This window comes from Lotus japonicus, chromosome 6 (genome assembly GCF_012489685.1).
Source record: "Lotus japonicus ecotype B-129 chromosome 6, LjGifu_v1.2".
Lineage (NCBI taxonomy): Eukaryota > Viridiplantae > Streptophyta > Magnoliopsida > Fabales > Fabaceae > Lotus > Lotus japonicus.
In genome coordinates, this window is record NC_080046.1 from 50,993,420 (window position 1) to 51,137,598 (window position 144,179).

Sequence of the window (144,179 nt, forward strand, 5' to 3'; positions counted from 1 at the left end):
ACATAGAGTTCACTATTGACAAAGAATCTCTTAGAAAAGATTTCTATTCCGAGGAATGGACTCCTCAAAGAGAACGGTTCTTCAAAAACTACCGAGGCCAAAATAGAAAAAATATCCAAGAGCGATTCTATAGATTTCTTGAACTAGTCCAACAAAATATCCCTTTTTTCAACTGGTTCCATGCTTATACCATCAAACAAGGGATTAATTACCCTTATCAAGTCGATGTCATAACCTGGCAACTAAGCGATGGAAAAACAGTACAATCAGATGTACCTCCCAAGGCACCCTTTGTGGTTAAAAATGCCCAAAACCTTCGTGTCCTAGCATCTCCGTTTAAAACAAAAAGTGAGGAAGCAGTTACATGGAAGGATATCAAAGATATCAAGGAACAGGCCAACTACACAAATAAATACCTTCAACAATTAGGCGATGAGGCTTATTTCCAACTTTTGAACAGAGGAAAGGTTAAGATGGAAACTCCCTCTACCTCAGGAATTCAAAAAGAAAATCACAAAGAAAAACCCTTGTTTAGACCTTACCAATTAACGAAAGGTTCTAAACTAAATCTCCAAAATACCCAAGCCGGAAAAGATGCAGATAACAAGCTTCTTCGCAAGGTAGTTGAACAACTCAAACTTCTCAATACCGTTGCTCAAGATACACCACTAACACCAGAAGCATCTGTAAATAACATTGAGGAAGTAAATTCAACGGGATCTGTTGAAGATTCACCTAAGATCAGTCCTGTCATGCACAATCCAGGAAACAATTGGAGAAAAGGAATCAAACTCTATTACAATAGGGCTACAGCTCCTGACTTATTATTAGAAGAAAAGGATTCTTCTAATTTCAAGAGCTTCAGTGCCAACAATATCTATGAATGGAACATAGACGGTGAAAATGAATATGGGATCACCAAAATCCTCCAAAATATGACAATGGTTGCTACAGCATACTCCACTTCAAACAACTGTCCAGAAACCTTGATTGTAGAAATCCTCGTAGCAGGATTCTGTGGTCAACTTAAAGGATGATGGGATAATTATCTCACTGACGATGAAAGACTCCAAATTCTGAGAGCCATCAAACATGATGATGAGGATAACCCCATCAGGGGAGAAGGTGGAGAATATACATCTGATGCTGTCAATACTCTCATCTTCACTATAGCCCAACACTTCATAGGAGACCCCTCCTTGATCAAAGATAGGTCTGGCGACTTATTATCCAATCTTAAGTGTAAATCTCTAGGAGACTTTAGGTGGTATAAAGACACCTTCTTGACTAGGGTTTACACTAGAGAAGACAGTCGGCAAGCCTTCTGGAAAGAAAAATTCCTTGCAGGTCTTCCCAAATCCTTAGGCGACAAGGTTAGGGAAAAACTTAGGAGTCAACATCCAGGCGAAGAAATCCCTTACCAAACCTTAAGATATGGTCAGCTTATAGCCATAATCCAAAAGGTTGCTCTAAAGATTTGCCAAGATGACAAAATCCAGCAGCAACTCTCAAAAGAAAAGGCCCAAAATAGAAGGGATTTAGGAACCTTCTGTGAACAATTTGGATTTGGAGCTCGTTGTGAAAATAAAGACAAACCTAAACCTAGGCATGATCTTCCCAAACCTCAGCATAGAAGAAGACCTAGACAAACCTACAACAATAGGAAGCCTAAACCTAATTCTAAAACTACTCAACCTAGTGAAAAGCCTTATGTGAATAATAACAATTCTCGCAATAAAACCATTACCTGTTATAATTGTGGCAAGCCTGGTCATTATAGCAAGTATTGTAGGCTCAAAGGAAAGATTTCTGAACTTAAACTTGACCCTGAATTAGAAGACAAACTCAACAATCTCCTTTTTCAATCTTCCGATGAAGAAGAATCACATTCTCCTAATTCGGACAAATCTGAAGATCTTAATCACATCCAAGATGATGATTGGTCCCAATCTTCCTCTTCTATTAATGTACTAACCAATGAGCAAGATTTGCTCTTTACAGCAATTAATGCCATTCCTGACCCAGAAGAGAAGAAGAAATATCTTGAGAAACTTAAATCTACCTTAGAAAGCAAACCTCCAAAGGGTCCTCTCACCACCAATAAATTTAATCTTAGAGAAACTTTTAAGAGGCTTGAGAAATCCAGTATTAAGCATGTTACCATTCAAGATCTCCAATCGGAGGTCAACAACTTAAAAATTGAAGTTAAAAGTTTGAAGCAACAACAGGCTAATCAACAACTCATCTTAGAAAGTTGGATTGAAGAAAAATCATATGAAGATGATTCTTTAAACCACAAACCTTCAACATCTAAATTACCTAACGATGATGATAAAAATTCTCCTGAAAATGATATTGAAGATTTCCTGCAAATAATTAATACTGTTACAATCCAAAAGTTCTATATTGATGTCAAAATTATCATAGGAGATTTTAGCTTTAAAACTACAGCTCTTTTTGACACTGGGGCTGATTCCAGCTGCATTTTAGAAGGACTTGTCCCCACTAAATATTTTGAGAAAACTACTGAAAAGCTCAGTGCTGCTGAAGGTTCTAAGCTTATTATCAGATATAAAATCTCTTCAGCTATCATTCAAAATGAAAACCTTGAAATAGAGACATCTTTCTTGCTTGTCAAAAATCTGAGTAGCAGAGTTATTATTGGAACACCCTTCATAAAAAAACTCTTCCCTTATATGACAACTAAAGATGGCATTACCGTCCAACATCTAGGACAACCTATTACTTTCAAATTCTCCAAACCCCCGATTATCAAGAATTTAAATGTCATCTCATATAAAGAAAGACAGATTAATTTTCTCAAAGATGAGATTTCGTTCAAAAATGTTGAAACCCAATTACAATATTCCTCGATCCAAGCTAGGATTGAAAACCTTCTCAAAGAAATCCAATCTTCCATTTGTTCGGATCTACCAAGCGCTTTCTGGGAAAGGAAAAGCCATATGGTTGACCTCCCTTATGAAAAAGATTTCAATGATAGAAAAATTCCCACCAAGGCTAGGCCAATCCAAATGAATGAAAAACTTCTTCAGTTTTGTCAAAAGGAAATCAATGACCTATTAAGCAAAAAATTAATCCGCAAAAGTAAGAGTCCATGGTCTTGTTCAACTTTTTATGTTAACAAGCAAGCTGAAATAGAAAGAGGAACTCCCAGACTTGTCATTAATTACAAACCTCTTAATCAAGCCCTCGGATGGAATAGGTATCCTATCCCTAACAAAAAAGATCTTCTTGCAAGACTACATGATGCTAAAATCTTTTCTAAGTTTGACATGAAATCAGGATTTTGGCAAATTCAAATCAAAGAAGAAGATAGGTATAAAACCGCTTTTACTGTCCCTTTTGGACAATATGAGTGGAATGTTATGCCATTCGGATTAAAAACGCCCCTTCTAAATTTCAGAAGATCATGAATGATATATTTAATCCTTATTCAAAATTTACAATTGTCTACATTGATGATGTTCCAGTCTTCTCCCAATCCATTGATCAACATTTCAAACATATCAATATTTTCATCTCCATTATCAAGAAAAATGGTCTTGCTGTTTCCAGATCAAAGATTAGTCTCTTCCAAACCAGAATCAGATTCCTTGGACACAATATCCACCAAGGAACTATAATTCCTATCAATCGTGCTATTGAATTTACAGACAAATTCCCTGATCAAATTATTGATAAAACTCAACTACAAAGGTTTTTGGGTTGCCTCAATTACGTTGCTGATTTCTGCCCACAGATCAGCAACCTCATAAAACCCCTTCATGATAGGCTCAAAAAGGATCCTCCTCCATGGTCGGATATCCATACCAATGTTGTCAGACAAATAAAGGCTCAAGTCAAAAGCCTTCCTTGTCTTTATTTACCCAATCCCCAAGCTTTTAAAATTGTCGAAACTGATGCTTCTGATATTGGCTTTGGAGGTATCTTGAAACAAAGAATTTCAGACAAAGAACAAATTATTACTTTTACTTCAAAACACTGGAACCCTGCTCAGCAGAATTATTCTACTGTCAAAAAGGAAGTTTTAGCAATTGTTTTATCCATCTCAAAATTTCAATCGGATTTGATAAATCAAAAGTTTCTTGTCCGTGTAGATTGTAAATCTGCCAAGGATATATTACAAAAAGATGTTAAAAATTTAGCTTCAAAACAGATTTTTGCCAGATGGCAAGCTATTTTAAGTGTTTTCGATTTTGACATAGAATATATCAAAGGCTCAGCAAACTCTCTCCCTGACTATCTCACCCGTGAATATCTACAGGGAAGAGGCTAAGATGGCCTCCAGAACCTCTTTCTCCAGAGGAAGGGGAAGCAGCAAATACAGAGGTAAGAACATTTCTTTACATCAAAATGGGTCTTCCACCCTAAACCAATCTGGGTCATCCACCCAAAGCTTTGTCCAATCCAAACAAACTAAGGAAGACTATGCCTTCCCAATCCAAACCCTTCAGGCCTTCCAAGAACAAGGTCTAACCAAACTTCCAAAAAAGACTTGGGCTAGCATTGCAGATGATGATAGTTACCAAGACCTACCATCACTCCAAACATTAATCCAAACCCAGAAATCCCAAGTCATTCAAGCCAATCCCAAACCAATCCAATCAACCCTTCCCAGACAAGAATATCTCAAAAAACCAATTTCCAAATTAGTCATGTTGATCGAACCATAGTATTGGGATCAAACTAGTGGTGAGCTCGTAGCCGATAAAACCGCTTCGAGAGTTTTTCCGACATCAAGCCACCTTGAACCAATCAGCCATAACAAAACCCAAAACTTCTATGAGTTTATCCTTGTAGATACAGATAGTGTGGCAATCAAACACTTTAGGGACAAAAATGATGAATCCCTAATAACCCATTCAACTTTCCAAATCATGAGAGTTCTTAAACCTTCAGATTTTGGTAGCAATCCCAACAAAACCAAGAAATTCTCCAAGAACTTTGACCCGATAGGTTTCAATTATTGGGACTATGTCAGGGCCTGGGAAAATACCATCCTCAGCTTCCAAAATAAGAATCTCAAACATTCCTGGCTTATCTATTTCAAGAAAGCTACCAATTACTCTTTTCCAAATTGGTTCCACTCTTGGTGGGATTTCTTTGGACCTACAAAAGATATTTTCCCCCCCGAAGTACGGGAGGGATTCAAACTTTTTTCAAAAAATTGGAATAAAGATTTAAACAACTATCCAGTTAGTTTAAATTTTTATACTATATTTTCGCTGTCATGGATTTTTGCATGGCAGTACTTCATTAAAACAAAAAACATTCCTGAGCTCCACAAGCAGACCTCAATCAAATGGTGGAAAACCTTTGATGCTTCGATGGTTTCAAGAGAAAATATTGATCTTTGGTTCAGAACAAATCAGAAATATCTGAATCATGCAAGTCCTCAATCTTGCCTCCTGCTCAACCAGAAGGCTCACATCACTGCAGCACTCGCAGGTGCCTCTTCAGAGGAAGGTTTATTGAAAAGCCTCCAAGTTGCCCTTCAAATACTACAAAATAATTCAAAAGACAATCAAGCATCTTCTTCAAAGGACCCTTTGCAGAAAAAAGAAAAGCATCGGATACCCTCTCAATCAGACTCTGACGCCAGTTTTGTCCTAGACAGCCTGGAAGACAGTGAAGAAGATCTCCTTTGATTTTCACCTCAATAATTATACTTTTTACTGTAGCAAAGTTGACTTTTCACTGTAGTTAAGTACCGAACAGTTTTGATCGATAACCGGAACTATTCAAACAGTGTTTGTTTTTCTATAAATAGAGAGCCCCTCTTTTGTTAGAGGGCACACTTTAGACGCAGAGAGATAGTCAGATCCTAGAGAGATAAACTGTAAGTCTTATCTCTTCCTGCTTTCTCTTTTTCAATCTGTTTCAGTTTTTCAATCTGTTTCTGTAATTTCAATCCTTTTCAGTTTTCAATAATATCAATCTTCTGCAATCTTGTTTAATGGACGGCTAAGCATCCTGCTTTATTTTATTCTGTCAATGGAAGGCTGAGCCTCCTTTTAATTTATTTACTTACTGCGCATTTATTATTCCAGTCAATCTTTATATTCTGCAGTCTGGCTGCATCCTACTTCTCTTACCAGCTTTAATTCTAACCCCTTAAATCTGCTTCCGAACCCCTCTTGGTATATATATATATATATATATATATATATATATATATATGTTTACTGTGCTCACTAGTTAAGTGGTATTTTCATTTGTAATTCAATGGTGATGGAGAGAGTAGCTCTAACTCATGTACTGTAACTGGCACTTTGGTTGTGTTCTGTAATTTGGTCTATGACCTCTTTAATCATAATAACATTTGACTTTTCAAAAAAAAAATTTTCTCAGTCCACGTACTCACTAAGCGATAAAAAAAAAGTAAAGTAATTCTCGATAGACTTAAATAGTAAAGGGTACTAGAAACTCATCTCAGATTAGTAAATTTCAAAAAAGGTATTTGGTCAAACTGATTTATTTTTTGATAAACCATAAGAATTATATTTTAGATTTCATTGCATTGCATTACGTTAAGCTAGGGACTTCTGTTTTGGCACACTCAAATGGACACAAGGCCAAATAGCATCTCAGTCGGTCCAAAGGCTTTACAACCAAACAAATACCATAGTGGTGAATGATATTACTTAGTTAAGAAACATCTTATCCCAGAGACTGAGCTGATCATTTTCTGACACACTTAATGATGTATTGCAAGGTTACCCAAAGGTAACTATTATCGCGAAAGACATTCCACAAGGCTTCCTATAGACCTTAATTAAGTTATACGACGACCGCCCAACTTATAAATACAGATTTAGTCATTCATTAACTTAAGCATTATTCATTATGCACACACTTAGTTGTTCTTATACTTTAAAATCTTCTCTGATCTAAAAGCTGACTTGAGCGCTATAGTATTTTTTACAGGTACACCCCAGCTGTTGTGCACTATATATGCTCCGCCATTGACATTGGCACCGCATTCTGAGCATTCAACTTACCACGACCGCACAAGATGATAGGAGCCAAAAGTTCAATTTCTTGAAGACAGACTGATATCCTCATTAATTTAGATGCATTCTCCGAATAAAGTTACTATTAGATTTTAGGCTTAAATATGTGTTGGTCCTTGGAATATACCATGTTTCTGATTTTAGTGTTTTTAAAATTATTTTTACGTTTTTCATCCCTCAAATATCAGTCGCTTTGTTTTTTGTCTTTGACGTTAACTTTTCCACTCAAAACAAACGGAACTCTATCTCAGCATTATGCGTTGTATGTATTATTTTTCGAAAATAGAATGATTATATTGATATAAGAATCCTTGAGACCAACCTTCTCAAGTAGGTAACAAAGCAAAGGTAAACAACAGAATGAAAAGCTAGGGGAACTACAGTACAAAAGAAAGCAGAACAGAAGTCAAAGGAAGCTACAAAGCATTACAAAGCTAAAAGAAAGAAAATCAAGCAGAGCCCAAGCCAAAGAATTCATATAGAGGGGAAGGTCTCTCACACCCCGTTTTGGCTAAGTAGTCAATTAGAGGATTTGCCTCTCTGTAAATATGGACAATGCCAATGCAATCAACTTCAGCAGCAAATATAAAAAAAGTTCATCTCATTTCTTAGTTTTCATGGTCTGTTGGCTCTGTTATTGGCCCATCCAACCGTTGTATGCGTTTTGTCCTTGAAATATACCTTGTTTCCGATTTTAGTCCTTGCGAATTTCATTTTTTGTTATTCTAGGCAAATTTCGGGACCAATTTCAAAGTTCAAACCCTCGAGTTATTCCTTTTAGTGCGCACCAACCTATTATCATCACCTTGCATCGTAGAAGCTTCCTTGAAGTACCTTAAAGGTGAATTGTGACAACTTGGGCGGAGGAGAAGCGGCAGCGATGTCTTTGTCCGAGAGAGGATGATGTGTTTTTGTTTGGGTTAGAAAGTGAATCGTTGGTAGGATAAAGGGGCAGAGAAGTGAAAATGATGTTTTCAAAAAATTTGAAATCAAGAATGTCTAAAACAAATTGCAATGACTAAGAATTAAGTTATATTTCAATGACCAAAAACATATATACCACATCTTATGCTGATATCGTCTTCCGTTTATTTTGGACAATAAAAGTTAACATCATGGATGAAAAATAAAACCGCTGATATTCGAGGGATGAAAAACGAAAAAATAATTTTAAAATGACTAAAATTAGAAACAATGCATATTCTAGGAAAAAACATATATAAGCCTAGATTTTATCTAACTCTAATATGATAATATTAAAAAAAAAAATCTAATTTTTTTCATATAAGTTCATTTTTTTTTTTAGTTTATTGGAAAAATAAATTACATCATCCACGAATTAATCTCAGGTCCTTCCACTCCTTAACTCGTATGTATCCCAACTCTTACTGCTTAAGTTATAAGATAAGTTTATTTAATTTAAATGAGTACAATTAAGACTTCAATCCGAAGGAAAAGACAGTAAGATCAATTTCAATCCTTCAATCAATTACTGCCGAATGTGATGGAGGGGAACCCTTTGTATGAAATTGTTAAGCAATAGGCACTGCTTTCCCCTCTCCAATAGTTGTCTTTTTCTTCAAGGCAGAAGCACTGCATGTGGTTCTTTGAGGAAGTTCATCATAAATGATCATGACTTGTATAGCTAGGATTCTTGGCATGTGAAGTACAACATTGTATTTGTGTTATCACAACAACTAAATTTTCTTAAAAACACTATGTTGTGCCTTCCACATTATTTAGTAATATTTTTTTTTTTGAACTCCACATTGTTTAGTAATATGATATGAATAGAGTTTATCTCCGTGTTCACCGTAACTTTAGTTTCATTTATGATTGAATCGTTAAATTGGTTTCTAAAAGTGCGATAAATTCATCCTTAATATAGAAAACATTAGCTCCGCGGTTTTTAATTGACTAACATTTTATCTGAGTACATAGACTAATTAACTTATCAATATTTTACACAATAAAAGTTTACAGAGTTATTTTAATTTCTAAGATGAAAAATAAAATCCAACACATTCCGTCACCAAGTTAACCTTACACTCTCTCATTTATTTATGGCTCGTTTGATACACCGTATTAGGTATGATAATATAAGCTTATACTATACATTATGAGCTTATCCATTGTTTGGTGCTCACATTGTATTGTATAAGCTTATACATCAATCTCCTCTTATACATCAAAATGATGGATTATTTAATTCACCCTATAGATGATGGATAAGACATGATAAGAGTGCAATGTATAAACTACTTTAATATATTTAATAAACCGTCACCACAATCACCCTCAACCACCACTACCACCACCACCACCATCGTCACTGCCGCCACCACCGTCGCCGGCACCACCACAACAACCACCCTCCACCACCACCATTGTCGCCGCCACCACCACCAATCTCACCCTCCACCACTACCACCACCACCACCAATGTCCCTACAACAACAACCACCCTCCACAACCACCGTCGCCGCCACCACTACCACCCTCCACCACCACCGCCTCCACCACTACCAGTGACGGATCTATGTTAGGAAGCATGAGGGCAAATGCCCTCACTTGATTTTAAATAAATCATTTTAAGTAGTAAAAGTATGTGATTTTAGATGACTTCTTTGGTAAAAAAATGCACTCACTTGAGTTCTACATTGCAAAATGTTCTCACTTGTGTCTCACATTACCAAATGTCCTCACTTAAGTAGTAAAAGTATGTAGTTTTTAATAACTCCTTTACTAAAAAATGACCTCAGTACTTATGTTTCATTTGGTAAAAAATGTCATCACTTCTAATTATATATGTTAATTTTTTTTATTACAAATTTACATGTATATAATGCCCTCACAACATTAATTTTCTGGATCCGTCACTGACCACTACCACCATCGTCACAACCGCCACCACCACATTATTACTGCCACCACAACCACCGTCGTCGCCACCACCACCACCCTCCACCACCACCGCCTTCACCACTACCACCATCTTCACAACCGCCACCACCATCGTCGGCACCACCACCATTATCGCTGCCACCACAACCACCCTCCACAACCACCGTCATCGCCACCACTACCACCCTCCAGCACCACCGCCTCCACATACCGCCACCACCATCACCATCGTCGCCACCACCACAACAACCCTCCACCACCACCGCCATCGCCTCCCCCACCCTCCACCACCACCACCACCGTCACCGCCGCCACCAACACCACCATCCACCATCACTCTCACCGCCACCACCACTGCCACCATCATCACCTTTCAATACCACCACTACCACACAACTAGTGTTGCCACCAAATTATACAGTGTATGACCAAACGCTGTATTTTTTTTGATAAGCCATAATAATATTAATTATAAAGGCACAAGGGGTGCCACCCAATACAAGGGAAAAACTAAGCAAAAACAATACAAGGGATGCTCATGACTATGCCAGCAAATCACCGAGTAAAGGAGAAAAGCTACCTACAAATAGATAAGGAAAAGTAAGGCAATGTCCAGATAAACAAATAGTAATATCCTTCTAATGCACCGCTTGGAGACATAGAATGGGTTGTGAGATCCATTCATATAGAGAACAATGGAATCCTGTAATCCTCCCAGAAAGCCAATGCCATACACGGATTTGTGCCCTGTCAAAGAGTTCATCTTGTTGCAGCAGCTCTCCCCCATTAAAAATTATCCCGTTCCTATGCATCCACAATGACCAATTCATCGCAAACCAAATCATTCTGAAAGCTGCATTTTGTTTCGATGATAATCCTGGCCAGATAAATTGCAGTAGGAGATCTCTGCAATTTCCCGGAGTCGCTAATAGACCTCCAAACCATCTATAACATCTACTCCACAAACTGAGAGTAAAAGGACATCTCACAAATAGGTGGTTTGCTGTTTCAGTTTCCTGCATACAGAAAATACAATTCAAATCAGCATCTGCAGGTAGGGCTCTTCGCTGCAGCAGGTTTGACTTGGTTGGCAATCTGTCCAGTAACAATCTCCAGGCAAAAACACACACATTGGATGGGGCTCTAGACCCCCAAATCAGTTTGAAGATCGGATCCACATTCTCGGAGGGGAAACCTTTGATTAAATTGTAAGCTGAATGAACTGTGAAAGTACCAGTTGGTTCCAAGGTCCACAGCCAAGAATCAGATATCCCATTATGCAATTGCACTTGCAATCCCCCAATAGTCCTTCTAAGTTCTTCCACCATCAGGTCTTCGCGCATGCTAAGTGTCATTCTCCACTTAAAGTTCCATTTTAAATGCCCATTAACCCACTGAACCATGTCCATCAAAGTGCAGTTCTTCTGAATTGAGAGGTGGAAAAGTTTGCTAAAGCCAATTTTCAGAAGTCCATTCCCACACCATTCATCTTTCCAAAACCTCACCGTGTTCCCGCACCCAATCTTTCGTTGAAGACCTAAGTCAAACCAACAAACATTCAAGCTAGAGTGATAACAAGCTTTGAATAAGTCACGCCACCAAGGCGAATCTTTATTCGTGCTATTCAAGCCCCCGATCACCTCTCTATTTCCATAGCAAGCCCAAATAACCTTGCTACAAAGATCATTGTCACGCCTCAAGAATTTCCACCTCCATTTTCCCAAAAGTGCCAAGTTGAAAGTATCACAATCCTTGACCCCCAAACCACCCTCATCTTTTGGTTTACAGATTGTATCCCACTTCCTATCAGGCCTAATACAATCAGACCTTATACTATCAGGTCTTATACTATACAGTGTACCAAATGGGCCCTTATAGTTTTTGTTCATCATAGAAACCTTAGTCCCCATCGCTAGATTCATAGTTTATGCCAAGTTTTCACGTCCTAGTTCTGTTGAATTCCTTACACCGTAATCTATTCATTGTATAATATGAATCTAGCACTCCAGTCTAATATGATTCGCCTCGAAAATGTTGCTTTTCACCCCCTTTTTTACCTAGTACTCCAATCTAACATTTTTATCTCAAATCATGTGAACCAACTTTTTATAATTTAAGTTATAATTAATCACACAATATAAAGTATGCGAAATCTAGCTTTAAACGTAAAAATATGTGAAATAATTATACACCATGTGGTAGTTAGGAAGCAGGTAGCTGTCAATTTGCTATAATTTAGAGAGGAAAACATTGTCCCTAATTTCCTAGCTAGGTTAGTTATTTCTTAGCCAGTGCAAAATATAGTAACAGTTATTGAACTTGATGTATTGAACTTTTTTGGTTATTAAACTTTATGCTAAATTCTATGGTACACATAAAATATTTTTGGTATGGTACCCGCGTTAAGTAATTTAATAGATGATTATTATATTTTTGTAGGTAAATTTTATATTTTTGCATTTCATTTTACTATTCAATTAATTTCATCTCATGAAATTTTTTTTTAATGAAAAATGGTTTAGTTATAGAGATGAACGATGATGGTTGAGATGCGCGCAAAATGACCATGATTGACGGATGAATAAAGCCTAAAAAACACAACCTACAAATCACATGTCTCTAAGAATGAAACGTTGCATCACTACGATAAAATAACATCAAAATTATAACTTGTACATACTTATTTATTATTAAATTATCTCATTTTGGGTTCCATACCTTAATTTGAGTTAAGGTAACATAGAAAACACCAAACTTTATTGATGTATTGAACTTGATGTATTGAACTTTAGCCGAAGTTAACTCAAAAGTCAAGCTAAGTTAATGATTGCTTCTTTAAAAAAAAACATTATTAATGAATAATGATTGCTTAATATATTATTATGCAGTTGGTTTAAAAAAATAAATTATTAATTAATGATTTAAATTGAATTTTCCAACTCAATCTGTTATTTAAATTTGTTCGATTTAAATTGAATTTTCCAACTCAATCTGACACGACTAATTGGCCACTCAAACTATGTAATCTGTACAGTGGCTGTGCTGGGAATTCCTATAATACAGGAGAAATATTCGGCATACTACTAGGCACACAAAGAAAACAACTAATGATGAATATCTTTACCTCTAACTTATGTAGGTTGGTTGATTCTGTTTTAGGTTGTTGTGTTTTCTGTTTCCTTGCTTTCTGTTTTTTGTTTTGTTTTCTTATCTTGTATTTGGGTTAGCACCCCTTGTGCTAAATTTAAATGCAATTCTTTTGTTTATAAAAAAAACAAAACCTCTAACTTATGTACTCCTCCAACATAAACATGTGCGTTGACTATTGTTACCAAAGAAAGGCATGCACCAAACACTTGATTTGCAATTATAAATTTGCATCACATAAACTACAAATTATTTAAATATTACTTATTTCAATTATAAAGCACCATGTCGGCATTTCAATTCAACATCTAATGAGGATATTTGACAAGATTTTATATCTGCGCTTGCGCTTAGTTTAAGCTTCAGGAGTCATTGTGTTGGGTTGTTAACTTGAGTAATATATTGTCTTTGTTCTGTATAAAAGCTTATTTGTTGAGTAGTTAACAAAGTTCAAGGCCTGCATTTCAAGACACGTATGGTACAATTATACAACAAGTACAATCATACAGTTTTTTTAGAAAGTAAAATGATATATATATAGGAAGTGTTGAGAAATAACCCCTCTCAACATGGTTAAAATAACCTAGCAGCAACAACCGGCAAAACCCTGCACTATAGCAAAATCCTTGAAAAACCCCCGAGAGCATCTAAGCGTGCTTAAACAAGTCAAAAATCCGTAGCGTCTATCCAATGCAAAGGTCCCACTAAAAACGAAAAACGGAGACAAGTTTCAACCGACAAGGGAAACTATCAAGCAGCTCGACACCCACAAACGAAGACCCAAGCCAAATAAGCAAACCAAAAGCCCCACCAACAAAACCCCTACCGAGAGCTATAGTGCCAATGTGCTGACTTTGCACCTAAAAAAATTCATAAAAAAGATAAATAAAATAACCAACACAAACACAGCTCTCGGATGAGATGTGTTCGTCCTTTGATAAGTGTCAATTTATCCTAGATTTAATGAGCAATTTAGGAACTTATACTTGTGAATTCATGAGAAATCTTGATCAAATTTAACTTCTTGAATTCATGAATCTTGAACTCATGAGGTTAGGGTGAACCTTTATTATTTTGGTCCACCGATACACAATGATTAATCACCATTAGAATTGAGAATATTGGAACATGGTTAAGATTGAATGGATGATGAAATGGTAAAAACATAAACTGCACGAACCTCATTCCTCACTGTGCCCTTCCTATCTTGCCACAGTCTCTCTAATCGTCGTTGTTGCTGCACACTTCTTCGTCAGTCTGCTTGTGCATTTCAGTTCGTGCAAGTCCATTTCTTTGTGTGCCCAATTTTTGTTGGATCTTCAAGTTTCAGCACTACCGCACTTGCATCTTCTATCAATCATATTATCTCTCTGCTTTGTGATCTAGTTTGTTGTGCGCTCGGTTTTAATTAAAAATGGCGATATATATCACGTCAGCTCTAACCTGCCATTAAGCATGCTCGTCGGAGCTCCTGCCTCCGGTGAGGACTAATACCAAAACACGTAAAAGTTCAGGGAAATAACGCTTAATATTTTCCGTGAGAAATAAATTCAAAACTCACTATTAAGATAGAGACTAATTTGACTATTATTTATTTTAAATTTATCTTTAGATATTATTTAAGTCGAAATATGTTCTCTCAATATAAATTCTATGTATCTGAAATAATTATTTTACTCAACATTAAAAAAACATATTCTTAAGGAAGATGGGTTTAAAATCAAAGGATAGGTAGAGCTACATTCAAAAATTTCTCAATTTACTAAAATCTAAATAGTAAGTTGCTACCAACCATGTTGACTTGTATATATTTTCTCTTTTCCAACACCTTCATCTGAACACATCTATATCCTATCACCTATATAGCAAGGAATTGAAGTAAATTTTATAACAAAAATACGGTATATTATTTTATAACCTTCTCTCTTATTGATAGTTCTCATATACATCACTTTTTGTTTGCAAATGTATCTCCAAAATCATGATAGTGATGAGACTAATCGTTTAAAACGGTGATATCATGTTAAGTTGGTAGACTTCTTTTAATAAATATTTTTTCATACGCAACACTCATCACCTTTAAATTTCGTAAAAAAATATTATTTGACCGTTTTAGTAATATATTTAATGGATAAGTAATTAATATTTTATATTTTTGGAAATATTAAAAGCTTCTTATAATTCTCCAAAATAAATAAAAAATTAAAACAAAAAAATAGAAAAAAATATGCACTAACAGTGTAAATTTTTTTACACCGTCAACCAATTATTCTATCCATTCATTTTTAAGTGTTGTTTTAGCATAAAACTCTCCAAACTAAGATAGTCATAAAACTCTCCAACCAAGAGAGTGGATCGTTAGTTTTTTTTCCACTCTCATATCATTGAAGTACTGGAAATGAGAGTTATTGAGAAAGAAGAATTTTATAGAAAATGTGAAGTTGAGTTATTGAAAAAATAAGGGTATAATTGATAGATTGTAACCATAAAAACATTAAAATGACAGTTAAATATGAATAAAAAAACTCTTCTAAAACGACATTTAAAAATAAACAGAGAGAGCATATTGTAAGGATGTGTCATGTCAATTAATAAAATTAAATAATAAAAAAAACAGATTTTCTTTATCTTAAAATCTAATTGGTTCGCAGTGTAAAAAAACTTTAAGTACATAAAGTTAAACTAAAAAAATACTTTCCTTTTACGCGTACATCAATAATGGATAAGTGAAGTTACATTTTAAAATAGTAGTTTTTTGTTTTGTACTAAAATCAATAGACATATAAATATGGTTTATAGGCCGACCAAGTTGACTTGTTGACTTCTTTTACTATATTTTTGATAAATTTGTGGACCCCCCTCTAGCTTCAAGAATAAAAAATACTATACATGCATGTACGTATTAGGTGCAATGAATGGATGTATTTATAAAAATATAAGTTAAATAAAAAATATTATACAACTTAGTTTTATTAAAATCTATTTTAATGAAAAAAAAGTAAAAATTTTATTATATGAAAAAATAATTTGAGTCATAGAAAATGTTTGGATAGTGATTTACAAATATTTATTTTATTTAATGACAATTAAAGAAATTTAAATATATATATATATTAGTATAAATATAATTTAGTTTGATTTCGTATGACCTCACATGTAAGAATATAAAAAAATATTAGTGGCTTCACAAGAATAGAGAGTATGAGATAATTTTCTAATTAAGTCCAACTCTAATATATAAGGGCTGTTTTTTATAATAAAAGTGACATATAATTTTTTATTGTGAAATATTGTTGTTGCAACGTTAACTTCTTTTACACATATGTATCCACATCAGAATTTTTTATTTTAATTAAATTAAAAAGAATGTAACGAATTGTTCTTAGTGACATGATATAATTGAATGTCAGTTTTTACACTTACATTAATAATACATATTCATTAATATTTTTTTCATTTTCACCTAAGATTTACCTTAGGTAAAATTATCATAGTTTATATGAATCAATATATATTATGTTAACCTGTGTCTTACAAAATTCTAGTTTAAAATATGTCATAATATTACTGGATCACTTAAGATTATAGTGATTTAATTCAAGATACACTTTCCCTTTTAATGTTTATTTAAATCTACTTTTGGTTCAAATAAATAAAGATTATGAACAGTCGTATAGTCAGCTAAGAGAATAACATAATTTCCTAATCAAGCAAATTGATGAAAGACTTGAACAAGTTGTTAGTTAATTAAAAAATCACTTGTCCCGAGTATAAAAATGGAAGAGTGTCTCGCTAATTCCATGAAAATGTGAAACATATATGTAGAAAGAAAGTGCGCATCAAGTTGGAGATCAAGTGGTTGTATAGCTATGTATAAAGTGACAGAGCTTATCACATTCAGAGTGGCCTGGAATGCAATTATGCAATGCAAGTGGTTTGTTTATTAGGGCAATGGCCAACAATATATAGATGTTAGGCATTCAAATCTTCATTCTTGCTATCACTCTGAAGAGTACTCTTAAGGTCTCAGAACCTGTTAATTTAATTTGTCTTCATTAGTTTTATTTTATGTTGGTTAATTTGTTCAAATGCTATGAAGCCAATGATGTGACATAGTGAAGAGTTACCTCAATATAATATTGGAGCAGGGCGATCTGAAGAGTCGCCTGAGCATATGGATGCAAATGTTGAGACAATTGATGCAGAGTTAGCTCTAAATAAGTAAATAATATATCAATTATCAATTTAGTCATTAAAATGTAAATTCTATCAGCTGAATCACTATAATTTAAAGATTTAATTTGTAGTATATACCAACAATGTAAAGAGTTTTAGTGTTTTACACATGCGTCCAATCGCATGTCTCTAATTTTTATTTTAAATAAATTTAAATTTAATTATAACATGAAAAATTGATGAATTTTGAATCAAACTCAAATTTAAAATGCACACCTTTTTCATTCTTCCATCTATTTTTTTTTTTTACTTCGGAAAATTAAACAAAGACTACAAGGCTAAAAGATTCCTAGCTAAGAAGGGAAGAAGCTGAGGAGGAGGGTCCTCCAATCTAGCCAACGGACACTGAAGATCTACTCCCAAACCCGCGAGACAATCCGCGACATCATCGGTTGTCCTAGGAACATGGCGAAGCTGGACATGCCAATCCCGCTGCAACAGAAGGTGAATCTCCCTGAAATCCGAGGCAAGCTCATGGAAATCAATCCTACTATCTCTCAAAACATCCACAATCTCTAGGCAATCAACCTCACAAATTGCATCCCGAATATTCATCTCCCAAAGAAGAATCAAACCACTCTGTAAAGCTGTCAATTCAGCCTTAAAAGGATCACCCCCTGAGCAACTAGCCATGAACCCTCTGACCCAAGCTCCAGACGCATCACGAATGGCACCCCCCATGCCCATCAGCGACTTCGACGGACTATAAGCTCCATCCGTGTTGAGCTTAAAGCTCCCCAGCTCCATCCGTGTTGAGCTTAAAGCTCCCCAACGGAGGGACCTTCCACCAACCTGGACAAGAAGCATTGTCCCCGCTGTCACTCTGAATGCTCATTAAGAATCCACCTAACAACCACATCCACATTCCAGCCATTGTCTCCAAGCACAACAATATTTCTCCACCGCCACAACCCCCACAAAGCAGCACAAACCTGTGTAGAATGCACACCCTGTACCTGGCTTTTAACCTAGTCCCGAACATGGAGGGCTCGAAACCTTGGCCACGAAACAGCACCAAGCCTCATCCAAACCTCACGTGAATAAGGGCACTCACGGAGACAGTGAAGACTATCCTCTACGTCATGAGAATAGCGGGAACAAGCCAGCGACGAGGCTAGATGACACCGGTACCGCCTCTCATTGACTTGGATATTACTAAATGATATTACAACTTATTATATTACTAAATGGGTTATAGAATATTTTAAATATTAAGAATTTAATTAATAAAAATTAAACTGATCAAAGATGCACGTATATATCAAAGATTAAGTAGAGACTTTAAAAAAAGGATTAAATAGAGATTATTATTTTTTAATTTTGATATATTAAATAAGTTTATTTTATTTAATATTTTCCTTAATTATAAATTATATAGTAAGGATATTAAAGGAGAATAGTCACGAGCCAGGAGATCCAACATATAAATTATTCATTTTTAGCATATTTGGTTGGCCAGATTCACCACTTATTATTACCTTTTTCTTTGTGGTCAATATCACGATAACTTAAGACGTTTATATTTGGCTTGTTCATATATTTTACGAGAAAAAAGTGGATGGGCAGTCATTAACCAATCATATTTTAAGAATGTATGATGTTTATTGATTAAATTATATAAAAAATTAATATTTACACATTTTTTAAATTTGATTCACTGACCGTCATCGGTGTATATAAACTATTCTCAAATTTTACTTTATCAAGAATGTTAGTATAATTGATAGATAGTTGACTCTTAAACTTATAATTAGGTTCAATTCTTAGATACTAAATAATGTGTATAGAGAAAGATTTATTAAGTAACATCGAATCATTTAATGTAATATCATGATCTTGAAAGGAGTGTGGCCGTGTGGAGATAATTTTCCGCAACAAAAAATCATACAATAATATTGCATGTGTTGATATTCCATTTTTACCTCCACCTTAGGTAAAGAAGAAAAAATTGAGAAATTGGCGATATGATTTATGATATGACACAATAGGCAGAGAGAGAAAGATAAAAAGAAAAATGTGTGAAAATGAGATGAAAGAGAATACGAAATGTAAATGTATCATTATTCAAAATCATACTAGTATATTTTAATACTATAAAATTGGTTTAAGTCCTCCAGAATATTAGTGTGTCCAGAGTCCAGACTCATCATCTCAACGGTTCCCCCCATTATAAATACACTACTCATCTTGATCCTCCATTACTCCATCCACAACACTTGCTCTCAATTCTCAATCAAGCAAGGACACAACACAAAACTAACGTTGTTGAAGAATCCTAGTATAGCACTCTTGTTCTGTTCTTCCTCTGTTTCTCTGTTCTGTTTTTCAACACCATGGAAGGAGGTGTACCAGAAGCTGACATGTCTGCTTTCAGAGAATGTTTATCTCTTTCATGGAAAAACCCTTATGTTCTTCGCCTTGCTTTCTCTGCTGGAATCGGTGGCCTCCTCTTTGGCTACGATACCGGTTAGTTTAATTTCTAACTAACTAACTAACCAACAAAATCCCCTGTTACATTTATTCCCCTGTTTCAAATCCTCTGTTTCATCATACATATCACATACCAAAATTACTCATCTACTCTAAAAATCAAAATTATCATGTTAATTCTAACTTCTAAGTGTAATTTTCATCTGGGTCATGCTACAAATTTAAATTAAATAAATATATAGGATAAAGTTTCATTTTATGTTTTTTCTTAGCATGTGATGTATGCGCATATTATTGTTATGTGTGCTATGGTTGATATGTAATTGGTGGGGTATCTGTATGTATCTGCAGGAGTTATATCTGGGGCTCTTCTGTATATCAGAGATGACTTCAAAGCAGTAGATAGAAAAACTTGGCTTCAGGTAATCTCTCTCTCGCTCTCTCTTGAAAATTGAGATAATTCATTAATGAATGATCTTACTCTCCCAATCAACTCAAATCACCTCTTGTGAACCCCAACCTACTTGAATGGACATTAATGCCCCCCTCACCTCCTCTGTTCACAACCACCAACTTGCTGTAAAAAAGGACAAAACTTGGCATCGTTTTCTATGTTACATGTTCTTTGGACATATTGTCTGTACCCTTTTTTGTGAAGAAAAAATGTATTGAAATGTGTATTATTTTTCCATTTTTCATATTTTTTTGACTAGTAAACAAAGAGGTTTTAGTCTAATTTCTTGCTGAAAAATCAACACACTTCTTAAGATAAACTCAATTATTTCCTTTTTCTTTACATGATTTCTTCATAATTTGACTAGCAGCTTGAGAAATGCTGACTCTGTTTTATTTTTTTGGTAGTACATAAAATACTGACTCTATTTCTCAGGTGATAATTGTTTTTTTTTTTTAATTGCAAAGTTTCATGATATATATCATAGTAGATTTGTATTAAGGTTGTGTTTTTTAATTTGAGTTCACAGATTTTCAAATCGGTTTCGGCGGATAAAAAAACTACAGGATCCGGATTCACCGGATGAGATCCATTAAATATTTTGGTTTGGATATATTCACATATTTATTTATTTTTTAATACAAAATATTAAATACATTTTTAAAGTAATAAAAATATTAAATACGTGAACCCAGAGTTGTTTTTTCTTCCCACGGTGTCTTTAGAGATAAAAAAATGTTAATCTCCTTGACTTACACGCTGAATATCTGCCTGATAAATTCAAAGAAAAGAGTTAAGGATGCTGAAAACGATATATATCTAATTACTTTTTTTGGTACACGATATAAATCTAATTACTACTATCAAAATATAGATATAGATATAGATATTTTTTTTTGGTATCTAGGTATCAGTAGGATTTGAACCTAGGATTTGAGAAATTTTAATCGATCAAGTACCATTTAGGCTATTAATACTAGTAATATAGATATAGATATAAGCATAAGTAAATTTGTTTTGGTTACAAATAAGCATAAGTAGTTGAAATTACCTGTCTTTTGTGGATTTTCATTTTTAGTTAAAATTGAAACGTTAACAATACATTTTTCCTTCAAAAGTAATAATACTTTATCTCAATTACTACTTTTAATGTGCTATTTACAATGAAGTTAAGAAAGAAAAAAGATGAGGAACATGTGATTTGGTTTCAAAATAAATGTCTGTGGTCTAATAGAAACATGCCACATATGAACCCAAAAAAATGGAAAATAAGTGTCCTAATCATGTCATGCTTGAGCAAGTGCTTGATTTGCCCAATAGGGGGAGGTTGCCCACTTACCCAACAAGGCAAATTGAACACCAGCTAGCTACTAAACCATTCAAAACCAGGCAATTCCTATTATGTTCTTAACCATCCTCAATCGTCAAATCAAATAATTAAACAAAAAAATAGATGGGACGTTTTAATTTTAATATGATTCTACCATACAATAACAGCTCATGCTACATCCAAATCCAATTCAGATTTGGTTAGTTAAAAAAGGAAGTATGCCTTTAACATACACAAGTAAAAACTTGTGTAACATTGCACAAGCTCCTTTTGACCTCTTATAGCAGGTTTTCCGGTTTTTTATTTTAAAAAAAATTCAAAATACTTATTTTATTAATCACAATATTTATGCTAATCTTTCTCATTATCACCTTCATCCTCTAACAAAACCCTAGCTGTCACCTCCTTCATCTCTCCCATGACCTCGCCGTCACACATTCATGGCCGTGCCGCCACCACCACTCCTTCTTACTCCTGACCTCGTTTCCTTCGTTCTCAACCGCGCCACCGCCATGCTCTTCTGTGTTCAGCGCCGCCGCCACGCTCCTCCTCTGTTACTGTGACCGGCTCCGTCGCACGCTCCTCGCCGGTTCCAGCGCCGATCTCCCTCACGAGGTCCGATCCGCCGCTTTTTGGTTGTGAAGCTTCTCAGATCTGGTTTCCCTGCGGCGGTCTGCGGTTTGGATCCCGCGGTGGTTCTGGTGGACTGAGGGGAGCATGGAGGTTTACGAGATCTGGAAATGAAAAATCCAGATCTGTTTTTGCAGAGATTGAAGAACACCATGATGAAGATGAAGACAACGGTGAATCTCTTCAATTATAGTTGTGTGGTTCCTTTCTTATATGATTGTCATTGTGGGGTATTGTTGTTGGTGAGGGATCTGAGGAGGAAGAGGGCTTTTTTGTGACATGGGTGTTTATCATGCTCTGCAAGATTATTGCATGTTTCTATGCTTTTGTTCACCTGTCCTGGATTTTAACTTGATTTGCTTGAGGTGGTTGGTATTTTTCAATATATTAATGAAATCATGCCAATAATATAAGAAAGGAACCGCAAGAGGGAATGAAGAAGTTTCGTATGATGAATGAAAAAGTGGGATGACGAACATGATTTGAGGATGAAGATGAACTTAGATGTGATTAACCTAAATCCTTAATTAATTAATTCACTAATAAATATTTTTTTTGTTTTTGAATTATTTTTTAAAAAAAAATATTGAAAACCTGTTACCATGGGTCAAAAGGTGCTTGTGTAACCTTACACAAGTTTTTACTTGTGCATATTAAAGATTTCCATATGTTTGATTTTTTTAAACAATGGTTAGAGTTTGAGATGGAAAAAAACTATGAAGTGGATATTCAGTTCCCATCTCAAATAACATATCAGAAAAAATCCAATCCAGATTTCCTTTTTTCACACTTCTATTTATTTTAATTTTGTTGATGATCAAACCAATTCTTTTTGCGATTATGTGTAACTCAATTGAGTTCATGATTTGAATTTCATTCGAAAATTAGGGCGAAGCCAAAATCATGGCAGATAGAAGCAAAAGCTAAGGAAAATTTCTTTTATCTACCATGATTTTGGCCTCATCATAGTTTTCGAATGAGTTTCCAAACATGCACGAAAGCTGTTAAATGGGATTCATCAAAACCTAGAGTGCAGTCATGGAAATCATTCCTTATGCAATAGCTCTTGAGTCAATTTTCCTTTTCTAAATGAAAGAGCGAATAAAAAATGTATGATTCTTTCTTTTTGGATTGAAAGTACTTATTTTGGTGTATGTAATAGTGAATCAATCATGGAAAAATGTTTCAGGAAGCCATAGTGAGTACAGCAATTGCTGGAGCAATCATAGGAGCTGCAGTTGGAGGATGGATCAATGACAGGTTTGGAAGGAGAGTAGCAATAATTATTGCAGATACCCTCTTTTTAATAGGGTCTGTAATCATGGCTGCTGCTCCAAATCCAGCTATTCTCTTATTTGGTAGAGTTTTTGTTGGATTTGGTGTTGGCATGGCTTCAATGGCTTCCCCTTTGTACATTTCTGAGGCTTCCCCAACTAGAGTGAGAGGAGCACTTGTCAGTCTCAACAGTTTTCTTATAACTGGAGGACAGTTCCTTTCCTACCTCATCAACTTGGCCTTCACTAATGTATGTACAATTCTCAAGTTTGAAACACTTGTTTATACAATGCTTGATAACTGTTTGTAGAAATGTCACACTTTTGTTTATTTTATACTATGTTACTTTAGATGCATGATAGATTGCTTTAAAAAAATGTGTTTTGTTTTTTCAAAATCCACATGAAAAGTATGTTCCAAAGAGAATGTTATTACTTATATCATTGTTATTTTTTTTTCGTCTGAATTTCACACCTTTTGTTTGGTGATGATGAGCTAAAAGAATTTGCTGCTGGTTTTTGAATTTTCACTCAGGCACCAGGGACATGGAGATGGATGTTAGGGGTAGCAGCAGCACCTGCTATAATACAAATTGTGCTGATGTTGTCACTCCCTGAGTCTCCTCGTTGGCTGTACCGGAAGGTTAGTTCTTCGTCACTAGTTATAGTGTGTTCGGATCAGCTTCTCTTTTGTAAGAATCACTTTTGAATTCAGAAGTTTCTCCCCATAATAGATTATGACTTCAGAATCAATTGTAAAAGGGTTTCCAACTAGTCATCAAGCATCACCAAATTTTCAGTCAATGAAATTCCAAAAGTCTTCACTGTTGTTCCTATTTTGATTTTCATGTTTTTTCTTTCCCAATTTGAAACAGGGTAGGGAGGAAGAATCAAAATCAATTCTGAAGAAGATTTACGCTCCAGAGGATGTTGACGCTGAAATTGAAGCGTTAAAGGAATCAGTTGAATCTGAAATTGAGGAATCAAAAACATCAAAGATAAGCATGATGACACTTTTGAAAACCACAACTGTTAGAAGAGGTCTTTATGCAGGGATGGGACTCCAATTCTTCCAGCAGTTTGTGGGAATCAACACTGTAATGTACTACAGTCCCACCATTGTTCAACTTGCTGGTTTTGCATCTAACAGGACAGCCCTGCTTCTGTCACTAATCACCTCTGGCCTAAATGCTTTTGGTTCCATTTTGAGCATATATTTCATTGACAAGACTGGCAGAAAAAAACTTGCCCTGATCAGTTTATGTGGTGTTGTGCTTTCCCTGGCTCTTCTTACTGTCGCTTTTCGTGAGAGTGAGCTTCATGCTCCAACAGTTAGTGCCATTGAAACCTCTCATTACAATAACACATGCCCTGATTTCAGAGCAGCTGTGAACCCTGGTAGATGGACTTGCATGACTTGCCTAAAGGCTTCACCATCTTGTGGTTTTTGTGCTGCTTCTCCTAACAAGGTAAATCTATTCTACACTCACATTTTACCAAAACCATACAATATTGCAAGAGTATATCTATAACATATTCATATTTTGTCATGAACAAATTATCAGAAAAGATTGGGTAAAAGATGCGTGAATGATTTTATATTATGTTTCTAAAACAAACCCTCACGTATGAGCTAATTAGGCTTTAAGCGCGAACAATGCACGGATTTGAATTTAGTGCAGTTGACTGCGGTCACAAATACAAGTCTTATGATTAAAGATTAGATGGGTCATATTTTTAGCATATGTTTGTACTTTATTTACTAAGATCAAATCTGAAACGTTCGATCTTAATCCAATGACTAACATTCAATGGTTGCCCTAAATGCGTCAAAAAGGACTGCAGGCACTGAAGTTTAACTTTTTTGTCAGAATAATTGGAGAAAACAATGATTGAAGTCTAGACTATTTGGTCATAGAGATTCTGATAGCATATCATGAACCAATATCTCAAAATCTAAAGCTGTTGAATATATGACATGTGAATGATTTTATATTATATTTTCTAACATATTTATTGACATTACTATAAATGAAATTTGCAGCTCTTACCTGGGGCATGTTTGATTTCCGATGACACTACAAAGGATATGTGTGGAAATGATCACAGGGCATGGTACACTAGGGGATGTCCAAGTAAATTTGGTTGGGCTGCTCTAGTTGGGCTTGCTCTCTACATCATTACCTTCTCACCAGGGATGGGGACAGTTCCATGGGTTATCAACTCTGAGATCTATCCCTTGAGGTATAGAGGGGTTTGTGGAGGAATTGCATCCACCACTGTTTGGATTTCCAACTTAATTGTTTCACAGTCTTTTCTGTCCTTGACACAAACTATTGGGACAGCATGGACATTCATGATGTTTGGAATTTTGGCTGTTGTAGCCATTTTCTTTGTCATTGTTTTTGTGCCTGAGACCAAAGGGGTTCCAATGGAGGAAGTGGAGAAGATGCTGGAACAAAGATCTCTGCAGTTCAAGTTTTGGCAGAAGAGAGATTCTGGCTCTGAGAAGCACTAACTCAGGAAAAAAATTACTGAGTTGAATTTTATGATTAGTTTTATGTAGCTTTAAATAGTGAAGCATGTGTCTGGTGTATTTGGCAATGGTTTTCCTTGGTGTAAGGTTTGCTGGTAGTTTAGCATTTTAATTAGGTGAAATGTGTAGTTAATTAGTTGGATTGCTGAAAATCCTTATCAAATCCATAAAGGATTGAATTGATAATACTCTTCACTAAAGAAATAATAAAATGTATTGACTATTAAGTGAGTTTTATTGTTCTTATTTTTTCCTCTTTTGCCCTGGAACTGCAATATGTCAACATCATTAAGTGTATATTTTCCTTCTCAAATGCAATTTGTGAATTGGATCCACAACCCACTGAAGCATGGCCGAACAAACAATCACATCAGTTGGCCCATTATATAACCCCAAAGCAACCTTTTCACACTCTCCATTTTCTTTGACAAAATAAAATGTTCTCTTATTTTCCAGCCAAACAAATTATATTCATCAAATAAAGTTGGAAATTATTACACATATCATACCTCAGAAGTGGCAGATAGTCCTAAATATGACCAATTGATTTTCTATAATTATGTATTTTGTTACGAAATCATAAGTCAAACGAGTAGATCAAGTGTAAAATTTTAAAATCATTTGATACTCATCTGATAACTTCAGCTTAATGTATGTTATATGTTTTTAATTTTCCGATGCATCAAAAAATGCATGTTATACATTTTTAAATATAGGTAAATATCGACTATAAGGATAGAGACATAAGGATAGAGACGTACCGATTTCAAATTTTTTTAGTTACAGGAGGAAAATAGTACCGATTTCAATTTAATTGAAATAGTACACGAAATCATAATGATGATATTATTTAATTTAATGGTTATATTTGTTAAAATAAGTTATTAAAGGTTTTATTTGTTAAATTTTATGTTTATTCCTATTTACTTCTTCGATTTGATTTTGTACTTTCATTATTTCAAAGTGGCAACTCTTAGTTCTTATTGAATAATTACTTTAGATAAGTACGATGTAATAAAAAGGATGTCACATCGCATCAAATTACTGATGTGTAAATCAATATCAATATCATTTAAAATTATAATCTAGTTATTTTTTCCTTATTCTGTAATTAAACTTCATTGGTTTTTTTTTGAAAAATATCCCTATGCCAGTCAAATTCTTGATGCTCGAAGGGAATATCTAGAGCTTTAACTTGTCTTCACGCTCCTAAATTGCATCTAACAACTAAAATCAAACTTGGTGGAGCTTCGTTGTGGGAGGGCATGGATAAGGATTTTGGTCTTTAATTTGAGGTACTTTGTTTTGGTGTTTGATTTGTAGCACGTGGGGGGACCTAAATATTAGTGGATTCCCTTGCATATGTGGTCCCTATATGGGGTACCTAGTATGTTTGTCTACTATCTTATTGTTCTTTTTTCATATTTGTCAACGTAGGGGCCAAATGAGTAGGAAATATAACAAGCTTTGATCAATTTTCTTTGTTTTTAAGTCAAAGCATTAACTTCTCATTATTCATCCATCATAAGGGAACCTTTGTTGGCAGAGAATCATGCATTTCAAGACTTGGATATTAGTATAACCTGGACATAGTTTCAAGCTTTGTCATTGTTCGGGCGAGGTAAATGTGGTGGAAAGTGAGTGACGCAAGCTTTTAAGATAGGTTGGAACATTTAGGAAAAAAAGGAAGAAACCCAGAAATGTTAAAATGGCATAGTGTACGATCGACATTATGTGAGAATAAAGGAGGGGGGAGGGGGGGTATGTGGATGATAACGATGGTGAGAACTACATCCACCAAACATCAAGAAATTTATCAATAGTGATGAAGTGGACTTAGGTTTTAATGTATACACAAAAACAAGATGCCTAAATTTAAGAAAGCTGTGTCTAAGAATTTTTAACTTATAATGTTCAGAATAAGATTTTTCATCATTAAGTTAATTTAAAGAAGCTATTTAGAGCATTCTATCTAATATTTTTTTATGAAGAATCATATAGTAAGGGTGAGAGACTAAGGTATGGTTCTTGTGAGAAAAGCTTGTAGGACTCCAACATATAGGGTGAAGATTCTTGTGGATAAGCATACATGTGGTAGTGTTTGACAAAGAAACATGACAACTCTAAGTAGGTGGTGAAGATCATGGAGAACAAATCAATATATAACAAATGATAATGTTAGCTTGAATGAGGTTTTTCTTTTTGCACAAAACATACTCTACCCTTCCATGTGTTTTTCTTTTTGCACAAGAACAAAAACCCATGATGTTTTACTAGTGGGAAGTTTTTAATATATTACTGAACTCAGATCGTATCCTCTATAGAAAATACTGTGAGCTAATCTCTTAGTTCTTTTTGAGAAAATTGAGATACATTCAGGGTTATCTTAGGAGAAAGTTAACATAAAAATAGAAGCCATACTACTATTGTTGCCAACATAAGTGCAAATTGAGTTAGTATTGAAGGTAATATTATTGCATGTTAGAGCAATGATGTTGCCAGTTTGAGTGCACAAAGTTTCAAACTTTTACTACAAGTTCATATGGCTAAAGTAGCTTCCTTTTAAGTTAAAATTCTATAAATTAGGGTTTGTGAGCCTACTGTGCACTTTACCTCCAATCTGATTTTCCATGAACAAACTAAACAAAGAAATTGATTGTAATCCTATCCAGGAATATTTGAAGAAATCATTACATCATTTCTAAATAGCAATATTTATGTTGGAAAGGAGTCTATTGGTAAGGTTTCTGTTTACTACTATAATTGGATCCCTAAGATTAGGGTATCTAATTGCATACCATCATAAATATAAATTCAAAGCTCTAAGAGCTAATCTTTCAAGCAATTCAGTCTATAACGAAACATTCAGTCACAATGACCAAGTGAGGTCTATTCTTAAACCGATGCTTGACATTTTTCCATAAGTTGACAAAGCATCAAGACATATTTTGCCTATTCATCCTTCACAGAATATGATCCAACCTCCTGGCTGATAAGAAACCACCAAAACCTTACATTTAGAGATTTTGTATATCCATACAAATAGCTATACAAATTTAAGCTTGGAGGACAGGGTATAGTCACACGACTCCATCTTCGACATGTCTGCATAACACCCACAATCCACAACCCTGCAAGTCAGCTTAGGTTAGGAAATCAAAACAGTGTACATCACCTTACAACCCCTGCATCTCCAACACACCATGTTCAAAATCACCACTTACCAACAAGGTAAGTGAAAATGACTTGTTCTTGCCGTGAATCGTTTGAAATGTAGAGGGTAGTGGCCAAAGAGAGGGCTAGGTCTTAAGTTAAGATAAGCCTTGCTTTCAAGTTTTTGTCATGCTGAGAGGAAGCAGATGGCATAAAATATCTGCTTTCCATAGTCACTATCATTTTACCTTCTTCTGCTATAGTAGAAGCCACTTCCGGGATAATGATGCCGATGGCGTGATCCACCACTTCTGCCACCGGTTCCTTCTGAAGTGTAGCCACGACCACCACCCCTATAACCCCCACTCTGCATCCAGTTTGTTGGCTGGGTCCCTAATCCATTAAGCTCCTCCTCTTCTCTATCATTATACTCCAAGACAAGCCTCTTAATATCTTCTTTCTCTTGAAGTTCGGCTGCTTCTTTCTGTTTTGTACTCTGCACCAGTGACGAATTGCGTGGGATGTACATCTGCTTTGTCTGTTGCTTGTTCCCACGTTTCACAAGAACTTTCACTTGGACTTCTTTGTTTCCATCAGTATCCTCATCCAGGGCCTCATCACCACTTTCCCCACCAGTTCCTCTCCCGTGATGATCCTTGGCAGATCCCTCAAATACATTCATTGGAATCATCATATTCAATGTAGGACGGCCTCGTAGCTCCAGCCTTCGCTGTTCCATACTCTCCTGCACAAATTGTGGAGCAAGCACTATGAAAATGTTATAAATACAACCAGACATTGGGTACACCCGAAGAAAATCTTATCTTATAACACATCATTGGACTTATAGATTGGGTGGAAAAGAGAGAAGAAACAAGACAGTATATTTCTCAAATAAGGCTCCAAAAGTTTCTAATATTGTGAGAAAAACACCTCTCCTATTTTACTTTCACAAATAATCTGGGTCAAGTACAAGTTCAGTACAACTAATACAAGACTAGCTCAGTAAGAAAGCACGAGATCAGAGGAAAAAATAAAATTTTATCATATCAGTTGAAAGGACTATAGGTAATAAGAATATGATTTTCTGATTGATATTGTATTACAATTTACACATGACTTAAAGTATAATATATAGACAAGGGTCCTAGTCTGTCTCAATAATAGGTTGCATAGCCATTCTCAAACATTTACAAAATCAACCCTATCTAGTACATGATGTCATGATAAGATGCCTTCCATAACGTTTCTTATCATAACAAAATAAATCTCAAATCAAATCTTATCTTATCATAATAACAACATATCAGGTTAGAAGTAGGGTTCCCAGGAAACGTTTTACGATGTTCTGAAAATGAATCAAAATTCACAAGGAGACAGACACATGCATGCACAGATGTATGTATGCATGTACAAAGGTAGAAACTTAGCACAAGTGAAGGGACAAGCATAATAAATTATGTAAACCCTTGCCTGTAATACAGCCTTGAGCTCTTGATCAAAACTGGCTTCTTCCAGAGGGTCCACCTCTGTCACCTTCTGTCTTACATGGACTTCATCTTCCTCATCAGAAGCAGGTCCAGGCCCTTCATCATCATCCTCATCCTCAGTCCCAGACCCATCATCATGATTCTCCTCATCCAACCCATCATCATCATGTCCTTCCTCATCAATTACATCGCTACCTGAATCAGCCTCACCGTCATTAACATCATCTTGCACTCCGTTGTCCTCTGCACCATTATCAATGCTTTGTCCATTGCCAACGACCATGGAGGAAGTGGTCCTTCTTGGAGGCTTCTCAGACTGTTTTTCACCACTGGCCTTATCAGCAGAAACAATGCGATCATGCTCCTCAAGTTCTACTAGAGCTGCATTCACTTCCTCAATAGAAGAGTAACGAACCATATTGGGACGCAAGTCCACAAACAGATCCTACACAAAAGAAATAATGAACCCAAAATATGAAATGTAAGAACAAATGCATATTATATAATGGCTAGTATGACAGTTTTGAAGTCTGCTAACAAGTGCATTGTATAAGAGATACTAAAAGTCCATGGGCAATCGAATGAGGAGAGAGAGAAAGGGAGTGTGGGGTAAATGAAAGCAGCTACCGTTTTATCAACAAAAACTACTGCATTCTTAAGATGGTTATAACTTGCAAATTATATTTTTGTTCCAAAGTTCACCTCATATGTACACAACTACACATCCTATTACTGGATATTGCCAAATTAGATGATTCTTCAGGTAAGTCCTATAGATAGATCCTATTTTACGTTGATACTTAATCCCACCAATTAAATGTATGGCATGGCAAGAGGGTCACTCGGATAACATAGGTACTTATAAAGAACAACAATAGACAAGAAAAAAATAATGTTTCTTCCGGAGAACCAGAATATGAACAATAAGATATCTTTTTGACTGAGTGCAAGTGTACAACCAGAATAATCAAGGTCAACTAAGAAAGAATAAAGCTACCTAGTCTCTCTGCAAATCAAAATTCTAAGAAAAGATATATTATATAAGATGAAATTCCAAAGACATAATAAGGTACATAAAAGCCACTGGAAAGCAATCCCAAACCTACTGGATTAGTAGCCCAAACTGAACACTGAAGTAAACATAAAGAAGGGTTGGGAATCCAAATCATTAAATAAATAAATTAACACATCAATCATACCCTCATAATGAAATACAGTCAACATAAACGCTGCCTGACTGACCTGCAAGTCAAATTCGACATCCAGTGGCAGTGCACCTTTGCTTAAAATATACCTCTGGAAGTGTATCAAGAATCGATCAAGTTTCCTCTTAGAAGAGCCATGGTCAAAGTAATGCCCACAAGTTTCAAGCAGAGTAATGATCAACCTTATACGAAAAAAATCTTCAGGTGGATCGAGTACATCTTGCTGGCAGGATGAATAAACAAATTCCATAATGTCACAACAAAAGCTTAATGTCTTCCCTGTTTAAAAAAATACAAGTTAACACTTAACAGTAAAAAAATAATACCTCTGGTGTCCCGTGACCATAGACAAGAATGAGATATAGTGTCTCAAAAATGACAGAGGAGTCTGCATGCTTGTAGTTGTAAAGCTCCCCTAAGAATCGCATATAGGCAACACGTCTTTGCTGCATCCCATAGTCATTTAGTTCAAGCCCAATTCTAATCTCCTCCAGGACCTAATAATCATAATGTAAAATAACAATTTGTAAATGTCTATAAAATATTCACTTGCAATGACTTCCTTCTGCCTCAGGTCTAGTAGATAGTAGTACTAGAAATAGTAATTCAAAAATTCAATCATTTAAAACATAAAAGTGATTTAGTTATAATTGAATATGTTAAATCAAGTGAGTAACTTCTAATTAAAAGCCCACTCTTGTTCAATGTGAAGAAATTTACATGCAAAAAAGTTTTGGGCAACCAAAACAAGAGCTTATTAATAAATAGGTGCGCATTCCTCAAAATTCAAATCATGGTATTACATGATGAAGCGATATCAAATAAAGAAAGGAATAACATATCAAAAATAATAACCTCATCAACTATAGCTACAGCAAACTCATCATGATAGCGACTTAAACCGGCAGCAAGAGATGCAATCAGGTGAATTTGACCGTATTTGCCTTTGTAGACCTTCATGAAGCATTTTAAAAGATATGGTTCACATTCACTCCATGGTAATTTACGAAGTTGCCGGAGCACATGCTCAATGGTAGATTTATCAAGATCAGAGAAAAGTAATTTTCTGATATACTGCAATAAAGATATCAATTACAATGTTAGCTGAGATTGTGAAACTTATTAGAGATAGAGAAATTGAAATAAGAATTTCACCTGATGCAAGGGAGGACGGACTTTAGCAACTCGTGCAGATCTTTCCGGTGGCTTGCAAAGGTAGTATGCATTCTCTACCAAAGTGCTATGTCGAGGATCCAAGTTTTTTACATTTTTCAAGCGCATCAGTATCTCCAACATGTTAGCCATACGTATAGAAGTTTCTGGAGACCGATACAGAAACCGGCCACATGTTTCGAGAAGATTGCAAGCTACATCAATGTTGTGATGAGTAAAGTCATCTAAACATGCCTGGAATGACAAGAAAACGTCAATGAAGGATTCAATCTCCTAAAAGAAGAGGTAAGCTTGTACAGAAGATAAGCTTGCACAACATCTGAATCCAGATTGTAAAAAATGTACAAAGAACACATTTTAGTCCAATACAACAAAAAGGAGCTATTTGTCATATGAAGAAAGACTATGATGGGTAAGAGTACTACTACTAGATCCAAGAAAAAAAGTTACAGGCTTGAAGGTGGAAAAATGGAGCATACCAAATTGTATTTCATATAATTTGCATATTCCCTAAAAGACTTATGTGACAAAAAACAGAAAATAAGTTTTCCGAGGTATCGAAAGAAAAATACAGAAAATAATGGAAAAGGAGATTATAATTTAAACGTCTTAACGCATAAAAATACAAGACTTTAGTCAAGTGAAACTGAACACTGTTGAGTGTTGACAGCATAAGAGTGGCTCCATATTAGAGTAGTAACAAGTGTGACTCAAAGAAGTCCCACATTGTCTAGATTAGCATATAAGTTAAAGAACACACACATCCATTGCCTTAAGCCTAAGGTTTTGTGGTGGTGTGTGGTTCTAACTTATTTCTAACATCCAAAACATAAGTTGCAAGTTTAAGAAAATTGTCATCGTAGATAAAAGGAACACCTTGATTTATAATTTGATTATTAGTCTCTTATACCTTCAAACAACTGAAGACTAGGCCAGCAGGGGCAATCTTGAACTTGCAAAGTTCTCCAATGAACCTGATATTCTTGATCTTTGTCTCAATGTTCATCTGGTCCTGTTAAGACATTTCAATAACTAGATAAGTAATCACCTAAATATTTAAAGGTGACAAGAAATAAAAAATTATATGAAATAACCTTTTTATTTATTAAGAAGTTGAATTCCTCCTCCAACATCTGCAAGAGAATTGAAGAGACGTCTTTCATACAAGTGGATAGTGTGGCAACCATGCGTGAGTAATATGGTAGTAGTTCCAGAGATGTCCTTGGTACACTGAATAATGCCCTCACGAGCTTTTTCCGATTTGATTTTGAATTTAGATAACAGAACTCCACCTAACATGTGTTAAGCAAAAAGGAAATAACAATTAATGATGACAAAAATAACAATACAATCTAAGATAAGTAACAACTGCATAAGATATTCTCACAGTTAGTTGATCTATAAGGTCACGGCTCACACAACCAGGAAGCCTCTGCAACAGAGCATCCAAGTTTGTTCCTTCAAGACTTCTGAGTTTGTCCTTTTCATTTTCCCCCTTTTTGTCATTATCTTTCTCTTTTTCTTTTTCTTTGTCCTTGTCTTTTTCTTTGTCTTTGTCCTTGTCTTTTTCTTTGTCTTTTTCCTTCTCTCGGTCCAATTCTTTAGACTTCTCTTGTTCTTCTTTACCCTTCACTCCTTGTATGCTTTCTCCCTCTGGCAAAGCACTAGGGTCTGTGGAGACCTCTCCACTTTCACGGGTGGTTTGCCCTTTGTCTGATTCAGGCAATATTTCCTAGTTCACCAAACTTGCAGTCAGTGAACAGTTGCAGAAGGTTGGTAAGAAAAAACCAACATCGTGGTTTTATATGATTAAAACTTTCATATTAGTTTTTCATGAATAATTATGGAATAGTATCTAAAGTTGCTCAAATATAGAAAAAAACATTTCATTAGACAGAAAGGAGAAGTTTGAGTATGCAGACAATAAGATACTCTCCAAAACTGGGAAACTACATACAAAAAAAGTGAAACAATCAATAATGCAACAACGCTTTATCACAAGGACATAGCACCAGGTTGCTGTTTTTTATGAGAATCAGCAACTGTCATTGCTACCTATGAAGTAGTTGAAACCATCGCTAATTCCAAGCTATATATAAAGAATGGATTATGTTCTTGCCATGGGGCAACTCTCCTAAAGACTTAATCTGCTAGGTGTATGCTCAACGGAAATTAAACTGCATAACTACATGATAAGAAAACAACGAATAATATTACCATCAAGTATTTAAAGAACAACAAGAATGGTTTCAGAGAATCATGAATGATCCCAACACGAAGACCTAAAGGTATAAGAATTGGGTACATCTAGGTGTAACCTTCATCCAATTAGGAAAGAAAAATTCAAAAACTACAAAAACTAACAACTAGAAGATTGTGAAATAGGTTGAAATTTTTTCCCTTACAGTTGACTGGTCTTGACTTTTTACAGATTGCTCATTGCTTTTTGGTTCCGTTTCTCCCAAAAGCACAGCAGGAACAAAAGCTCTGGAGAAAAATATGAAACCGTTGATGTTTATGTCAAATATAAATTTTTAAACAAGAAAGAGTACAAAGACCAAGAGCTAGTGGAAGAATTAATTTATGAAGGACCAAGTAGCAATGTGATACATACAGAAGTTTCTTAGAAGTACAAACCTAAGATCGGGTAAACATTCATAGAAAGCCCGTGTATCTTCATCATCCCATATCGGTTCAACAACAGAAGAATCTTTCCCAGAAGCAGAAGAAATAGCCTCCTCGCCACTAGTAACCCTTGTTGTGTGTCCATCCTCTGGCATTACTGGAGGCTGCATATCAAGTGCTTCTGCTAATCTGTAAAAACACAATCATAATTACAGGATAGAAGAATCAAAGGGAACAAACAGCTGGGTATATACATATACATGTGCAACGATATATGTAACCCTTGAACAGGGGTCCGTAGTTTTGCAAGAATATATTAAGTCTATCAACAATAACTTAATTAAACATGTAGATATTAGTAGTCAAAACTAAACAAAGAAACTTACGATGAGACATTACGGTACAAATGGTCATAGGATTTGCGAAGCTTTTCATATGAAGCAACATTTTCCTCGCTGAGCTCACCTTTTGCATTCAAAATCTTAGAATTTTCATGCTCCATTACTCGAAGTGACTGTCAAGATATAAAGCCATCACTAATCAGAAGGACAAACAAAATTATTGGCACAAAGGATTTGATGGAAAGAAGAAACCAGAACAGAGGACATGAAGACAGACAAAAATTATTTTACAAAGGCTGGAACTCTTACAGAATGCTCAGACTGAAGTAGCTCAGCTGCAGCATCATAAAATGCATAACATGCTTTCCTAAGAACTTTCTTTTGATCAGCCGTGATGGCAAGACCTTTAAAAAACTGTATCAGAATGTCAGTGCAGGAATATAAAACACAGCTAGCGTACAGAACAATCCTTGGCACAAAATAATATAATAAAATGGCAGGAGCAAAACTTATAGCCATGATTTAAAATGACTACACAATAGAGATTGAATAAGTTAATGAAAACCAAAAAAGTAAGTCTAGCCAAAAATGAATAAGAGAAAGCACTGGTTATACTAGTGAAGAATTAATAAAAGAAATACCTCTTCATGAATTTCTGGTCCATTAACAGAAAGTCCTAGAAAAATCCTCCCTTGTCGAGCAAAGCTAGAAAGAAGTGTCAAACTTGTTTGTGTAGCATCCCGATCTTTTAGCTGCTCCACACTGGTAAGGTCTTTTATGATAGTGATAAAAATGGCGCCATCTTCAATAACTCCAACAAAAAAAAGTTCCAATAGAAGTTTCAGACTACTGCGCTTCTTCATTGCCTTCAAGTTTTTGTCAGTATCGGATTCATCACCAGGTTTTCCAGGAGAGAAGATTTTGAGAAGTCCTTGAATCAGGCTTGGTGCAAAGTCCTTGTACCTTTGGTGAAGCAAAGAGCAGATCTTTCCAAAAAGAAGCAAGTGATGGCCATGTATCAGGAGCCACATATTTAAGGTAACGTATATGTCACATAAAAAATGGAAAATTTTAAAATTCTGTGGAAAAAAATAACCTACATGCTAAACTATGCAATTAATTGTTTATCAAAGTATAGCATACTAGAAAAATGTATCAAGAACAGAAAGACAAGTACAGAACAATTAAGAAGGGAAAGAAAACAATAGTGCAATAACAGGCCAAAAATTAACAACATTGGAATTCAAAGAGATACACAACTACAGCAAGGATAAAAAGTCATACCAATGACTACTAGAGAAAATAGACATACATCTCTAGTATACATTAGTCTTCGATCCTCACTCAGAAAATAGGGTTACGAGCATTTTGTATTAGAAAGCTTGGGGTTGTACTGGTAAACGTACAGTAACACTAGTAGCATTGTAGGAATAGTAGTACATGACCTAAACCGTATGGTTTCTACTTTCAACAGCCTCTAAGATTATGGTATATATTTAAAGATATTTCTAAAAAAAACAATTTAACAATTTCATAACATAATTTGGGATCTGTTTTTCTAATCTAAAAAGAAGTGAATTTAAAATTGTGTAAAAAATGATATATATTTTTTGGACATATTATATCAGCTGAAACCTCTTTTTGTTAGGTTCGTTCTATAAAAAGCACTTTTTATTTTAAAATAGTTCCAATTATAGCTTTTTCTATAAACTACTCAAAGTAGCTTGTCAAATAATCAGGAGATTTTATTTCAAATTCTAATATTTTTTAAATCATTAAAAAACACTATGAACATTTTTTTTTCATGACAAGACTGAAAAATGTGCTCAAGATCTATACCGGATCTCTATAGGATTTTTTCATTTTTTTTCTTCTTTCTAATCAAAAGACCCGTGAATGTAGTTTGTCTAATTGAAAAACTTTTACTAATTTAAGTGGTAGGATCCTTGCTTTTTTGGAGCAATCTGAACTCAAATAACATAGTTCATTTGAATATTGATGAAATAAAAAATTGCAAGGTAAACAAACAGTATGACTTACAAGGCAGAGACTATTTGGACCATCCCTCTTTACTATCCACACCATCCCCTTAAGTGCAAAAATACATTTATACCCCCAAATATTTTAAAAAATAACTGCTCCAATTAAAAAAAAAACCCTAATCCCACCATCTCCCTCTCTCTCATTCTCGGTCGCATCTCCCCCTCCTCATCTCCTTCTCTCATTCTGACGGTGGCCCTCATCTCCTCCTCCTCATCTCCTTCTCTCACGGTTTCCCCACCAAAATCCCAGCCTCCATCACGTCCTTCACCCTTCCCCACCAAAACCCTAGCCTCCATTCTCCGTCGTCCATCACCATCACGATTTCAGAAGGAGAAGAAAGAAAGAAAGAGGAGGAAGGAAAACTCACACTCGATTTCAGAAGGAACCTTGACTCTGGTAAGTCCCTCTGAGTTGTTCCCTCTGGTTTACTTAAAAACCCACACACGGTTTCAAAACCTTCCGCAATCAAGATAGCGGTAACTACCGCAGTCATGATAGCGGTAACTTCCGCTATCTTGATAGCTGTAACTTCCGCTATCAAGATAGCGGTAACTTCCGCTATCAAGATAGCGGACACAACAAACGTGAGCATTAGACAAAAATAGCGGAAGTTACAGCTACCTTGATAGCGGACGTTACAGCTATTTTAATTGCGGTAGTTACCGCTACTAAGATAGCGGTAGTTACCGCTATTAAGATAGCGGAAGTTACCGCTACTAAAATAGCGGTAGCAATTAAACGTCCGCATTTTAAGTGGCGGAACGAATCAGAACCCACATATTCAACCCAGATTTACGCGAAAAACCCGTAAAAATCCCAAAATCTCACCTATTTTGAGCTTCTAATCTTCTCTTGATCTCACCCACTTATCTTCTACACTGATTTGGAGCTTCAAGATGTGTGATATATATTGATTTAGAAGATGAAATAGGGATGGGGGAAGGTGAGAGTGGAAGAGGAAGAAGGAAGAAGAAGGTGAGATTGTGAGAGTATTTTTTTTACTGCTTTGTTTGTTTTCTATGTGGGGGGTATTTTTGGAATTATAAAAAAAAGGGGATGGTGTGGATAGTAAAGAGGGATGGTCCAAATAGTCTCTGCCGACTTACAAACTCATGGACCCTTAGCACATTTATTGCAACTAATCAAAGATATTCTTTCTTCTATGGAATTAATTTCTTTTTGTGTAGAAACCAGGGGAAAAAATGCACAGCACACACCTGGACTGCTGCTTGTATATCAGAACTCCTAAGTTTGGCATCACATATAGCCGCCACTGCTTCACTGACAAATTTGCTCATGTTGACAGTTCGTAACTCGTCCATCAGTGCTTCACGCAGCTCTTCATTAATCTGCTTCAGTTTCTTAATAACAGCCGTGTTGCGCTTAATACTAGAATCCAATGTCCTTAAAAATCCTGAGTCTGCATGCAATGTAAGCAAATTGTATTACTATTCATGCAATAAATAATGACAGTACACATACCAGAGAAACGACAAAACAGTGCTCAAAGGAGCCTAAGTGCATGTGTTAAAACAATAACAATCAAGACTTCCTCATTAGTTGGGATTGAAAACATGGAGAAAAATCGCCAGTGTTCAATTAAAGAGCTTGGAATCACTTGAGCTAGAGCTCAAGTAACCCTGCATTCTACAGCAATTTAAAGAGTTTTCACCATTCCTAGTAGAAGCGACAAAACTGAATCGCATATTAATAATTAATGACGACAAAATGGAACAATAACTAACCGGGCCTGTCGGGATTCAAATTGCTTTGTCGTAAAGCGATCTTCGCCTCAATTGACTTCTTTATTTCCTCAAGGTGAGCAACGGCTTCCTGCCCAAGGATTTCATACACAACATTTAATTCACCATGTAAAGCTAAAAGCCAATACAAACTATACAACCCATTCATTCACAAATAAGCATACATAGAAAAAACCTGATCATCAAAATTATAGTTACCATTGGAACACTGCATAATTTTCTCACTAAATGCTGACGCAAAAATAAAACCGCGCAAGCACATCGATATTCGATACCATAGTTAAATAACCTATGCCACTGATGTAACTTACAAGATATTACTACATCTTTCATACCGAGTACGCGGGCAAAATTATAAATGCATAATAGTCATACAGTCATACCAAATATTCATATAAAGCCCCAAAAAAGTAAAACAGAAACAAGTAACAACAATTGAAGTAAACAAAAAAACAGCAAAAAATGGGTCATTAGCAATCACACAAGCAGGTGAATGATTCAAACCTCATCATCTTGTTTGCTGTTACTTTCGCCTCCGGTGCGGCATTCATCCTCATGTTGATCCATATTTGTATGGTGTGTTCACAAAAACACACCCACCTACACAGAAAGAAGCCGAAAAACACAGAAGATGAAATTAGTACTAGGGTTCAGAGTGAGAAAAGAACACTACTTTACCACATCTGATAACACAGACACCGCAAAACAAAAAGTTGCAATCAAATTGACGCAGTGATGAAAAGGTTAACGCAATCAATGCATGAATTTGAAGGGAAACAAACAGCGAATCAAAGATAGATTGAAGGAGTACCCAGAGTGAAAGTTTCGATTTTGAGTGAATCTTTGCGGTGGAATTGGATTGAGAAAACGATGGAATAATGGGAAATTGTAGAGGGTTTCAATTTGCAGAAAAAGATGGAATTTTTGTCCCGTTCGAACAAGAAGAAGAAGAACACAAGTGTGACCATAGGAGGAAAGGAACCTCTATATATCGACACATTTTTTATATATTTAAAAAATGCAATATCATAAATTATATAAATCTTTATTTTGATAATAATAAGTTTGATCTTGTTTTGTCGAGAAGGTTTACGGTTCGTTTATGGAAAATTAAATGCAAAAACAGTAATTAGACGGTAAGAATTAAGGATTCAATCTTCTCCGGGTAAGTCAAATGCAATACTCAAATAAACAATATATTAGGGTATTAGCTTCTTTGGGATCATAACGAAGATGGACTTCTCAATTACGAGCCAAGACGCGGCGAATCTCAAGAATGTTATGACTCATGAGCATGTATATCAAATGAAAAATGAACCTTCCATCAGCTTATGAATCAACAATCTCTATGTTTCACAAATAACTTTCCTAATACATGTCCTAGGGTAAGCGCAAAATGTTCTTAAAAGTACCAATCTTTGGACCCAACGAGTCCCCACCACTACAAGTTGCATAGAAACCTTCCAGCCAGGCTCCATATCTGTCTCAAATTAAGCCTTTCAGACTCATACGTTGGGATGTCGAATTGTAGGCTCCACCGACATTCAACACGTGGCATCCTAGAGGCAACGCATACAACCTAGCATACAGAACATTCGCAATAATCATATCTTGATTCGGATGAAGATAACGCATATGATCTTGATGTTCATATTGAATCTACTTGCACATATAATCTGCATTCCATCCTTTCTCCCCTATCATCATTTCATTCCTCCATCCCCACAAGCCCCAAACAAAGAAGAATGAGCTCATTCAGCCTCAAAACAAATTCAAACTTTTGCATTCATTACTAAGAACTTGAGTTAGGCGAACGCGTCAAACCTCAACCAAACTTGACGCGAGTGGAGGTAGTCCCAAGAGAAATGAAGGTTGTCTTCGAGTAGGTAAAAGCATCTCGAGCACCCAGACAATGATGCAAGGTTACGCCGTGGTTGTTTGCTTGTTGAACATCCTGCATGAGCAGTCAAAGAAACAAGTGAATTATTTTTCGGTGTTTGACCTTCCATAGTCAACGCCAACGATCTAAGGTTACGCCTTTCGGGTGATTTTAAAAAATGATTATTGTTTGGATGAAATTAATCAAACTCATTAGGTTGAATTAAAAAAATTAATGAATGTGAAAATTAATGAATATTGTCATATGTTGTGACTAAAAACAAATAGCATCAGAACGGCAGAAGGTTGAGTGCGAACGGCGGCAGAGATCCGACAACGGCGTGAACGGCAGCCGTTGGTGGTAGCTGCGGCACTCCCATCGGAAGATAGTTGCTGGTTTGCGGCCTAAAAAGGCTCTGATGCGGCTCGAATAGCTCTGTTGCAGCTTGAAAGGGGGCATGCTTCAACAATGAATCAACGCAGGTTTAGATTGTGAGACTTGATTATGCCTCTTGGATTTTCAAAAGGGTACCACAATGTATAAGAAAAATCTATGCTTGATGTGTAGAACTCTAGTTTCAAGGTACACAACAACCACCTGCAACAATGTCATGTCAAACTCATATGTTTTCGAACATACTCTTGTAACCCAGTTGGAATCTATGTTCCGGGCTTGTTCAGATGTTTCTGTGGTGAAACAAGTCAAACAAATTCATGCTCAGGTTGTGGTTAGTGGTATGAGTGATAGTAGCACTCTGAGTTCAAGGATTTTGGGGATGTATGTTCTTTGTGGTAGTATGAAGGATGCAGGGAACTTGTTTTTCAGGGTTGAGTTATGCTATTCTCTTCCTTGGAATTGGGTGATAAGAGCCTTTTCGATGTCGAGGCGGTTTGATTTTGCCATGTTGTTTTACTTCAAGATGTTGGGCAGTAATGTTGCACCTGATAAATATACATTTCCTTATGTGGTTAAGGCTTGTGGCGGTTTGAATAGCGTGCCATTGTGCAAGATGGTTCACGATATGATCCGGTCCTTGGGACTTAGCATGGATTTGTTTGTTGGTAGTTCTTTGATCAAGTTGTATGCAGATAATGGTCATATTAATGATGCAAGACGTGTGTTTGATGAACTGCCTGTGAGGGACAACGTTTTGTGGAATGTCATGCTCAATGGTTATAAGAAAGTTGGGGATTTTGACAATGCAATAAGAACTTTTCAGGAAATGAGGAACTCTAATTGTATGCCTAATTCGGTGACTTTTGCCTGTATTTTATCCATATGTGATACAAGAGGGATGCTCAACATTGGTATGCAGCTTCATGATCTTGTCATTGGTAGTGGGTTTCAGTTTGATTCCCAGGTAGCAAACACCCTAATTGCCATGTATTCAAAATGTGGGAACCTTTTTTATGCTCACAAGGTATTTAATACGATGCCACTGACTGATACAGTGACTTGGAATGGATTGATTGCTGGATATGTACAAAATGGATTTACAGATGAGGCTGCACCTTTGTTTAATGCAATGATCTCCGCTGGAGTCAAACCAGATTCAATAACTTTTGCAAGTTTCCTTCCTTGTATCCTTGAATCTGGGAGTCTAAAACATTGTAAGGAAATTCATAGTTATATAGTGCGACATGGTGTGGCTTTGGATGTCTATTTGAAGAGCGCTCTTATTGACACATACTCCAAGGGTGGAGAAGTGGAGATGGCATGTAAGATCTTCCAGCAGAACACCTTGGTTGATGTTGCGGTATGCACAGCTATGATCTCGGGCTATGTGCTTAATGGGCTGAACACTGATGCTATAAGCATTTTTAGGTGGTTAATTCAGGAGGGAATGGTGCCTAATTGCTTGACCATGGCTAGTGTTTTGCCAGCTTGTGCTGCTTTGGCGTCTTTGAAATTAGGGAAAGAATTGCATTGTGTCATTCTGAAAAAAAGACTGGAGCATGTGTGTCAAGTGGGATCTGCCATCACAGACATGTACGCAAAATGTGGAAGAGTGGATCTAGCATATCAATTTTTCAGAAGAACGACTGAACGAGATAGTGTATGTTGGAACTCAATGATCGCAAACTTTTCACAGAATGGGAAACCAGAAATGGCTATTGATCTATTTCGTGAAATGGGAGTTAGTGGAACCAAGTTTGATTCTGTGAGCCTATCATCTGCTCTCTCTGCTTGTGCAAATTTACCAGCACTCTATTATGGGAAAGCGTTGCATGGCTTTGTGGTAAGAAATGCATTTACTTCTGACACTTTTGTTGCAAGTGCACTGATAGACATGTATTCTAAATGTGGAAAGCTAGCTTTGGCTCGGTGTGTGTTTGACCTGATGGATTGGAAGAATGAAGTTTCATGGAACAGCATCATTGCTTCCTATGGAAACCATGGTTGCCCTAGAGAATGCCTTGATCTATTCCATAAGATGGTAGAAGCTGGGATTCACCCTGATCATGTTACTTTTCTTGTTATAATATCTGCTTGTGGCCATGCTGGCCTAGTTGATGAAGGCATACACTACTTCCGTTGCATGACTGAGGAATATAGGATCTGTGCTAGGATGGAACACTATGCATGCATGGTAGATTTGTATGGTCGTGCCGGTCGTTTGCATGAAGCATTTGATACTATAAAGAGCATGCCATTCACTCCAGACGCAGGCGTGTGGGGTACACTTCTTGGAGCTTGTCGGATTCATGGAAATGTTGAGTTGGCTAAACTTGCTTCGAGGCATCTTTTTGAATTAGACCCGAAAAATTCAGGATACTATGTATTGCTTTCAAATGTACACGCTGGTGTTGGGGAATGGAAAGATGTTCTTAAGATACGAAGTTTAATGAAGGAAAAAGGAGTTCAGAAGATACCTGGATACAGCTGGATTGACGTCAATGGTGGCACCCATATGTTTTCTGCCGCTGATGGAAGTCACCCACAATCTGTTGAGATTTATATGATTTTGAAGAGTCTTCTTCTTGAATTGAGAAAACAGGGTTATGATCCTCAACCTTACCTTCCACTGCACCCACAAATCATGAGCAACAACTTAGTGGAAATTAATTGATGTTTTTCACATTCTCAGCATCAGCCATACCAAATATTTCTTGGTGCAACCCATGTCACCATTAAATGACTTCTTATTGAACTTATGGGTATGCTTTCAAATATCCAGTCTATTGATAATTTTTAAAGTTGGGACTGCTCATCATCATATCAATTTCGTAGCACTAACATATAGTTCCAATTTATAGTTCGAATAATATTACATGAATGTTGGTAACTACTTAAGAATTGTCAATTACTTGATTTATGAGCTTCATGTATTTGCTAAATCAGGTTAGGTTGGTCATTCTTGCAACTTCTATGCTCCATCTTTATTCTCAAATTCCACTTGCAGATTCTGTTACATTCATTGACTGTTTCCAGAACCCAATTATTTCTCCACTCTTTTTTTTCATTGTCCTGTCCTTTTTTAATGATTTTTGTTAGCTTGAATCATATGTAGGCTTTAGTAATTCCATTGCCTTTAATTTTATTGTTGCAATACCATATAGCTTAGAGCAGAATGTGATGGTATAAAAGATAGGTCCATTTCTCCTACAATCATAAGTAACAAAAAGGGAATGAAGAATTAGTAGGGAAAAGGCACAATGCTTCAGTTTTATATTGCATTTTTATTCTAAGAGAAACAATGGGAGATAAGGGATCCTCCATAGAGAAACAATGGGAATTTCTTTTTGTTACAACTTACAAACACAAACAGACATGGGTGCCACAAGTGGTACAGGTCAAAGTGTGAAGAGAAAGCAACAAACTGAGAGTATGGCTGAAGCATCAGGTCAAACACAGGCTAGGGAACTTGCTATTCAACCTTCCCATGGTTCAATTCAAGCACAAGAAGTCTGTTGCAGCAACAACTGCAAGCAGTAGCAAAAAATGAAAAGAAGCCTGCACGTAGGGCCACAGTGCAACAAGTGATATTAGTATTTAGGGTATTTTTTGAATTGGAGTAGCCATGTGGTCTTTTTTTAATTGGAATTATTAGTGATGCAGTGACTCTTTATGTAGTTAGTAGTGCCTATCTAAGTCAATAATTAGACTCTGACTTCAATACATGAGGATTTTTCATCATTAACACTGATTGTGTGAGGAGCTCATTTATGTGCTCAAAATTACTATGACTTTGATACTCTGGTTCAAGTTCAGTAAAATTTTAGTTTGCCATTATGGTTTATTGGTGTTAAGGTTTTTCGCTTTTTGTATTGGCGCATGTGAAGAGCATTCAAGTAGTAAAAGCTAACTCCTTGATTAAACAGCGATAAATTTTAGAATGGAGAATGGTCAATAATGAAGAGAATAATTACAATGACAAATTTGCCAACTTAAATCATACCAAATTATTCTAAATTCATAGCATACCAACTAGTTGTGGATTCTTGCATTCACATAACTTGTTATTACTTGTTAAGATATATTAACACACAGTGCTGTATCATGAACTAAAACTACTTATTCAGAACCTACATTACATTCAAACTACACAACTCAACATCATCCAAAGCTCCCTACTGTGCCTCAGACACTCTTTCTCTACACTGTCTTCCATCTTCTATCTTCTTCAATGCTCGCCATCACTGCCGCTTGCAAGCAGGGTTCATCTCCATCACACAGAGTCCATCTTTTTTCATTTCACCCACCATATTTGCTTGGTCGCCTAACCTCAATCCATGATCACACGAAGGGAATACTTTCTTCTCAACTTCCCTTTGACACTAAAAGTGAAAAGTCTACAATCCTTCTAAGTGTACTTTTAAAAAATCTACAGTCTTTCGAGTGTAAATGAGAAATACTAAGGTTTTGTTTGGACTAGGGGAATGTGACGAAATGGAGTGGCACCGGGTTTTGAAGTTGAGTTCAAAGCTGAGTTTCTTCAAAGTGAAATTCGGAACTGATTGCTCCCTATTGTTAGACACATGGAATTCAACGTTGTCTAATGGACCATACCTCAATATGATGATTACTACCATTGCAAAACATTATCTAGCTCTTGAGACTTGAATCATGTTAAGTGTAGTGGTAAGGCAGCTACAAAGTTTATGTCCAAATTAGCCCTTAGTAATCCAGATAGTGTTTGGCTATTGGATGTGATTTTCTCAAAGGATTTGTATTCAATTTCCGTTGAATGAAATTTCCAATTTAACGGTCAAAAAGAAATTTAATTAGCTAGCAATTTGTCAATCGATTTGTACCCAATTACGGTTGCAAAACCTTCTCCAAATGATATTTTGATGGAAAAAACCTTAAATCAAGTTTCTTTCATCCTTTCAACCAAGTTCTCCATTCAAACTTCTAAAATAAATTGCATTCATTTTGAATTTATTGAGGAATATATATATATATATATATATATGAAATTTAGAATACGCGAACTTTTTTATCAAGTTAAAATTTAAAAAATTAGAAAATAAATATATCCAATTAAGATCGTTTCAATACCACTAATTTTGACCGAGTTCACCTGGTCTCACTGGTTCTGAGATCAAATGGGCTTTCATTCATATAGACATTCTCCTAAGTCTTAACTAGTTCAAACTTCAAAGTTCAACCCACCAACCGGTCCAACTTCAACAAATGCGTTTAAGATTCATTCCTCTGTCTCTGTTTCCCAATGCACCAATGCTCAACCAAAATGTTTTCCTTCTGTCAAATGCCAAGTGCAATTTTTTGTAAAAGTAACACAAACAGAAGCTAATTCTCATCTGCTATGAAAATAATTAAAAGTCCTAAAAATGAATACAATTTCATATTTTTCTATAAAATCTGGTGGGTACAAAAGATCCTCTTCAGCACGAAAATTGGTAGAAAGAATTAGCCTTGCATGTAAACTACAAAAATATAAACAATGAGGAAGAAACAGGATTGCTGTGCTAGGATCCATTTCAAACTATGTGAATAGAGTTACAACGTCTCTACGATATCCTCTTACAAGCAAAATCCTCGGTATATTCTCCAGTAACAGATCCATGTATTCCATATAGAAATATGCTGGGTGGCTCAATGGAGGTGGGGGCAGACTTACAAACACAACAGCAGCCATTCTTGAGTATCTCAAAATTATAGAGTTGAGTTTAAGCGTCGTGTATAGAAACTTCTCGACCTGCGCCTCGTTCACAACTACAGTCTTACCATCCGCCATTAGAGGGGTACCTTCTCTCTCTGCTGAGGCCTTCATTTGGGTTAAATAATCACCAATTCTTTGCTTAGCACTAGTAAATGCATCTAATGACTCATCTTGCGGAGACCCTGGGTCTACTGATGCATCCCATTTCATTGTTATGACAAAGACTTCTGCCTGCATCCGAAGATCGTAAAGGAATTTTTTTACATCAGCTTTCAGCCCCTCTGCATCTGCATCCTCTTCTGCAATACAGAAAACCTGAATCTTGCAACTCTCGAAGCTCTCCTTGGTAAGAAGCAATTGAGAGAGAAGAAGCATGAGACCACCATCTCTTACAATCCAATACAAATCTATAGTACCATATTGCTTCTGGTACTCATTTGGCCATTCATCAAGACCCTTCATTATAACTACTGCCTTGTTTGCAACAATACAATCATTAATTATACCAACAAAGGTGGCCGGGATTTCTGTCAAGTTCTCCCGACGCCAGATTTCTGGGTAACGCATCACCACGATGTTTGGCTTGAGATTGCCAAGGCCCATTGTCTGAACAATGCCACGAAAACCTTCAGACATGTTAGGGGCTACAACAATCTCAGCCACACCTTCACAATTCTTGTAATCAATATAGGTACTGAGTTGTTTGCAAGCAGCCTTGGCATCTTCAGCACATTCATGGTAATCCCCGTCTAGTATAGAGACAAATATTGACATTCCACGACCTTTCTTCTTCATACAGTTAGCAAAGTCTGCAAGTTTGGGATGACAGGGAACATTTTCTGGTAGTCTGCCCCAGGGTCGGCAAAATACTAGTGGAATTGGATACCAATTCTTTGGGTGCACTTGACTTGCTGCAAATATAAACGGAACTAAGTTAATAGATCAAAACATATTTCCTAATACTATATGTGACTAAAAGCATACTCCTTTTATTTTGATACTTTTGTTAACCACCGAACAATTTAATAAAAATCCTCAGATTTGTATCGTAACATCTAAGTGAGAAGCACAGATGATTGAATGAAAGATACATACCTCCTAGTGACCTAAGGCTACGAAGTGCTAGTTGGAAATAAGCACTTTTGAAACCATCTCCCCAGTCTCCAGCCTTTCCTTTGAGGCTCACGTACTTATATATAAGGCTTGCAAGGGCCAAAGACACCACAGTGAAAGACCAAGAAATTAGGAACATGATCACTGCAATGAAAACAAGGAAATTATCACTACAAAATCAAACTTCAGTATGGGCATTATTAGAGTATAGTCTAATGTATAAATATTAGAGTTTGACTGATGTAATTATTGAGTAATGAAATATCAGAATCACTTTCAGATTTCATTCAGTTTTCTTTTAATTCTGTATGTTTATCATTAGGCATTCACTCAGCAGCAGTAGTAAGCATATAATGAGGTAGCAAACTGTTTATAGATTCTCAACACTATGCTACACAGACACAACTAAATGATAAAATGTGGTATGTGTGAGTAAAAATGGAGTTATATGATCAAATGAACAGTAACCGTAGTTACAAAGTCTCAAGATTTCTCAAATTAGCTACACTTGAAACAAGCTTAGAGCATATGATCAATATGATCCACCTAGACAGTGAAGCAGTAGCTAACTGGTAGCATTAGCATTCACATTCCTTTGTATGCATCAATGTATAGTCATTACAAAAGCTGTATTAGCACTGTTTGTAACTTCAGCTGGTCACAGCCCTTTCCCCTTTTATAAATAAGACTTACACCCAAGGTTGGACACGATGCAGATATGCTGAGTAAAGGGATTCTTAACGCATCTTTCTGTCTATAGATTATTTTATTTTATTTTTGTTACTTGAGTGTACTATCTTACACATTAAAAACTTTATTTCCAACTTCTGTTCACATGAAGGATTTTCTGTGGTCCTACATGTAGCCCCTTCCAGTGGAGAAAGCAGAACAAGCCAAATCAAATTCTGATAGGGACTTAATCCACAAGCTAAAGAAAGACTACTCTAAGGTGTACACACGCAGGGGCAAAGTGGGAACAGCCATCGATTCCACTACCACACATGGGGGAAAATAACTAATTGATGAGCTGGCAGATCCTCTTTGCCAGAAGGTGTGTATAAACACCTGAGGGGGGGAGAGAGAAAGGTAGGCATCATTTCTGTTAGAATTGGGAGAGAAGGGAACACTCTCGAATTGTTCCTAGCTTTATTGCTTTCTGTATTTTGCTTCCATTACTTCTGTATTTCCTAAGAATTTCTGGTGTTCTCATCAGAAATTCCCTATCAATATATCAGTAATTCAGTTTCTTCTTCCTAAAACCTCTGGTACCTATCATTGGTATCAGAGCTCCTGATCTAAAGGGAGCTTTGTATGGTAAATACCCGCGCGCAGATGGAGCACAGAATTGAGAACGTGGAACGAAATGTCACTGAGATGAGAACGATGGTCGACCAGCTTCACGAGCTGATGTTCCACCAAGAGCGTCGCCGGAGCAGGGGAAGATCCCACACACCCCGTCGCCGTCACCGCACTGAGAGTCGTGTTTCAGACCCATCGCTAGATGACTCTCGGAGTTCTCACTCTGTCGTCCTCCGCCACGATGACGACTCACCCAGACGACGCATCAGAACAGGAAGGAAGATAGATCTTCCTTTGTTCAACGGTGAAGATGCCCATGGCTGGATCGTTCGGGTTGAACGTTTCTTCAGCCTCAACCACATCGACGACGGCGAGAAGGTGAAGCTGCTCGTAATAGCTATGGAAGATCGCGCTCTGAATTGGTTCCAATGGTGGGAGGAGCACGCTCCAGAACGTACATGGGAGGTGTTCAAGGAAGCGTTGATTCGAAGGTTTCAACCCGAATTGGTACAGAACCCGCTTGGACCATTGTTGAGTATTAAGCAGACAGGGAGCGTAATGGAGTTCAGGGAGCGATTCGAAATGGTCGCTGCACCACTGCGACACTTGGATCGGGAAATGGTCACTGGTATCTTCCTGAATGGACTCAAGGAAGAGATTCGAGCTGAACTCAAGCTATATCCACTGGGAAACCTTGCTGAGGTTATGGACCGTGCTCTGCTCCTTGAAGAGAAAAACAGAGCAATGCGTTTGGGGAAAGGGGGTGATGAAGACAAGCGGGGATGGAAGGAGAAGGGGATGACCACTTACAGAACAGCTAATCACTGGGTGGATGGCAGTAAATGGAAGAATACGAATTCTGGAACCACGGAGACAGAGAAGAATGCTTCTGACACTAAAACAGGGGAGCAGAAACCACAAGAAAAAAAATGGACTGGTGGACAGAGGCTCACTCAAACAGAACTCAATGATCGCAGCAAGAGGGGATTGTGTTTCAAGTGTGGGGACAAATGGAATCGGGAGCATGTGTGCAGAATGAAGCACTATCAGTTCATGCTAATAGAAACTGGGGAAGAAGAGGAAGAGGATGAAGCGCCTTTCTATGAAGCTGAGTCAGAAGAATTGGTTATGGAGCACAAGACCTTACTCCTTTCTCTGAAGAGTAAAGAAGGAATCACCACCAGCAGATCATTCAAACTGATGGGACAGTTGGCTCTTGAAGGTATTGAGAGGACAATTCTAGTTCTCATAGATTGTGGTGCTACAAGTAACTTCATTTCACAGGGATTGGTCAATGAGCTGAAACTACCTGTGACTGAAACAGTAGCTTATGAAGTGGAAATAGGAAATGGAGACAAAATCCAGAATCAAGGAGTTTGCAAGAACTTACCCATATTGGTACAAGGTATGCATCTAATCCAACATTACTATGTACTGGAACTTGGGGGAACGGATTTAGTGCTGGGAATGGACTGGTTATCTAGTTTGGGAGATGTGAAAGCCAATTTTAAGAACTTAATTCTGCAATGGAAAGTTGGGGGAAGGAAGATGGTATTAAGAGGGGATCCCACTTTGAGCAGAACCCAAACTTCTTTGAAAGCTTTGTGCAAAGCCATGCACAACAAAGGAGAGGGGTTTTATTTGACTTGTGAAGACCCTATGTTAAACACCAGAGGTGAAGAGGGGATTTCAGAAGAGATGGCTGCCATCATAGCTGAATTTCCAGAAGTCTTTCAAGACTCTCCAGGGCTTCCACCATCAAGGAGTTGTGATCATGCTATAACCTTGAAGGAAGGAGCAACAATTCCCAATATCAGGCCCTATAGATGCCCTTATTATCAGAAGAATGAGATAGAGAAATTGGTGAGAGACATGTTACACTCAGGGGTTATCAGGACCAGCACAAGTCCCTATAGCAGTCCAGTGATCCTAGTAAAAAAAAAGGATGGGGGTTGGAGGTTCTGTGTTGATTACAGAGCCCTAAACAAGATGACTATACCTGATAAATTCCCAATTCCTGTGATTGAGGAGTTGTTGGATGAGCTGGGGACTGCCCAAGTGTTCTCCAAATTGGATTTAAAGTCTGGATACCATCAAATTAGGATGCAAGAGCAAGACATTCCCAAAACAGCATTTAGGACACATGAGGGACACTATGAGTATGTGGTAATGCCCTTTGGGCTCACCAATGCTCCATCCACATTCCAAGCCTTAATGAATCAAGTTCTCAAGCCTTATCTCAGAAAATTTGCCCTCGTCTTCTTTGATGACATCCTTATTTACAGCCAGGATGATGAGACTCATAAGGAGCACTTGAGACAAGTTCTGCACACTCTCAAGGAAAACCAGTTGGTGGCCAATCAGAAGAAGTGTTCACTTGGGAAGAAGCAATTGGGATACTTAGGACATATCATATCTGGACAAGGAGTGGCTGCTGACCCTAGCAAGATTCATGACATGATAGACTGGCCTATCCCCAAGGATTTGAAGAGCTTGAGGGGTTTCTTAGGATTGACTGGTTACTACAGAAAGTTTGTCAAGGGATACAGCAAAATAGCTTTTCCTTTAACTCAACTATTGAGGAAGGACAACTTCTGTTGGGATCAAACAGCCACAGAAGCATTTGAGAAATTGAAGATTGCTATGACTACCCTACCAGTTCTAGTGGCTCCCAACTTTGACAAGCAATTTGTGGTTGAGGGTGATGCTTCTGGCAAAGGGATTGGGGCTGTCCTTATGCAGGAAGGAAGACCCGTGGCTTACATGAGCAAGGTTCTGTCAGACAGAAACCAAAACAAGTCTGTCTATGAAAGGGAACTCATGGCTATTGTACTAGCTGTCCAAAAGTGGAGACCCTACTTGCTAGGAAGAAGTTTTGTGATCCACACAGATCAAAAGAGCCTCAAATACTTGACTGAACAGAGAATTATAGGTGAAGATCAGCAGAAATGGATTACTAAGCTAATGGGATACAATTTCACAATTAAATACAAGCCTGGAATTGAGAATAAAGCTGCAGATGCTCTCTCAAGGAAGTTTAATTTCTCTGCTATCTCTGTAGCTCAATGCCAAGAGTGGGAGGGATTAGATGAAGAATTGATTCAGGATGCCAAGTATGGTCGAATGATCAAAGCTCTCATGACTGATCCAAACTCTAATCAGGAATTTGAGTTCGGAAAGGGGTTGCTCTACTTCAAGGGCAGGGTAGTAATACCTAAATCATCACCTAGGATTCCCAGAATATTGGAGGAATTCCATAACTCTGCAGTGGGAGGACATGCTGGTCACTTCAGAACTATGAAGAGGATTTCCTCCCTCTTTTACTGGGAAAACATGAGGACAGATATCCAACATTATGTCCAAAGTTGTGAAGTGTGCCAGAGGAACAAGTATCAGGCCTTGAGCCCTGCTGGTTTCCTTCAACCTTTGCCCATTCCTTCTCAAATCTGGACTGATATCAGTATGGATTTCATAGGAGGGCTACCCAGGACTATGGGGAAAGATACTATACTAGTAGTGGTGGATAGGCTCACCAAATTTGCTCATTTTATAGCACTATCTCACCCCTATTCTGCAAAAACTGTAGCTGAAACTTTCATTCAAGAAGTAGTCAGGTTACATGGTATTCCTAAGACCATTGTTTCTGACAGGGACAGTGTATTTATGAGTTCCTTCTGGTCAGAACTATTCAAGTTAGCTGGCACTAAGCTGAAATATAGTACAGCTTACCACCCTCAGACAGATGGTCAAACTGAGGTGGTAAACAGATGTGTGGAGACCTATCTGAGATGCTTAACAGGGACCAAACCCAAGCTATGGCCCAAGTGGTTAGCATGGGCAGAATACTGGTACAACACTAACTACCATGCATCCCTCAGATCTACCCCTTACAAAGCTCTATATGGCCAAGACCCTCCAGCAATCATCAGGGGAGATGTGACACAAACAGCAATAGAAGAGGTTTCTAGGCTAACTGCTGAAAGAAACCTTATGCTAGAAGAACTAAAAGCTAATTTGGCTCAAGCTCAAAATCAGATGAAGCAACAAGCCAATAAGCACAGAAGGGACATTCAATTTAATGTGGGAGATGCTGTTTACCTTAAGATCCAACCTTACAAACTTCAATCCCTAGCCAAAAGGACCAACCAAAAACTCAGTCCAAGGTTTTATGGTCCCTTCAAGATTATTGAGAAGATCAGTGCAGTGGCCTATAAGTTACAACTTCCAGCAGGATGCTTAGTGCACCCTGTATTCCATATATCCTTACTGAAGAAATCTCTAACTCCTTCAGTTCCAGTCCAACCATTACCTCAGGGACTATCTGAAGCATGGGAACTCCAAGTGGAGCCAGCTACTGTACTAGATTCCAGGGTCAGTTCAACTGGGGAGATAGAGCTACTAGTCCAATGGAGGAATCTCCCTGAGTTTGAGAATTCTTGGGAATCCCTGCATCAATTCCAGCAGCAATTCCCAACCTTCCACCTTGAGGACAAGGTGTTTTTCAAAGGGGGAAGTGATGATAGGGACTTAATCCACAAGCTAAAGAAAGACTACTCTAAGGTGTACACACGCAGGGGCAAAGTGGGAACAGCCATCGATTCCACTACCACACATGGGGGAAAATAACTAATTGATGAGCTGGCAGATCCTCTTTGCAGAGGATCAGGCCAGAAGGTGTGTATAAACACCTGAGGGGGGGAGAGAGAAAGGTAGGCATCATTTCTGTTAGAATTGGGAGAGAAGGGAACACTCTCGAATTGTTCCTAGCTTTATTGCTTTCTGTATTTTGCTTCCATTACTTCTGTATTTCCTAAGAATTTCTGGTGTTCTCATCAGAAATTCCCTATCAATATATCAGTAATTCAGTTTCTTCTTCCTAAAACCTCTGGTACCTATCAAATTCATAAAGAAGTCACCAGGTCAGATATAGAACAGGGAGATAGAGAAACAATTTAAGTAAACCTATATAAAAAAAATGCAACAGAAGACAGCATACCTATGCAAAGTAATGCTCCCACAAGTGACAGACTCCAATGGTGAAATTTCCACCGAGGACGCCAACTAGGAGCATCTAGAAGATCGAGAAGGAAGCAGGATAAGTTGACACCAGCATAACATAGAAGGAAAAACATAGTTACAGTTGGAGTGATAAGATCCAGATTCCCAATAACGACACACCCAGAACATAGGAAAGCCGTGAAAAGGGTAGCAACATGCGGCTCACTGCCATCCGCAACTTTAAAGTATTTCAAAATGGGTAAAATATCATCATTGGCTATTGCTGCAAGCAGACGCGGGGCGCCAGTCAAGCTCTGAAGAGCAGCACCCATAGTTGAAAGAATAATTCCAATCTTAATTAATGAAGGAAAAGGCCAGGCAACTGTAGCTGTAAGTAGCCTGCATAAAAGCTCCAAATCAAAATAAAACCAGTGAATAGAAATTCTCAGTATCCAAGATTAGGCCCAAAAAGAGGGGAAAAGAAGCAGTGAATGAATGAATTAATAACAAGATCAATTACATGTTCACATAGAGAACATGAGCTTTCTGACACAATTTATTACCAAATAACCTCTAAAAGAAAAAAGTAAAGTGATAAAAAGGGTTTTATGCATTTGATGTTTTAGGGGTTTCTTTGGTACACATTCAAAGGGAGCAGGTCTTCAGAGCAGATCCTGGTATTTTCTCTTGATTCTATCACCTTATTCTGTTGTTGTCAGGAGGATTCCTGAATTTCCTAATCAGTTTTCTCAGGTTCAATAAATTCTTTTTCTTCAAGAGCAGAAAGCTATGTAAACGTCTTTTTGACATACCTGTCAGTTAAAAGCTTCTCTCTAGTAGCAAGGGCGCCAAACATTATCACGGAAACAAGATACATAAAAGTAGTTACAAGAGTTGCAGCTAAGGTTCCAAGGGGAATTGATCGTTGAGTATCTTTCAGAGAAGATGATCTATTAGAACCTGCCATTATTCCTGTCACAGCTGGGAAAAAAAGGCCCACCAATGCACTTCGAGAGTAAGAAAGAAACAATTAGAAAAGTTGAAAAATTATTTCAATATCATAAATGTGAGATGTTTTTAAATTATATTAAAGCCAATCCCAATATATTGTAAAATGATAATATTCTTTTCCCAATTTTTTCTCCCAAGGTATTAATACTCCAGAAAGGTAAACACCCAGAACCCTAGTAAACTTCAAAAATATTGGTTAGAAAACATAATGTAGTACCAAAACATAATGTAATAGCATGTCAATAAAGTTATAGCTGAATATTAAAAATTTGCGTAAGGCCCTTAAAAGCTTAGAGGTGAGGATTGTCATCTCATTTATAAGGACTTAATAATGTGGGACTTCTCAACACTGAACAAAGCCTTTTCCGGGCTAAAATAAGCCCCTAGGGCACGGTTTGAGAAATTGGCAATTGTAGTGTTATGCTTTGGTTGTAAACCAAATGAGTGGTATGAGAGAACCATACCACAAAACTAGCTGTTGTAGTTGGAGAGCCCAAGGCCTCATCAATCCTCCAGTAGAATCTCATACTTTCAAATGTGGGACTCTATGCCGCACAGCTCGTTTACAGCTGCAAGACATGGTGGAAGGCTCTTATACCAACTGATAAGAAGTTTGGGGAGAAGTAGACTAAAAATCCAGTCGTGGTAGTTTGAGAGCCTAAGGCCATATAAACCTCACACCAGAACCTAATACTTCCAACTCAAAATCTATACCTTGGGACTGGATCCTAAAATCCCACCACACCCCGGGGCCCTAAAACTCCCCCACAAGCTGGCTGTTCACTGGCACTTTCACCAGTTTTGGGCGAACACTGCAATGTTGGTGTCACAACCAGTGCGCCGCTCATTTGTGGTTGAGAGCCACGGTGGCACGACACTGATACCAATAGAGCCTTGGCAGAACCACACCACGAAGGCTAGCTAATGTAGTTGGAGAGCATAAAGTCCTATAAACCCCGCACTAGAATTTCATACTTCCAATGTAGAATTTAAGTCCCATACCTTGCAAATGGATCCTAATAGATACTAAAAGTCAATAAGAGTGACTAGTTACAAACAAGGTATGTTTGAAAACTACAAGTGGTCTTTTAAGTTAGGGGATTACTTTTAGCACCTTATTGTTTTCCACTCTACCACCCTTTTTAAAAATTCCAAAACTACCCCTAAGATCAGCAAAATGGAGGGAAGGAGTGGTGATGTTGCTCTCGGAAATCAATTTCGGGAGGCTTTCCGAATTCCGGAAATTAATTTCCAAAATAGGAAATATATATATATATATATATATACCAAAAATTAATTTGGGAATTTATTTAACGAATGTATTTATTACTGTCCAAAAATCATTTTCTAGAAGTTATGTTTTCTCTAATTCCGCCAAGGCATGTTTCATTATTCAGAAATTAATTTCCGGAATGTCAAAAATATATTCTAGAAATTAAAATCCGGAAAATATGTTTTCTATAACTCCGCCTATGCTTGCAGAGCCGGTTCCAAGTCTGGGTAAAGGAGGAGAGTTGTGTTAGGCCTTTGGCAGCCAATGTAAGATATCTTTAATATGGAAAGTATGTTTCCTACAATTGCGGAAATTAATTTCGAATAAGGAAACTTACGATCCGAAAATTAATTTCCGGAACTTAAGGGGGGTTAAAAAATATATTTATAATTATAAGGTGGGATGGTTATTAAAACACGTGGTGTCAAAAGTAACCCCCTTGAAGTTTAAGGGCAATTTACATTTTACCGAGAGTAAAACCCAAAACCATTGGGTACTTTAGGTTTCTCGTATGATCATCAAAAGGTTAAACCGCATAACAGGAAGATATAGAAATATATATATATATAAATGAGAAAAGATATGAAGTCTTACTTGAAATTCCAGCTTACAGAGCCATCAGGTTCTGGAATTCCAGCATCGTTAGTCTTTTGATATTCTGAACCCCAATTGTCTTTAAGTGTCTCCAAACTCAACCCAGTAATTCCCTCTAAATTATATATGGCAAAAAATACAGAAAGTTAATGAACTGAAGTCATTCAATAGCAAATATCAGTGTAGCTAAAAGCGATCAAAAAAGAAAAGAAAAAGAAAATCTCAACAATATGAAGGGAATAAGAGCAATGTGGGACCTATAAATTTGTTTTCAACAAGTCAATTGGAACAATTCCTGATTCTTGGACAGGTTTGTTTCTATTTCTGACACTGTTGGAGAGTTTATAATCCTTCAATTGTATTTTAGCCTTCTTTTCTCAACTAAATTTTGTTCTTCATCCCCAAAAAAGAAAAAACAATTCTGTTTAGCACCGCCTTATAAATAAAGAACTTGACTTTAGGCAGCTAAGGACTTCCAAATCCAATTGACAAGAAGGAAAAAGCTGATGATTAGGAGAATGAATGAGAAAAAGAAATAAAGAATGAAAACACAACACATTTGAAGAATGACAGGTCCAGATTCTCCCATCAGATGGCAGAAAAATGGGCACAGTCGTACAAGAACTATAAAGAATTTACGACTCAAACTCACTACTCAAAAAGTTTTAGTAAAATAAGAAAGTTGAGTTGAGCAAAAAGAAATAAATAATAGGAAAATACGCATGGAGAAAAAATGAGGGCAAGAAAAATACGCTAGAAAGAAACCTTCCCCGCCCAAACATTCTCCAACAACCAGATGCAAGTACCATCACCAAAACCAAAAGAAACCAAAAGTTTAAAGGAAACATATCCACAGGAGATAAGTTTAATGAGCTAGCATGAGATGAACTGAATCAACTGATCATTGGTTTGGTGTCCCCTATTGTGTTCTAAATCATAACTATTCTTGGAAAAATAACATTGAGTAAGTAAAGTTATGGACCACAGCCCTTAACATTGAGTTTCAAGATAATTATTATTCAAAACTTCACAAAAATTTTAAAAATAAATGTTTGATTAATTTTATTGAAAGTTAAGTCTATTTAATTAAATTCAAGTATAATTTCAATTATATTCTCCCATTAAATTTAATAAAATGCTATCAAAATGAATATAATATCAAAATATTAATTTATATCTTGAAGTTTTAATTATTTGAACTAAATATCATATAAATATTGATGTGTGTGAAAATAAAGTAATGCTAAAATATGAAAATAATTGTACAAATATGTTCTTTTATGTCGTTCTACATTTTTTAGATAATTCAACGGCTAGTTTTACCAATCCCTTATATTTAGTCAGTTAGCTTATCAATTTTTAATTAGTTTTGCCAAAGACAGCCAAAATGGTAGCAAAAGAATGTCAACAATGAGAAGCTGAGAACGACACAAACCTGCGGGATGATCCTCCCTTGCCAAAAGAATTCCCAAATATATGCATATGAGTGAGAATAAAACAGGTATAAGAAAAGCAGGTGCAACCCGATTTATCATCTTCACTCCTCCAAATACAATAAAGCATAACACAATAGTCACAACAATCCCGTAAATTTGCAGGTCATGAGAACTTGGACTCTCAATTGGTTGTGCAATTGTAGTACCATTAACCTGTGTGATGGTCTCTGCGCTTGCAATAAAAAAAATGATTACTTTCTTGCTTCAAACATAATGTTCTAATTTCAGTCCAAATATTGATCACAGTTAGTATACTAAAATTCAACACCAGAAATGAAAAGAAAATTGTTGCACACCAAAAAAAATATGATAGCAACACCAACTCCAGAAAAACAAAATGGTGTTTCCATAAATTTTAAGTTAGAAAAGCGACGTGTTTGTTACCCTTTTTTCATGGTGATAAATGCAAAGGAGTACAAGATCAAGACCACCCCAATAAGATTTGATGATAAAATCAACTCAGCTTGAAGGCCTTTATGCACATCTATATCTATCACGGAGAAAGAAAACAAGATTTTTGCTCTGTTTATTTTTCTTTATCCAATAGACCATCTTATTTTGAAAGTAGAAACATTCTCTGAACCTCTAAAATCATTATAACAAGTCAAAAACAACAACAGCTGAAATAGAAATAATAATAATAATTCAGGTAAACAAAATCTATCTATTTATTTCACATATATGCTGGGACAAAAATATAATTCCACATTCCAGATATGTACATAAAGGTTCTTGAGGTGAAATTTATTGCAAAACTAATTATTTATGGGTCCTTCAGGAAATAGATGAAAAAGAAACGCCACAAAACACCAATCTTCTGCAACTGATAACAAACATGCTTGGATTCCAAATAAATAAATAAACTGTGAAAAAAAACACTTCCAAAAAGGAAAAAAAATGGTTCTTACACTCATATACCTCTAAAAATCCCAGCAGCAGGAACCGCTTTCAAAAATGTTTCTACAGCTCCCAATACGTAGCTAGAACCATAAGCAACAAACAAGGAACTTCAGAATTCATAGTACACTACAAATTAAGCTATAATAACAGTACATTTTGGCAAGCATTGATTCATCATTATCCTACCCTAATCTCCTTTCAAAAGTTTTAAATAAAAAGGTTCATATTATGCACTTACAGTGCTCCAGCAACTGCATTTCCCAGGAAGAAGCATAGTCCAATGCTAACTCCAACTTCTGGACCAAGGGCACGTCCTATGAGATAGTACGGCCCTCCACCCTACAGAAGAGCTAACACAATGAAAAGACTAAACCACATCTATCAATAAACAACGCCGACTATGTAGTGCATGTATTTACTTAATTTTTAAAGAAAACTGAAAACAGGAAACAAACTGAAAATATTAGAATTTGGGAGGCCTAAAGCTACCCCAAAAGCTAGCAGGTGAGGATTGCCTTCTCATAAATAAGGGTTATCTTGGTCATATCTCTAGTCAATGTGGGACTTCTCAACACACCCCATCACCCCCAGGACTAGACATCTGGAGCGTAGAATATGCAAAGATGAACATCTTTGTGTGGCTCATATACGGGTGCTCTCCACTAAGCGGATCTAAGATGGTTTGGCCATGAGAGAATAAGACCAACAGAAGCCCTCATAAAAAGAGGCAGTGAGAAGGAGGAGAGTGCAATAGTTCGAGCATTAAGGATATGGGACACCTAGAAAACTCCAGCAAAACTATTAAAAAGGACTCCAATCTAAAAATGCCTCTTCAAAGACTTGATATTTTGACAGGAAACAATGATAGCATTTTATCCATGAAGTTGACTACACCCAACAGAAAAGAATTTTGTTGCTGTCATCATTTTTGTAAGACCACTAGGAGCTTCACATGCTTTGCTAGTAAGACTAATCCCCAGCCAATGTGTTCAGAGAGGAATTTTATTTGGTCCAATTTTATCTGGTGTACATTAATATCATTTAAACAATAAATACTCAAATTATCCCATTGTCCCAAATCAACTATACTAACTTCATAACTTGAACAAGGCATAACAGCAAACTGCTTTTTCAAATTAACTACCAAATATACTCTAAAAAACTTGATGAAAAATCTAACATAAAATGAAAAGGAGAAAAGAACGTTACATATGGTATAATAATTTTTAACAATCTGATTTTGAAAAAGAAAAAAGACTCCAATCATAGGAAAGAAATAGGAATTCAACTTAGTTATTCATTGCTTACCTTCATGGCACCATTGGTTGCAATAGCACTCAATGAAATTGCAGTAAGGAAGGTGCAAGTGCCACATAAAGCAACAAGCAACAGTGTCCCTCCTATGCCACCCATACCAACAATCCTACAACAATGACAATTATTGAAAAGAGATCATAAGGCAATCTAATTCAATCAAATGCAAAATATCAAAGGAGATGAAGACAAAAATAATTTAGAATATAGTATCAAGTAAAAATGATCATGTTATAGTAAGTGTTACTTGGTTTACCCATATGTAGTTCCCTAGTAAGCAATACTTTTTGGACTTCGGTACAAGGTATGTCGTTCATTACTTGGCTATGGTACATGGGGTTTATACTTAGTTAGTACTCTAGTTGGGTTCATGATATGTTTCAAAATATTAATTGGTAAGCTCTCAACATGTTTGTCTTCTTTAGTTGAACACCATTCATTGTTTGATTGAGCCCAACCCTTTTGTCTCTTTCGTTTCTTCCTCCTTCCTTATGTAACTTTTCAACTTCACAAACAGAGTAGCCATGGCAGTGCCAAGCAGTTAAACTTATCTTATTTCAAGTGGACCCTAAGTTAATTTTGAGTTCTTGGATCTCTCTCTCTCTCTCTCTTTGGTTTTTCTTTCGTCCTACACTTTCTCTCCACGTCTTTGATATGCCACATTTGACAATTCCCATGGCGAACTGAAACAGATCAACATGTAAAAGTACTGATATCTCACAGACGCATTAACCAATTCATAGTTATGTTACAGGCTGTTTGTGCTTTCTGAAGGAATAAACCTGTCTACAGTGATTAGGAGAAAAGGAGTGCCCATTGTTTTCCAGCGGAGGGGGTTTTGGGTCTAATTTTGGTATTGAAGATGAGAGTATTTCTTGTTAAGTCTGGATCTCTCCCTCAATTGTTCCCTCCAACTTATTCACACACAAATGGCAATGAGTTTTTCTTCAGACTCAACCTCATTGTTAAATAAAATCAAAGCTCTCATAAAAATATATCACCAGATAACTTTTAGCTTAAAAGTAGTTTTTAACCTAAAAAAATTGAGATCCGCCAAAAAGCTTCAACTGTATAATATATTTAAAGCTCCAATTATAACTCACTTTAATGAAGCTTTTAGCTCTAAAGAATGCAAGGGCACCAAATGCTATCTGATCATGAATAAATATATACTTCATGACGTTATATTTCACATGAGAATTATAACCTAAGTTCCATGTTACATTATTTGAAGAATGTACCCTAATAGCACTTGATAAAAGTATCAACAAATTAAATGTGTCACACAAGATGCTATTCAACACAGCACTCATCATTTATGAATCCTGCAGAGGTAAATTTTGTCATCGTCTCAGTTTCATGTATTAAGAATTCATATATGTATAATATTTGAAAACTTAATACTTTTATTTGAATTTCAATTATCACACCCTAATACTCAAACATTTGGTTCTAAAAAGCCGTAAATAATCTGATATTTGAGGTAGGATTTAAAGCAATATACAAGTTACCAAGAGAAACGAATGTAGTAGATGATGCCCAAAATGCTTTGTAAACATGGAATGAATACACCCATCATTGTACCTAGTCTGAGAGCAGGAGGCTGCAAAATAAAATAAACATAAAAACAAAGAAGTCCAAATTTAAAATAAAATTATCATGTGAAGTTAAACTTACAACCACTATGTATTTTTGCATTCAGTGACCAAGAAAATTAGATCCAAATTATATTTGAACATTATGAATTACCACTATAATTTGCCCATGATTTAAATCATTAAATCATAGAAAACAAAAGCTCCACCATAAGTATTTATTTGGGTGGGTTATCTGAGCGTGTATGTGTGTGAGCGAGCCTGTTAAGGGGGACATATCAAGTAAGAGAGAAGCTCATTGTGAAAGTGAGAGCCACAAATCATGACCACTGAATCATTCATGTGTGGATAAGATTAAAATATAATGCCATGTGACTTCTGTAAATGGTAATTTGAGCATGTGAACTTCAATTATGTTTTACTCCAAAGTTCAACCACATATGGATGACCCAATAGCCATCTCCTACACTATTCCTTGTTCATATCAACATTATTATAATTTATAAAAGTGTAATGTTTTTGTGTTTATGTAATATAACACGAGGAAGGAGCAATTACTCATGAATCATTATCATAAAAGAGACACAATATAGTATTATTGCCATGACCAAAGCAACTGAAATTCTTTTCTATCTTTTTTTTATAAATACTCAAACAGAAGTTGTTCTACTATGAGCTTTTTTCTATTGCTACCAAATTCTCATTTCACAATTTGGTATATTCAAACCATAGACATATATATCACATTCATCAAGGACTACACGTTTAAATATCATTGCTGCTAGCAAAGCAAATAGGATACAACTAAAAGCAAGTAAACTTGTGCTGAGAAATATTAGAATACCTTTGGTAGCCCAGCAGGGATGGTAATGTCCTCACCATCTCTAGGACTAGATGGTGCTGCAACTTGCTCACCAGTCATGCTGGGGAAGGTCAGGATACAATAAAATTGTTCAACAACAGGGAACCGAGAAAAAAATTCTAAACTAAGATCAAATTTGGCAATCAGCATTAATCTGAGGCCCCCCTCACAGGTAAGAAACAATTAGGGCCTGTTGTCTTTTTTTAAGAAAGAAGCTCTTGTTTTAAAAATATGTTTAAACATGTTATAGTAATTACATTTAAAAAATTGATTAAAAAATGGGGAAAAAAACCCGCATAAAATGTTCTTTGAATGTTTTCCTCAAAAGTTTTAAAATAATAACTTCTAGGGAAAAGCTCCAACATAAATCAATCATAGACGGTTTTGTTTTTCAGCTTCGCTATAGTGCACGACCATTTAATGCATGACCGAGCACGACTGAGATGAATGCAAATGATTGTTGCCGTTTTAATGTCTTGTAGTTAAAATTAAAATTAAAACAAAATAGAATGAAAGCATGATCGGGCGAATATCATTGTGTCGTCAAGTTTTGTTCGAAAAATTAGTCGTGCACTATATCATTTCCCTTTTATTCCCCTTCAAAGCTTAATCAGCTCAAAAGGGTATTACCACCATCCACCAATGCAGGGTTTAACCACAAAAATGAAAGCATCCAAGAGGAATAAATAACCATTCACAGAATCTAGCAAGTCTCATACCTTTTAAGACCAAGAATGTTGACAAGAGAATCAAAACCAAACAATTCAAGCTTAGAATCCTGCTGGGGACCATTAGGTTGTGGTGGATGAGAAGATTTCCCTTCTTTAGCATCTGAACTCGCATTCAAACTGCTACCTACATTGATTTTCCTAACAACAACATAAACACCCATCAAAAAATGTCATTCACCTAACTAAAACAAAATCATTATCTCAAGAAACTAGCTCTAATTCTTCTGAACAACAACATAATCAGCAAAATCGTTAACACAAGCACCAACAGCACTCGAATTCAGTCACATTCTTCACGAAATGAGCAAAATCGCGATACCTGAGATTAGGAGGGGGATCTGGAATGACAGAGGAAGACGAAGAGGAAGATCCTGGATCTATGGAAGACATTTCGAGGACGGCACGATCGTTGGCTAAGACAGGGCGGTACTTGCGGCCGATCGGGGAGCGGAAACCGCCGTCTGCGCCGGCGGCTTCAACGTCGTCGTCTGCTCCCATTTCTGGATCTGAATGAGAAGCAAATCAGAAATCAATGGAGAAGAGAAACGGTGTAACCGAAAATTGAAAATCTAACTGTTTGTTGCGATGGTGTGAGTTGGTTTTACGTACTCGATGACATGGTGTGGATTGGTGACAGAGATGATGATGATGATGATGATGATGAATGTTTTGAATCCGAAATGTGGTGAATGGAACAAGTTTATGAATGAATGTTGGAGGCTATGTAAACAAATTTAATATTTCTTTGAAGCAGTTTTGAATTAAAAATTTGAGTTAAACTTGATTAAGAAATGGTTTTTGTTTTTTCAATTGTTTTTATCTTTTATCTGTATATTATTTTAAGAAAATTAGTGGATTTTTTTTTATTAAATTCGAAAAAAAATTAGTTTTTCTATGAATCATGCTAGCACTCGGGACAGACAAAAATTAAAGAAGAACATCAAAAACACGGAAGGAACTCTAAACCAGATTTGGCTTAAGCATCTTCCACCGAATTGGCATGTCAAAAGATATGATCTAAATAACATGGGAGAACTCGTCTACCAAATTCCAAATTTGAGCCACTCACTCACATCCATAATTCAAAAACCGAGTATTTCAAGTCTAATATGAATCAATAACAACATTATAGAACACTCTTTTTTTTTTGAGTAAGCGCACACTCATTAAAACTCTCACAACTCCGCATGTAAAGAACGAGACTAAGCTTCTCAAAGAAGGCAAAAAAATTCACTCAGTTAGGCTCTGCTTGTATTTCAGTTTCTCTGTTTATGCATCTCACGTTGAATAAACGAGACGAGACTCGTGACCTCCTTTCACATTTTCTCTTGAAAATTGTGTAAACTCAGTTGTTTTTTTTTTTAATGTGTGAGAATGTGATACAAACTGAAATACAAATATACACATAATCTTTCACATACTAGTGTAAGTTTTTTTTTTAAAAAAAAAGTGTTTTGTTTATTTTAATAACTTTATTAAAATTTGAAAAATAACTTAATGTTTTACAAAATCTTAAAAATAACATTTTTCTAGAAAAACTCACTAAACATACCAAGAGAAACAGGAACGCGGATTTGAAATGAAGGGGTAAATGATGTGAAGCTTCCACGATGGAGAATTGATTTTAATTGTCAACATACTAGAAGCATGTTTGATTTTAAGTTGAAATAGAAACATGTTTGATTTTAAGTTGAAATGTTCCATAATTTTGATTTTGATTAGAAACTACAAGTTTTATATTCAAAGTAAAGTGTTTTTTTAAGGTTTAAGTAAAGTGTCTTGAATTCTATACATATCATGAAAATAAACATACTATATGAATGCATTGCCATTTGCCACTATGTCAGATTCAGATTTAGATAGATAATTATTATAAAACACAAACAATAAATTATGAATAAGGAAGTGGTGGAAGAATGTGCCTTCTATTATAAAGATTATTATAATTGTAATTTGGCTACTCTGTGCTTTAGGAGATAAAGTGTAAGAAAATAAAGTGGAATGCAATAGCTGGTTTTAAGAAAACAACAAAAAATAGTGGAATTATAAAATATTCATAAAGTTCATTAGATCTCACCCATTGAATTTTTTGTATGTGATTCAAGGACTGAAGAAAAGAAATGAGCATACCCTTTTAAAATTTCAAACATATGAATATTTTGAATAAGCAGGAGGAAGTGTAATGTGCATACAAGCAGTGGGAAGAGAAGAAGAAACTAAAGCTAAGGTTTACACTTGCAACTACAGAGGACCTTTGTTTCCATCTACACTTTCTTGACATGCAGAGGCAAAGAAACTGTTTAACCAATATGACATAGTAACATAAGAGAAATAAGAAAGAAAAAAATAACTTCAGTAAATAAATGAAAATGCAGACACTAAGAAAGAACAATTGAAGAGAGTGAAGCTTTATCACTAATGGAAGAACTTCTCTGGTGCTTAACTTGTCTCTCCTTCAACTTCACAACCTTATTACTTCCATTGTTCTGGTTGCTAACGGATCCTTCTTGAGCACTGCACATCTGAGACTTCATCTTAAACCCGAGCTTCTTGGACACAGCTCCCCAAGTGCTCGATGATGATCCCTTTGTTGAACGACCCAGTTTCTCAATCTCCTGCCTCATGGTTGAGCACTCTTTCTCAAGCTCTGACACCCTCATCCTCATGTTATCCATTCCCACTTTCAAAACCTGATTTTCCTTCACCGCGGACGCCCAGCCGCCGCCACCCTCGTTGGACCCGACAAAACCACTTCTTAGCTGTCTCGATCCATCGAGATTATCTGAAACCAGGAAGCAACCAGCGATTGAAGTCCGGAGCTGGAGCTGCTCGAAGAATAGAACTTGAACTATTATTCTAATGGGTAGCCTCTCGTTCTGCGCAGCATGCGTGCATGCTTCTAGTGAGAGCTTCTGGCAGTCCATCAGCCTGCACAGTTGCTCTCTCTCAGACTCCACTAACCACGGGTGAGACTGCAGTTTTGTGTGACAGACAGAAACAGTGAATCAGTCCAAAGTAGTTCGAAGTTCACAATTGGCAAAATATGTTCTTAAGCCCTCGTGCATGTTTGGAAACCCTTATACAATAGACTCTTAAGCCAAAATCAATTATGGGGAGAAGCTTCTAAGTTTCATAATTGATTCTAATGAAAGAGAAACTAATCCAAACATGCTATAAATGACTACCAGAAAATGATGCTAACTAGTGCTAAATGATGTGAAATAAAAGGAACAGAATATGATTTGAAAACTGACTACAAAGATGACCGCGATATGATACCTTGATTATAGATAAATATGTGTGGGTAAGGTATTCTCACTCAAATCAAGGACAATAATTAAATAAAGCAGAATTGACAATAGTATTAGACAAACATATATAGTGCTACAAATTTAGCTTAGGAACCATTTGAATGCAAACCAAAGAGCACTTATTGGAGCTTATCTAGTGTTTTTTGTAGTAGATAAACTCCAATAAATCCGTACCCAAATGGGCTCTATATACCACATCCAAAACATATTATAATATAACTTGCTCTAGATACGTACCTTCAAAAAAATATCTATAGCGCGATATAAACCATCATCTAAAGGCCTGGCATACTCAGGAACAGCAGCAGCAAGGGCATGAAACTTGGGAAGTTTTAAGTTAACATCTGGGGCAACTTCTGCCAGGTAACCATCGATCAGCTTGGCTACCATGGTGATTGGCGTTAATGAAGGCGATCCCATCAACTCGCCATCATCAATTGAGCATGGAGAGGCAGCACCTGTAGCCTGATCCATGGCAAGGAAATTCTCAAGAATTCTTTGCACACAGTCAACATTGTAAAGTGTCTCCATTGAGTATGAGAAAGTTGGCATCAAGAGATCTTCCAGATTAGCTTGATCAAGCTGCATCCCAATACGTTTCTCCAAATCTGATATGCAAGAGGAGTCCACTCGTAGAATCATGGCTGTTCGAAGTAGACCAAAGAGGAACTTTGTTTGGACCAGGCCCTTCTGCAATGGGAGTAACCGGTTAATCTCTTCCAGTAGAATCTTCTGGTCTTCTTCACACGGTGGAGACCCCAAAGCCATCTGTGTCAGACGGGTGCTGGACTCACCAGAAACCTGGCGTCTATTCAACCCTGGTAGATACATTTTAGCATAGAAAGCAAGAGAACCAGCAATGATCTCCTGCCGAATTCCTCGAGATTCCATAACAGCTATCAACCTCTTATAAATAGGTAAACTCAAATTTGTTACATCCTCATACCACCAATCTGCACTTGAATTCTTTGGTCTTGCCCCAGTACTTATTCCGTTCCACAAGACACTTCCGCCAGGGCTCTGCAAAGGCCCACCACGTTCCAGTACTGGCCACCCGAATAAATTTGGGTCAGTAGATGCCTTTGCAGCAAGTGATTCAATGCACCTTTTCACAATGTGGAGCTTTTCCGCATCAGGCAGAACATCATCACAGGTTTGAAGTGACCTCAGAGAGTCTTTCCAACTTCGGAGAACCACCTGACTGAAGAAGGTTTCGGCCTGTGAAATTAGATTACCTTCACCATTTTCCTCAGTCATTTCAAGGTGCTCAGCAGCACACCAGAGGTGCACAACATTGGACGCAGTAAGTTCAAGTTTCACACCGTAGCAGAATTTTGCCACAAGTTCAAATGTTTTCGCCCCGCCAGGAATATCAGGAAGGTGGATGGCACATTCTTCCTCTGACTCAGAAGCTTCAGCAATCAGTTTTTCCATAACCCCACTTTTAGAGAGCAAGGGAAACTGTATTAAGTGTGTACTCAGGTCAGCTTATTTTATATTCAGAAAAGCTTATACGCAAAATACTGAGACAGAGCTTCTTAGTAGAAAAGCTATTTTCTATAAACTGCAAAGTCAAACATGCCAATATATGAAGGAATATTGAACTATAAATTGGCATGCTTTTCCAAAACCAGAACCAAATACTGTCCCTCTGCACATTTCATTTGCATAATCCCCCAAGACACAATAATATAATAATAATGCAATATCAAGTAATCTTTTTGCGAAGAAACATTACCAACTGCAACCACATTCCAGTATCAATCAATATCAAGTATTTTGAACAACGCAGAAATTGACAGCATACTTTATAACATGGTAAAGCAACATATTGCTAAGGTACTAATGTAAACTCTGTTATGTCTATCTTCATGTAAACTTTGGAATTTATGGATAATCAGATCTTCTATAAAAAGCTAGAAATTTAAGTAAGCTAATACTATCTGTATAGTGCACTAACTATAAGTGGTAAAAGTATGTTAAAAGAACTAGATAATAGATATCATATACCTTGTGAAGATGGAAGGACATCTCACCAACTTCAACAACTATATCACTAGGTAGCCCGGTTGTGCAGAACCTATGGATATAACAGCAGTCAAAACATTAAAATATTATACATTGTGTAAAAATGACTAAATTTCATTGAAGTTCCATTAGATACAATGCATTTCCAATCAGGCTGTACTAAGAATAGTCTCATTTAAATGGCTTAATTTAGGAATCAAGACAGAAAGAAAAATCCCATCCTTCACTGTCTAGTTGAACAAACACCAATCTGACTTATCAAAGCGTAGGCTATAAAAGAAACATAGAACAACCAAAATCGTAGTAGCGCTAAGGAGTTCATTACACTTTGCAAGGTCATTTAACAGGATTCATGCCTATCATGCAAAAGGTTTCCTTGACTCCGTCTCAAAAGTGGCATAGAGGCACATCCATGCCAATGCATACATGATATTTGACAAATTAAACTTTACATCCAAACCTCCAGTAACCAATCCCGGATTTGACATAGAAGGATCGACCAAGCAAGACAAATAAGACCTTCACAAAATTAATTATTAGCACCATAGCCCATTACCAAACATTAACATGAGTTCAAATTTCTAAACCACCAATTATCACTCAATGAGGCATATCAAGCAACCATTCAGTAAACCGATGACTTAAAAGTATCTAAACATATTCTTCCTAATCCTAGAGTTCACGAGACACAAACATTTCAACAAAGAACATCAATTTTAGAATAAGTAATAGAGAAGAAAACTAATTGACAGAGCACAAAAAGGGTTAAATTAGGCTATATACCAGGCCTGCCCTTGACGGTGGAACGCATCAGCTTTGGAACCCAATTTCACGCAAGCCATCTAGTCAAATCCCAAAAAGATAACAACAACAACAACAACAACAACAACAACTCAATAACAGAAACCAAGTCAAGAACGGATCCAAAACCCTTCTGAAACACTGTATCAAGCTGAAATCCCTAACCAGCACCAAATGAAGCTTCCAACACTAACAATTCAAGAAGCAATTCCCCTCAAATTTCAGCCTTGAAATTGATTCACAATGCAGCTCCTTCCAAACCTTTATCAAAATTCCCAGCAACCCACCAAACCAAAAGAGCCAAATCCCCCACCAGAAAAAAAACCCTAGAACCAGAACCACTCCAATAGCAGCCACCACCACAAAATCAAACCCAAATGGTTCCTTATCCCATCCACCTAGTTTAGGTCAACAACCCACATAACAAAAATTAAACTTTCAAAATTCAAAACCAACCCATTACCTAAACAAGACACAAGAGCCAAAAACAACTCATACCCAGATGAGAAAAACTACAAAAATGACTCACTGTATGGTTTAATAGAAAAAAAATGCAGCATTAAGAAAATGGGTTGTTATGATCATCATTAATGGCAGCAATGGCATATGCATGTGGGGTCCGTGGCTTGAAACATACTCATTGCTTGGTTTCTCGAGCTAAGAATCTCTCTAATGAAGCACTTAAAAAAATCGATTTGACTTTGGAAGAAACAGTAGTACAGTGGAAACGTTCTGTTCTTTGTATTTATTAAGGTTTTTGTTTATTACTACGATAGTGTCGGTTTGTGAGTAGCTAGGCCATGTGCATGCGTTAGGGTAACGGACTTGGGTTTTCAGAAAAACTGAGTTGAGTTTCCATTGCGTGCAATCACAGGGAATTTTTTACATTATCAAGATTGTTAATTAATATAAACAATTCCATGACAGGACTCATATATGAATTTTTTTTAATAAATATCCGGTACCAATCACCCATTTGAATGTCGTAAGATTCGGGATAATATTTATTGTGAAATACTGTCCTCTTATACTAGTTAAGAAATCAAAAAATGTCAAATATGTAAATATTGGATTTGATATGATTAATGTAGTTTTGAATACAAACCATCTATATTTTTTAGTATTTTATTACACTTGTTATTTGTCTTTGAAAAGGTCTATTTTTTCGTTTGGCGGGTTCTTCACGATGCGATCCAAATGAACGCTAAGAGATTTAGCCACAATATAATTTGGCCTTGTCTCCTTTGTGCTCCAGATGTGGAGTAGATATTGAAGATGAGCTCCATTGCCTTCGGATTGTCCTCATTCTCATGAGCTTTGGTTGCGGCTTGGAGCAGTGGCATGGAATAATTTTACAGGTTCCGATCTTGCGGGGTGGCTTTCGGGCTTGGCTTGTAGCTACCGGAGTGTGATGTTTTTAGCAGGTTTAGGGAGCATTTGGAAATGGAGGAATAACATGTGTGTGGAGGAGGAGCAGTGGACGGTGGATGAGGCGGGTGAAGGTTTCCTATCGAGCATGACGATTTCAGGCAAGGCATGGAGGCGGGGGTAGTGTCGAGGATGCAAATTTGCTTAGCTTGCGGTGGATGCCACCAGCTCAGGGGCGGGTCAAGCTAAATATTAATGGTAGTTATACCATGGGCAGGGGTGGTGTTGTAAGGGATGAATCGGGACAATGGTGAGCGGGGTTTGCTGGTTTTGAGAACGGTGGTAACCCCCTCTTAGCGGAGGCTACAACAATGAGAGATGGACTTCGTCTTGCGTGGATGCGTGGTTTCCGGGATCTCATTTGCGAGGTGGATTGTGGCGAGTTGCTGCGGTTGGTGAAGCGTAATTTGCAGGTGTTTTCGGTGATCATGGAAATCAGAGAAATGCTAGCTAAGGAGTGGGTCCTGACACTGGGTCAAGTTCCTCGGGAGTGCAATGAGCTTGCAGATTATATCTCCAAGTTCGTTGCTATAGTGGGAAGACATGATTTTAGATGTGCCTACCTTTGAGATAGAGCCTCTAATTCTTATAGATGCTTTAACCATTGTGTAGTTTTTTTTTTTTTTTTTGGTAATTTTCCGATGAAGTTCCAAAATTATGTTAATCAGAATGAAAATGCTTCATGTGATGAGATGAAAGCAATGATTCATACATGATCATGTACTCCATAAATTTTCTCTTCCTGTGAATGTGAATACATAAATACGTGTATGTTCTCTTTCATGAGATTAGTCATGAATTGAATTTGTAGGTTGAATTGTTTACAAGTTATTCGAGCCAAATAACAACACTCTAATCAAAATTAACCAAAATATTAAATGATTTATTGTTATTTGGTTAAATGTGTTTTTATCTTCCCTGGTTTTTAGTTCTTTTTAAAAAAAATGTTATTTATACCAAGTTAATCCAACCCTGCTGGCTTTTATCTCAATAATAATAATAATTAAATCATTATTATTATTATTAGAGTGTTGTATGGCTCATAATATTAATTCACGAATCCAACAAATTAAAATTATAACCAATCACGTTCCTTTTGTAATACAATAAAAGTAATGACTTTTAGAATCGGGCTCAGCCACGAATTTTGTTTCATGCCATAAAGCAATTTTATATTTATTATTATTATTATTATTATTATTATTGTTGTTGTTGCTGTTGTTATTATTATTATTATTTTTTTATTATTATTATTAAGTTGTGAAATCACATCTATATTGCTACTCTCATAATTTTCTCCAAATAATTCTTCCAATTCAGAAACTATATATGAGCAAAATGATAACTATATTACACTAGTTATGAATATGTGATACGAAATCTATTACATGGGTACATATATCATGTATAGAATTCATCCACGTCAACCAATCAGATTTCAAGGATGTGTCACGTCAATTAATGAAATTGAATAAAATATGAGATTTTCTCACATCCTTGAAATCTGATTGATTGACGGTGTAAAAAATTTTACACCGTCAGTGCATAGAAATTAAACTCATAGTTAAATGAGTGTCATGAGAATTTCTCATGTGCAGTTTTCATTGGACATGGTGTCAAACTGCCAATACATTTACTTGTACACAAATAGCCTAACCTGATAACTGACTTGGTTGAGTCCATTGGGCCATCAAATACTGTATTGGGTCAAAGGCTGCACCCTGAGCCCCACCCTGATGGTACCATGTACGCTATGGAGGGAAATGGGGAATGTGGGCCGAAAGGAGGTCAACCCATTGACTCACTGAGGCTGCATGCTAGAGATGACCTTCAAGCCAGCAAAGCTTTTGTCCAAAAACAATTACCAGCAAATCTGTGTTCAAAAAATAAAACCAGCAAAGCTTTGACCCAAAAAACCAGCAAAACAAATCACACCATAGTGGGACTAGAGGGAGGAGGTGGGTTTTCCATTGGGGCTGAGCCCAAAGGTTAGTGGAGCAGGACAATATTGACTTGGGGGTTCAATTTTACAATTCTATCACTCAATTTTTCACCCTCCCTAGAACATTTACTGTTTTATTGTTTTCAGATTTTAAAAAATCTAGTAGTATATTTTTAACATACTAAAATTTAAAATTGGCACAGTATGTAAAGTTAAAAGCAAGGGAAAAGTAAAACTGTTCGATCAATTAATTGTCTCTATCTTATCTTGTATGTACCTTGCTTTGATTCTGATATTTCACTTTTAATAATTTGTGTATATATACAGTTATTGAATATCTTGAATCATCCATCTTTTCAGTTTCGAATATTTCCTTACGAATAGTACTATAAGTGAAACGTGTGAGCATATTGTACAATATGCTTAGGAACTTTGTTTACGAGTCGCTCCTCCTGTAACTTCGAGTCGCAAACCCGTCTCACCCTCAAAATTCTATCTTCGAATATCTCACTCCAACCCCTCTTAAAAACGTGCACAACTTGTTTACGCAAGAGTGAATGTTCTAATGGTCTAGAATTAATCACATTCTCTCCCGCCATTTGAGTAAAAGTTAAAATTTATGGGTGAAAATGTGTAGGAAGTGAAAATTTGTGTTAGAGAAAGTGAATTGTGTGTGAGAAATTGAAAGTGAGAAAATGTTGAGAAATTTAAAGAGGTTGAGAAATTTAAAGACTTTTTTTTTTTTTGTCTCTTTTCACTTCATATGTTTTTAGATTTCTCAGTCCAATAACACATTTGCATTTGCACCCAACGTCCCTACACCCAAATGAGAAAAAGAAAGGGATGTGGCAGCAGCAAAAGTTATGTCCCATGGAGTTCTTATAGTGCATCAGATACGGAAGAGACCTCTCGCAAGCGTGGGGCGGGTGTTTCGAGACCTCTCTTTGACACAGCTAGCACTGGGGCTTCTCCCCCTCTAAAGAGACAAAACAACAACATGGGATTGGGATTGGCGGAACCTGTTGATCAGGTCCGCCCACCTCAATGAAGCTCCTCTCTTGGAACTGTCGTGGGCTTGGGAACCCACAGGCAGTTCGAGCCTTGCGAAGGCTCATCCGAACAAAAGCTCCTGATGTGGTCTTCGCCATGGAGACACGTCGTTCTGGTAGTGAAATGGGTGCCCTTCGTGGCGTAGGTGGTCTTATTAATTTTTTCTTGTTTCTTGTGCAGGTTCAGGCCGCACGAGAGTAGGAGGATTATGCCTCTTTTGGAGTAACGATGTGACGACTACGGTGGTACACTCATCGGTTAACCATATTATTTTTCTTTTACAACTTCCAGATTCTAATGTGATTATGCAGGTCCTTGCGGTTTATGGATGGTAGGATGATAACAACAAATGGAGGACTTGGAAAATGATTAAAAATTACAAACCTGATGACGCGATGCCTTGGCTTTGCATAGGCGACTTTAATGATGTGTTGAAGCCCTCAGATAAGCAGGGAGGGCAACCAGTTAACTTTAATCATCTTCAGGTGGCCCAAGAGACTCTTTCTGACTGCCAGCTCAAAGAGGTGGGTTATGCAGGATATCGTTTTACTTGGTCAAATAAGAGGAAGGCCCCTGACACGGTTCAAGAAAGGCTAGACTATGCACTTGTCAATGACTGTTGGCTCAATCAGTGGCCAATAACTGATGTGACTCACCTTCCCCGGCACCTTTCAGACCACAATCCCATTCTCCTTTTTTGTGGTACTCGGCGGCGCACTGAATCTCGAGGTAGAGTTCACATGTTTCATTTTGAAGAGGTTTGGCTCCAAAGTGGGGAAGAGTGTGCCAGCGTGGTGGAAACTGCTTGGCACCATTCAGGTCCAGACTTAGCGTCTAAGTTGACAGAGGTTGGGGGCTCTCTTGACAGTTGGGGTAGAGAAAAATATGGCGACGTGGCGCGTAAGGTCTCTGATCTTAATTATAGATTGCAAGCCCTTTAGCAACGACCACAGTCAGAGCTTATTCTGGCCGAGGTAGCAGAGATTGAGAAATCTCTAGATGTGCTTCTTGAACAAGAGGAGGTGGTCTGGTGCCAGCGATCAAGAGCCAACTGGCTCCAATATGGTGATAAAAATACTCATTTCTTTCACTCTAAGGCTTCACAACGAAGAAAGCGTAATTCAATAGAAGAGTTGAAAGATGATAGGGGGCGAACGGTGGTTGAGGACAAGGGCATCTATAGAGTGCTTGCAGACTATTTCACAACTCTCTTCTCCTCATGTGCACCAGTTGATATTAATGCGTGACATCCCTAGTTGCTGGTCGAGTTACTCCCCGGCACCTTGAGATTATGTCCAAACCTTCTACAAGGGAAGATGTTGAAGAAGCTTTGGCTCAGATGCATCCAACTAAGGCTCCGGATTGTGATGGTTTGCCTGCTTTGTTTTACCAAAAATTCTGGCATATTATTGGAGATGATGTCTCATCCTTTTGCTTGCAAGTCCTTCATGGCGAGGCCTCACCAGGTATTATAAATAAAACTATTCTTGTTTTAATTCCTAAAGTGAAGAAACCTATGCATGCAAATCAGTTTAGGTCAATTAGTCTATGCAATGTTATTTTTAAAACTATAACAAAGACTATGGCGAATAGATTAAAAATTATTTTGCCTGACATTATTTGTGAATCCCAAAGTGCTTTTGTCCCAAGCCGTTTGATAACGGACAATGCCTTAGTGGCGTTTGAATGCTTCCACTATATGAAGAAAAAAATAAATGGTCGTAATGGCGTGATGGCTCTAAAATTAGACATGTCGAAAGCCTATGATAGAGTGGAATGGCCTTTCTTGGCGAGTGTCTTAGAACAAATGGGTTTTCCCCCTAGCTGGGTGACTTTGGTTATGTCGTGTGTTACCACGGTTAATTTTTCTATTATGCTGAATGGCGCACCGCAAGAGGCATTCTCCCCAAATAGAGGGCTACGCCAGGGTGATCCTCTCTCTCCGTATCTCTTTATCTTATGTGGAGAAGTGTTCTCAGCCTTGCTTAACCAAGCTGTCTCATCTTCAACTTTGCATGGCATTAAAATTGCGTGCACTGCTCCTGTAATCTCACACTTGTTGTTTGCAGATGATAGTGTTATCTTTGCTCGTGCAACGACGCAAGAAGCACTAACTATTAAGGCTATCCTAGCCTCCTATGAGCAAGCTTTTGGTCAAGTCATTAACCTTGAGAAGTATATGCGCTCCTGTAGCCGAAATGTGCCGGAGAACTGTTTTCATGAGCTTAAGCAGCTATTGAATGTAAAGGCGTTGGGGAGTTATGTCAAGTACCTGGGTCTTCCTACCATTATTGGTAAGTCCAAAACCCAGATCTTCTCTTTTGTCAAGGAACGAGTATGGAAGAAGCTCAAAGGATGGAAGGAGAAATCCCTCTCTCGAGCAGGTAGAGAGGTTTTGGTTAAGGCAGTGGCTCAATCCATTCCATCCTATGTCATGTCTTGTTTCTTATTGCCTGATGGTATTTGCTCAGAGATTGAAGGTATGATTAGCCGACTTTATTGGGGAGGTGATGTTACCAAGCGTGGCATGCATTGGGTAAAATGGAAATCTTTATGTAAGTCTAAGGATCGTGGTGGAATTGGTTTCCGTGATTTTAAAAAATTTAATATGGCATTGGTAGCCAAGAACTGGTGGCGTTTGGTGAATTGTCCAAATTCTTTGCTTGGCAAGGTATTCAAAGCAATGTATTACCCCAGAGGTTCCATTTTTTAGGCTAAGAAAGGATGGCGTCCGAGCTACGCATGGTCTAGCATATTTCGTTCTGGATTTGCTCTTGAGAAGGGTGGTATGTGGAAGGTTGGTGATGGTAGAAATATACGAGCTTGGATGGATAAGTGGGTGCCAGGATCTTCTCCATTGATGTTCAGTGAGCCTTTATCTAAAGAGCTCGGGATTAAACTGGTTTCGGATTTGCTGTTACCAGATTCTATAGCTTGGAATAAGCAATTAATAGAATTCATTTGCTGCCCACCCACGGCCCAGGCCATTATGGCGCTTCCCTTACCCATGGTACCGCAACATGATACTTTCTTTTGGCCATTGACACCAGATGGTTTCTACTCTACCAAGTCTGGCTATCAGTTCTTGCAAAGAGAGGAGGAGTCTTCTGCTGGCACGACATCCACAGTTCCTTCTATGCCTTCTACGGCCTGGAAGCGTCTTTGGAAAGCCCTCACCCTTCCTCGGTGTCGTGAAACGGGATGGCGAGCTTGTTTGGGAGCTCCCCCGGTTCGTGAAGTGCTTCATGCACGTGGAATGGACTTGGACCCGATCTGTCCTCGATGCCAAGCAGCTTCTGAGACAGTGCACCATGCACTTCTTTTCTGCCCCATGGTTAAAGCAACGTGGTTTGCAAGTAGTTTGGGCTTGCGCCTGCAGCAAGAACAAGATTTCCGTGACTTTTTTCTCCAGTTTTTGCAGGTTGCAGATGACGAAGCACTGGGATCATTCTTAGAAATTATGTATGCGGTTTGGAGCTCGCGGAATGACCTGGTCTTTAATGATACAGCTGCGACGGTAGACCAGGTGCTTCGCCGGGGCTCTCTCCTTCACTCGGGACCGGCCATGGTACCAGCGCGCCGGCCAGGGTCAGCAACACAATACGCATTGGACCCGACCAGCTCCAGGTATTTACAAGATAAATTTTGATGCATCGGTTTCTCAGGCGGGGCATGGTGGCTTTATTGCCCGTAACAGCCGTGGCGAGGTCCTTGCAGCTGCTTTCTCGAATTATGGTCCGGTTATGTCCCCCACGACGGCGGAGGCTCTCTCCATGCGGTGGTCGATGACAATGGCATCGGATCTTGGGTTCAGGAAGGTTGTTTTTGAAAGCGATTGCTCTCTCCTAGCTGATGCTTGGAAACGTAACGGCGGTTGCTCTTATTTAGACTCTATTGTCAGGGATTGTAATTTTTTGCTTTCAAACTTTGATGTCTTTGCTTTGTTGTTTGTCCGCCGTACAATCAACTGTGCGGCCGACTGTTTAGCTTCTTTATCGCTTTCGTAGGGTTATTGTGTGTGGATTGAGGAGGTCCCTCATCAACTTATTGGTATTGTCCAAAATGATGTATCGGCCTCTGCGCCACCTATTTCTTCTTAATTGAATGAAGTTGATTTAAAAAAAAAACAAAAAAAAGTAAGCATATCACATGGTTTCTATTTCTGAAAGGCACGTAGGTGAGTCTGATTTTAGTTTGTGAGATCCAGAAACATATGAAGTACTGAATATAACCTATAGCTAGCCTTGTAGCTAGATATTAAATTTCAAAAGCAAAGTAAACATATGTGATCGACCAATTAATAAATGTTTTTTTTAATCTTTCCACATCTCTCAAGCACCAATGATGCATAAAAATTAAGATTAGTAGGTTATGTGTAATTTAAAAAGTTGATATGAATTGAGAACAACTTTAATGTAATTAGCTAGATTTTTTAAGAAGTGTAAAGTTGTTGTTTGGTTCTTAAAATCCAGAAACATAAGAAGTACTGAATATCTTCTCATTAGAGTTAAGTGGGGCCATGCACATGTGACACCATGAAGAGATAGAATAGTCTAAACTTCTAAAAACATAATACAATTTGGAATTAATAAACTAGAATTATTATTATTTTTTGTCAAAGATGAGTTGTTCATTAAAATAAATGCATGTGGCCCAATATCTCAAAACCCATTAGAATGATAAGCATTTTTTATCAATACCATATGTATCATCAAGGATGAATTTTGGCCCATGCGCATAAGATGATCAGGTGAAGTTGGTGGAAGGGCAGGTTTTTGAAGTTTGAATCACTGGTGAATTCCAAAGCATGCACTGTTATTCATAAGCCGTTTCCACCGTCTGATGAAGCCGTGGATTCCAACTGTGTCTTATACCACTCTGCATCATCACGTGCAAATTTTGATGATCGACAATTGTATATTTGTGACTGTAGGGGTGAGCAAAACATCCATTTCGACCCGGACCCGCTATACCCGACTGTAGAAAAAGTGAAACGGGCGGATTTGGGCGGTTTATCGGGTCCACGGGTAGAGAGAAAAGGGTTCAAACGGTTGACAGCGGGCGGGTCCGGTTTCAGAATTATTTACCATCGGTACCCGAAGCAACCCGACTGAGTACTTTAGTCTATAGACTTTAAAGAGCTGTGTGATGGACTGATAGTGTGACAGACAAGACAAGCATTGTCCTCTTTAGCTGACTACCACTGCATGCTAACTCCTTTCCCACCTCCCTATTTCCCACATTTCACTGACAGGAGAGATTTCCGTGTACAAGTCCAACTCCACCATGATCATCAATTCATCATCATCACATGTCATGAAATGAATATATACATGACATGATAATATCAGTATCACCTCACCATAGTGTGCCTTTTTTATTTTTAATTACTAAATAAATACTATATAAAATTAGTTGATAATATAAAGAAGAAGGAATAAAAAACGAATTTGAGCAAGGACGACGTCGTTCACAGCTGCTCTTGCCTCTAACCATAGTAGTTTTCACATCCAATTAAAAGTATGCAACTTTTTTCTCCGTGAAAGAGAAAAGTGAATGACTAACAGTAGATCTAAATGCAAGAGTGAAGATCAACAACTTCTTTCCCATGGCAGATCCGCCTTTAGTTTACCGGTGACAAGGATGCTAGCATCTCCTTCCACCACTTTGCTCGACATCGGGAGGGTGAAAGCTTACTGCGGTGCCTCACACGGTGTGGGTGGCTCATAATAGCGGCGGTAAAGGAGCGTCTCGGTGGCTCGCGAACAACGATGAAGGCTAAGTTTCGGTGGTTTGCGGCGGCATTCACCATGGAGGTTGGAGTGTTTTCTCCTCCTTCCTTATCTGGTCTGCATTCTTCTCCATTTTCTTCCTTTGGTCTTAACCCACCTCAACCCGCCCGAATCACCCATTCACCCGCACCCGATTCATCCGAGGAGCCAGCCGGTCGGAAAGGGGTGGAGTTTTTGTGTTCTCGGTTTGTGTCGGTTTTGGCTTTTTTTGAAAAGGAAATTGATGATGGCATCTTGCTTGCTGAAGAGTAGACTATGAATACATATTATAGGTTGATGTATTTAGGTGAACATTTTGCTCAGTCCAGTAAAGTGAGCTGGTGAGAAGTGGTAACAGTGAGTCAATTATTCAACAATAGTGTGTAATTGTGTATGACAATGAGATAAGTTCACGTGGTGTTGAATGTGACACCCCCTTCCCCTTCTTGAGCGACGTTAACTCAGAGAGTGAAAAGAAGACGACACAATTTTTTTTTGACTAACTTCCTTAAGTACATCAAACTTTCAATTCTCAACTCAACTTGTTCTCGGGATTAAGGCGGAATATCATAATCATTTTTTAAACTTCAAAATCAAAGTAGACAACGTCTATCCCTAAACAATCTGAAACTTAATTCTACATTCTTACATTTAACTCTGCTTCTTCACTGAGTCCTATTCTCCTAACCACCGACAACTACCATGGCTTAATAGTTTCGACAAACAGCAACCAACTCGATCTAAGCCCATCTCAATCTTTCACCTGAAAATGTTAACCACTAGAAGGAGTGAGCTACCAACAGTATAAGAACATGAATGTGTTAGTGGCACCAACTCGAGTCACATGCCGGTCGGCCAAACACAATTCATATTCAAAATATATCAATATTATTATATCATAAAATCATCATAGCATATCATCAAACACATACAATATGATGCACGTGAGTATTCACCACCTTGTCACTCCTTTCCTTCAATCAGACTTCTCCCCCATTGCTTCTTGGGATAAGAGGGTCCCTCGCCTGACCTTTTTAAATTATTTAGGTTGCATATGTGTGTTTTAGGGCCCGAAGCTTTTAGCTTCATACTCTTCGGAAGGTCGTCTCGGGAACATGGACATTCCTTATAGTTCACTCTTTACCAGACAATGATCGCTCAGTAGCTTTTTCGACAGACATACATGCTCAACTCTTGCCTTAAATTTCTTGCCAGCCCGACCTCAGGGATCCATGTCGTAAACTGACAACATAGGTGTGCCGCCGTGTAAGTCTCGGGCTATTCATCTCTGAACAAGGCCACCATTGGCGTCTCTGTATTCCCACTCTCTCTAGTGGTAGTGACAGCACCTTCCTACTCCTTATTGCTTCTTGTGTTTTCATATGCAATACATACGCCCCCTTATTTCTCCGTTATCATTCAAGGATATTCATAGCTAAGATGAATTCCATACCCCTCAGACTCAGTCGTCACATCGGAGGGTCAGTGCCTCAAAACCTGCAGAGGTACAAGGCACACCTTTTGGTGCTAGTCCCCGACTTTATTGTGGCTCATGATGCGTCCCATTCCACATTACGTCCCACTCACGCCGATAACTAGTCCCAGGTACGTGGTAACTCTGAGCACTATCCTCGAGGGTCCATCTATGCATCCACTCTTACCTAAACCTATTCTTCAGGGTTTTATTAAATCCACCTAACTTTTCAAATGAGAATCTCATGAAGACTACAACCATTATTTCAGAGGAAACCTTTTTGGATTGCATATGCGTCCATTCTTGTGTGCACAAACTATAATAATTCTCTCGGCTCAGGTTATCACTATGCCACACTTTCACGATCTCTTCCAAGGTCAAAGCCAAAGACTTTATCACCTAAAGTACCACTATATCCCATAGTGTGCTTATAATCCCCTTCTAACGTTGCAACATTACAATCACGCACATACAGTCCAAACAAGTCAGACATTTCTTCATCACAATCAGCATTATCATATGGCATATTAGACATACGTTCAATAAGCATGTTATTTAAACAATCATAGCAATCATACATTCAAGTCATGCATATATCAGACAATCAATTCAACCAGCATATAATCCAACCGAACACATAACCAAAGTGAGTACTAAAGCCACACTCATGCCCTTATAATGAAGGTAAACTCCGTCCTCCGTTGACCTGGATATCCAGAATTAATGTAGGGACTTCCAGAAACACATTGGGACATATTTGAAGAGGAATTAGTGAATGAAAATGGAAATTCGAAGAGGAGAAGCTTCGGTGCTTCAAACTTGAATTTGTGAGGGCTGAGGGCTTTTCACTTCTGTCCCTCGCGTTTCTGAGCCTATGTTTAATGTCTTAGGACCTCAAGAGCTTCAGAATTCATGAAGTTGTAAGGCTGGAGTGATTAGCAAAGAAATCAAGGTTATTTCCCTATGCTAGTTTTTTCGCCAATGGAGTTTCATGCAAGGTGATTAACTCCTAATCTCTGAGCAGGTCTGAGGCTCATTTATGAACTGGAAATGTGCAGAGCATATTGCAGAAGTTGTTTCAGTTTTGCTTGGCACAATGATGATGGTGAATAGTAATTTTACTATTTGTCATGATCATGACTATTTTGTTGCTTTGTTAAGGGAATAATGCGGGGAATTAAATGCTATGGAATGATGAATTCAGATGGTGAAGATGTGGTATGTGTGGCATCAAGTTTCAGAGGAAATAATGCCCGTGTTATAAAACTCGGACCGGACCGGCCGGTTCGACCGGTTGAACCGGGAACCGGACCCTTGACCGGTCCGAGCCATTGAATGGATCGGCCATGCAATTCAACCGGTATGAACCGGTTTGGACCGGCCAGTTCAGGAAATAAACTGGCAACTCGGCCGGTTTTAATGGACCAATCCTTTTTTTTTTTTGCCTTTTTTGTCAAAACTGTTTTTAATGTTCAAACTGTAATTAATTTACATTCAATGTTAATTATTTGGTCAAATGATATTCAATTGAGAGTTATTTAAAAAAATTGTCATAGCTAGGACTTGAACACAGGACCTAGAGGGAGGAAAGCTAATCCAAATTGCCACTACACCACTTTGCTTCTTGTTAAGAAGAATGCATACTATTTTATATATATGATATACTAAGGTTATATTTTAAATTATTATAATTTTTTAATATAAACCGAGTCAAGCAATCGAACCAATGACCCAATGGTTGAACCATTGACTCATTGACCCAGTGTCTTAACCGAGTCGATCACCGGTCCGAGGCTGATAACACTGAATAATGCAATGGTTTTCATGATGTAATGACATGTACATGTGCTATGCATCATAATGCATTGAACTTTGTGGAAATGATTGTCCTTTGTTGGTTTGTGAAGGTAATGATGTGGAGAATTAAATGTTTGTTCAGATGTTTTATGGTGAGATAGAGGAGTAGTACGTGTGGCATAAGGCTTGGAGAAAACTTGAATGAATATTTTGAGGTATTAAAGTACACACATGTGGTACCAAGTTCCAAGAGCGTACTAATGAAGTTGGATGGTAATTTCATGGTCTCTGGATGTCATTTACATGTCATGGAAGTAATTAAATGACTGGTCATTTGAATTGATGAGAGGAATGAGATAAATATGACATGGATAAATGGTGAAAGTGACGGGTTATCACCAAAGTAGTAACATTTTTTGCCATATGTGCTTTCACGGTGACCGCAGTCAACCAAATCACGTGAAGCCACACCGGCCCACAAGGTTCACGGGAGACCGCAGTCAACCCAAATAACTCCCTCGCGTGCAAGCCCATCGTTCTCATGGACCATAGTCTACCTGACCTATGTCCGCTAATTAATTCGCTTGCAAACGAGTTATAATCACATTCACTTTGTATTTAGGGCTCTAAAGTCAGTCCTAGAGTCTTCCCAACTTTAATAACAATATTAAACATGACGACAAAAGATATCCACAACACCAATGGGAATTACAGCTAGGTGAGCGACCCATGGTTCCTCAGTCAGGCAATATTCATATAGCATAGGTATTCATAATCATATTCTCATGCTTCTCATACACATAACTCATGCCAAATTATTCAAGCAAGACTCAACGACTTGAGCATGGAATCAAAGAAAGAAACACTCCGAACCCCTTGAAATAGGGTTCGGCCGAACCCACTTTAGGCTCTAGGGTTTTCAAAAAAAAATTTTTTTTCTTCCTTTCATTCCATACAAGCCTTTGTCCAGCCCCAACATCAACATTTTCACCCAAGAATTCCAGAATTAAACATTCTTCATTAACCATGTTGAAACAAGCACAATATGATCCAAAATTAGCAAGTAGTCATGGGATTTATGCATGAGATCATAGCACAATAGCAAGCACATCAATTGAAGGTGATTAGGCATGTATTTCATGGTACAAATTTCCAGCAACAAACATAATAGCAAAACGTCATGGAACAGCCCTCAAAATCAATCCATATTTACAACAAAACATGGCTATACTACCTAGATAAACTACCCTTCTTCTGTACAGTTCCCGTGGCAACTACCATTCATTTGGCATATTGTCTTATGTTCATAAGAGAGATAATAATTACAGCATAGCCATACATAGCATCATGATAAATTTCCAGCAAGCACATCACCCAAACCTCATAAGAAAAACATCTATAACTCAATATGATTCATGGTAAAGCATGGCAAGGATCCCTATAATCTACCCCTCCTAGGACCAGCCCTTACCTTTGTCCTTAGGCTTGAAGAAAATATGAAAGTGAAGAACAAGGTTCTGGTTTCTCTCCTCTTCTCCCACGCGTGACCTTCCTCTCTCCCTCTCGCTCGCAAACTCCTTCTCTCTCTTGCGCGAACACGTCGACGGTGGTGGGGCTTGGGACGGTGACGGCTAGGGTGCAAGGGGAAAGTTTCTCTCACTCTTTCTCCTCTGTTTTACGTGTTTCAGAAGTGCTCAATGTTTCTTTCTTCAGAATAGTGTGAAAAGAAACCCTTTCCCTCCCAAGACCCTACATAGCCCGCGTCCCCTCTCTCCCTCTCTTGGGCTAGGGTTTGTTTTCTTTCAAGCCCAACCCAAGTCAAAACCCTTGACCCCATCACTTAAGAACTTACTCAGGCCTGAAACTAATCAAAAACCTCAGCCCTTTTTAGTAATATCACGATCACACTCGGAATTGAAAGGAAACAAATCAATTAAATTCGCTGGTACTGTACAGCCAGGACCATCGTCACTAAACCGATGATATCTCGAGCTACAGAGGTCGGAATGACCCGATTCCACTTCGAGAATTTTCTAGACTTAAAGGGCTACAACTCTCATGAAGGAAGTTTTCCCAAATGAAGTCGTTAAGGCCCTCTAAAAATTCACCCAAGTTGAAAGTTCTAATCTGCCAGCTATCAAACATTAACTAAAACTTCAATTTTATTCAAACGTCCATAAAAAGGATATCCTAGTGTAGAATCATACTGTCAGTGGTGAATTTTCAATCAGAATAGCTTTTAGTGTTTTGCTACAAAATAGTTTTATAATCAAGCATCCTCTTCAAATTTGTCTATTAGGAGCAGCTTTAATTGGGGTATGAAGGTCCAAAGAAAAATTCAACATTTTCTTTTCTGGTTGCTTAACTGATCCATTATTTCAAGCTAGGAAAATCTCACAAAGAGGGTGTGGTGCTGGAACCATTCTGCTCTCTAAGTGGAGACTGCATTGAGGAAACTAGTACACACATTTTTCTTACATGCCAGTAGTCCAGGCAAGTTTGATCAACCAATCCTATGTAATAACCCTCTAGGAAAACACAAGATATAAACATTGAGGAAGCATGTCCAGGATCAGAATAAAGGTTGTAATCAATGGGTGAAGGACATTGGTACCTAACTTGCGACTGAAGTAAAAAGGCAAGAATTGAGATTTGGGAATAAGTCTAAGCTATCATTCCATACAAGAATGCAACCTCACCTTTTCTTACAACCCCTTTAAATGAAGCATTAATTTGTTGTGGAGGAAGTTGAGAGTGTCACATTTGCAATAACTCACCAAGAGAGACAAGGGCTCTCTTCACTTTGCCTTAAACTTCAAACACTAGCTGTCACTACCAATGCATATTCTCCTTGCTCAAACCTTCAATTTACTATGAACATTTAGCAATCTTAATACACATGAGCTAAGAACTTAACAAGTCCTATCTGCTGACATTTTCAGAGGTTCCTTAAACAATATTTTGAAATTAAGAAGTAAGATTCTTCTGTTCCACCACCATACAGTTACAAACAAGTTTCAGCAGCATAATTAATACCAAAGTTAATTGGTTAGTCAATTATCTTTGAATTTGATCATTAAGTTCAGATTATATATCCTTAAAAGCCCACACAGAATGGCAACAATTCTGGACATAATTTTATCCAAAAAGAACTTCTTTAGAATGTGAAATTGTCAAGGAATTAGTATCATTCAGTTTCAACGACATCTTACTAGGGATGGCAATGGGTCTCGGACCCATAGGGTACCCACAAAAAATACCCACTATGGGTAGGGTAAAAACCCGCTAGATGGGTATGGGGTTGGGTATGGGTAATTACCCGCAAAAAGTATTATTATTATTATTATTATTATTATTATCATTTTGTATTATATGAACAAACTAACTTAAGCTATAGCTTTCAAATTTACTTATTTTAAAAAATATGTGACTATTTAAAGTATTCATAATCATTGCTAATTTACTCACACTTATTTTTAAAATTAGCAAGTTAATAACCTACAAATTTAGGACTATATTATAAATCCAAAATTAAAAATTAAGTTATATCTTTCTTGCTTATTCGTTTTAAAAAAGTATATTCTTAGTTGAATGATTTTATTTGTTACGTAGATAATCTTTTGTATTTATATTAGTGTTTTTTATTTAAAAAGTTAGTTGTATTTTTTGTTTTCTATTAACAAAAATAGTGAAAAATATATTTTGGTTAGCTAAATTGCGGGTAATGGACACGGGTACGGGCATATAGGTACCCAGAGGGTACGGGGACGGGCATTCAAGTTGCTACCCACGCGGGTATGGGGACGGGTACGGGTAATTTTTTAAAACGCGGGTATGAAGATGGGTACTATAGTACCCTACCCAGACCCTACCCATTGCCATCCCTACATCTTACTATAAGCCTTAAGTTGAACTTTCCTTTGACCTTTTCTTTCACCTTAATAAACCTGTTATATATGTTGTTCTTATAATGAGCGTCATGAGAAATTCTCATATGTGTAGTGCTCATGCTCATTTGACATTTCTAAACAAATAACCTTTTTTTTTGTCTAAGGTTAAATTTTCATTGAAAGAAATGGACTGAGAGCCCAAACCCACTAATGGGGGAAGTACAGCTTAAAGGGTCCCTAAAGGTCCAAAGCAAGCCCCACGGGGCAGGGGATCTATTCCCATTGAGTCAATGCAACATGAATTTTTTTTGGAAAGCCAAAGAATATATTAAAAATTGGAAGCACAAGGGGTGCTCCAACCCAACACAACAAAGAGTATATGAAGTATTACAAAGAATAAATGTGCCCAGCCCCTCCCCTAAATAACAAACAAACATCCATCCACTATGCTAAACCAATGTCCCTGCAGTACAGTGTATAGCCCAGGAAAACAAAATAAAAGGGGACCAGCCATCAAACTTTGACCCTTACAGACAATGAAATCAAAGCCAGCTAAAATTGTCTATGTAACCCGTGGCTGAGTGTTCCATTGAGTCAATGCAACATGAATAAGACAAGGAAAACTACAGTTGGTAAGTTGGTTACACATAACTGATGCCACCGTCCATACAAAGAAGCTAAGGTTTTTTTTGGTCAATAAGCAAAGGTTACTAATAACTCATGTGGTTGACTCCATTGGGCCACAGATACTGTCCTGGGCCAAGGGCTGCACACTGGCCCAACCTGGTGGTGTGCGTGATGGAGGGAAATGGGGAATATAGGCTGAAAGGAGGTGAACCCATTGATTGAGGGAGGAGGTGGGTTTGCATTGGGGCTGGGCGGCTGGGCCCAAAGGTTGGGGAGACCCAGCAAAGGTTAGTGGAGCAAGACAATCAATATATTGACTCGGGGAGTTCAATTTTACACTTCTATATCACTCAATTTCTCACCTTTTGATGAAGTAATTTTCTAAAATATTTACTGCTTTATTGTTTTCCAGTTTTAAAAAATCTAGAAGTATATTTTTAACATACTGAAATTTAAAACTGGTAGGGTATGTAAACAATGATATTTTTAATTGTTTCTATCTTATCTTCTACATACCTTGCTTTGATTATGATATTTCACTTGTAATAATCTAGATATATAGTTATTCAATATCTTGAACCATCCATCTTTTCAGTTCCGAATAATACCTTATTAATACGAGTATCCTTCCACCAATTAAGTTTCATTCACATCTTTTTAAAAGTGAATATGGAGTGGAGAGGAGAAAAACATAGAAAGAAAATAAAGAAAGTCAGAGATGTGATGAGTAATATCATTGAATTAGCCAATTAGGAGAGAAAAATAAGTACAACATAAAGTAAGTGAAGTAAAAGTGTGAATGAGTCATAATTTATGTCATTCTAAATTGAAAACTAAAGTAAGTGGTAAGAGTTAGAGACATAAGGGTTGGGTGAGATGAAGGATAAAGAGTCCAAGATTCGAACTCTGATGATGACTAATTTACTAACATTACTAATAATGTCTCTAAAAAATGAGAAAGAGGTACGCATTAAAGCTAGAAGTAATTAAAAATAAACTCAATTAAACAATAAATTAATCTAGAAATGTTAATTGTCCATTTCAAACTTTCCTCTAACATGCATAATCCTAAGCACTACATTTGTGAGAGCAATGCCTTTATCTTATCTTGTTTTGATTCTGATCTTTCACTCTTAAGAAACTACATTCATAGTCATTCAATGTCTTGAACATCAGACTTTTTCAGTTCTGAATAATTCCTTACCAATACTATTAATTTCCTTCCACCAATTAAGGTTCCAAAGTTGAAAGAATATATCCACAATACAACAAATTGAAGCTGTTGATAAAGTAGCGGTGGAAAGCAATTGATCACAAATTGTTGGATGGTTCCAATTAAATCGGTGGATAAAGTAGCGCGCGGAGTTACGTTTAAGCACAAACTATAGAGATTCTTCTTTTTCCCCATTATACATAGGTGCTGCAACTGCCACACCATTGTCGATCATATTTAATTTCTTCTCCTTAATTCATTATCATAACTAGTCAAGCTATAACTTATGTCATTCTAAATTAAAAACTAGAGTGAGCATGAGAGAAAGGTCTTAATTAACGCAATGTTAATTCAGTTGCGAAGCCGGGATTTTTATGGAGCATGACAAAGTTTAATGTTTAATTTAAAAACTATAATCGCATATTCGGATACACATCACACAAAATGACACATGCCAGTTATGAATATATTCAAAATTTGATAGTTTGAAAAAAGAGAGATGTATCATACTAATTTTGTGTGCTAATTAATAAAATCACGAGGCAAATGCCCTTTGCGAGACTTATTTATAGTAAATGGTCGATCGAATAATATCAACATCATGAGCTGATTTGAATATCTCCCACTCGGTGTAACATATCACCAAGTCATTGAACCACTCATTCTTAATCTTGTTGCGCAATTTAGACGTGATAATCTTCATTCATGAAAAAACTCTTTTGTCGATACCAGCAATATCAAAACCAACTCCATAAATTTTTAGCCCAATAGAAATACCAAATGTTTCTCAATAATCTCAATTGTTTATCATGTAGCTATTTAGAATGAAAGCATGTTAATAAATTTCCACAACCACAAACATGCTTTAAGGATATACTCTTCAAACACTTCTTATAATTTGCAATGAGACCCCTTTTTTCCCCACAGAATTGAAATTCGAAAATCCAATAGCTACATAACGATACAATGTAATGAAACAGTAGCTTTTTTTTGGTCAATTAATGAAACAATTACTCACCGTCACTGATTTTTTGCCCATTTGATACTATTTTTTTTCTCAAAAATGGGCCTACGGCCCAAGTGAAAAAATTGTTTTTGGCAAGGAGGCCTGGGCATGTGCCCAGCCTTGGCGGGCCCTGCCTCCGCCCATGCTGTTAATTGTCCATTGACGCAAGCAAGCATCACACGAGAGTAATAAAGGTTCTGATTTCTCCTCCTAAGTTGGGTAAACAAGTGGGTGAGAGAGCAGTATAGTTAAGGATAAAGATTCCTTCAAATATAGCTTTTAAAAAAGTCTAGCTAATAAATTGAAAAGCAATAGTAAAAGCAAGCTATTCAATCAATTAATTGTTTATATCTTATTTTATACATAGGGTTGTGTAAAACTCTAAATGACTCATGATGAAGTTTGGGTTAAATAACTCATCATCCAATCATATTAAAGATAAGTGAGTTGAAATTTCTATATTTTATTTATCAATTTATTTCCAACTCATTTATCTCAAATGTGATTGAATGATGAGTTATTTAACCTAAACTTCATCATGGGTCATTTAGACAACCCCATCTTAATTTGATTCTAAATTTTCACTTTCAATAACCTGTTTATATAATCATTCAAAATATTTTGAACCATTTATTTTTTCATTTCTGAATAATTCCTTACTAATACTAACTTCCTTCCCCTAATTAAGTGATTCAGAAGAATATATCTCAGTTTGATACAACCAATTGATTCCTTCAAATACAGCCTTGTAACTAAATAAATCGGCCTACCAATTAACTAAAAAGCTAAAGCAAAAAGCAAACTAAAGTTATTAGGTTTCTATCTTATCGTTACGTACCTTGCTTAATTTGATTCTGATATTTAACTTTCAATAAGTTGTATATATAGTCAATATTCATGCATGCATATATGGTCATTCATGCATGCAGCAAACTAAGTGGATGAATGGTACATATACTCGTGATTGGGACGGATCTACTTTGGGTGTGGGAGGGTCACTTGCCCCCACGTCATTCTCATGAAATTTATTAGTAATACACTTCTCTTTGTTAATATACCACTGATATAGCCATATAGGAGTATATTATTGTATTAAGTTGCCCTTTTGCCCCACGTGCCCCACATCCATATACATATAGTAACTATATAGCTAGGCATTTTGGCCATTTGTTCCAATATGGTTATAGTTTTTTACTTTTACATCTAGTTTTTGTCAAGAAAAAGAGTAAAATATATTATGCTTCACTAATTCTCCTTGAAGAAATGAGATTGTAGTTTGGACAAAGGCCCAGAAGATGCAATTTGGAATTATAAAGAAACTAACAAATAACATTATTGGCCCATTAGCTTGAGAAGGAACACATAGAAAAAAGGAAAGATCGCTAGAAGATAAATCATTGATAGAAACAGCTTGAGCTCTCAACCACCAAAAGCTCTAGAATATCTATCTTGTTAGAAAAATTAACTGAATTCCGTCATTAGGAAAATGAAAAAGTAATTCATCAAACACATGCCTATATGTATCTTTTTATACTAATCAGATGTACTTTTCAAATGATTTTTAATAGTGTTATTATTAAATTTTTAACATTCTAAATTTATATGCGTCTTTTGCCCCACAGTAAAAAAATTTCTGAATTCGTCACTTCGTGAATAATGCGCATGAAATTTGAACTAGCTAACTACAATATTCCTTTCGTTTTGTGCTAAAACACTGAGGAGATAATAGAAAGAAAACTTTATTTTCAATTTCGAATAATCCTTATTCCTTACTATAGCGTCCACCAATTAAATTTGGAAGAATCTCAGATTGATAAGACAAGCCATTATAGCTAGCTGGAAAGAAGAAAACATCACAATTTCATCGATTGGTTGGCAAAGCACATCACAAGTTACGTTTGAAGAGCACAAACTAGATATATTCTTTATCCCATTATAAATACACGCTAGCTAGCTGCAAGTGCTCACCAATACCATTGTTGATCCGATCATATCTAATTTCTTCTACTAAACTGAAATTAGCCAAGTTGATAAAAAGCCTCTTTAGGTCCTCTTAATTTCGACCCTGCTAAGACATTATTTCTCCTCTTTTTCTTTCTTAGCCGTTTTAACCCAGTTGTACGTACCCAAAGAATTTGGTGGATCTTGCTGGAAGATTGAAGGAAGCTAGGCAGCCACATTAACCAAAGTTTATTGACTCTTACACACCAGTCATCGGGAAGCAAAGGTAACCATTTCTTTCTGTTCTTCTTCTGCAAAAAAAAATGGTATTGCTCATAATAGTTCTTACATTAATTATCTCTTGCATGCCTTAGTAATAGTGCATGGTCGATGACTTCTACATAGATTTTTTGTTAAGCTTTTATTGTAATCATCCTACATAAACAGTTTATATAATCATTATTAGGAATTTACAAGTGTTATATAACCGTAAAAAATATGTGGCGTTTTCTGCCAAACCTCCTGGTATAACGTAAAAAATTTACATAAAATGTACTGTTTTCCAGATTATAGTCCCCACCGGTGTTGGGTAATCTTCACCGGCATTAATTTTTATGCATTGACAGTATAAATAAGTTTTACACAATCATTTAATCATAACCCTCCATTTTGTTATTTCATAATTAATTTTGAGTTTAATAATATTTAAAATGAGAAATGGAAATATGTGATTAAACAACTGTGTAAAACTTTTTACATTGTCAGTGCATAGAAATTAATCTGATCTTCAATTCTTATTTATTAATTATAAAGATAAAATAAGAACTATAACTTGTTCATATCAATTTTGGGGTTGAATTTTTTATCAGCATTCTTACAATTGTTTACTTTGTATTTCAGATACTCGAAAGACAAAAAATGGAAGCTTCTAGTAGTCTGGACACGAGGCCTTATGTGGTGGCAAGGTTGAATGGCTGGTAAGACCAACCGGAGGATTAATTCAGGAGGGATTTTCACATGAGCAAGAAAACCATCGAAAACCTTCTAAATGATCTGTGTTTCTCTCGAACCTACTCTAACAAAGAAAAGGAACACAAGGATAAATGTCACGGTTCAACATCAGGTTGTGGTCACCATATGGTGACTTGCAACCGCCAGCAAATACCATAAAATATTAGAGAGTTTGAGATAGTCGTCAGCAGCTGCAGATCCGCAATACATGGTGTCATATCCGCCATGATCAAAATCTCGGTGCCGAATTGGTTATGTTCGCCCGACCAGTTTATGATGCACATAACCAAAGAGAGGTTCCTGAGAGAGTCGGGATTTCAAAACGTGGTTGCCATAATGTACACCACCCACATGTCCATCTTTCCACCCACTGGCACATGACATCTTTTCTACAACCGGGGCCACATTGAGATGGAGAGGTACACAAGCTCAAAGCACTAACACCATTGTCGATCAAACCTTTCTTCCGCTTAGTTGAAAGAGTCTCTTTAATTCCTCTTTGAACCCTGCTCTTTAAGACATTACTCCTCCATTTCTTTCTTAGTCGTTTCAACCTTGTTGTATCAAAGTCATGCATAGCTAGTCAGTTCATGCTCAAAGTCATTACAGCAAATAATGAGTAATTATTAATTCATAACACTATCTCGTGCGATGCATGTGTGTTGCACGTATGTTTTTTTTTTCTACATTTTCAATAACACTAAATATTGATTTTAACATATCATCTTACACTACATTGAACTAATTCTCTTCCCCAGATTATAAAGATAAAATAAGGATTGTAACTTGTTCATATCGATTTCGAGGTTGAATTTTTCATCAGCATTCTTACAAATGTTTACTTTGTATTTCAGATACCCAAGAGATAGAAAATGGAAGCTTCTAGTGGTCACGACAGTTACACGAGGTCTTATGTGGTGGCAAGGTCAAACGAGTGGTGACAGTAGTCGGTGGATTAGTTTCGAAGGGAGTTTCGCATGAGCAAGCAGACCTTCAAAATGATTTGCATTAATCTCGAAACTACCTTAGCAAAGAAGATGATCACAAGGATAAATATCACTGATAAGTAGTAAGTTGCGGTCACCATATGGCGGCTCGCAACTGCAGCCACATTCCGCCAAATATCACAGTAGTTTGGGATAACCGTCATCAACTGCAGATCAACGATACAAGATGTTATCTCTGCCATCATCAAAGTCCTGGCGCCGAATTGGGTCTTTTGGCTCGACCGGTGCATGATGAACATAACCAAAGAGAGGTTCCTGAGGGAGTCGGGAATTCCAAATGTGGGTGCAGTAATGTACACCACGCACGTGCCCATGTTTCCACCCAGCATTAGAGCGAATATGTTCTACAACCAAAAGCACACCGAGAGGGTGTGGGAAGCCACGGGGAGGAGTCGTGTATACAAATTCCCAACCACTATTTAGGTAGTGGTTGATCATAGAGGGCTTTTCACCGAGTTGTGCGTCGGGTTTCCTATTCGTTGCACCCATGATCATATTCTGGAGCAGAGTGGTTTGTATGGGTGGAACTTAAGGGATGTTTGGATCGTTGGGACTTCCGGACATCCCCTCTTAGATTGGGTTCTGACTCCATACACACATGGAAACTAGACTCCACAACAGCAGAATTTCAATGAAAAACTTTGCATTATTCAAGATATTGCCAAGAATGCATTTCAAAAGTTGAAGAGGAGGTGGGGTGTGTTTCAGAAGGAATCAAGGCTTGAGGTCAAGAATTTGGATGAGGAATTCAGAGCCTGTTGTGTTCTCCACATATTTGCGAGGTGAGGCACGAGCCGATGTATCTGGAGTGGAACTACAAGCAACCCTTCAAAATGATCTGCATTAATCTCGAAACTACCTTAGCAAAGAAGATGAGAACTAGGATAAATATCACAGTTGAGAAGCAGGTTGCAGTCACCATATGGAGACTCGCAACCGCTGCCACATGCCGTCAAATATCAGATAGGTTTGGGCTTGTTGTCAGCAGTTGCAGATCGGCAATACAGGATGTCATTGTTGAAAGATTTTTTACCACTCTACGTTGAATCTCTCAAGACTCAATTGTAGTATAGTAAAGGGTTTTGTCGTATCCACAGGGAGGTGTAATACTTATGCCGTTCAATAGCTAACAGACTTAAATGATGGTTTACAAATATATTGGGTGTTTGTTTAAAAACATAAAAACATAAATAAAGAAGATAAAAGAGTTGGATTCACCAAGGTAGATAGTTTTGCTGAGATTAGAGTTTCGTTGTCTGACCTCTATGTATTCTATTGATTCACATACAAATATAGTTCTATGAAATTGATTCCTCCCACCATTTCTTATCTTACTACCCAGTCCCCCGGCGTAGAAAATTATCAACTCAGCTATATTAACCCTCAATCCCTTGATCGATTAACAATAGTGAGTAGCATTAAGCATGGATGTTTGAATGGACTAATGATCTAACCCTATCCCTAGACCTTAGAATCATTAGATGATTTTACCTATTTCAGGTTTAAATAGCTAGTTCCCACCATCCTATTAAACCTAAATTTATGTTCTAGGTGATCAATCCAAAACAAGCATAATGCACAAGGTAAAATCATTGAATCATGGCAAAGATACATATGATTAACTCTAGTTCAGACTCAAGAACGTGTGAGTTCCCTACACAAGTTTGAATCAATCAAAATACCCAAGGGGATCAACCTAAGATATAGCATGAAGCAAAAGAGAAAACCATTGATTCTTTAACATAGAAACATCAAATTTGCATGAAAGGAAATCAAATAGATTACATGAGCATCAAAACAACTAGTTCCAATCCCAACAAATGAGAAATTAGCTATCCATTTCCATGGATAGCTTTACAATCATAAAAGAGAAGAAGAATGATGAAAAACCGAATACGTGACGGTTCCCCGACGATGAAATCGGCTCTAAAGCCTTCTCCCAAGTCTCCTATACCTCCCTTGATGCTCTCCTTCGAGTTCTATCTTTCCCAAAGTTGTGGGTTTCAGTTCTGGTCCCAGAAGTTCTCCTCTGTTATGATTTAAATTTTCCTTTTAAATTGCAAATCTGGCACGACCGCTCAGCCCCTTTTCTGGCCGCTCAGCGCCCTGTTACTTTAGGGATGGGTTTTCTTTAACCGCCTTGAAGACGCTCAGCCCCTTTCTTGGCCGCTCAGCCCTTTTCTGACAGGATAAAAGGAGCTCAGCTGGTTTTTAAAGGGCTCAGCTGGTTTTTAAAGGGCTCAGCTGATTTTTCCCAAACCTTCCAAAACTCTTTATCTTTTCACCAAATCTTCGTCTCTTCACTAGATTCATGTCCCTACAACAACAATTGAGATTGGATCTCCATTTAAACACATTCTAATCAAAAGAGAGTCAATTTGCAAGATAATTTCCATAAATCACATAGACAAGTGCCTTAATAACAATGGAAAACTACGTAAAATTGGCACTTATCAACTCCCCCCAACTTAGCACTTTGTTTGTCCTCAAACAAAAGGTAATGACTTAAATCAAACAAGCATGACTTAAACTTTTTCAAAGCTCAATTTGCAAGATCTCACAAAGATTGAATCAATGATCCAAAACAGAAACATGATGCCCACAAGAGAATGCATGACATTAATACAACTACTTATGCAACCTGAAACTCAATAGGCATGCAGCCAATTACTCTTGATCAGGGAACCACTCAATCGAGTCAGGATATAGCATGTAAATCAGGCAAGGTATGTGTTTCGCTCATGTACATCACTGAATCACATAAGTCAAGATTGTTACTTGTCTCCTCAATCATCAAAACTACATGTGAAATCAAGGATCACTAAGGTCTTTACAGGGTTGTAATGAGGCTAGGCTTCAAAGAGTTTTGTTTTTCAGGATATGCAAAGAAACTCAACAAGGCAAGAGAGAAATCACACTTTACATTCATGATATTCACTCCCCTCAACTTGCTTTAAACCAACTCCCATTCACCATGTTCAATTCAACTCAACCCTTTGTTTTCTCATCAATCTCTTCTTTATTCTCTTTTTGTTCTTGTTGCATTTTTTTTCTTTCTATTTTTGCCCTTTTTTTTTTCTTTTCAAGCATACTCACATTTGAAAATGTTTACAAATACATTGAATCTGAAATTGCACAAAAAATTCAGCTCAAGAGCCTTCTCCCCCCAACTTGCATACAACTCACACTAGTGAATGCTCTCTTAGCCTATCGAGCTTAGGAAAGTCGTTGTTTTTCTTTTAGGGATAGGGTTATAGTGAAGAACAATACACAAAACATTCAACATTCAGGCTCAAAGGGGTAACAAATGGACTTCTATTGAAATAGGAAGGCTATTTAGCTAAGTAGCTATATATACATAACAAAATATGCCTTGATCCTTTCCTATCAATTCCATGCAGCCAATGATATCAGAGACTCAAACAAAATCTACCATGCAAAGAAGTGATGCTCTCTCAACTCACAGTGTGTAGGAACACTCCCTCACAGGCTAAAAAGTTTCAAATAACCCTGATTTTCAAGTAATTTTCATGTTATGCTTCAAGAATTCCAAGTGAATCATGCAATCATATCAAGTCATGGAATCAATGAGTGCAAGCACAATTTCAATCATGGAATCATTCATTTTTGTAGCATAAATCAAGCAATTCTTACAATAGTCATACAAGTATTGAAACAGTCAGGGAATCATGGAAACCGGAACACGAGTGCTATATATAAACTACACGATTAAAAGGAAACTAAAAACGGTGAAAAAAGGACTCCCTCATGATGTGAATGCTTTGAACCAAGCTCTCTACTTAAATCTTTGATCTCTTTCTCCCTCCATGGGAATTGGACTGTCCTCAGGCCAAATTGCATCATTCACCTGTTAATCTGCCTTACAGTCACTAAATAACAGGTTAGAGTACAAGAGATAAATGAGAATATCAAAGCATTGTAACAACTCAAACCCTAGTCCATATGAAAATAGATTTCAAGAGCTTTCCAGAGAGTGGTCATTGGTTTAAATCCAATAAGAAATGAAGAAGTTATGCTCATTTGAATAAAAGAGTGAATTGCTGATGAGGGGGTGGCGCTGAGCGGCCTCTGCATAGCGCTGAGCGGTCGACATCAGAGTTTGAGGCCGCTGAGCCCTATCAGATGGACGCTGGGCGCCCTGTGCAGTGTAAAAACTCAAGTAAACTCAAAACCCACAACTCGATCGGTCCAATTTTGAGTTCTACACTTCCCGATCATGCCAATTGATTTATTCATATTCATATATCATTTAAAACTTGTCCAAGCCCTAAAATTTAACAATCAAGCATAATTTAGCAAAGATTCACAATCCAAGTCTTCCAAAGACAAGTTTCCATGCATTTTCACAACTTGATAGGCCATAATTTGATATATTCATTTCTAGTACATGCCGCTTAGTCCAAGCACACATAAATACCCTAAGAAACTTGTGCGTACCTAAAAATTAGCAATTGAAGCACATTTAGCACAAAAGTCATTCTAGGTTCCATTAATGGTCAAATTTCATGATTTCACAACTCAACACCTTATCTTTTTCATTGCTCAAATTCCTTGCATTCTATGCCTCATAATCACTCATCCATGTCATTTAAAACTTGTGGAGAGCCTTATAACACACAATTGAAGCACATTTTCTCATGACATACTCCATAGACCATACAAGAGCAAACTGACCTTCAATTTTGAAATTTCATCACATCATCAAAGGGTTCACTACAAAACTATTCTTAAACTTGAAAAACAACATTAATTCACACATGAGATGGTTCATAAGTAATGGGAAGCACGATTTCACAATTTATGCAGAAAATGGCTAGGAGAGACTAGTTTTTCATCCGAAACTCACAACCACAAACCCCGAATTTTGCAAAACACTCAAACCATACACACCAACCATCCATATGCATGCTAAATCTAAATTTGGACTTGTTACAACTCTCAATTGCAGATTTTGAAAAGAAATTTCACATGATCCAAATTTCAGTAAGTTTTCATGCATTTTCACAAGTCAATCCCTCAAATTCCAAATTCATCATTTTCATTGCTTCCAAAACCTTTAAACACACTCAATATATCTATCAAAACTTGTGAAGCACCTTAAAGCACAAATTTAATCAAAGCTTCACAAAATCACTACCCTAGTTCTAAAAGCACAATAAAAACAATAAAAAACTGGGTTGCCTCCCGGGAAGCGCTTGTTTAACGTCATTAGCTTGACGCAAACACAATCAAGGTGACCATAAACAAGGGTTATAATATAACCCCTTCCGCTTCTTAGGCCGTTTGACTTGGATTTCATTTAAATTCCTATCAAAAGCTTTCCAAGCCAGCAAAAGTTTTTTATTTCTCTTCATTTTCTCAACCCAAACCAATTCACCTACACTCAACTCACATGCCAAGCTATTTACATGCATAAGAATGAATGCGAATTTACAATTCTTTGAAGAATTGGATTCAGTCAGCTCATCAAACCTATCACCAAATACAACGTCTATATGCTCAACATTAAGAATTTCATCATTGTGTTGGTGATGTGATATACTATCAAATTCTTCAAAGCTTACCTCATCCTCTTCACGTTTTACCGTTGGAGGGCTTGAAGAAATCGGTAAGTGGTGAAGGGTTGGATCATTTTCTTCTTTTTTTGATTTTTTCTCTTCTTCCTCACTTTCTTCCACTTCCCCTTGTGCTTCAACCACATCTCTTCCATGTTCAGCTACCATGGTAGCTAGCTTTCCAATTTGATCCTCCAAGTTTTTGATCGAAGCCTCGGTATTCCTTTGATTAATCATTGACAATTGCATGAATTGCACCAAGGTATTCTCAAGCTTGGAAATCCTATCCTCTTCAGAGGGGTAGAATGACTGAGATGGTTGATCCATTTAAAGAAGTTGGTGATTTAGAAGCTTCTTGTTGATTCTCCTCTTGAGCTAGATAACTAACACAAGAGATTAGTAACAACAAGGAAAGTAAACAGAAAACAAAAACTGTACACTATATTCACAATCATTCAAGAATGAAAACTACTGCAATGCAATTAGTATTGGCACACCTCCCCGGCAACGGCGCCATTTTGTTGAAAGATTTTTTACCACTCTACGTTGAATCTCTCAAGACTCAATTGTAGTATAGTAAAGGGTTTTGTCGTATCCACAGGGAGGTGTAATACTTATGCCGTTCAATAGCTAACAGACTTAAATGATGGTTTACAAATATATTGGGTGTTTGTTTAAAAACATAAAAACATAAATAAAGAAGATAAAAGAGTTGGATTCACCAAGGTAGATAGTTTTGCTGAGATTAGAGTTTCGTTGTCTGACCTCTATGTATTCTATTGATTCACATACAAATATAGTTCTATGAAATTGATTCCTCCCACCATTTCTTATCTTACTACCCAGTCCCCCGGCGTAGAAAATTATCAACTCAGCTATATTAACCCTCAATCCCTTGATCGATTAACAATAGTGAGTAGCATTAAGCATGGATGTTTGAATGGACTAATGATCTAACCCTATCCCTAGACCTTAGAATCATTAGATGATTTTACCTATTTCAGGTTTAAATAGCTAGTTCCCACCATCCTATTAAACCTAAATTTATGTTCTAGGTGATCAATCCAAAACAAGCATAATGCACAAGGTAAAATCATTGAATCATGGCAAAGATACATATGATTAACTCTAGTTCAGACTCAAGAACGTGTGAGTTCCCTACACAAGTTTGAATCAATCAAAATACCCAAGGGGATCAACCTAAGATATAGCATGAAGCAAAAGAGAAAACCATTGATTCTTTAACATAGAAACATCAAATTTGCATGAAAGGAAATCAAATAGATTACATGAGCATCAAAACAACTAGTTCCAATCCCAACAAATGAGAAATTAGCTATCCATTTCCATGGATAGCTTTACAATCATAAAAGAGAAGAAGAATGATGAAAAACCGAATACGTGACGGTTCCCCGACGATGAAATCGGCTCTAAAGCCTTCTCCCAAGTCTCCTATACCTCCCTTGATGCTCTCCTTCGAGTTCTATCTTTCCCAAAGTTGTGGGTTTCAGTTCTGGTCCCAGAAGTTCTCCTCTGTTATGATTTAAATTTTCCTTTTAAATTGCAAATCTGGCACGACCGCTCAGCCCCTTTTCTGGCCGCTCAGCGCCCTGTTACTTTAGGGATGGGTTTTCTTTAACCGCCTTGAAGACGCTCAGCCCCTTTCTTGGCCGCTCAGCCCTTTTCTGACAGGATAAAAGGGCTCAGCTGGTTTTTAAAGGGCTCAGCTGATTTTTCCCAAACCTTCCAAAACTCTTTATCTTTTCACCAAATCTTCATCTCTTCACTAGATTCATGTCCCTACAACAACAATTGAGATTGGATCTCCATTTAAACACATTCTAATCAAAAGAGAGTCAATTTGCAAGATAATTTCCATAAATCACATAGACAAGTGCCTTAATAACAATGGAAAACTACGTAAAATTGGCACTTATCAGTCATCTCCGCCATCATCAAAATCCTAGCGCCGAATCAGGTCACACGTGCATCGCACGTACGTTGCACAAATTTTTTTTTTCTTCATTTCCAATAACTAAATATTGATTTTAACATATCATCTTACATCACATTGAACTAATTCTTGTCCCCAAATTATAAAGATAAAATTAGGACGATAACTTGTTCATATCGATTTTGGCGTTTAATTTTTTATCAGCTTTCTTACAAGTGTTTACTTTGTATTTCAGAGACCCGGGAGACAGAAAATGGAAGCTCCTAGCATTCACGACACGAGGCCTTATGTGGTGGCTAGGTTGAATGACTATATTCTCAGGCACTGTCCCATCGTCAAATAGCTCATAGTTCCACTCCGGATACATCGGCTCATGCCTCACCTCACAAATATTGTGAAGAACAAAACATGCTTTGAGTTCTTCATTTAAATCCTCGACCTCAAGCCTCGATTCCTTCTGAAACACACATCACCTTCTCTTCAACTTTTGAAATGCATTCTTGGCAATATCCTGAATAATGCCAAATTTTTCATTGAAATTCTACTGTTGTGGAGTCAAGTTTCAATGTGTGTATGGAACCAGAACCCAATCCAAGAGGGGATGTCTGGAAGTCCCAACAATCCAAACATCCCTTAAGTTCCACCCATACAGACCACTCCCCCTCAGAATGTCTTCAATGCGGCAACGACCGGGAAACTCGACGCACACCTCGATGAAAAGCCCTCTATAATCAACCACTCCCTGAAGAGTGGTTGTGAATTTGTATACACGACTCCTCCCCGTGGCTTCCCACACCCTCTCGGTGTGCTTTCGGATGTAGAACATATTTGTTCCGACGGTGGGTGTAAACATGGGAACGTGGGTAGTGTACATTACTGCACCCAAATTTGGAATTCCCGGCTCTCTTTGTATTATTTCTAATATGATTTGAGATATTATTTTCCCAAAAAAAATAGTAAGAATACTGATAAAAAATTCAACCCCGAAATCGATATGAACAAGTTATAGTTATATCTTTATAATCTTGGGAAGAGAATTAGTTTAATGCGGTATAAGATGATTTGTTAAAATCAATATTTAATGTTATTGAAAATGAAGAAAAAAAAGCATTCGTGCAACGCACGTGCAATCCGCGCATCGCACGAGATGCTGTTATGAATTAATAATTACTCAGTATTAGCTCTAGTGACTTTGAGCATGAACTGACTAGCTATGCATGACTTTAATACAACAAGGTTGACACGACTGCCAACAGACCCAATTTGGCGCCAGGACTTCGACGATGACCGAGATGGTATGTTGTAGTGTTGATTTGCAGCTGCTGACAACTATCCCAAACTTCTGGGATAATTCATGGTATTTGGCTGCGATTTCCAGCCGTCATATGGTGACCGCAACGTGCTGCTCAACCGTGACATTTAAGCTTGTGCTCCTCTTCTTTGATAGGGCAGTTTCGAGTTGAATGCATACCATTTGGAAAGTCTGCTTGCACATTCGAAACTCCCTTCGGAACTAATCCTCCAGCTGCTCCCACCACTCGTTCGACCTTCCCACTTACACTCTTTGTTTGTGGTTGTGGCTTTGAGAGAGGGAAATGGCAAGGAAGAAGGTGGAGTGGTAGTAGGTAAAGTGAGCGATGTGGAGAGGAAGATGAAATAAGAAGAAAATAATGTGGAAGTGGAAGTGGCTAGCTATCGGCAAAGAGGTTAATGAATTTAGACCCTCCTTATATCTCATGATGTGCTATCGAAGAAAGTGACAATAAAGGGGTTGGGTGGAGTTTGTGGAGAGAGAGAAAGAGATGTAAGTGTGTGTTTCCGGATTGTGTTTTGGAATGTATGTATGTGATTGTGATCAATTCTTTGAAGCAGATAAAAGAAATTAGATGGCATGTATTTATAATGTGTATGAAGCAGATATAAGGTGTATGATCTTATAGACAACGGTAGCATGTATTTATAATTGTGTTCAAACTCCACTACTTTAACTCTCAACCGATCAATCAAAATGCTTTCTTATTTCCAGCTAGCTATAGTGGCTTTCAATCTTAGATAAAGATTCTTCCAACTTTAATTAGTGGATGGAAGGAAGCCATAGTAAGGATTATTTGGAACTGAAAAGGAAGTCATAGTAAGGATTATTTACGAAAGGAATATTTTAAGCATTTTTTATCCCATTAGCATCATTTTTTGTTCCCGAGAAATATTAATTATCTCATGTTGTGATTAGAAACAATCCAAACATCCCTTAAGTTCCACCCATACAGACCACTCCCCCTCAGAATGTCTTCATCGCGACAATGACCAGGAAACTCGACGCACACCTCGGTGAAAAGCCCTCTATGATCAACCACTCCTCAGGGAGTGGTTGTGAATTTGTATACACGGCTCCTCCCCGTGGCTTCCCACGCCCTCTCGGTGTGGTTCTGGTTGTAGAACATATTTGCTCCAATGGTGGGTGGAAACATGGGCACGTGGGTGGTGTACATTACACCACCCACGTTTGGGATTCCCGACTCTCTCAGGAACCTTTCTTTGCTGATGTTCATCAAGCACCGGTCCGACCAACAGATCCAGTTCGGTGCCAAGATTTCCATGATAGCGGTGATGGTATCGTGTAGCGCCGATCTGCAGCTGCTGACGGCCATCCCAAACTTCTGTGATAATTAATGGTATGTGGTTGCGGTTGCGAGCCACCATATGGTGACCGCAACCTATTGCTCAACCGTGACATTTATCCTTGTAATCTTCTTCTTCTTTAATAGGTTAGTTTCAAGTTGAACGCAGATCATTTGGAAGGTCTGCTTGCTCATCTGAAACTCCCTCCAGAACTAATCCCCCGCCTGCTCCCACCACTCGTTTGACCTTGCCACCACTTAAGGCCTCGTGTAACTGCCGTCGTGACTGCTAGAAGCTGCCATTTACACTCTCTGTTTATGGTTGTGACTGAGAGAGAGCGCTAGCATGTATTTATAATGGGAAAACCGAAAAAGAATGTATTTAGTTTGCTCTCAAACTCCACTACTTTAATTCTCAACCGATCAGTCAAATTGTGAATGAGTGGTGTAAGAGTTAATAATAAACTTATATCGGATAATGTGACCGCCTTCCTAGCTGCATCCTTCAATCTTGGTCCAATTTTGTTTGTTTGAGAGATGTGTGCAGCGTGCGTGCGTTCACTTCCAACAAGAGCAAGATCCACCAAACCGAGTTGATGTCTGGCTAGCTAGAAGCATTGAAGATTGAACGCCTCAGGAAGGAGAAGAATATTAGACAATAACATATAAGGAATGGCAATAGGCGGAAGCGAAACTGGATCTAGGGAATAGAATTAGTTCAATGTGGTGTAAGATGATATGTTAAAATCAATATTTAATGTTATTGAAAATGAAGGAATAAAAACATTTGTGCATCGTATGAGATATTGTTATGAATTAATAACTTAGTATTTGCTCTAATGACTTTGGGCATGACTTTGATACAACAAGGTTGAAATGATTAAGAAAGAAATGGAGGAGAAATGTCTTAGAAGAGCAGGGTCCAAAGAGGAACTAAAGAGACTCTTTCAACTAAGGAGAAAAAAAGGTTTGATCGAAAATGATGTTAGTGCTTGGAGCTTGCTTGCCTCGCCTTCTCGGTGTGGCTCCGGTTGTAGAAACGATGTCATGTGCCACTGGGTGAAAAGATGGTGTGTACATTATGGCACCTACGTTTGGAATTCCCGAATCTGTTTGGAACCTCTCTTTGGTTATGTTCATCATAAATCGGTCGGCCCAACAGAGCTAATTCGGCGCCAGGATTTTTATCATGGTGGGGATGACAACTATCTCAAACTTCTCTGATATTTGACGGTATGTGCTGGCAGTTACGAGCCTCCATATGGTGACCGAAACCTACTGCTTAACTGTGACAATTACATATCCTTTTTTTCCTCTTCTTTGCTAAGCTAGGTTCGAGAGCAACTCAGATCATGTCGAAGGTTTGCTTTCTCATGCGAAAGTCCCTCCGGAACTAATCCTCAGGTTGCTCCCACAAGCCATTCAACCTTGCCACCACATAAGGCCTTGTGTCGTGATGGCTAGAAGCTTCCATTTTTTGTCTCTCGGGTAAGGTTGTCTAACTGGCGAGTTCGGGCCCAAACGTCAGTTTTGGTTAGATGAAAAACCACACAACCACCAGGCCGCCACCGTCCTACACCAGATGGCGGGTTTCTCGTGTTCGAGTTGAATAGTACCCCGGTTACCTCGGGTGATTTCATTGATTTATACATCCAGAAAAAAAATGAAGCTAAGAAAAATCTTTAACAGATCTGAAAAAATACATTAAAGAAGAGGTGAAAATACATTGTTAGCATATCCGTACAACATCAGAGAAGAAGACTTATAATCTTAACAGATCTATACAACAAATCTTAACAGACTTTAGATCTTCGTCGTCGGAACCATTTTTCCGGCTACCAGCAACTCCTTTCCTTCAATTTTGCTTCGCTTGAGAAAACTTAGAAGCTTGAAGCTTCCATCTCTTCGAGATTAGCCGCTCTGGCAGCGATAACATCCGCCATCTTTCGAGCCCCCTCAAGCTCCATAGTCAGCTTCTTGATCTGCTCCTTCTTCGTAACTGTCTCGCTCACCATCTTGTCCCTCTTCGCGAACTTCGACGTTGCACAGGGCGAAGAGGAAGAGTCGGCGGTGCTGGAAGACATGGCAGCCGTGGGGGGCGGCTAGGGTTGAGAGGCTAAGGGCTAGTGGAGGTTGAGGGTTAAGAGGAGATTGGTCAGTAGAGGCTGAAGGTTGGAGGATGCTAGGGTTCAAAAGTTGTGAATAAAGAAAGTATTTATATGGAGGTTGCTAGGGTTCAGAGATTGGGCCTGGGTTTGAGCGGTTTTTTTCTTCTAATAACTGGTTCGGTCAGGCTAGAGCCTAAACTGAAACCAAACGGTCTAAACCACTAAAACCGAGATTTTCCACCTGAACCACCAGTGAACTAAACTGAACTGGCCGATTCTCCAAAAGAAAACCACAGTTTGAGCGGGTTCGGTCAGTCCAGTTTTTTTTTTTGGACAACCCTACTCTCGGGTATCTCTAATACAAGGTAAACAATTGTAAGAATGCTGATAAAAAATTCAACCCCGGCCTTATTTTATCTTTATAAAATCAATAAGAATTGAAGATTACCCAATACTAGTGGTGACTATACGAATTGAAGACTATTTATAAAGATCACTTCACATGTTCATCCTCTTCTTTGTCTACTCTCAGGCTGGAAAAAAATTATAGCATGAATTTCAGTAATAACTTCGGTTTCTCTTTGAAAATCAATATTCTTTCCTAACTTTTGTATTTTTTATTAAAATATTATATATTTTATTGAAAAAACTGGGGAAATTGTAGAAAAAAAAAAGATAATCCCAATCCTATTTTTTTTTTTGGGACAGTAAGATTTATACTAGATCAAAATAAAAGTGTCTATAAAGAAAACATGCTCAACACAGAAATTGGGGGATATGATTATCCCACCACAAATCATAAGAAAAACTAAACTAAAACAGCAAGTGTGAGCAACATTGTTTATCTTTCTTTTAACAATCCCAATCCCATCTTTAACATATTGATTGATTTAATTTTCTCTCTTTTCTTTAGTTAATAAATACAGACAAATCAATGGTTAAATGAAGTAACTTAACATTCTCAATGTGGAACTATACCCATAATACATACATATAACTAACAACCATCGAGCATATTTCGAATATTTTTTTTGGGTTACAAACGGAAAAAGCATCCTTCGAATATAATAACATTCTGCAATAAACATTTAAGGTTAAATTTTAATGTATTGTAGCACTGGAAATTATTCTTTTATATTGAATGTCATATATTCAAAAAACAATGTTCTTTTTTTATTTTATTTAAACTAAAAATTTATTTTTAATGTGCGGATCAATTATTGAATGTTTATATTTATACGACAAGGTGCACACACATTAAATCAACATTAAAAGGTTAAAATGATAGAAACATTGAATCTTGTGAAAGGAGAATCGATAAATGATAAATAGATGTTCTAAATATTAAGGCAGTTATGTGTATCTACCACCAAACCAGAAGATGACAAAGTTGTTATACCTTAAGTATATGTCAAATGAGTCAATGTAAGTATAGTGCATTAAAAATTTAGTAGGAAGAGATTTATCTCTCTTTTTTTTTGTCGGAGAAGATATTTACCTTAGAGTTGTCAATTTAACACACCCCACCAAGTCCACCTCTATCCCACGTTTATTGGGCCATAAAGTCTCATACAAGAAACGCCCACACCCCCAAAAGCTTTGTAGGCTAGAACCAACCCATTAGTCATTTGATTTTTCAAAACTTTCATCTCTCTCTCTCGGCCCCTGTCTCTTCTTCTCCATCCCTCCATGGCTCGCGAGTCAAATGAGCCCATCCTAGCCTGTTTTGGTCAACCTGCAATGGGCTATCACATTTTCGGATTATATTATGCCTAAATTAAATCAAGCTGTCAATTTAGTAGGCTAGTCCTCCATGAGGTGCGTGCCATACCAACCAGCTGACCCATTCCATTTAGGCTGATCAACAACACATGACATTCTTAGGTCAAGTTGGGTTGATCCTAAATTGAATTGGCTAATAATTTACCTGTCTAGCCCATCCTAGGCCAACACCAACCCAAGTCCAACCTGCTTGGCTGACGCCAATTCTTCTGGCTCAAAGACGACCACTCAGCCCCGACTCGAACATAATTGCTTTCGTGGAGGTATAAGTGTATATGATATGAAAATATCGAGTTAGTGTAATAGTTGTGAGCAGTGCCAGCTGGACACATGGCAGTTATGACAGCTATGAATCTGTTAGGATTCAGTTAGGATTAGAAGCTTGCTTTGCAAGCTAGGTACACATATATAAGGAGAGCTTCTCCATTGTAACTGATTAAGCAATACAATTCAGTTTCTGTTTCTCTCTCTTAATCTCTCTCTCTCTCTCTCTCTCTCTCTTTTCCCGATTCCAGATTCTTCTATCATGGTATCCAGAGCTTGAAGATCCAGATCCATGGCAGAATCATCATCTTCCTTACTTCTCTCTTCTTCTGCACATGAGAAACCTCTTTCTCATGCAATCATCAAACTTGATGATACAAATTTCTATTCGTGGAAGCAACTTGTTGAAGGAGTGATCAGATCTCACAAATTGCAGAAGTTTGTGCAAAATCCACCACAGATTCCAGTTCGTTTTCTCACTGCAGAAGATCAAGTAGCAGAGAATGAAAATCCAGCATATACTGAGTGGGAACAACAAGATTCAACTCTCTTCTCGTGGTTGCTTTCTACTTTGTCACCTTCTCTACTGCCTACTGTGATTCAGTGCAGGCATTCATGGCAGATTTGGGAAGAGGTTCACACCTTCTTCAATGCTCGTCTCAGAGCACAATCTGCACAGTTGCGGTCAGAACTGAAGACTGTTTCGAAGGGAACCAAGACTGCATCAGATTATCTGAAGCAGATCAAGACTCTTGTGAACACGCTTTCCTCCATAGGAGAGCCTGTTCAATTTCGTGATCAACTTGAAGTCATCTTTGATGGTCTTCCTGATGAATATAGCGCTCTTATGACGGTGGTTTACAGTCGTGACTCCTGTTTCACGATTTCAGAGGTGGAAGCTATGATAATCGCTCATGAGGCTCGCTTGGAGAGGATGAAGAAGAAGCAACTTTCTGAATCCACTGCTTCTGCATTCATCGCTCAAGTTGTGCCTTCCGTTCCACCGCCTCAGCAATCGCAAACTTCTTCTCAGTGGTCTCAGCCACCGCCGTCGACCACCGCTCCACCACCCGCTCCACCACCGTCGGTGTGGACACCGCCTACTGGCGCGACATCAGACGCACAAACCAAGGATGCTAGTGAGCGTAATGATGGCGGTTATACTGGAAGCTATGGGCGCGGGCGTGGGCGTGGTCGCGGGCGCAGTAATCTCCAGTGTTCCTACTGCAACAAGTTTGGCCATGATCTAGCTTCATGCTGGTCGAAACCAGCTTCAATTCCTAATTCGCCGTCAAATTCAATTCCTGGTTATCTCAATTCTGGCATTTTATCCTCTGGTTCGAATTTAGGGTTTCCAGCCACTCAATTTGGGACTTTTGGCTCTTATCCCAATTTAGGGATTCCTGGCTCTCAAATTGGGGGTTTTGGACCATACACTGCTATGGGAGCTTCAATGTCTGGAATTGTTCCACAGTGGCCCCAACCTTGGTGTGCTCCTTCACCAATTGGAATGCCTTCTTCACCAGGTTCATGGAATCATCATGTTGCTACCAGTTCTGAGTTTCCTTTCCAATATCCTGGTTTCAGACCTTCCTTCTACAATCAACATGCTTCACCAGCAGCATCACAACCTACACAAAGGCCACCAGCTGCATCATCTCCAGGATTGCTTGGAGCTGCTCCACAGGCCATGTTGGCTACTGTTCCAGCACAAGCACCTTCAACTTCGGCATCTTCTGTGCAGTGGTTCCCAGATTCAGGAGCAACTCACCATGTGACCAACAATTCAACAGTTCTTGTGGATAACATTCCAATGAGTGCACCAGATCAGATCTACATGGGGAATGGATAAGGATTGCCCATCCAATCCATAGGTTCTGCCTCTCTAACCTCTGTTTTTAATCCTAAGGCTGTTCTAGTTCTTAGAAATCTTCTTCTTGTCCCTGCTATTACCAAAAATTTAGTTTCTGTTAGTCGATTTGCTAAGGATAATAATGTGTTTTTCTCTTTTCATGCCAATTATTGCTGCGTTCGTCATCAGGACACATCTGAGCTCTTACTCATGGGCAGTGTGGGGGAGGATGGCCTTTACTCCTTTGATGGCCCTCTTACTCAAGCTGCCTTGTTGTCTTCTCAAAGTTCTCTCACCAAGTCTGCTTCTGCAAATTTTCATCAGGCTGTCAATGTTACACAGCCTTCTTTGAATAAAGCTGTTTTAGCTACTAGTGCTAGTTCTTCTTCTAATTCTTCTGTTCTACAGTCTAGTAATAAGGAAAATGATTCCTGTATTAGTGGCAGTAGTAATAGTAATTCCTTGTATGATTTGTGGCATTATAGGATGGGTCATCCCCATCATGAATCTCTTAAACAAGCTTTGTCCCTTTGTAATATACCAGTACCAAGTAATAAAAGCATATTTTCTTTTTGTAAGGCATGTTGTCTAGGTAAATCTCACAGATTACCTTCTACTGTTTCTACTACCACTTATTCACTGCCTTTTGAATTAGTGTTTGCTGACCTATGGGGACCATCTCCTCAGGAATCCTCATGTGGTTTTTCATATTTCCTTACTTGTGTGGATGCTTTTACTAGATTCACCTGGATATTTCCTTTGAAAAAGAAGTCAGATACCACTGCTACTTTCCTTAATTTTCATGTTATGATTGAGTTGTAGTTTGGTCACAAACTTAAAAGTGTCCAAACAGATGGAGGTACTGAATTTAAGCCTTTGACTTCTATTTTTGCTCAAAAAGGCATTGTTCATAGACTGACCTGTCCTCATACACACCATCAAAATGGTAGTGTAGAAAGGAAACACAGGCACATAGTTGAAACTGGCCTTACTTTGCTTTCTCATGCTAAGATTCCTCTCTCCTATTGGGATCATGCTTTTCTCACAGCCACTTATCTCATTAATCGAATGCCTACTGCTGCTCTACAGGGTCATAGCCCTTATTCTAGGTTGTATGGACAGACACCAGATTATTCTAGTCTTAAAATCTTTGGTTCTGCATGTTTTCCATTTTTGAGACCTTATAACTCTAATAAGTTGTCTCTTCATTCAAAGGAGTGTGTTTTCTTAGGCTATTCTTCTAGTCATAAAGGATATAAATGTATGGATTCCACTGGTAGAATTTATGTTTCTAGGGATGTCTTGTTTCATGAGCACAAGTTTCCTTTTCCAGAACTGTTTCCAGAAGAATCCTCTTCTTCATCCCTTTCAGATTTGTATAGTCCCTCCTCACAAATTCCTCTTGTCAATCCAGTTCAAGTTGTGCCTACATCTCCAACAGTTTCTGATTCAGAAACTCCACAAACACATATTTCTCCTGTTCATTCCTCATCTGATCATGGGTCAGGGAATCACCACCAAGAGCATTCTTCTTCAACTGCTTTAGTTTCAGTTCAGTCACTGCCAGATAATGCCTCAGCTCATTCCTCAAAGACTGCTTCAGTACAGACTATGCCAGAAAGTGCTTCAGCACATTCCTCTGCAGCTGCTCCTGTTCTTAGCCCAGTTTCTGTAGCAGCACCTGCCTCTGCAGCTCAACCTCCTCAAAACACACAAGCCATGCAAACCAGATCCAAATCTGGAATAGTAAAGCCTAGGCTTCAGCCTACCTTGCTTATGACACACATAGAACCTACAACAGTGAGACAAGCACTTAAGGATGCTAAATGGTACAAAGCAATGCAAGAGGAGTATAGTGCTCTCATGCACAATGGAACTTGGTCCTTGGTTTCTTTACCAACCAACAGAAATGCAGTGGGATGCAAATGGATATTTAGAATAAAGGAGAATCCTGATGGCACAATCAACAAATACAAGGCCAGGCTTGTAGCAAAGGGATATAGTCAAGTCCAAGGGTTTGACTATTCAGAAACTTTTTCTCCTGTGATTAAACCTATAACTGTGAGACTTATTCTGTCTTTGGCAATCTCTAAGGGTTGGGCACTCCAGCAACTAGATGTGAACAATGCTTTTCTAAATGGGGTTTTAGAGGAGGAGGTTTACATGTCTCAACCACCTGGTTTTGAACAAGGTGATAAGTCCATGGTTTGCAAGCTTCACAAAGCTTTGTATGGTCTGAAGCAAGCCCCGAGGGCTTGGTTCCAAAGGCTCAAAGAGGCTCTCTTGCAATATGGTTTCACTGCCAGCAAGTGTGATCCTTCTCTTTTCACCTGTACAACTCCACAAGGTTGCATTTATATGCTTATCTACGTAGATGATATCATTCTTACTGGTCCCTCCATGCCTCTCATTCAGCAGCTCATCACCAAGCTTCACTCTACTTTTGCTCTCAAACAACTAGGGCAGTTAGACTATTTTTTGGGTGTTCAAGTTTCTCATCTATCTAATGGAAATCTGTTCCTTAATCAGTCAAAGTACATCAGTGATTTGTTGATCAAAGCTGGCATGGCAGATGCAGTGGGCATCTCTACACCTATGCAACATGGTTGCAAGTTGTCTAAACATGGGGGCACTATTATGACTGATTCTTCTCTCTACAGAAGTGTTGTGGGGGCACTTCAATATGCTACCATTACCAGACCTGAGATATCATTTACAGTTAATAAAGTGTGTCAATTTATGGCTGACCCTCATGAAGAGCATTGGAAGGCTGTCAAGCGCATCCTCAGATATTTGAAAGGGACTATTACTCATGGTCTGCTGCTCCAACCTTGTAATTTGGCTCAGCCTCTTCCCCTTGTAGCCTACTATGATGCAGATTGGGGTGCTGACCCTGATGATAGAAGATCAACTTCTGGTTCGTGTGTTTTTCTTGGCTGCAACTTGATCTCTTGGACAGCCAAGAAGCAAACTCTAGTGGCCAGATCAAGTACTGAAGCTGAGTACAGGAGTTTAGCCAACACCACAGCTGAGCTTTTATGGGTCCAATCACTGCTCACTGAATTAAACATTCCCTTTCAAGTTCCTACAGTTCTATGTGATAATATGAGCACTGTTTTGCTTACTCATAACCCTATTCTCCACACCAGAACAAAACACATGGAGATGGATATATTTTTTGTTCGAGAGAAGGTGCAGAATAAGAGTTTGGTGGTGCATCATGTGTCCTCAGAGCATCAAAGAGCTGACATCCTCACTAAAGGTTTGTCTCCAACTAGGTTTCTATTTTTAAGGGACAAACTGAATGTGGTTGACAAGCTGAAGCTTGTCCCACCTTCAGTTTGCGGGGGTGTATAAGTGTATATGATATGAAAATATCGAGTTAGTGTAATAGTTGTGAGCAGTGCCAGCTGGACACATGGCAGTTATGACAGCTATGAATCTGTTAGGATTCAGTTAGGATTAGAAGCTTGCTTTGCAAGCTAGGTACACATATATAAGGAGAGCTTCTCCACTGTAACTGATTAAGCAATACAATTCAGTCTCTCTCTCTCTCTCTCTCTCTCTCTCTCTCTCTCTCTCTCTCTCTCTCTCTCTCTCTCTCTCTCTCTCTCTCTCTCTCTCTCTCTCTCTCTCTCTCTCTCTCTCTCTCTCTCTCTCTCTCTCTCTCTTTTCTCTCTCTCTCCTCTCTCTCTCTCTCTCTCCTCTCTCTCTCTCTCTCTCTCTCTCTCCTCTCTCTCTCTCTCTCTCTCTCTCTCTCTCTCTCTCTCTCTCTCTCTTCCCGATTCCAAATTCTTCTATCAGGAGGATATTTGTGTTTTAATAAAAGAACGTGTTGTAAATCCAAATTTTGGACTTAAAACCACCACCTAAATTGGCATTCAATGGTGAAATTTTCAAACCTCATACCAAGTGGTTAGCAAATTGTTTGGCTGTTTCCTTTAAACTACACATGTTAAGCGAAGAAAAACCAAAGAAGGGATGAATAATGGCAACTTGTTTCACTAGATAGTCTAGCATTCTTAACTTAAAATAAATGCTTGGGGTTTGTTTGGTGAACTCCCCGCCATAACCGGATATGGCAACGCCGCAGTGTCATTAAGATAGTCATAAAAAGATAACCTACTCCCATCTTCTCCATGTCTCCCTTTTGCAGATAATTGTACGGTCCATTCATTTCTCTCTTCCCCTAACCCCACCCACTAGTTCAATTCATATTTTATAAAACTAGATCCATCCATCCATCCATAATTCATTATTTATTGCTAGTGTTCATTCAAATAATGCAGCTTCATTAGCAGCAGCAGAAGAAGAAGAAGCAGGGTATGTTGTGAGTGACTCTCTTGTTCATTCGCACTGTGTTTTATTGAACCTTCTGATAAGGTAATTATTTACATGCTTATATTTCTGGATTCTTTCATTTCCCTTCATAACTTCTGTACATTTTTTTTTTTCAAATTCACCATGACATCAAACTATCTCCAAGATCGATGCATAAGACACTACTAGAAATTCATATTAATTGATTAGGAAACTACTCAAATTAGCCATTTCACACAACAAAAATTAGAATTGCAATTTCACACCTGGAATAATACAATTCAAATTTACAGCCCAATCTATACTTTTAATCTTCTCCTTGTTCTAGTAACTAAGTCAATATTAGGTAAACCAGTTCAATCACCCAGCAATTTGGCCATTGACTTATTGACCCGGTGGCTGATTGAGTGTCAATTTTGAGCTGAATTTTATAACACTGAACTCATCATCATGTGAGTTATGGTTTACCAACGAAATGATTAGTTTAGAGAGTATACTCTTCAATCCTTATTTCTTACTTAGTTAATGAGGTGATTAATCTGAACAGCTTGGACTGATATAACCAGAATTAGAATATGATGTAACAATTTTTATAAATGAAAATTAACTTTAGATGATACTATATAAAATAATTTAAGGAAAATTCTGTAAAAGTAAATTCTAATGAAAAACGTTTCAAAAAAAAAAGTTCTAATGAAAAACAGTGGACCGTTGGGTAAAATAAAATTTTCCTATTTTAACCTTTAATATTATATTTTATAGGAGAAAATACGATTTTTTCCCTTAAATCTTTCAACATTTTTTTTTCCTTTGTATAAAAAAACTATTTTTTCCTCATTTGCTAAATTACATATTTAAAGTCATTTTTTGTTTATCATAGCACAACTGGTAGATAACTGAATTCCTTAAACATTTAGTCTAGAATTCAGTTATTTTTTTTACCGACAAGGTCTAACACAACTAATACATAGTTAGACTCTTTAAGCATTTAAAGCTCCCAGATATGCATATATGAGAAAATATGAGAATAAGGAAATAATTTTTTTTCCTTTACTCTTTCAACATATTTAAAAAAATAAAATAAGGTATAAAATTATAGTATATTTTACACGTGCAACATGATGAAGGAGTAAGCCTATATAAACCAAACATTGTCGCATGAAATAAGCACGATCCATCATTCACAACTAAACTCGTGAATTTGGTACTCCACATGGTTATCATTGAACTTCCACGAGGTTAGGAAAACAAAGTGGCACTTCAATCTTTTCTTGTTTCTCTAAGTTTCTTCTTACTTCACTCACTTTTTAGTTGTTACATTATATTACATTCATTGCAGATCTCTGATTCAACCTTAAACAAACAAAGTTACTCAGTCAATAGAGAAAGACAGGGACATGGTTGGACCTTCGAGGCCTCAGTTCGTTCTCTTCGGTTCCTCCATCGTGCAGATGAGTTTCAGCCATGGTGGTTGGGGTGCCATTCTTTCTGACATCTACTCTCGCAAGGTATATGGTACTCTCTCATAAGATTCTGCATTCATTCCTTTGCATTTTGATTCAGGAAGCATGATGGGGTGGGCTAAATTCCTGACTTTTGAATGCAGGGTTTCATAGGGTGATCTGATCTCTAATTGATGGGTTTGATTTAAAAATGTCACATGATTTTAAAAATTTGTGGACTCACTGTTACAATAGACCAATCCAATTAACTATCTTAAAAATTTAATCAATTGGATTAAGACACATGAATGATTTTTATATTGTATTTTTAATTGACAACTGACTGGCTTAATATTTAGGTAATGCTTGATTATATTGTATGTTCCACCATCTTGTGTGTCTCCCAGTTCAATCATGTTGTATCATATTATATTCATCCTACCCTAAAGCAGGGTTTAGGGCTTTGTTTGATGTGTCCATTTCTGTTCGTAGGATCAAAATGTATCACCTTTCAATCTCATGACTTTGTTGTGTTATATTATTTTGGGCAAAACAAAACTAAAGGTACCATCCACACACCTAAACACACATACCCTGTTGTTATTTCAATATTCTAAAACTAAAAGTACCCCTTACAATGAGTCCGGGGGTGTGTTCCGATTAAGATCTCCCGGAATTTAATTTCCGGTGAGTATTTTTTATTACCTGATTGTAATTTGTGGTAGTTATATTTTAACCTTCTGGTATGTAAATGTTGATGTCCTCGATGAATGCAATTACTTTGAAGAACCAAATGAAAGGTAAAGGGGAAAAGGAGAATATGCTGTTGAGAGACTAAAGAGAAGCTGCAGGGGATTGGAGGATGAGCTTGATTTTAGGGTAGGAAGAGTAAAGGATCTGTATAAAGGTTTGAATGAAGTTAGAATCGCTTTGCTGGGATCAGTATAAATGGGAGACCTGCAGTAACTTGGTGCAGTAATTTAACTTAGATTCGTTCTTGTTGACCTCCTTTTTGGTTGCAAATGATCAATTTCTCAATTTTGTACTTTACCCTTCCTTAGATAATTATATTCTCCTAAAAGATGCACTAATTGATTATTATAAAGTAGAAAGCCTTTGCAAATACTGCATCCAGATATTTACATTTCACAAGTTTATGTGTCAAGTGGAAATCTAAATATCCATGTACCGATCTTTTGTGAGAGTGACAGTGTGTGTCCTTCCCGAGAACTTTTCTCTTTTTGTTTCTTTTCCTCCAAAAGAATATTGATGATAGTCATCTGTTAAGCTATGCTAATGCAAAAAATACTCATTGTAGGCAGATATATCGTTACGAGGATACTATGGTTGGAACTCACGGCGTGCTCTCCAAGTCCTCAATCAAGTTTTTCCAAAGGTATTGTACCTCAAAACTCAAAAGCTAACCATTCATTTGGCAGATAACTACATTGCCTTAACTAAAATGATGCCTTGATTCAGCTTGCTTTCTTCATTATAACTGATTGATGAAGCTTGTAGTTTAAAATTATTTATGGGTTGAAAGCACACAATTGCTTGAAATGATATATTCCCATTTCCTAGTTCCTTAATCTATTTTGATGTCCTAGGAGGAATGTTTCATTGTTTCATATTTTATAATCTCTAAAGTCATTATTAAATAAGTCTAAAATCAATAGCAATTGGTTTATGTAGTGAAATTAGTAAAACCTAAATCAACATGGGGGAAAATAGAAAAATAGAAGTACAATTTTTTACACTAACCAATTGCAGAAACCTTATCTGACCGCCAACAATTACCTTGTAAAATGAATGTCTACTGAAATTCAGAAGACACAAAATTTAAGATACTTTTCTCTAACCAATTGTATTTTCCTTGTGTAGAGGCTAGACAAGAACTTAGGATGAACAATTTCCAAATCTTTCCCTGGTTATATATATGCTCTGCTAATGGTGTCCTGAAGTTCGCCATTGTATAGGATTTATATTTCAAATATGTGTTACATTAGGAACATATATAGGCACTGGTATTGTTTAAGTTTATCCAGGCTAATGTTGGATCCATGGAAATGGAATTTTTTCATGCTTATCGTGTGGTCCATATACTTTTACATGCTATCTCTTTATTAGTTTTTTATGCGATTGCATTTTTCACATTATGCTACCTGTATCATATATTATTGTTATCCCACTTCCCAGGATGCTGCTGCACAGCCTTCTCTTGTGATTGTTTATTTAGGAGGTAATGATTCCATGGGTCCTCACTCGTCTGGCCTAGGCCCTCATGTTCCTCTTGAAGAATATGTTGCAAACATGAGAAAGATTCTGGTTCATATTCAGGTACTTTTGCTATTTTAATCATTGAGTTCTTTCTCTATTAGTTCCATTTACTGTGCCTTGGAGACAGATATCTTCACTTTCAGACACATCAGACACTTTTATGACAAATTTAAAGCCCATTTGATTTTAAACCAGCCATCACATTGTTGCATATCTTGCCTGTCCTGGATTATCCAAAGTTTTTTCCTCAGTTCTCACATATTTCTCATTAGCATAGGTTAGCATAAATCTATAATGCATTCAGTTGTGAAATATAGTTTGCTTGAGGTCATTGTATTCATATATAATTGTATATGAAACAACATATGCAAAACAGTTTGGTTATAGAATAGAGCTATGATGTGTCAAGAAAATATAACATGTAGATAATAGTGGAGTCCACCCAATTAGGGAATTGAAAAAAGCAGCAAAAAAGTTATCTAGGGAAAAATAGCGAAAAATGATTTGTTGCAGTGATTCAGGAATGGACACAGATTGTAACTCTTTTTTAATGAAGAAAAACAGTTCTTAAACATGATGAAATTTTGATCAAGGATCCCCTTCCACTCAGCTTCTCTTCCTATTTATAGGCAACATGCCTTATTCATCAATCCACTAACCAACTACCATTCTATTATTTTGTTTTTGTGTTGGCTTCTAACTAACTATACCTAAAACAGAGTCTCTCTGAAAAGACACGTATCATTGTTCTCAGTTGTCCTCCTGTCAATGAGGAAAAAGTGCGTGGAAACGCTAGGTAACCTGAACATATTTTTCTTTACATTTCCATCTCTTTTACTTGTATTTACAAAACACACAAAGTTATAATCATATCATTTTTATTTTTCTTTCTTAATCAGTCCATATTTAAGTGAGGTGATAAGAACAAATGAATTATGCGGAAGCTATTCAGAAGCTTGTGTAAAGCTATGCCAGGAACTGGGTGTGAAAGTCGTTGATCTTTTTAGAGCAATACAGGAGAGAGATGATTGGATGGATGTCTGTTTTACGTAAGCCTCTTGACTCTTGGTTTATTGATGTTTTTTTTCCCTAAATACTATGAAATTTGAGAATTGTCATGAAATTTATCCAAACCCTTCCCTAGCTACTCTCTAGTACCATGTGCTTGCTTTCTTTGCAATATAGTCTAAACGTGCAATCTTCCATCTTACAGGCATATTGACTGATACAATCTTTTGATCAATTTAAACATGGATTGGTCACTTGCTTATAAGCTGTAACATATTATGCTATTTTCCTCTCCCTTCACTAGACTTGTACATCCATAAACTGTTAACTATTTTGATCCTTGAAAGATTGGGTTGGCTTTAACTTGGTCCCGAAAAGATAAGTGATATCAATTTAGTTCCTGAAAGTTGAAGAGTGACATCAATCTAGCCCGCTAAACATTTTGACATCAATTTGTTTTCTTCAATAATAATGTAGCTTGATCCATATAAGCTGACCCTATGTAGTGAGAAAAGACTTCAGTTGTTGGTTGTCTGTAGTTCTTCAATACGATATACGACATCAATTTAGTTTCTTAATACTCAATTTTGTGGTTTCTGCATAGAAAGATTTTTTGGATGTTACTTTACATGTTTAGGGTACTAATTTGATGTCACATACCTCTTAAGGATTGTTTGGCTGGAGAGTTATGGAGAGAAAAGGAAGAGTAAAATTTTCAGTTTAAATATAAATAAATACTCTTCACCCCAATTTGATGTCACATATCTATTAAAGAACAACCCTTTTTGGTACATAACTTATGAATGAGAATGATGTCAACCGATAAGTATACCTAAAATATCTTTAATTTGTTGTCATCTATGATGAATTGTGCAGTGATGGTATCCATTTAGCAGCTGAGGGAAGCAAAATTGTGGTGAAAGAGATACTGAAAGTACTTAAGGAGGCTGACTGGGAGCCATGCCTCCACTGGAGGTCAGTGCCCACTGAATTCTCAGAAGACTCGCCATATGATCTTGTCACCGCTGATGGGAAAAGTACACTGAATCCTTCTGAGTGGACTTTTTACAGAGAGGTTCAATGGGACTAGGTCCCTATTTGCATTTTCTTCACATATATTGATTGGTTATCTACAACAGCATACCCTTATATTTTAGATAACCTTTGAAGTTATTTTATTATTCAACTGAAAATGAGTTGAATAGAGCAGATCCATACTTCCATAGCTATATGCAAAAATCATCAAGTCTTGCATTTAGGGGATTTTTTTTTTAAAATAAGTATAGCATTAATAATGTATGAGACATATTTCTTTATTTTTAAAATTTACTTCCTACATTTCCATTATTATTACTATCGGTATTTTTCTTCTTTTAATTGCGATTAGATTACTTGATTTCTTCATTGCTGGAGGAAAGTTCATGGTTAATTTTTTGCTTTTAAAGTTCAAGATTAATTGATAAACATACTGTTTTTGGAAACAGAGTATAAAATTATTCTTGCTCATAAATAGGGTTGTTGTTGCTTATACTCATACTCTTTGTTTCAGAAATTGTGATGGAATTGGTTTCTCCCATAGATAACTGCTTTTGTTATCCATGGAGATTGATCTTGAGCTGCCTATGCTTTAGCATGAGAAGCTTGATATTGAATCTAATGAAAATGATGTTGCTGCTACTTCATGTGATATACATGTTGAGGTGCGAAATAGTGTATGTTTGAAAATTCTCCGACAATTGATTCTAAAACTAAAATTAATTCTAGTACCCTTAATGTCATAATTGATTATGAGGAAAACTAAGCTGGTTTAGAACATGTTTGCAGTAGTCCATCTTGAATGTCTGAACACTAAGAAAGTTGAGTGTGACCAGGTGGAGAAGCTGATAAAAATTTACTTACTAACAAATCTTGACATATTCTTTTTTCTTATTTGGAAAACTGGATAAAACAGACAACTAAGATTTAGTGTAACATATATGTGAGTAGAATTTAATCAGCATAAATAAAATTTACATGTTACCATAAATAAAATTGATTAGTTTAACATATACTCATATCATCATACTGTGTAATACAAATTTTCATGTATAATATGCGCATCATATCATTACTTTGCTGAAATTTTTTGAATAGAGCTTAGGACTTACCAACAATATTGTTAATTGTGGATAGCGCGTCATGGCGAAAAATCAAAATCTCACTATACATAATAAATAATGGCAAAAATAATGATTATATGAGGATATAAGCCATAGCCGAAAAGCCAAAAGGCTACCAGAAAAATTATCATGGCAATTGATTACTCAGTTTGGCAAGCACTCATCTCCACGAGACATAAAGCCCATAGATGATAGAATTACTAAATGCCTGTCGTGGCTCTCTTAACTAATAAGTATACGCATGCCAGTGCTAGCATATATAAAAAGATTATTATCCAATAAAGCAAAAGCAATTGCAATAAAAATTAGTCTGTTTTAATGTTCAAGGTTGGTAGGCCAATGCAAAGATAACAATTACTACCAAACACCGAGTAGTCATAAAGTATACTTTTTAGTCATATTTTTGCTGCATGACACCAAAAAGTTTAAAAAGGAAAACTGCACTGCGCAATATTCAAATAATCTATGACTAATGATAAATATTAATATGTGTATCTTAGACTCTAAGATACGACCCGGCAAGCCCACTATAGCACCCATGCTCTTAGTTAATGTTTAGCACAAATAAATATAGATTTTTTTTTATATTTGGAAGATTCTATGTATGCATATACCAGAAATTTTATAGGCATATTCCCTCACACAATCTTTTCAACATATATTATCAAAAAAAAAATCTTTTCAACATATTCTTCATTATTAACAAAAAATTATATAAATTTCATCAAATAAAAAAATGAGAGATTCATATAATTTAATGAAACTTCACACATTTTTTACTAATATATTGAAAATATCACTATAAAAAAAGTTTTACATTAATAAATGCATGAAAATTAAACTCAACTTTATTAGTGTGATAGTACAAACTTTTTAAGAAAGTTGTACAAATCCAACTACAATTACTTCTTCTATAATTGCCGAAGCCAACAACATCCAAAAGAACATATGAGTTGGTTGGTGTAGCTAAGTTACATATTTCAGGAATAATGTTTCTTTCACATTTCAGGTTTAGTTTAACTCTCACGTTTCTATAGGCCGGGTTCGAACCTCCATTTGGATAATAAAATATCATTTTGTGGGAAAAATTCTCCTAAGAAAAATTCTTTGACGCTTATTTCTAAGAATTGCTAGTTTTCCCAACATGTCACGGGTGTTTATCTGATAATATCAAAGTGTTCTTCCTATTCTACCATTTTTATAAGGGTTTTGATTTATTCACACACCTTTTTCTCTACCATATTATTTTTCTACTCTCTTTATTTTTTTATCTGTCGAATCACTCATCATATCTCATATCATCCTTCTCTTTCCTTCATGTATATTAAGGTGGAGGTTATTGACTTATTGGTGAACATAACTTCATTGATTTTATGACCAAAAAAAAACAGATGAGTCTGCCAAGTCAGAAAAAGCTTTTGAGAAAAAAGCACTTTCCCTCTTGTATAGAGTTGATCTTGAGCTTTGCTTTGCTCTATGACCCTCATTCCGATTGCAAAGCTCAAGTGACACTATAAAGTACACACCTTTACACTCAATGGGGTTCAACCACGTGCTGTTGCTGCTGCATGCTCTCTCTCTCTCTCTCTCTCTCTCTCTCTCTCTCTCTCTCTGGTAATGCTCTCTCTCTCTCTCTGCAACTCTTCTTCTTTGGATACTTGTCTTCTCGGGTTTCGAGCTGGTTGTCTCTCTCTCTCTCTCTGTCTCTGTCTATGTCTTTGTTTTGTCAAGCATGAATGAACAAGAGGGAAGTGATTCTCTCTCTGAGTAGCAGTAGATTTGTGTATGTCAGAACTACTTTTCTAGTTTCAAGATTTTCTTCTGCATTTGCAAATTTGTTTATCTTAATTTCTCCTGAAATCTGTAAAAAAATATTTGCAACTTTTTTCTTGTATTCTATTTCTTATGTAGGATTTGGTCATGGTCAATAGTTTGCATTTTCCTTTTCTTCTGTGGTTTGTAGTGACTGTGGTGCATGTACTGTTCTGATTCTGGGTTTGTGTTATGAAGATTTGTCAGTTTCATGTTTATTATATAGCCTTATGGATATGAGATGGATATGAGAACTGTGGAATGTTTTTAATTGGAGGAGTGTGTATTGTCTTTATGTCTTCCTTGTGATTTATATGTTTTCTGGGGTTTTGTAGGTGAGATTCATTGGCTGTTGAATTGTCAGAATCTATTGATGAAGCACACCAACTGATTTCTTGACAATATTAAGATCATTTCATAGTTCACTATCTGTTTACAAAGTTTTTGGGCACTTTTATGACTTGTGAGCTTCTTAATCCAAGATATATTGTATAATCAAAAGGCTAGTATAATCAACTGATCATATATCTTCCAAAATGGGATGTGTTTTGTCAAGTGCTAATGGGGATGAGAGGCTTGGCAAGTGCAAGGAAAGGAAGAGGATAATCAAACAGTTACTTGGTTATAGAGAGGAGTTTTCTGATTCCCTATTAGCTTATTTGAAAGCATTGAGGAATGCTGGTGCCACCCTTAGGCAATTCACCGAGTCAGATACATTAGAGTTTGAAATTGCCTCTAATGGCGTGGCTGACCCGCCTTCTCCACCTACCCATCTGCTACCACCACCCTTGCCTCCTTTTCTTGCTGACGAGACTGCGTTGCAAATGGCCCAAGAGGAAATACAAGAGAATGATAACAACTATGTTCCTACACTGGAAACTGATCCCAGTGTGAACTCGCATTGGCTATTTCAACCTGCTGTTCAAGTAGAATCAGTTGAGGAGGAGAATTGGGAAGAAACTAAAACAGAATTCGAGGATGAGGACCCAGACTCAGAAGCTGGTGGGAGTGTTGGAAAATCGCGTAGTGTGAAGCAACCTTCCATAGGACCAATTGATGATAATTCCTCTGCATTGAGTATATATAGAAAAGAGACGACAACTTTGCCGATGGTGGTTGGTAGAAAAGGGAAAACATTGGAGGGTATAGTTAAAGAGTTAGACGATTATTTCCTGAAAGCATCAGCATGCATAAAGGAAATTGCTGTTCTTATTGATATCAGTGGAGCAGATACTCTTCTGCGGCAGAATTCTAGGCGTCACAATAGTAAGGCTACATACTCTTTGTCCTTTAGTATTGTGGAAATTCCATTATGATAGATTAGCTTTTGTGGTTCACTCTTACCCTTTGCCTCCTGTCTTTTCTGATCTTCATGGTTTCATTTGATGACTTTTAATATTCATAGACCTGAGCTTAGTTACTTGTTTTTTAAAAAATGTTTTAAGATATTTCCGTGGAAATTTTACAGCTTGTGTAATAACTTCTGCATTCATTAGGAATTGCAGTTATTGTAGAGCTTTGTGGCATTTTTAAGAGGTCACAGAAGTCTGGTAGATAATCCTAAACAACTGAAGTTGTGAAGACTTAATTTTAAACTATGTTTTCTGAAATATAGTATACAATATGAAGCCTTTCTTATTGACTATTGAATGAGAAAATGAATGGAAATAGTGGAAAATGAAGGAAGATGTACAAGAGAGGAAACAGAGTGTTTCTGTAATATGACTATCAAAGTGATTCTATTCCTTAGATAGATTTCTCAGATTAATACAATTGATTGACAAACATTGTCTATATCTGGGTGATGATGTTTTGTTATTTGTGCTGTTATTTGTAGGGAAGAGAGACAGTTCTGCAAAGGTCTTCAGTGTACTGTCACGGAGTTGGTATTCTAAGTCAACCCAGTTCACCAAAGATACCACTGAGTTTTCTGGTCCTAATGAACCATGCAAGCCTGGGGCTCATTGTGCCACACTTAAAAAATTATATGCCGCAGAGAAGGAACTTTTCAAGGCAGTTAAGGTACGCCAATGAAGAAAATAATGAGCAGTCCAGGGGTACTGGTTTTGTATGTGTTTAGTGCAGATGTGAAGCATAGCCATATATTGAATTAATCTGGCTCATATCTTACTTTGTAGACAGGAAATTGGAAATTTGCCAATTTGGTGTGGCCCATGTATTTTGGGGCTGTAATAAGAGACTAACTATCATTTAATGCAAAAGATATTAGGGAAAAAAGATCAGTAAACAAGATAGAGAGAAAAATAAGTGGAAGGTCTTGAATAAAGAATATTAGTATCCCACTAGCCCTGATATTTTGGTGCTGTACAAGTAACCCCTTGTCTTAGTAACTGCACCTTCTTATATTCTCCCAAATTCTTCTTTTCCTTGCAATATGTGACCCATGTCTACTTGCTCGGAAAATACCATTCTCTTCGCCCTTCCATTTTCTTATTTTAAGTCTATTTCTCATTGTGATCCGGTTCTTGAGTCTAATTACCTTCACCTTTATTCTTAGGCTATTTAAATATGGAAGGCTGTATAGCTTACAGCTCAATTTATCTTAGTACTGGCATTTTCAGTGAAATGACTTAGTTTACTTCTATCTCTTGATTGATAACCTACTTTCACGTGGGTTGAATTGTTGTTTGAGATCAGTTATTCCATTTAACCTATATTCATAACACACTTTTTTCCCGTGTGGTAAACATGGAGGCAGAGGCATCCAGTAAGACTAGGCTCATTCCCTTTGTTGAGATGAGGGAGTTTGATGGAGTCAATCATGTTAAATAGAGTTAGTCATGCTAACAACCGTTGATTCATTAGTGGCTCAGTAATTGAAGGAAGAATATATGGACACTGCAATTAAAAGCTATCGTTTTTGCCTTTGTTTTATATACTGAAACTGCCATGTATTCCACTTAATTTTAAATTTGGTTTCAGACTTGTTTATTTATTTTATTTGAAGGGAAATCTTTGTATTTTTTTGTTTCAAATCTTTGGCAAGAATGTACTTCTTTTCTCATTTCTCAAATGTCATGTAATGTAGGAGGAGGGAATTGCCAAATTGGAGTTTGACAAGATGTCCTTGTTACTGGAAAAGCAAGAGAATGAGAACCTTGACTTGGTCAAAATTGAGAAAACTCGATCAAGAGTTGAGAATTTGCAATCAGATGTAATAAGCCTACAGCAGTCTATCAGTGAAACAACTTCATTAATTTTGGAGGTTATAGATGAGGAGCTTTTACCGCAGCTGGTTGCATTAACTGCAGGGTATATTTCTCAGAACTTGGATGCAAAAATTAGACTTGCAACTTAACGAAATGCACACCAGTCTAAGTTTGGTAACATTATTTTCTCCTCTTAAAGATATTTGAAGAAATATATTAAGAAATAGTGTGGCTGTTGATCCCATTCAGTTACTTTCATAGAGATCCCATTGTGTCATTGTTGAATTTATCTAATAAAGAGTTAATGTCATTTTCTCTTTCCCTATGGTGAAAGTCCTCTAAATACGGTATGGGTAATTTAGGAGGCAAATGGCGAACATCATTGAAGAGTGTAATAACAATATCTGAATCATGTCCTGTGTGGTGCTTTAAACTGTTGATTATTTTGCAGGTTGGCACAAATGTGGAGGACAATGCACGAGTGCCATAGGGCCCAAGCACTCATCTCCCAGCAGTTGAATAACCTCAGTGATAACCATAACACAATACTGAATTCTGAATATCATCACCAGGCTACAATTCAGTTTGAGACTGAGGCCTCTTATTGGTATAATAGCTTTCGCAAACTTGTGAAATCTCAACGAGATTATGTAAGTACCCTCCATAGGTGGATTGAGCGTACTAGCTGCCTCAGGGATGGTCATCAACGTAAGGATCACTCCTCTATTGATAGTATTTGTCAACAGTGGGAGCTTGGGCTTGGCGGATTACCTGACGAGGTATTTTTTGCCCAAACTTGATGTTATTTTTCCTGTGCGCTTTGTTTATTTTTCTGAAAGGTAAAGTGTGCCCATTAATTATATGCTGAGGGAGAGAGCGATAGAAGAGGGTTGGTAACCTGACCTGAGACATCAATATAGAGTTGAAAATTATTTTAGCAGAACTGTTATGCTATTCTATTTTAACAGGTAGTAATCTCATACTGTTCTTTTTCAAAATTCAAATTACTGCAACTGCTTTGTTTTGTTTGTACTGTCACCTCCTTTTGTTCTTGTTTCACATGGGCCTTGGTTCTGCACTTTCGAGAGAGTACAATTGCGGTATAGCTTTAAGTTTTGACTTTTGTCTCAGTCAGTGGAGCAATATTGAGAATAAGCTGAGAGGAAGTGTGAGCAAATGAGAGAAAATCTAAAATAGAGAGAGAGAGAGAGAGAGAGAGAGAGAGAGAGTGTTTGAGTGAATGATTCAGATTTTCATTTCTTGTTAAATGTACTAGAGTAATTGTCTTTACTTTTTACACAATGAGCGAGCTGTAACTACTCTTAACTAAATGCAACAGTTATAGATGTCACTTAACCAAACTCTAACTAGCATCAAAACTACTCTAACTGATTGCAAACATAACTTAAACTTACAAAATGATCCATTAATTCTGTATGTCTTTGCAAGATCAGTCAACTTCTTAAAAAGTCTGACTATAAACTCGGGTTAACTCCAGACTTTGACAACCATGCTTGGCTTGACTGGCATAGTTCAGGGTATGATCTAGTTTGCCTATCTGAACTAATAGAGATATAAACCATCCTTGCATTATCAATGTGCTCAAATATTGTCTGAAAGATTAAATGATTTATATGGAATAAACACAGAGCACTTCTTGCTGCATGAAGACTCTTCTTTCTCCCCTCTGTATTACAAATCTGTCAAGTATTTTGTGAGTGAATTTTGTTGTAAATATCTAGATTTATAATTTTCTGTCATCGCTGGTGTGGTTACAGGAGACCTCTGATGAAATAAAAAGTCTTTTGTTATCCATCCGTTCCATTATTGCCCAACAGACCGAGGAAGATAATATTCTGAAAAGGTTGGAAAAAGTTGAAAGGAGGTTGCAAAAATGCTTGAACTCGCTGGCTGCGATGCAAGAAAAAAATGAACCGAGCTCTGAAGATGATGGAGAAATAGCTGATATGAACACCAAGCTTCCATTATATGCTAAAAAAGCTGAAGCTGAAGCCTTAAAGAAGCAAGTGGAAAGTGTGAAAGAAAATTATTTGGATTCTGTCCAGTGTAGTAGGGCCATGACACTCAATCACCTCAAAACTGGACTTCCCCATCTCTTCCAATCACTGATGGAATTTTCAAGTGCTTCAGCCCAAGCAATTGAGAGTATCAATGCCCAGTCAAGCCAGTAGAATGGAGTGAATAGTGCATCACAAACTTCGTGATATGAACAAAGAATATATGTTGGTGATATAAATTGTGTTCTTGATGGCCTGTATATTGAAATAACATTATGTTGAGCCATTCTGATGGTTTTTTGTATACCTTCAACTCTCCTTAATCCTTTACTACACTGAAAGTACTGAAATGCAGTGATTGTGTAGAAAACATATGTGGCAGGGAGATTTTAAATATATACCATTTTATAAGATTAGGAAATTGTCATGCTATTTAGGACAGTACTTTCGCACAACTAATAGTAGCAAATTATACCATATCTTATGAGTAATAGTCGAATGAAAAATATTACTAATTTATGATATCAATTACCAAATACCAGTACCCACCCATTTAAAAATGGAGGGATTTCGTACCTTTTTAACTTGATTGGTCATATTATTGGCTGAAATAATGTCCTAAACAAAACACAAAAAGAAACTAAACCTTCTGTTTTTATACAATGGTACCGGAGCACCACCCTTAAATCATTACCTTAAAATGTAATAACTAGTTTGCTGCACTTACTGTAGCTGTGAACTGTGGTTATAATTTCTTACCTTGTGCTGGAGGGGATCCGGATCCCCTATCCATTGTGTAATTATGTTTTAGAGCTTTACTTTTTTAATTAAGGTGTACTAAAAAGTAGGAGGTTGCCCCATGAATTTTTTCATTCATGAAAGTAAAGAACATATTCCTTTAAAAAAAAGTCGTGTCGGGCTCGGATACTCTCCAGTGAAATTCTCTCAAGTTTTCTCCAGTGGACAATTGTGGCGGTTTTGGACCGCCACAAAATGTTTACAGCTGCCACAAAGTTTGCCAATTTTTTCAGTAGCATTTTGTGGCCGCTGGAAAAATTTTGTGGCCGTTCAAAACCGCCACAAATGTCCACTGGAGAAAAATTGAGAGAATTTTACTGGAGAGGATCCGGACCCCCAACAGGTGTTGTTTGTTGCAATAAAACCATTTTTATTTGTTATTTAAATTTTGGTGGGGTGGGGATCTTCTCAATTTTCTGTAGTGGATATTTGTGGAGGTTTACACCCGCCCAAAAATGTTGCCTACATTGTTTTTTTTGGGGGGGGGGACAATCCTAGTCATTCCACACGTCCTGTATTAATTTAAGTTAAAATCACATATGATCCAAGGATAGCATATGAAGCACTTAGTAACATCACAATCTGTTGTTTCATCATTAAACTTTGCATCTGATCTCAGCTTATTTTAAAAAAAAAAATGAGTGTAAAAGAAAGTAATCTAATCTAATTGCTGACAATCATCATGAGAAATGGATGTAACCATGCTTGTAGGAAAACAAATATCACTTTTTTTTATTTGAAGCTGTCACAGCTAAAAAAATTAAATGATTTGACCATCTCAAAAAAAAGAAAATGGTCACGATATCAATATCTTAGACTTGAACTTCAAGATAACTTCGTCAAATTAAAATAGAGATAGGACTAATGGATATGTTCTTCTAGATGCAGATTGCTGAGGATTCCTGCTTGAGAGAATCCAATTCCTTCGTTTTTGGTTAATAAAACAACAAAGATACAACATTGCAAGTGTGTAAAGAAAAAAGTATGAATAAATCTTTTGCAAAGTGCATACATAGTCTTCCTGTTTTCACAGTATCTGAAAACGGATTTGCCTTTCTTTACCTTGCATTTTCACTTGATTGAACTGAAAAAACAACAGTGTATATAAATCATAATACTGCTCAAACCCATGAGATCATGCAGCTCAATGCCTTTACTTCTCACCACGCTTTCGCTTGAGTGATCCACTAAGTGCAGCCTTAGCTTTTGCCCACTCTTTCAAAGAAGCAGCACTCCTCATAAATGAGCAAGTTTCGCCTATTTCAATATCAGCAGTGGACGTGTCGTCGTCTCCTGGACTTGTTTCAGTTTTTTGCTCCACTACTGGAGCAGCAGTATCACTGGCATCAGTATGCTGACTCTTCTCTGGTATAATCTCCCCGTTGAAAGCTTCATTAGTAGTATCCATATTTACACCACCATGCTTGCAATCATCGGAATTGGCAGGATCCACAACAGGCTCCTTGAATATTGGCTCTGGGAAAGTAATGTCAGGCAAAATTTGCGAAATGCTGAAGGAATTATTACTTGGACTAACCAGTTGTGTCCAGGATTGCTTTCGCAGCCACGAAGCACCTCTACCCGTGTTATTAGGTGCCACATTATGCTGAGTTTCAGCAAGCTCATTTGTCACTTGTTTATGGGTAGGATGGGCTTCAGTAGGCTCATTCATCACTCCTTTATTGATAGGCTGGACTTCAGCAGGCTCATTTATCACTCCTTTATCGGTAGGCTGAGCTTTAGCAAGCTCCTTTATCACTCGTTTATTGGTAGGTTGTGGTTCAGCGGACTCTTGTATCACTTGTGTATTGGTAGGTTCGCTCCCTGGGTATTCATCATCGCTTTCACTATTTTCAGTTTCGTCGCTTGCAGATGAGGGTGTCGAAGGATCATCAGTTCTTTGTTGATCTATACCAGAATCGGGCTTCGGCAGTATGAGAGAGGCACTGAAAGCAGCGCTGCCTCCTTGACCAAGAAGTTCTTTCCATGAAGACTTCTGAATCCATGAAACTTTTGCAGGATGTGCACCAGATCCCAGCTCATCTGGAAGGGTCTTCGTATTACTTTTGCTACCAGGGGTTGTAGAGACACACCCATTGCTTTCGCTCTCCAATTCAGGAAGTGGTTTTCGCTTCTTGACCTTGTTCTGACTGTCATCACTCCTTTTCTGCACTTGAAGCATACTCTCCTTCGGTTCTTCCTTGGCAATTCTTGTTTTGTTCGACCATGATTCCTGAAGATCCAAAGCAACAATTGTATAAAATAGATTATCAATTCTTATAGGAAACTGATACTACCACTTAGACAAACTATACCAATCTGATTTTTATTGAAATCCCCCCCCCAAAAAAAAGAGAAAAAACTAACCGGATTTTCCATGATCCTTTCAAGTTCATGGCTCCCAGATAAAGCTGCTTTACTTTTCTTAGTCTCAATATTAATAATGAGACCGTCATCATCATCATCGGTTGCACTATCTACTTCACATTCATTTAAAGGTAAAGCATCAGGTGATTTAAAGGAATCCTGCCCCTTTTCAAGATCCTTGGTGTTGGAAACCTTTTCTTTTTCAAATAGCTTGTTCATCACAGCATTCATTATGTTAATTTCTTCATCATTTATTCCACCAATTTCTGCTGTCCCATGAGAAGGCACTTTTCCTCTTTCTTTGACAAAAGGACTACAATGTTCCTCACAATCACAAAAATGCACGGGCATCGGAGGAACTTTAATATTCTGGAAACTATATTTGTGCTTGCCAGATCCACTGAATGGTATAGATTTCACCTGCACTAATATAAACGCAGCACGTAAATATTGAGATGTGATTTAGCACTAATATATTTATACATAGTGATATACAACAGTATTGAAAATGCATCTTCAAATAACTAATAAAACAACATTTTTATCCGTAAAACTACGAGGCAGTTTTTGGTAAAATTGCCTATAGTAAAGGTGAATTAATTTATGTTTGGATACTTTTATGAGAAATGTGATTTTTATAGGGTAATGTGAAATACAGTTATGAAATCTCACAATTGTTTATGTCCAACGCCGTGCTTGTTTCGATACACGGTGAAAACCAGAGTCAAACCAAAATCACAGTGGACAGCCTCGAAAGCTAATAGGATTTGCAAAACCATAGTACTGATTCCTCAATAGATCATAATCAAGATAAGACATTATCTTAATCCTAGGGCTATGTACTAATTTCCACAACCATGTGACATGAATTACAGTCCAATAACTTAACTCTAGCAGACTAACAGAAACTAAACTAACAATAAGAGTAATAACCACACAAATTGAGATGCATTAGCACAAAATATGAAAAATAAATAAATAAAGCTAGCTATGTCATATTCAAAAAGTGACCTTTCTCAATCTGGGAAAGAAAACCCTGAGCTGCTTCGTGTCTGGAATATTCGAAGCGCGTCTCGCATTCGGGTTTTCCTCCAATTCATTATTCTGAGCAGGAACATCATCATCATCAGATGGTGATTGGATACTGTTAACCAGAGCTTCTTCTTCCCATTCTTTCTTCAACCGTGCAAGGTAATTCTCTTTGGCTTTCTCGAGTCTGAGCCTTCCACCCTTCCATGCGCAGCCATTGTACTTGCTGAAGAGCTTGGTGAGCGATTTGGGATCGGTGGGGGAGGGGATGAAGTCGAGGTAGGCGAAGCTGCGGCCTTTGGTTCGGATTGTGTCGATTGATTGGACGGTGCCGAGAGAAGCGAATAGCCGCTGGAGATCATCGCCGGTGACGGCTTCACCCAATCCTCCGACGAAGATTCTCACTGCACTTTGCTCTTGTTCCTCTTCCTCCATGGCTACTGAACCTCACTCTCTGTTACCCAGGCAAATGTAATAATTTAGGGTTTAGAACCAGGGCTCAACGACGCCGTTTGAATGAAAAGGAAATAAAGGTATGTTATTACTACAACTAAAAACATATACAAGGAAAAATACTTTTTAATATTTTTTAATTAAAATATAATTTATAATGTATTGTTGTTTTTAAGAGTAATGATATATCACCACAAAAATATAGTACAACTAGTCGATAGCAAGACTCCTTAAGAATCTAGTACAAGATTCGGTCTCCGGATTGTACGAATGGAGAATGATTTATTGGAAGATAAACACCAACTTAATGTAACTTCAGAGTCTCGTGGAATTAGTATTATAACTTTTGTTGTGATGATACTTTGAAAAAAATTATGATATGTTAACACTCGCACGATGCAATATCTCGGGACACCTATAAAAATTAGGGTGTTGTTTAATTACAATTTTTTTAATGCAAGAGAAGAAAATTATTCTTTCACAAATAAAGCTCATAAAGTGTCTATAATACAAAGTTCGCTTAAACTCATCAATGAGTTGTCAATGATTATCATATGGCAATTACCAAGCTTCCCTATAAGTCTACCCACACATCACCATCACATGAGTCAACTCCACTTGTCAAGCTCTCCTCAACATTTCCTTGATTTGCCAAACAACATCAAGATGCCTATGCCAATCATGTAATGTAGTAGCAACAGTCCCCACTGCATTATGAGAGTCATAATGGCACACAACCTTCCTCAAACCCATCTCACTAGCAATGGTAAGATCCTACAAAATTGTTAATATTTCAATGTGTAAAGAATCAGAGCAACCAAGTAATCCATAAAAATTGTGAATCCAAAATCCTAAGTGGTCCCTTAACCCCCCTCCCCCCCTCCCCAATTTATATCTCTCGGACTCTAGGAACATGTTATCGTCGATGTTGACACCCACAACATGTTGTGGAGGAAGGCGCCACAATTTCGCAACCTGCCTATTATCATTGTTATTACATATTGTAAAGGAAGCAACAACTGTAGCAATAAAGGACTCTATGGCCCCGTTTGGAAACACACCTTAGTTAAGCGTTTATGATCATAAGCTCTTATGACATAAGCGCTTATTCATAAGTTATTTTAAAATATTTATTGAAATAAGCTATATATAAGCATAAGCTTTTTTTTCATAAGCTATCATGAATAGCTTGTGAAAATGAGTTCAAAACAGTTTATGACCTACTATAAGCTGTTTGCATAAGCTCTTCCAAACACTGTCATAAGAGCTTATGCTATCAGATATGCTCTTCCAAACGGGGTCTATGTTTGCGACCACGATATCCCCATGCAAGTCTTCATCATGAAAACATAACTTGTTTCTATCAGACCGGTGACACCGCACCCACCAAATCGTAGTCAATGCCACCAAAATAATTTATTTGTGAAACAGTTTTCAAACAATTTTACATTCAAAATGATAAATTATTCTGGTCATGTGACTTTAATTTATAGTTTTCTAAAATATCCCAAATCGACATAAGATTAATCTCCTTGAATATTACATCAAGGGAGTATATTTCTCCTTACAATTTTCGTTTTCCTTGTGTACTACTGCCACCCAAGAACCAAACGTAGAATTAAATAGTTAGGGAGTTCATCCATGTACCATTGTGGTGGACCATATCCACTTGCCTTCCACTTCCCTGACCCAGCCTAGGATATATCTAAAAGGAATATCATTTAAGAGTTTTGGATATCTTATTGGTTAGGACTTCTGTTGTTCACTACACCTGGGCGTGTAATTATTGGCCGCTCAATTTGGAATTTGGATGCATATATATTTAAAATGAAGTGGTCCATTCTACTTGTTTGCATTTTGTAGTTATGTTATGTTTATTATAATTAATTGGAATATCTTCTGTACAGGTATTGCTGCAATGTTTCAAGATAACTCAATCTCTCAGGAGATGGAGTGCTTGACCTTTTAAACACTACGAATATGACTGAAGCTTGTCTACTAGATTTGATAGATGATGATAACATTGTATTGAAGAAGGTGTTGAGAAACAAATACGAGGGAAAATAGGATTTAATTTACCTGGATCCTTGTCTAATCATGGAAGACCTGTTTTGTAACAGCAACTACTAATGGAGTTTTGGCTTATTCTGTTGATGAATCTTTCATATTTGATCCAACAGTGACCCAACTTTGATTAAGTAGCTTTGTTCAAGAAACCTCATCAAACAGGAGTATTATTTGAATATGGTAACCTGCACCATTATTCTTATTTGTTTTATATAAATATAAATATTTCATTTGAAATGTTATCCAATGGGGCCTATTTTGATTTTAGAACCTGTTTTCCATGCTGGTATAAAAAGCACCAAATTGTGCCAATAAATAAACGGGGACAGCACCTTTTATATTGGTACTACTGGATGCAGATAGCACATATAATATAAGCCTTTTATATTGGTATATGTTCTCTTCTGTAAAAGAAAAAGTTGATGAATTACTGGAAAGTTGAAAAGCTGTTTAAAAGCTAAATATCAATTCTGAAGTTTAGTTGAAAGGGATCAAGCTAACTGATTTAATTGGAATTGTTTGATCAATTAGTTATGATATTAAATCATAAATATAAAATGACGACTTAATTGAAATTGTTTGAAATTAGTTATGAAATGAATTAAAGGAGTATACATTGAGGTAGCGTTTGGAAACCGAATAGAACAGTACGGAACAGAACGGAACGGAACAGGACAATTGTGTTCTGTATACTGTGTTTGGTAATATGTTACAAACAGAACAGAACAACAAGATTAATTACCTATATATCCCTATCATATTTAATGTTTAGTTGAACATAATTTTCTTTTTTATTATTGTTTGATATGTGTTATATATTGTTATATACAAATAAGCATAAAAAAATATTATATTATCTTCCATTTCTAAAAAATACATTAAAGTTAGATTGAATTTGAGAAGGGAAAAAAGATAACGCAGATTTCAAAAAAAATAAAAATAAAGAAGATAAGGTAGTTTTAAAAAATAAGAAGATATTTTGATTATTTAAAAAAAAAAAAAGAAGATAAACACGTTTCTTTCCCAAACAGCGCTGCAGCAACGCCTTCAATGGCATCTCCCCTTTCATGGTGGTTTCCTCTCACAGCCAAGCAACTTCGATCTGCCACTGCCACCGGCAAGCCTTGCCTCCATCAAGTCGAGCCCCCATCGTGTGGAGTCGGTCCGCCACTGGATCTCCGCCACGCCGCGACCAGAGACCATCACGCTAAATGTCCAGATCCGCTGCCATGGATGCTCAGATCGCTGTGAACGGAGCCACATCGTGAACCAGACGTCCTTCTCCCTTGTCTCTTCGTCTTTATTTCTCATCCCTCATTTGTCTTCTGCGACGTCGAGTGATTGTGGGGAGGGTTCCATGAACTTTGATTGTAACCATGTTTGAGCAGATTCACAAGATTTGAGTATTAAGAAAAAAAAATGGAAGAGGAATTGCTGGACGGATTTGAGAGGAAAAAAAATTGTCAGAGAAGAGGGAAGGGTAGAGTTAAGGAAATATGATAATAGATCAAGGGTAATTTTGTCTTTGTAAAATATTTTAATAAGTGTTCTGTTCCGTTCCCTTTCGTTCCACCCTTTTTCACGGAACCAAAATGTCCTGTTCCAGGAGCATTATGTTCTGTTCCGTTCCATCTAAAAAACACAACAAACGTAGAACAGAACTCATATGTCCGTTCCGTTCCGTTCAAACGTGTACACCAAACGCTACCTGATAGTGTAAAATTTGTTTACACAGACTGCCAATTGAATTCCGCTAAATTAGAAAATATATTTTTGTTTTAATTAAAATTTAAAGCAAATGTAATAGATTCTCCTACGTGTCATACTGTAATTGGTTGTCAGTGTGGAACTACTTTAAATTGACCGTGCATATCCATTAAACTCTTATGAAATTAGATGATAAATATATAATGAAGGCTATGTTTAAATGATAATGATAAGTTATCGTTTATTCTTTTATGAACTCTTATAAATTTTTCTAGAACATATATTTTATAAATAATTAAAATAATATTGAACTCTAGATAATGTAACTTAAAATAGTAAAAAACATGATAAAGTTTAAAATAAATATATATGAAAATCGTGTCGATGACGCTTGCTGAATGAATCCAATGTGAGATCAATCGGTACCAATATTCTTTATCTTCTTCAATACTAATTCTTGCATGCTTCACCAGTGCGTCGTTAGCGATTGAGTGAAGCGTCACAACTCACAACAAATGAACCTTCGCATGGATTCATGAAAGGGACCACCTATATGAGAGAGATCAATCGCGAGAGAGGGGAACAAGCATCTAGAGTGAGAACGACCTCATGGGAAGTAAGGAAGGTGGGGGTATCGAGGGTGGAGAGAATAAAAGGGGTGGAAGTGTCTTGATGGGGGACAATTGTACATTGAAGGGGAGAGATAAGAGAATGCAAGAAGAAGATGTGAGGGTGGTCATGTTTGGTGCAAGGTGTTGGGGCGACGAAAGAAGGAAGATAAGTGTTAGGGTTGACTGGGCTTCGTTTGTGATGTGTAGTGAGTGTGAAGTATTAGGTTGGACTTGGAGACAACACAAATGAAGAAACTAATGAGACTAGGGGCCTATCAAAAAAAAGAGGCCAAGGGTTTCTCTACTTGTGTGTGAAGTGTAACACCCCAATTTCTCAACTGAGGAGTCACATTAGTAACCTAACAAAGTCTAAGGACCAATCTGCAATCCCTAAAAACCAAGGGAATTTTTTTCTGTAAAACAACTAAACACTTCGGCTAAAAGGTTGGAAACATACCATAACTTTATTTAGATAACTTGTTTCCCGATATACAGTAATAATAGTTTACAATACCATAAGTAAGGTTCAGAATAAACATGCGCACTTTAACAGTGGCGGAAGCAAGACTTTAATAACAGAGTTCTCATAAAGTAAAAGAGACTCCAACATAATCCACAAGAAGAGAAGCAAAGCTGCTTCTCATACCTCTACTCCACCGCTTACAACTCGATCTCCAACTCGAGTAGCTATGCCTCGGCGGAAGGATCTCCATCGCCTAATAGCGTTAAGCGCCCAACAACAAGTAGCAAATAGAAAGGGTTAACTCCATGCAATTACCATGTATAAAAGAGAAAATCATGCTGTTCGAATTTAATTACCTGGCATGGTAAATAACTAGCAACATAACTCACTCATATATCAACAACTTAAACATAAATCGGACTCAGATTAATACCTCAACAATGTAACATCAAATCAGATATCAATAAACCAATACGAAAATCCAACAACATAGGGTCAGGTGTTAGTTCCCTATAATGCAACTATATGCTGCTAACAAAATGGATCGATCAATATCGTCTCTCAAGACGGGACATGATAGGACACACCTCCTCATCGCCACTTATAACGTCATACATGACGGGACAATCATAGGACACCTCCTAATCGCCACTTAACGTCACACAAGACGGGACAATCATAGGACACACCTCCTGATCGCACTTAGCATCTCGCAAGATGGGACAATGATAGGACACACCTCCTCATCGCCACTTAACGTCAACAAGACGGGACAATCATAGGACACACCTCCTGATCGCCACTTAGCATCTCGCAAGATGGGACAATGATAGGACACACCTCCTCATCGCACTTGACTCAAGCCCTATATGCCAAGTCAGACAATAACAAAGCCCACCCAAGGACCAATCCAAAGTAACCACATGTTCCATCCACTAGGAAGCAGTAACGACAGAAACCAGTAAACGCGAAGCCTCTCAGAAAACATTTTCCAAATTCAGCATAATAATCATAATCATCTGCCAATCAATATAAACATCTTCATCTCAAACACAGGCAGTGCGATAAAAGCATGCAAGACTCAAAGACGCTCTAAAACCGAGTTACCTTACCTTCGTGAGTAGAAGTTGGGCATGGAAATTGCGAACCTAGAACAAAGAAAACACAATCATCAACACAAGCTTCACTAGGAGCAACAAGATCTACTAATACTAATCGAAATCGTAAAGAAAGCCTCTAAAGCTTCAGAGTTCCTATTTAGGCACAAATTGACAACGGAGACTTCGTTCGCTAAACGAGCATAACTGGAGCTACAGAACTCAGAATGACACGAAACCGGCGCCAAAATTTCGACAATTGAAAGAGCTACGCAATGGCTCAGGTCATAGAGACCCAAAAATTATTTTTGGACACGTACCCAAGCAATAAGGTTTCGGCCACTATGGAAAATAGGGTTTTCGAACTTTTTCTTCGATCTAAATCAATTCACAAGGTAGTTTTAGGGTAAAACTAAGGCAAAGAAATTGTCGGAACAATTTTCGGACATTCGGGTCGAAATACGACTATCCAGGGCATTTTGGTCCAAAATAAAGGCTCAAAACTTCAAAGTTATCAGTTCGGAAACAAATTTGACAGCAACGATCCTCATGATATCCGTGACAACAAATCCTAAAGGCACGAAGTCAGATTAAGTCTTTTCGACAATAAAGTTTCGAAATGTGAGACAAAAAGAGTTTTGAGTCAATTTTTCAGATCCTGGACAACTGAATCGCAATCAGAGTTTACTGACAGAGGTTTTTAGACTCAGGGGAACATAAGGAACATAACCCAAGCGAGAAATCAGAGAAATCGGACATTTTAGAAAAAGCTCAAAACTTAGAGCACAGAAACGACTTCAGAAACTCAGCAGAAACAGAAATCAGAGGCAGGATTCATGATAGTTACCTCGATACCTAGAAGTAGGGACGAACTGCACGAAGATTGGTCAAGTTTTCGCGGAAATCTCCTCCCCCCTTGCTCCCCACGAAATCAGCCACAAATGGAAAGAAAATGAGAGGATTTTGCTTTTTCGCGCTATTTATAGGCGGGTGAAATCGCGGGAAAATGAAAATTTCGCGATTCCGATTTTTGCAGCACGATCACCGAGAAATTCTAAGAGAGATTCTGGCGTCAGAATTCCAGAACTCAAAACAAATATCTAGGATTTGGGAAAAACGATATCGAAAAACTCAAAAGCGGTGTCGGTTAATCTGCCCCGAAAAACTACTTTTTGCTGTGATGCTCAAACGACAAACTTCCAACTGAAGAAAGATTGGAAACGTCGAAACAAGTCTGGCAACATGGACGGAATCTTCGTTAGAAGTCCCGAATAGAAAAAGTCTTCATCCATTGCTCGAAAATAGGGTTTCGAAGCAAGAAATTAGCGTCGGCGGACATCCGAAAAGTGAAAACCTATCGTGCGTACAGTCCAGAGTTCCGAAATGAAACGCTGGTCGAAGGAAAAATAAAGAAAATCTTTAAATTTTCCAAGGATTCGAAATCTCACTTAAAACGTTGCTCTAAAGCGAAATTAGCCTATTCTGGACACGCTTGCCATAAGGCGGGTGTGCAGACGACTCGCTCTAATTCCTAAATGACTACGCAACATTCCTCAAGCAATTCCTGAACTTTCTTCTTCATTAATCTTTCTCAAATATCAAACTCCTGTCACGCTTACACTGATTCTACGCGTGAGTCGGAAATTAGCTTGTTCTGAAAATCCAGGTCTTACAATACTACCCCCCAAAAAGAAAGTTTCGTCCTCGAAACTTAAGGCTCAGTGAAGAGTTCCGGATACTGTTCCTTCATCCTCTCTTCTAGTTCCCAAGTAGCATCGCCCGTGACTTGGTTCCAAATCACTTTTACCAGAGGAACCTGCTTGTTCCTCAACTGCTTGATCCTACGTTCCTCAATCCTCATTGGTGCCACTTCAAAAGACAAGTTGTCTCTAAGCTGAATATCATCTTCCTTGATGATGTGAGAGGATCAGGAATATACTTCCTCAATTGTGATACGTGTAGCACATCATGAATTTGGAAAGAAAAGGTGGCAACGCAATCCGATAAGCTACTTTACCGACTCGCTCGATAATCTGATACGGTCCAATGAACTTCGGTGTCAGCTTCCTCGACTTTATCGCTCTTCCCACTCCGGTAGTTGGTGTCACGCGAAGAAACACATGGTCTCCCCGCCTCAAACTCTAACTCTCTCCGTCGTGTGTCAGCATAACTCTTCTGTCGACTCTGTGACGTCCTCATCTTCTCTTGTATTTGCTTCACTTTCTCAGTAGTTTGTTGTACTAATTCAGGTCCAACGAGAAGATGTTCGCCATCTTGAAACCAACATAAAGGAGTTCTACATCTCCTCCCATACAAAGCCTCATAAGGTGCCATTCCAATACTAGCATGAAAACTGTTGTTATAAGTAAACTCGATCAACGCAACAGCTCATCCCAGCTTTCTTGACTATCCAGAACACAGGCTCGCAGCAAGTCTTCCAATGACTGTATTGTCCTCTCTGTCTGTCCATCCGTCTGAGGGTGATAGGCAGAGCTCAACCTCAACTTCGTCCCAAGCGCCTCGTGCAACGCCTTCCAGAAATGCGAAGTAAACTTCGGATCTCTGTCAGAAACAATACTCGATGGTACTCCATGAAGTCGTACAATCTCAGCGACATACACTTTTGCAAGTGCCTCCACATTGAACGTGGTCTTCACCGGTATGAAATGTCTTGACTTCGTCAGACGGTCCACAATGACCCAAATGGAATCAAATCTCTTCCTCGTAGCTGGCAAAGCTACCACGAAATCCATAGAGATACTGTCCCACTTCCACTCCGGCACATCAAGTGACTGTAACATACCCGCAGGCTTTTGATGTTCTATCTTCGCCTTCTGACATGTCAGACATGCCGCCACAAACTCTGCTACATTCTTCTTCATTCCTGGCCACCAAAAATTCAACTTTAGATCTTGATACATCTTTGTCGATCCCGGATGAATACTCAATCTGCTCTTGTGACCTTCGTCAAGAATCATCCTTCTCAACTCCATGTCCAATGGTACGCAGACACGTCCTTTGCAACGCAGAATGTTGTCGGTTCCTACTCAAAATCCGGCGCTTTTCCCAAAATGATCAAGTTCCGTTTCTCGATCAGCTCCTCATCTAACAGTTGTTTCACCTTGATCTCGTTCAGAAAATCACTAGTGATCGTCACCATCCCAAAGCTCAATTTTCCCAGGTGTCACTTGCATACCCAAACTGAGGTCGCGAAAAGTCTCGATAAGTTCCAATTCCTTAATCATCAACGATGAAACATGAATTGTCTGGCGACTCAGTGCGTCTGCTACAACATTTGCTTTTCCTGGGTGGTACAACAAAGTGAAATATAGTCCTTGATGAATTCCACCCAACGCCTTGTCTCATATTCAGATCCTTCTGATCGAACAGGTACTTCAAGCTCTTATGATCACTAAAAACAGTGAAAGTGCTCCCATAAAGATAGTGCCTCCAAATCTTGAGCGCAAATACCACAGCCGCTAACTCCAAATCGTGCGTAGGATAGTTCCGTTCATGTATCTCAATTGCCTTGAAGAATAAGCCACACCCTTTCGGTGTTGCATCAACACACAACCCAAACCTTGGTACGAAGCATCGCAGTAAACCTCGTAGGGTTCCTTCTCTTGTGGTAATGTCAGACTGGCGCGGTCGTCAAACGCTTCTTCATATCTTGGAAACTCTGTTCACATCCTCTGTCCAAGCAAAAGGTTGGTTCTTCCGGGTGAGTTTCGTCAATGGTCCTGCAATCTTAGCAAAACCTTCGATGAATCGTCGGTAAATATCCAGCTAAACCGATGAAACTCCTTATATTGTCACAGTCTTAGGACGCTCCCATGCAAGTATCGCTTCCACTTTACTGGGATCCACAGCAATACCCTCCTTTGAGATGAATGTCCTAAAAATTTACTTCTTCGAGCCAAATTCACACTTTGTCGCGTTAGCATACAGTACCTTATCCCGAAGAACTTGT

At 37.3% G+C, this 144,179-nt stretch overlaps 8 protein-coding genes and 1 long non-coding RNA gene across 14 annotated transcripts; 5 read left to right on the forward strand and 4 right to left on the reverse strand.

Annotated features, from left to right (window-relative positions):
* Positions 1-19,488: 19,488 nt before the first annotated feature.
* LOC130722015 (probable inositol transporter 2) lies at positions 19,489-26,206 on the forward strand. Of its 2 annotated transcripts, XM_057572601.1 has the most exons (6): positions 19,489-19,787; positions 20,103-20,173; positions 23,355-23,690; positions 23,975-24,082; positions 24,315-24,908; positions 25,484-26,206. In XM_057572601.1, the coding sequence occupies exons 1-6, from the start codon at positions 19,655-19,657 to the stop codon at positions 25,955-25,957; spliced, it is 1,716 nt and encodes a 571-aa protein (XP_057428584.1). In that variant the 5' UTR covers positions 19,489-19,654; the 3' UTR covers positions 25,958-26,206. The 2 variants fall into 2 exon arrangements, with proteins under 2 accessions (XP_057428584.1, XP_057428585.1); XM_057572602.1 differs by lacking the exons at positions 19,489-19,787; positions 20,103-20,173 and adding an exon at positions 21,870-22,338.
* A 2,502-nt stretch (positions 26,207-28,708) lies between these two features.
* Positions 28,709-40,737, reverse strand: LOC130722014 (regulator of nonsense transcripts UPF2). The gene is made up of 18 exons (XM_057572600.1): positions 40,580-40,737; positions 40,273-40,368; positions 39,751-39,838; positions 39,223-39,425; positions 36,604-36,948; positions 36,272-36,376; positions 36,008-36,135; positions 35,634-35,810; positions 35,402-35,483; positions 34,384-34,728; positions 34,091-34,288; positions 33,907-34,008; positions 32,979-33,230; positions 32,679-32,897; positions 32,150-32,320; positions 31,861-32,046; positions 30,602-31,063; positions 28,709-29,873 (listed from the first exon to the last, which is right to left on the reverse strand). Exons 2-18 carry the CDS (start codon positions 40,333-40,335, stop codon positions 29,373-29,375), a joined length of 3,627 nt encoding a protein of 1,208 aa, XP_057428583.1. The 5' UTR covers positions 40,336-40,368; positions 40,580-40,737; the 3' UTR covers positions 28,709-29,372.
* A 1,175-nt stretch (positions 40,738-41,912) lies between these two features.
* On the forward strand, positions 41,913-45,065 carry LOC130724029 (pentatricopeptide repeat-containing protein At4g21300). Its single transcript, XM_057575189.1, has one exon. The coding sequence runs from the start codon at positions 42,183-42,185 to the stop codon at positions 44,715-44,717; it is 2,535 nt and encodes an 844-aa protein (XP_057431172.1). The 5' UTR covers positions 41,913-42,182; the 3' UTR covers positions 44,718-45,065.
* A 2,337-nt stretch (positions 45,066-47,402) lies between these two features.
* Positions 47,403-65,722, reverse strand: LOC130726520 (cation-chloride cotransporter 1). Of its 2 annotated transcripts, XM_057577798.1 has the most exons (14): positions 65,570-65,722; positions 65,280-65,466; positions 64,949-65,098; positions 64,212-64,290; positions 63,284-63,375; positions 61,767-61,881; positions 60,697-60,797; positions 60,477-60,538; positions 59,498-59,725; positions 58,063-58,177; positions 55,997-56,191; positions 55,183-55,583; positions 48,870-49,031; positions 47,403-48,685 (listed from the first exon to the last, which is right to left on the reverse strand). In XM_057577798.1, exons 1-14 carry the CDS (start codon positions 65,577-65,579, stop codon positions 47,598-47,600), a joined length of 2,985 nt encoding a protein of 994 aa, XP_057433781.1. In that variant the 5' UTR covers positions 65,580-65,722; the 3' UTR covers positions 47,403-47,597. The 2 variants fall into 2 exon arrangements, with proteins under 2 accessions (XP_057433781.1, XP_057433782.1); XM_057577799.1 differs by lacking the exons at positions 64,212-64,290; positions 64,949-65,098; positions 65,280-65,466; positions 65,570-65,722 and having other exon boundaries at positions 63,277-63,375.
* A 1,370-nt stretch (positions 65,723-67,092) lies between these two features.
* LOC130722776 (BTB/POZ domain-containing protein At1g30440) lies at positions 67,093-71,822 on the reverse strand. 2 transcript variants are annotated; one of them, XM_057573619.1, is made up of 5 exons: positions 71,630-71,822; positions 71,083-71,498; positions 70,282-70,351; positions 68,509-69,732; positions 67,093-67,932 (listed from the first exon to the last, which is right to left on the reverse strand). In XM_057573619.1, the coding sequence occupies exons 2-5, from the start codon at positions 71,139-71,141 to the stop codon at positions 67,339-67,341; spliced, it is 1,947 nt and encodes a 648-aa protein (XP_057429602.1). In that variant the 5' UTR covers positions 71,142-71,498; positions 71,630-71,822; the 3' UTR covers positions 67,093-67,338. The 2 variants fall into 2 exon arrangements, with proteins under 2 accessions (XP_057429602.1, XP_057429601.1); XM_057573618.1 differs by having other exon boundaries at positions 71,083-71,822.
* Positions 71,823-93,251: 21,429 nt separating this feature from the next.
* Positions 93,252-96,563, forward strand: LOC130723099 (uncharacterized). The gene is made up of 3 exons (XR_009014175.1): positions 93,252-93,525; positions 94,140-94,669; positions 95,105-96,563. It is a non-coding gene; the product is annotated as an uncharacterized LOC130723099 (long non-coding RNA).
* An 18,894-nt stretch (positions 96,564-115,457) lies between these two features.
* LOC130726051 (GDSL esterase/lipase CPRD49) lies at positions 115,458-121,805 on the forward strand. 2 transcript variants are annotated; one of them, XM_057577266.1, is made up of 8 exons: positions 115,458-115,573; positions 115,701-115,794; positions 117,071-117,239; positions 118,492-118,569; positions 119,370-119,510; positions 120,170-120,246; positions 120,350-120,499; positions 121,335-121,805. In XM_057577266.1, the coding sequence occupies exons 3-8, from the start codon at positions 117,129-117,131 to the stop codon at positions 121,546-121,548; spliced, it is 771 nt and encodes a 256-aa protein (XP_057433249.1). In that variant the 5' UTR covers positions 115,458-115,573; positions 115,701-115,794; positions 117,071-117,128; the 3' UTR covers positions 121,549-121,805. The 2 variants fall into 2 exon arrangements, with proteins under 2 accessions (XP_057433249.1, XP_057433250.1); XM_057577267.1 differs by lacking the exons at positions 115,458-115,573; positions 115,701-115,794 and adding an exon at positions 116,836-116,969.
* A 2,177-nt stretch (positions 121,806-123,982) lies between these two features.
* On the forward strand, positions 123,983-130,058 carry LOC130723066 (protein ALTERED PHOSPHATE STARVATION RESPONSE 1). 2 transcript variants are annotated; one of them, XM_057573988.1, is made up of 6 exons: positions 123,983-124,231; positions 124,765-125,695; positions 126,267-126,451; positions 127,479-127,702; positions 128,051-128,378; positions 129,378-130,058. In XM_057573988.1, exons 2-6 carry the CDS (start codon positions 124,966-124,968, stop codon positions 129,789-129,791), a joined length of 1,881 nt encoding a protein of 626 aa, XP_057429971.1. In that variant the 5' UTR covers positions 123,983-124,231; positions 124,765-124,965; the 3' UTR covers positions 129,792-130,058. The 2 variants fall into 2 exon arrangements, with proteins under 2 accessions (XP_057429971.1, XP_057429972.1); XM_057573989.1 differs by lacking the exon at positions 123,983-124,231 and adding an exon at positions 124,264-124,400.
* Positions 130,059-131,298: 1,240 nt separating this feature from the next.
* Positions 131,299-134,332, reverse strand: LOC130723608 (protein REPRESSOR OF SILENCING 3-like). The gene is made up of 3 exons (XM_057574714.1): positions 133,794-134,332; positions 132,783-133,202; positions 131,299-132,648 (listed from the first exon to the last, which is right to left on the reverse strand). Exons 1-3 carry the CDS (start codon positions 134,244-134,246, stop codon positions 131,569-131,571), a joined length of 1,953 nt encoding a protein of 650 aa, XP_057430697.1. The 5' UTR covers positions 134,247-134,332; the 3' UTR covers positions 131,299-131,568.
* Between the last annotated feature and the right edge of the window lie 9,847 nt (positions 134,333-144,179).

Bases quoted from the DNA above. Each gene is read 5' to 3' on its own strand.
- LOC130722015 (XM_057572601.1), top strand. From the start codon at position 19,655: ATGGAAGGAGGTGTACCAGAAGCTGACATGTCTGCTTTCAGAGAATGT. The intron at 20,174-23,354 runs GTAATCTCTCTC...AAAATGTTTCAG, and splicing joins ATAGAAAAACTTGGCTTCAG to GAAGCCATAGTGAGTACAGC. The intron at 24,083-24,314 runs GTTAGTTCTTCG...AATTTGAAACAG, and splicing joins CTCGTTGGCTGTACCGGAAG to GGTAGGGAGGAAGAATCAAA.
- LOC130722014 (XM_057572600.1), bottom strand. From the start codon at position 40,335: ATGGATCAACATGAGGATGAATGCCGCACCGGAGGCGAAAGTAACAGC. The intron at 39,426-39,750 runs GTTAGTTATTGT...CATTGCATGCAG, and splicing joins TTTGAATCCCGACAGGCCCG to ACTCAGGATTTTTAAGGACA. The intron at 36,949-39,222 runs GTGTGTGCTGTG...CTTTTTGGAAAG, and splicing joins ATATACAAGCAGCAGTCCAG to ATCTGCTCTTTGCTTCACCA.
- LOC130724029 (XM_057575189.1), top strand. From the start codon at position 42,183: ATGTATAAGAAAAATCTATGCTTGATGTGTAGAACTCTAGTTTCAAGG.
- LOC130726520 (XM_057577798.1), bottom strand. The intron at 60,798-61,766 runs GTAAGCAATGAA...GCTCTTCTGTAG, and splicing joins CAACCAATGGTGCCATGAAG to GGTGGAGGGCCGTACTATCT. The intron at 58,178-59,497 runs GTTTGTGTCGTT...TATATAATTTAG, and splicing joins AAGGGAGGATCATCCCGCAG to AGGGAATTACTGGGTTGAGT.
- LOC130722776 (XM_057573619.1), bottom strand. From the start codon at position 71,141: ATGGCTTGCGTGAAATTGGGTTCCAAAGCTGATGCGTTCCACCGTCAA. The intron at 70,352-71,082 runs GTATATAGCCTA...TTATATCCATAG, and splicing joins CACCGTCAAGGGCAGGCCTG to GTTCTGCACAACCGGGCTAC. The intron at 69,733-70,281 runs GTATATGATATC...CACTTAATACAG, and splicing joins TGTCCTTCCATCTTCACAAG to TTTCCCTTGCTCTCTAAAAG.
- LOC130726051 (XM_057577266.1), top strand. From the start codon at position 117,129: ATGGTTGGACCTTCGAGGCCTCAGTTCGTTCTCTTCGGTTCCTCCATC. The intron at 117,240-118,491 runs GTATATGGTACT...TACTCATTGTAG, and splicing joins CTGACATCTACTCTCGCAAG to GCAGATATATCGTTACGAGG. The intron at 120,247-120,349 runs GTAACCTGAACA...TTTCTTAATCAG, and splicing joins AAAGTGCGTGGAAACGCTAG to TCCATATTTAAGTGAGGTGA.
- LOC130723066 (XM_057573988.1), top strand. From the start codon at position 124,966: ATGGGATGTGTTTTGTCAAGTGCTAATGGGGATGAGAGGCTTGGCAAG. The intron at 125,696-126,266 runs GTAAGGCTACAT...TGTTATTTGTAG, and splicing joins GAATTCTAGGCGTCACAATA to GGAAGAGAGACAGTTCTGCA. The intron at 127,703-128,050 runs GTATATTTCTCA...ATTATTTTGCAG, and splicing joins CTGGTTGCATTAACTGCAGG to GTTGGCACAAATGTGGAGGA.
- LOC130723608 (XM_057574714.1), bottom strand. From the start codon at position 134,246: ATGGAGGAAGAGGAACAAGAGCAAAGTGCAGTGAGAATCTTCGTCGGA. The intron at 133,203-133,793 runs GTCACTTTTTGA...ATATTAGTGCAG, and splicing joins TCTTTCCCAGATTGAGAAAG to GTGAAATCTATACCATTCAG. The intron at 132,649-132,782 runs GTTAGTTTTTTC...TTGGATCTTCAG, and splicing joins AAAGGATCATGGAAAATCCG to GAATCATGGTCGAACAAAAC.